Here is a 144179-nt window from a genome sequence, read left to right as displayed (position 1 = left end):
TGGATGGTCTAAAAATGTATTGCAAGATATACTATTATTAAAACTTTAAATTGAAATTTTACTTCAAATTCATACATATCGAATTGGAGATGATTAATTGGAGGGTCTCCTAATGAAAAAACAATATTTTCCTGTGAGTTTGGAGTGCACTACACTTGTACGGTATAATGTTGACAACATATATAAACTATTTTCCATATTTGAAACATGTGGTTTTTTATGCTGTAAAACTTTTTTATGATCCAAAAAAATGTTTTTGTCCCAAATCATGAAATCTACTCCATTGAAAGTGATGCAGATCGCATAGATCTATAAACGCTTAAAAATATTTGAAAATTGACAGGATAGATATTGTGCCATAAGATGCACAACTTTCGAGACTTGAAATCATTTTTTTAAATATATATCGTACATCTCAAAGTCCAGAGGATTAATTGGATGGTTTAATTGTATCTGATCAATCAGTTTTGGTAGGTTTTTGAGGTGCTCCTTACTTCTACAGTTCAAGGCTGATACTTTGTATAAAGTTTTATCTTCTTTTTCATTACCCTAAAAAAACATATTTTTTCATTTTAGTGAGGCACATATTTTCTAACAGAAGAATATGGCCCTTGATTAGTTCATGTTTTAACCTACAAATGTAGAAAACATAACTTAGCTGTAATTAAGGTGACAAAAAATAAAAACAACTTATATGATCCCTTAGAAATCCAAATAAGAAAAAAATCAATTTTTACAAATTATAGTATGGTCTTTGACATGTGTGAATGGAAGCCTTGACATTGTGGCACGGCCCCTTTAACCACTTAGGCTAACGTACATTCCTTTAAATTGTATGTTCCCTCGAAATCCATCGTCTCTATTAATTAAGGAAAGAAAGGAATCTTGACCTCCAAGATCAAGATCCCAATATAACTTTGCCTATTTAAATGGGCACACGTGTGTCAAATTTGCATCATATTAGGAACTTTATATCCATGAATTGGTCGATGTTGTGGAGATCTTTGGATTTTTAATGGAGCCAAACCATCTATTGGTGTGGCTGCGGTATTAAACTTTATTAGTGTTGGCTATATGTGACCACTAAAGGCTTTATTAGTGCTTGTAATTGAACTTTTGATAAAACGGAAAATGAACTCAGCGGAAGTGTAGTCCGGTGTTGAATATACTAGGCAAACGATGTTTGTTGATACCATAATTAGCTTGATGTGCAAGGCCAGACGATTGGGAAAACCCATGTTATCAGGTCATAGAGATTAAACTGACAAGGGTTATAAAGGGTCATTCCTTGATGAAGTCAGAGTATATCTGGATGAGTGATCCAAGGACTGTGGCCGCCTTGTGTTTGATGGAGGCCTTTAGAGATAGGGCCTAAAACCTCATCCACGTAATATCACATGACATTCACATAAGATGGCCGTTTCGCTAAAGCGAACCACCTTTCAGTGCGAAGCTTGTGCATGTGTGAGAGATTACACCTATACAATGTAGAGTCATGTTTTCATCAGGTTTAGGTGAACTTGAAGCTTGTGTGAGATATTACCCTTATGTACCGTAGTGTTGTGGTCGCATCAGGTCTAGGTGACCTTAGTATCAAGATTCTTTGCAAATTTATTGATTTTTGTGACCCACTAATCAACCCCTTTGATAGACTGTGGGTCATGAAAAACACTGGGTCAGTTTGCATGGAAGGACCAAATATGTATTTGGGCTCACCAGGGCATTTTGGTGGGTCCCATAAGTGCCACCAATACTGGAATGCCTCACCTCATGGAACCTTTCCTTTGTTGTATCAAGCTCATGGCTTGAGGGTGAAGAAAGCTTGTGTTTTAGAAACTTTGTGTTTGACGGAAGCATTGAATTTGAATAAAGAAAGTGTGAGAACGCTTTCGCATAAAAATAAGAAAGCAAAATATTATTATTGATTGTTTTTTTAAAATTAATTGATAGAAAAGTGGTTTTGAAAATAGGGGATAAAGGTTCTAGCACCTTCCATAAGATCTTTATGGCCTATTTATGGAATCTAGGGTACAAATCTCTCATCCCACAAGTCACTGAAGATCAATAGTGCGTATTCAATCTTAGTGGATGAAGCAAACCATAGTAAACCCGAAGAAACCCTAAACTCCTTTATGCACTATAGAAAAGGGTGCCCTCTCTCATATGTCCGCACACCAAAATCTATTCTTTCTTTCTCTCTTCTATAAGATTATAGAGTGGCATGCCCCAACCACAGAAAAGTTTCTCTCTCTCTCTCTCTCTCTCTCTCTCTCTCTCTCTCTCTCTCTCTCTCTTCCTTCTTCCATAAGGGGTATAACGGATGGGTTGAGATAGGATATAAGTGGTATAGAGTATAATGGATGGGTTAAGTATGGTGTATGAGCTAGAGGAGGTAAGTGTGGTTTTGAGAGTATAGAGTACAGGTGGTATGGACTATGGGTGGTATGGACTTTGGACTAGGGTTTGGTGGTATGGGTAGTATAGTCCAAGGTTTGGGTAGGGTGGTCGATGGGAAGTCTCTCACTTGCAAAATATTTCTCTCTCCACTCTCTTAGGGTGGAAATGAAGGCACAAATATAAAAAAAGAGCTAGCTCCAAGCACTTTCCTCACACTGTTTCACCTTAGGTAACAAATGAATGATAATGAACTTATACATGATCTCGCCAAACATGGGAAGACGATCAAAACAACAAAAAGTAATTCAAAATTACATTTTCTTTAATGGCAAGTGATTTTTTATTTTTGGACAAAATGATTGTCTTGCCCGTCCTAATTTTCTTCGTAATGACAAAATCATCCCTAAAAAGGGGCATCTTTCTTTTCTTGTGGTTTGGGGCTCTTTTGGACATTTTTCGGCAAGCTTTCGGATGTTCAATCATTATAAAACGCTTCTCGAGTCGAGGGGGTCGTCTTGATAATGAGTTTTAGTCGAAGTTTTGTCATTGTTTTCAAAATCCAGCAAAACCATTAACTTGTAAATTTGAATCTTCAATCTAGTTCGTTTCTTCTTATTTTCGGTAATTTTCTTTATCACAAATTAAAAGAGAAGTTGCTGCAATCATTTTGTAACAGAAACTCCCTCGATTTAGATGGCAAATGATCACTTTCCAAATAGGGGAGGTGGTCAGAAAATGGGATTCCTACCATCGAAAAATGTACTTTCTTTTGAGCCGTATTAGAGCAACTTTCTGGTCAACATTTCGAGCGATTGAAGTATTCATAACGATGCTCTCTGAGCCGCGGTCACAATGGGCATGGCCTTGAGGTCATGGAAGTCTAAAATCACAGCATTGGAGTTAGGAGATATTCAATTGTAATTTTCTGCACTTTCATAGCTTTTAGCTATCTTCCCTCTAAGATTTCTCCCTATCCATGAGCTCCCATGGTGCGTGTTACCTGCCAAATCGTAGGACCCTAATCCTAGGAGATTTGAACCCTAAGAATCCTTAGAACCCTAAATTTTGGGGTATGGAATACTTTCATCCCATAGCCTAATTTAAAAGACGATTTTCAAGTTGCACTCTTTGTGTTTCAAATATAATAATTTTTCACGATGGAATATATAGTGTCAATTTTTTGTAGTTTTGATGAACTCATATTCCATTTTTTTAAAATAATCAACGAGGATTCTTAGATGCATCCTAAATTTTCAAAATGACAAAATCATTCCAAATGGGTCTTCTATCTGTTGGAGTAAGGGTATATTGTGGTCCCGTAGGAGCATCTCATATGTGTTTGACTCAAACATGGTAGCGTTTATCTCTTTGCCAGCGAGAAACAGGAGAGAGAGAGAGAGAGAGAGAGATTTATCATTTAGGAAGCGAGAAAAAGGAGAGAGAGAGGTAATAAGGTAACGTTTATCTTTCTGCAAGCGAGACAGAGGAGAGAGAGATTCAAGGAGAGAGATTATAAATCTAGAATCTTGAGAGAGAGAGAGTTCATATCGTTCGCCTGAGAGAATTCTTGAAACTCAAGACCTAGAGAGAGAGAGAGAGAGAGAGGGAGAGTGAGCGCCATGACTATGGCTCAGCAGTGTCCCAGCCATCGCTACCCCATGAATCCTTCTTTCTCTCCCTTCACCGAAAGAAGATCCAAATCCTTCTTTCCATCTCTATTCGGAAAACTCCATCTTCCACGCTTCCTTTCCTGTGTTTCACGCACGCAGCTTCTCTTCTGGTTCAGGCAACAAAAACACCGCAGCTTCATTTCTGGTTCAGGCAACAACTTCCCCGGCGATCTATCTGGCGAAACTAATTTTTCTAATGAATACTGCACTAAAGATTCCTGCTCCAGCAATCTTTCCGGCCAAATTCAGTTTGCTATTATAGAATCTGCCCAAGATTCTTGCTCCGGCGATATTTCGGGCCAAACCCACTTTTCCATTGAAGAATCTGCCAAAGATTTATGCTCCAGCGATCGTTACGGTCGAACTCATCTGGTTCAAGAATCAAGCCAAGATTCCTGCTCCGACAATCTTTCTGGCCAAACTCATATTTCCATGGATGAATCTGTCCAAGATTACTGCTCCGGCAATATTTCCGGCAACATCCACTTTTCCGTTGATGATTCTGACCATGATTCTTGCAATGACTACTATTGGGTTTCACGCCTAATACGGTTTTTGGTGTCATGCAGGTTCAATAAAACGAACATCATTTGGAGAGTGAGCAAGAAGCCACGTCAAAGCTGATGAATCTAAGGGGGATGCATCCCGAGGTTAATGGCGCTGATTATTTCGAGAGCGAACAACTACATTCCACACGGAAGATGATGGATTTAACAACAATAAGACCATTTGAGCCACCCCAGGTCGATTCCGTCGAGTCATGCAACAACTTTTTTCGTAGCTGCATGGAATCATCACCGAGTCCGAGCTCTAAGACAATACCTCGTAGTTTGTTGTTGTTTTCTTTTATCTTTTTTTTAGGTATAATTATTGAGGTGTTTCTCGTACTCGTCTTGGACGATTCTTTGAGCTTTCTTGTTCTTTTTTCTTTTTTAGGTATATTTTTGGTCATTTTTTCTTATAAATTATTCGAGTGTTTGTTTTCTTTTATTTTTATTTATTTTCGTTTTTTAGCCCTAAAGTTGGGTTTGAACCGCCGATCTCAAGGTTGCCTTATTTGAGAAAAATGAAGAAGCAATAATTACTAATATGGTTTCCAAATTTTGTGTAATCTCTTTTTTTTGGGTGGATTTGTGAACTATTTACTTACAGGAAAAATTGGCCTATACTAAAAATTTTGAAATAAATTTAAAATCTTATTGAAATGTGTTTTTTTTTTTTTTTAATGCTGCTGCCCTGATTTTCAGAGATTTAGGAGGTCTAAAATAGTTCAAGATTTAAGAACCCAAAACACGTCCGATATCATCGGAAATCCATTCCCACTTCAATACATACATTCGGAACTCAAATTAGATGATGCCTATTGGTGATTGAGAAAAAAAAGAAAAGAAAAACTACAATTACAATTCATCCAAAATGACTAAAGTAACTAAAGCCTCACCTCAGAGGTCGTCCAAAATTACAATTCAAGCTTTAAAAAAACCTTTACATTGATCATCTTGAATTGAATACTATGGTTATGTAAAATAATTAGGATTCAAGGTCTAAAAAATAGCATATATTGTAATAAACTATCTCGACCATCCATTTCACCCTTAAAATAATTGTTTATAAATCAACAAGATTTGTACCAATTTTTTAGTTTCAAATTTTATTCTTGGTGTTGAGAATTAAATTTAGAGCCATCATGGACATTTCCTTTGCCAAAAGTAGTTTCTGGACACGAATTTGAGATGAAGTTTAATTTTTTTTTCCATAAAACCTAGGCCTTATAAAAACCTCTTCCCTAAGAACTGCTTTGAAGTGAGGTATTATTTTGTTTTCTTCTAGAAACCTCATCCAAATAAATAATAATAATAATAAGTACATCCACAAAACGAGGATTCGAAATGAGGTTTTGTGTTGATTGCATATAAAAACCTCATCCAAAAAAAAAAAACACGACGCACACAATTTTTCTAGCTGCAGCACTATGAAATAAGTAAAGCTTCACGTCAAAACTCACCAAAAAATTGTAATTTTTGCAGCATAAAACCATCAAATCGATCATCTCTGACTTACCATTATGGTTCTAAAAACAAAATGAAAACTATCCCGTACATAAAATACGGACCACTGTCTGAGATTTCATATAGCCATATCCAATGGTCGAAAATTAGTTTCGTATGGCCATATCCCATGGTAAAAAATTAGTCTTGTGTTTTATTTTATTTTTTTATTGAAATAAGATACTCACCTGCATTTGGTGTGTACGTACATTTCTATCAACATTACAAAATAAAAGTGATTAAACAAAATTTCAATAAAAAATGACAAAAATATCTCTAAATTTATTTTGTTCAATATTTTTTATTCAATTTCTATTTTATTAATTTAATTAATTTTTTCTTATAAAAGTGAACCTAAAAAAAAATTTCAGATTGATAACATTTTCAAATAAAAAGCTAAAAATATAAAACGAGATTCATCATTGACTCTTACATGAACATGGTTCAATCAAACCATTAAAAGGCGCATTTGCATCTTTAAGCATCCACATGCTACGGACCAAAACCACCCCCAAAAACAAAAAAAAAGAAGAAAGATTTCAACTTCTAAAAATACTACACATTGTAAAATATTTTCCAGATTACCCATGTAACCCTAAAAATAAGTGCTCGGATATATGCCACTTTTTTTTAGCTTTAAATTTTATAGTGGTTGGACATTAATTTTACGAAAAATATACCCATACATCATGTTTTTTGTTTTCATATCTCAATAGCCCTAAGGATTTAAATTATATCTCCTAACTCCTTCACTGACTTTACCCACCTTTAATTATTTTTTTAGCCCTAAAAAATATAAAAAGATATGCTTATTCTTAATCTTTCTTCTCTTAACGTGATAATTTCCCAAATTTCTCTCTTTCTATCACTTCCTTGAGATTCTTCAAACCTTTTTTCTCTCTTTGCATTTCTCACTCTTGGTCTCGTACTCTCTCTTTTGTCCCGTGTTACTCGAAACCCCTCTCTCTTAATTTGGTTCCAAAAAGGCACAATCTACATACAATTAATCATCCATGCGAATAATATGCAACCAATCAATAGAAAAAATCCACATAAATCATGCAAATATATAAAGAAAAATAAACCATAGAAAGATAGAGAGTGGGAAAATAGGGAGAGAGAGGGTTTGGAAAAAGTCAAGCAGAGAGAGATTTAGGGGAAAATCACTTGAAGAGAGAGAAAGAATGGTGTTTAGAAAGAATATGTCTTTGTTATATTTGTTTGACAAAAAAAAAAAGGTTAAATGGCAATAAAGTTGACTTAGGGGTTAGAAGATACAAGACTTAGAATTTCTATGACCCAAAATTTTGTTTTGAAACCTTGGGTCTAGTGAGATATAAAACTTAAAAATAAAGGGTATGGACATATTTTCCCTTGATTTTAGAGCATTATGGAACTTCCAACGCCCGGATGCTTTTCGAAAGAGTGTTTGAGATGAGGCATTTATTTTCCTATTTACTAGGATTTATAGTAACTACAATTTTTTTAATTAAAAATCCATCTCGATTAAATTTAGAGGTGCACCTTAATTGGAATTTTTTGAGGTGCACCTTAATTGGACTGTTATATCAAATTTATATTTATGATTAATTAAAAGGTGCACCTTAATTGGATTGTTTGACGTTGCAACCGTATGCAAACCACACCCTTCTTAAAATTTTAATTATAATAAAATAAACATTAACTAAATTGTTAGCATTAAAGTTTGAGATTTGTTTTTCAATATAATTATTAAATTTTGGGCTAAGATGCTTGTACGGGATGAGTGAGAATCTTTGGGACAAAAATCAACTATAGTAGAATCCTGGTCCTACTCAAAGTGGTTTATTGATATAATTTACATATTTCTTTTTAGTGTGTCATTTGTACAAGTTGTCAAGCTTAAACAATCCAAGTTAAGTAAATTATACCTAAAGGGCGTGCTTCGGATAAGGTGTTCAACCTTAGACAATCACGGTAAGGTGCACTAAAACATCTGGTTATAAGATGTATTTTAGGTTTCGAAACTTCAATGATCACCCTAAAATGTATTTTTCACCATTATTATGAAATTGAAAGAACCAAACATATTGTAGAACTGGCAAATCAATCAACACTTTAATATCTTGATATTGGACAATCTAAATAATATATTGCAAGATATACTATTATTAAAACTTTAAATTGAAATTTTCTTTCACATTCATAGATATCGAATTGGAGATGATTAATTGGAGGGTTTTCTAATGAAAAAACAATATTTTCCGGTGAGTTTGGAGTGCACTATTCTTGTACGGTATAATGTTGACACCTTAAATAAACTTTTTTCCATATTTGAAACATGTGGTTTTTCATGCCGGAAAGCTTTGTGATGATCCAAAAAAATGTTTTGTCCCAAATCATGAAATCTACTCTATTGAAAGTGATGCAGATCGCATAGATCTATAAACGCTTAAAAATATTTGAAAATTGACAAGCTACATATTGTGCCATAAGATGCACAATTTTCAAGACTTGAAATCATTTTTTTAAATATATATCCGTACATATCGAAGTCCAGAGGATTAGATGGATGGTTTAACTGTATCTGATCAATCTGTTTTGGTAGGTTTTTGAGGTGCTCCTTGCTTCTAGAGTTCATGGTTGATACTTTGTATAAACTTTTTTCTTCTTTCTGATTACCCTAAAAAAGCATCTTTTTTCTTTTTAGTGAGGCACATATTTTCTTACAGAAGAATATGGCCCTTGATTAGTTCATGTCCTAACCTACAAATGCAGAAAACATGACTTAGCAGTAATTAAGGTGAGAAAAAATAAAAACAACTTATATGATCCCATAGAAATCCAAAAAAGAAAAAAATTCAAATTTTACAAATTGTATTATGGTCTTTGACTTGTGTAAATGAAAGCCTTGACATTATGGCACGGCCCGTTTGACCACTTAGGCTAAAGTACATTCCTTTAAATTGTATGTTCCCTCGAAATCCATCGTCTCTATTAATTAAAGAAGGAAAGGAATCTTGACCTCCAACATCAAGATCCCAAGACAACTTTGCCTATTTAAATGGACACACGTGTGTCAAATTTGCATCATATTAGGAACTTCATGTCCGTGAACTGGAAGATGTTGTGGAGATCTTTGGACTTTTAATAGAGCCAAACCATCTATTGGTGTGACTGCAGTATTAACTTTTTTAGTGTTGGGTATATGTGACCACTAAAGGCTTTATTAGTGCTTGTAATTGAACTTTCTATAAAAAGGAAAATGAACTCAGCAGAAGTGTAGTCCGGTGTTGAATATACAAGGCAAACGATGTTTGTTGATACCAGAATTAGCTTAGCGTACAAGGCCAGACGGCTGGGAAAACCCGTGTTACCAGGTCGAAGAGATTAAACTGACAAGGGTTATAATGAGTGATCCGAGGGACTGTGGCCCCCTTGTGTGTGATGGAGGCCTTTAGAGATAATGGGCAAAACCCTCATCTGCGTAATAACACATAAAATTCACATAAGATAGTCGTTTCGGGAAAGCGAACCACCTTTCAGTGCGAAGCTTGTGCATGTGTGAGAGATTACACCTATACACTGTAGAGTCATGATCGTATCAGGCTTAGGTGACCTTGGTATGACGACTGCTTGAAGCTTGTATGAGATATTACCCTTATGTACCGTAGAGTTGTGGTCGCATCAGGTCTAGGTGACCATGGTATCAAGATTCCTTGCACATTGATTGGTTATTGTGACCTACTAATCAGCCCCTTTAATAGATTGTGGGTTATGGGAAACGCTGGGTCAGTTTGCATGGGAGGCCCAAATATGTATATGGGCTCACCAGGGCAATGTGGTGGGTCCCATTAGTGCCACCAATACTGGAATGCCTTACCTCATGGAAGCTTTCCTTTGTTGTATCAAGCTCATGGCTTGAGGGTGAAGAAAGCTTGTGTTTTAGAAACTTTGTGTTTGAAGGAAGCTTTGAATTTGAATAAGGCAAGTGTGAGAACGCCTGTGCATAAAAATAAGAAAACAAAATATTATTATTGATTTTTTCATTTGAATTAATTGATAGGAAAATGGTTTTGAAAATAGGTGATAAAGGTTCTAACACCTTCCATGTAATCTTGATGGTCTATTTATGGAATCTTGGGTTCATATCTCTCATCCCACAAGTCACTCAAGACCAATAGTGTGCATTCAATCTTAGCGGAAGAGGTAAACCATAGAAAACCCGAAAAAACCCTAAACTCCTTGATGCACTATGGAAAAGGGTGCCCCCTCTCATATGTCCGCACACCAAAATCTATTTTTTATCTCTCTCTTATAACATTATAGAGTGGCATGCCCGAACTATAGAAAAGTTTCTCTCTCTCTCTCTCTCTCTCTCTCTCTCTCTCTCTCTCTCTCTCTCTCTCTCTCTCTCTCTCTCTCTCTCTCTCTCTCTCTCTCTCTCTCTCTCTCTCTCTCTCTCCATAAGGGGTATAATGGATGGGTTGGGATAGGATATAAGTGGTATGGAGTATAATGGATGGGTTAAGTATGGTGTATGAGCTAGCGTGGGTTAAGTGTAGTTTTGAGAGTTTGGAGTACAGGTAGTATGGACTATGGGTGGTATGGACTTTGGACTAGGGTTGGCTGGGGTGGTATGGGTAGCATAGTCCAAGGTTTGGGTAGGGTGGTCAATAGTAGTCTCTCACTTGCAAAATATTTCTCTCTCCACTCTCTTAGGATGGAAATGAAGGCACAAATATAAAAAAAGAGCCAGCTCCAAGCACTTTCCTCACAATTTTTCACCTTAGGTTACAAATGAATGATAATGAACTTATACATGATCTCTCCAAACATGGGCAAACGATCAAAACAACAAAAAATTATTCAAAATTACATTTTCTTTAATTAAAAGTGATTTTTTGTTTTTAGACAAAATGATTTTTTCGCCCGTCCGAACTTTCTTCGTAATGACAAAATCATCCATAAAAAGGGGCATCTTGCTTTCCTTGTGGTTTGGGGCTCTTTTGGACATTTTCCGGCAAGCTTTCGGGTGATCAATCATTATAAAAACGCTTCTCGCGTCGAGGGGGTCGTCTTGATAATGAGTTTGAGTCGAAGTTTTGTCATTGTTTTCAAAATCCAGCAAAACCATTAACTTGTAAATTTGAATCTTCAATCTAGTTCGTTTCTTCTTATTTTCGGTAATTTTCTTTATCACAAATCAAAAGAGAAGTTGTTGCAATCATTTTGTAACAGATACTCCCTTGATTTAGATGGCAAATAATCACTTTCCAAATTGGGGAGGTGGTTGGAAAATGGGATTCCGACCATCGAAAAATGTACTTTCTTTTGCGCCGTATTAGAGCAACTTTCTGGTCAACATTTCGAGCGATTGAAGTATTCATAACGATGCTCTCTGAGCCGTGGTCACAATGGACACGGCCTTGAGGTCGTACGAGTCTGAAATCACAGCATTGGAGTTAGGAGATATTCAACTGTAGTTTTCTGTATTTTCATAGCTTTTAGCTGCCTTCCCTCTAAGATTTCTCCCTATCCATGAGCTCCCATGGTGCGTGCTACCTGCCAAATCGTAGGACCCTAATCCCAGGGGATTTAAACCCTAAGTATCCTTAGAACCCTAAATTTTGGGGTATGTAATACTTTCATCCCATAGCCTAATTAAAAGACGATTTTCAAATTGCACTCTTTGTGTTTCAAAAATAATAATTTTTCACGATGGAATATATAGTGTCAATTTTTTGTAGTTTTGATGAACTCATATTCCATTTTTTTAAAATAATCATCTAGGATTCTTAGATGCATCCTAAAATTTCAAAATGACAAAATCATTCCAGATAGGTCTTTTATCCGTTGGAGTAAGGGTATATTGTGATCCCGTAGGAGCATCTCATATGTGTTTGACTCAAACATGGTAGCATTTATCTCTTTGCCAGCGAGAAACAAGAGAAAGAGAGAGATTTATCATTTAGGAAGCGAAAAACAAGGAGAGAGAGTGGTAATAAGGTAACGTTTATCTTTCTGCAAGCGAGAAAAAGGAGAGAGAGATTCAAGGAGAGAGATTATAAATCTAGAATCTTGAGAGAGAGAGCGTTCATATCCTGCGCTTGAGAGAATTCTTGAAACTCAGGACCTAGCGAGAGAGAGAGAGAGAGCGCCATGACTATGGCTCAGCAGTGTTCCAGCCGTAGCTCATGAATCCTTCTTTCTCTCCCTTCACCGAAAGAAGATCCAAATCCCTCTTTCGCTCTCTATTCAGAAAACTCCATCTTCCACGCTTCCTTTCCTGTGGTTCACGCAAGAAACACCGCTACGCTTCCTTTCCTGTGGTTCACACAAGAAACACCGCTGCTTCTCTTCTGGTTCAGGCAACAAAAGCCACCGCGGCTTCCTTTCTGGTTCAGGCAACAACTTCCCCAGTGATCTTTCTGGCGAAACTAAGTTTTCTGTTGAATTTTGCACTAAAGATTCCATCTCAAGCAATCTTTCCGCCCAAACTCAGTTTGCTATTGAAGAATCTGCTCAAGATTCTTGCTTCGACGATCATTCGGGCCAAACCCACTTTTCCATTGAAGAATCTACCAAAGATTTATGCTCCAGCGATCTTTCCGGTCGAACTCATCTGGTTCAAGAATTAAGCCAAGATTCCTGCTCCGGCAATCTTTCTGGCCAAACACATATTTCCATGGATGAATCTGTCCAAGATTACTGCTCCGGCAATATTTCCGGCATTTTCCACTTTCCCGTTGGTGTCATGCAGGTTCAAAGAAACGAACATCATTTGGAGAGTGAGCAAGAAGCCACGTCAAAGCTGATGAATCTAAGGGCGATGCATCCCGAGGATAATGGCGCTGATCATTTCGTGAGCGAACAACTACATTCCACACGGAAGATGATGGATCTAACAACAATAAGACCACTTGAGCCACCTCAGGTCGATTCCATCGAGTCATACAACAATTTTTTTGTTAGCTGCATGGAATCATCACCGAGTCCAAGCTCTAAGACAATACCTCGTAGTTTGTTGTTGTTTTCTTTTATCTTTTTTTAGGTATAGTTATTGAGGTGTTTCTCGTACTCGTCTTGGACGATTCTTTGAGCTTTCTTGTTCTTTTTTCGTATTTAGGTATATTTTTAGGTCATTTTTTCTTATAAATTATTGGAGTATTTGTTTTCCTTTTATTTATTTATTTTCTCTTTTTAGCCCTGAAGTTGGTTTTGAACCCGCCGATCTCAAGGTTGCCTTAATTTGAGAAAAATGAAGATGCAATAATTTCTAATATGGTTGCCTAATTTTGTGTAATCTCTTTTTTTTAGGAGGATTTGTGAACTATTTACTTACACGAAATATTGGCCTATTCTAAAAATTTTAAAATAAATTTAAAATCTTGTTGAAATGTGTTTTATTTTTTATTTTTAATGCTGCTGCCCTGATTTTCAAGAGATTTAGGAGGTCTAAAATAGTTCAAGATTTAAGAACCCCAAAACACGGCCCATCTCATTGGAAATCCATTCCCACTTCAATCCATACACTCGGAACTCGAATTAGATGATGCCTATTGGTGATTGAGAAAAAAAATGACTAAAGTAAATAAAGCCTCTCCTCATAGCTCATCCAAAATTACAATTCAAGCTTTAAAAAACCTTTGCATTGATCATCTCGAATTGAATATTATGGTTATGTAAAATAATTAGGATTCAATCTCTAAAAAATAGCATATATTGTAAGAAATTATCTCGACCATCCATTTCACCCTTAAAATAATAGTTTACAAATCCACAAGATTTGTATCATTTTTTTAGATTCTAATTTTATTCTTGGTGTTGAGAATTAAATTTAGAGCCATCATGGACATTTCCTTTGCCAAAAGTAGTTTCTTGACATGGATTTGAGATGAGGTTTTATTTATTTTTCCATAAAACCTAGGCCTTATAGAAACCTCATCCCTAAAAAAAAGCTTTGAAGTGAGGTATTGTTTTTGTTTTCTTCTAGAAACCTCATCCAAATAAATAATAATAATAATAATAATAATAATAAGTACATCTAAAGAAAAAAAGCACAAGGCGGATTCGAAATGAGGTTTTGTTTTGTTTTCTTATAAAAACCTCATCCAAAAAAAAAAAAAACACGACGCCCACAATTGTTCTATCTGCAACACTATGAAATAATTAAAGCTTCGCGTCAAAACTCACCAAAATTTTTTTTTTTTTGCAGCATAAAACCTTCAAATCGACTATCTCTGACTTACCATTATGGTTCTAAAAACAAAATGAAAACTATCCCGTCCATAAAATACGGACCACTGGTTGAGATCTCATATGGCCATATCCAATGGTCGAAAATTAGTTTCGTATGGCCATTTCCCATGGTAAAAAATTAGTATTGTGTTTTATTTTTTATTTTTATTGAAATAAGATACCCATCTGCATTTGGTGTGTAGGTACATTTTTATCAATATTACTAAATAAAAGTGATTAAACAAAATTTCAAAAAAAAATGACAAAAATATCTCTAAATTTATTTTTTCCAATATTTTTTATTCAATTTCTATTTTATTAATTTAATTGATTTTTTCTTATAAAAGTGAACCTAAACAAAAATTTCAGATTGATATTATTTTTAAATAAAAGGCTAAAAATATAAAGCGAGATTCATCATTGACTCTTACATGAACATGGTTCAATCAAACCATTAAAAGGCGCATTTGCACGTTTAAGCATCCACATGCTACGGACCAATGGTTTAAAAACCGGATTGGTGACCTGGATCGGGCTCCCAAAAAATCGATTCGGATCGGCAAATCGGCCATCCGGATCGGGAATCCGGTGAATCGGTAAGAATAAGGCTTCAAAAAAATCCGAAAAAATTATTAAATTTCATTATAAATATTGTTTTTTAGGAATTCAATAAGAAATGAGGGTACTCCATTAAGAATTTTCATGTTTTTGAATGAATATGCGAATATTGATATGTTCTTTCCCTGCATGAACCGCCATTCAGCATTTAATTTACATCACACAAAAGGATAAACATAGAATTATCATAGAATAAGTATATCAATATACATGGACTACAATAAAGCATAAAATTAGTAACATACGATCTAAAAATAAAATTATAGACGACGTTGTTGTTCTTCTTGGTCACGCTGGTGCCAATGATTGAATTCGTTTGACAATTCATTGATTCGATCTAAAAACGAATCATCGATATTAGCAGGCGTCTGACTATTCCCAAATCCCTGAGTGTTAGTGTTTTGTTGTGTTCCCAATCCAAAATCCCCGAAGCTTGTCCATCCTTCATGCTCACCTGCACTGTCGTGCTCATCCCTACACTGTTGTTGTTGGGACTCGATATGTGAATAATATGGCTGGGATAGGGTGGCCTCAGAATCATCATCTCTCTCATTTTCTCTTAGACCCCCTTCCCACTTCATTAGGTGCAATATCACCGACATATTGTGGATACATTGGCTGGCTGCTTCCTCTTTCATGTTGCTCATCACTTTCTTCAATATCTTCATCACCGATAGCCTCAAGGAACGCTCTCTTGTGCAACACTGGCTCCTCCTCTTCTATTACCCATTGGTCTGCTGTGTCTGTGAAAAATATTGTGTCGAAGTCTATCGGCCCATAGTCTTCAAGCTTCCTTCTTATTTGTCGTTCTCTGAGGTTTAAATTATAATGAACGTAGACTAGTTTATGAAACTTCTCAGAAGCGAGTCGATTCCTCCTAGTAGTGTGCAACCATTTGAACGTACTCCAGTTGCGCTCACAGCCAGTAGCAGAACATGTCTGGGAGAGCACCTTGATTGTTATCCTCTTTAAGTGAGGTGCATCAGTACCATATATCTCCCACCATTCAGCTGGATTAAAATGTAAAAAGCATTGTAAGGGCAAGAACAATTCATAAGATTAAATATATGAATGAACAAAATATTAGCGAGGGGATAACCTGGATCCATCATAGTTTGAGAATTTCTGGCAAGTCTAATTCCGAAGGATCCTATAGCATCCCTATACATAGCAAGCTAAAACAAATATATTACGTTTTAGTGCATTATTCCTCACAAATATAACAACTCAATGAAGTTCTTACCCAAACATTAAATAATACCTCTTGTATTGCTGCTACTTGGTTTCGATGGCTTCTCTCCAACCTTGCAATAATGTATCTGACCCCTTCCATAATCTTCTGGGGTTGTTCAGGTGTCAAATAGAAAAATTTTGGGTTGAAGTAGTAACTTAAAAAATATATAGGTAGAAAAATGTCATTTACAATTTCATAAAAAAATGATTTAAATTGAAACATTGTAATGATATAAATATATATTTATCAGCATAATGAATTGGACATCCAAATTTGGTGTTCCACCTCTTTTCTATAATCTCGATCACTTTGCTAGCAAAATTACACTTCTCCCCAATAGCTGATTTCGCCCTCTCAATACCTTCATAAAGGATACCCATAGTAGCTTTCTTGTCAGCATCTATCATTCTTAACACTGTGACCAAAGGGGCAGTGGCCTCTACAACGCTGGAACATCGAGACCAGAACAGCCTATTTGAGATTATGTTGTCCACTTTTATACCGGTACTGGACTTCGAGAGGCGGTCATTTAACCACTCTTCACAAGTAAACAATCTCTTTAATGCACCTTCAGATTCTCGAATGGAGTCCACAGCTAAGTAATCGGTCGCAAAGCGGGTTATGGTAGGCCTGATTATCTCTTTTTTCTTAGAGTGTTCTCTAAACAGAAATAAAATTTTAGAGTGGTTGTATATAAATCTCGACACCAACCTTGCTTCCTCTAGAGTCTCCTTCACAATTTTGATCTCACCGATCTCTTCTAACATAAGATCGATGTTGTGTGCAGCACACGAGGTCCATACTAGATGCTTCCTCTTATCCATCAACTTGCTGCCCGCAGAAACACATGCACGCGCATTGTCCGTAATAAACTGGACTACATGCTTATCTCCCACCTCCTTCACTAGCTGATCATATAGTCGTACGTAGAAGTTTGCATCCTTCTTCGTCCCTGATACGTCTTTGCTAGACAAAAAAGCTGTACCTTTTGGGGAATAGGCCAAGAAGTTTAAAAACTCCTTTTTACTAACTTTATTCAACCAACCATCACTCATGAGAGTAATTCCTGTCTTTGGCCAACTCTGTTTATATTCTTCAATCCACTTTTTAACTTCATCCACCTCTTCATCTAATATTGGCCCACTGAGCTCATATGCCGTCGAGGGTTTTACCCCAGGCCCGACTCTCTGGATTGCACTAATCATAGGTGGAAAATATGGGCTATTGGCTGCATCAAAGAGAATCCTTTTATCGTAGAACCATTTACCAACATATCTCCTTAACATGTTTCTTGTACCTTTAACCATGCCTTTTAGGGTCATCTGTTGTGACTTAGGCTTTGAGAGAAATAGGTCTTTACGACCATGACCTGCAATACTGGCACTCCTAGGTAACCTAGAAACAATTTCTTCAACAACTGATTCTCTTTGATACATATTGCCACCAACCCTCCATACATATTTGAGCTGGGCCCGCCATACATGCTCGAGCTGGGTCCGCCATGCATATCTGAACTAGGCCCACTATGCATATCGGAGCTAGGCCCATCATGCATGTCTGGGCTAGACCCACCGGGCATTCTAAACCCACGTTCCCTCTGATATTGTTCATGTAAACTCAATCTTGTGGCCATGTCCAGCTCATTATTATATTGCTCTTCTAGGTCATTATTATATTGCTCTTCTGTATCATTCCTGCTTGATGGTGTATATAAACTAGCTATCTCCTCATTCATCCTATGTTTGGCAATTTTTTTACCTTTGTTAGCATTAAGAATTGCCGCCATATGTTTTTTTACATTATTAGGGACACTAGTGCATGCAGAAACTTCTCCCTTAACCCCTGCCAAGTGTTGCTTGAACCTATGTACCCCACTACTTATCACTCTTTGACAGTAATTACAAATAATTTTGTCTTTCTTGTTGGGATCAAGTCTGACCCCATGTTGCCATGCAGGGTCTTCTGCAGATCTTGACATAATTCAACTGTTTTAAGATGTAAAAAGTATAAAATTAACCTGACAGTTCAAAAAGAAAAATAATCACCATGTGTAGTGATAATATGTTGCGGTAGTTCATGTAGTCATATTTGTTGTTATTTGTTATTGCAAAATACCTTTTTTGACAATAATATTTCGTACATATCAATTACAAACATTCAGAATAATATAATACAAAATGCAAGCTCCAAACATGGCTACAACTCAATTATCAAGAACATACATTTTTTGCATTAAAAACAATTATTCAAAGAGCCAGCTAACATCAGTCATTCCAACTAAAAAATCCATGAACAACAGATAAAAAAAATACAGTTTTGCATTAAAAATATAATAACATGCATTTGTTTGCATAAATAATCCGTCAACATACAAATTTTTCAACAAAAACTTTAGCAATAAAAATTTAAAATATGGTTTAATACCTCATGATAATTAAAACCTTGTCACGATTTTCACGTCTTTTCGGAAAATCATCATTTTTCAAAAAATTCAATCATGGAAAAAAAAAAAAAAAAAATTACAGCAAACTCAAACAATAAAAATTAAAAATTGGGTTTAACACATCATGATAATCAAAACCTTATCACGATTTTCACATCTTTTCGGAAAATCATCATTTTTCAAAAAATTCGATCATGGATAAAAAGAAATAAAAAAAAAAAAGTACAGCAAATTTTCAAAAAATTCGATCATGGATTACCAAAAAAAATTCGATCATCGATTAAAAAAAAAATTTAACAAATTTTCAAAAAGTTCGATCATGGATTAAAAAAAAAAAATCACAAATTTTCAAAAAATTCGATCATGGATTACAAACAAAAATTCGATCATGGATTAAAAAACAAAATCACAAATTTTCAAAAAATTCAATCATGGATTACAAAAAATTCGATCATGGATTACAAAAAATTCGATCACGGATTACAAAAAATTCGATCATGGATTACATAAAATTCGCTCATGGATTACATAAAATTCGATCATGGATTATAAAAAAAAAAAAAAACGTAAAAAAACAAAAAATTCGATCATGGATTACAAAAACAGAAAAAAACAATTCGATCATGGATTACAAAAAATTCAATCATGGGTTACAAAAAAAAACAAAAAACAAAAAATTCGATCATGGATTACAAGAAAAAAAAACAAACATTTCGATCATGGATTACAAAAAAGTCGATCATGGATTACAGAAAATTCTATCATGGATTACAAAAAATTCGATCAAGGATTACATAAACTTCGATCATGGATTACAAAAACAGAAAAAAACAATTCGATCGTGGATTACAAAAAATTCAATCATGGGTTACAAAAAAAAACAAAAAACAAAAAATTCGATCATGGATTACAAGAAAAAAAAACAAACATTTAGATCATGGATTACAAAAAAGTCGATCATGGATTACAGAAAATTCTATCATGGATTACAAAAAATTCGATCATGGATTACATAAAATTCTATCATGGATTACAAAAAAAAAAAACAAAAAATTCGATCGTGGATTAAAAAAAAAGAAAAAAACAATTAGATCATGAATTACAAAAAATTCAATCATGGATTACAAAAAACTCTATCATGGGTTACGTAAAAAACTAAAAACAAAAATTCGATCATGGATTACAAAAAAAAAAAAAAAAAAACATTTCGATCATGGATTACAAAAAAAAAAAACAAACATTTCGATCGTGGATTACAAAACATTCGATCATAGATTACAAAAAATTCTATCATGGGTTACAAAAATATAAAATAAAAAATAAAATTCGATCATGGATTACAAGAAAAAAAAACAAACATTTCGATCATGGATTACAAAAAATTCGATCATGGATTACAAAAAATTCTATCATGGGTTACAAAAAAAAAAAAGAACAAAAAATTGGATCATGGATTACAAAAAAATCGATCAAGTATTACAAAACATTCGATCATGGATTACAAAAAAAAAAATTATGTTCTTCACAGAGCCATTTTACATAAGCCATTTTAACTAAAAAATCCACCTCTAAGTGAATAAATTACATCCAATTGAGTATATTTTCTGATAAACAACAATATAGGGAATCAAAACCCTAAATTTTTAACACATTATTTCTAATATATCATGAAAACAAAATCAAAAGGCGGAAAAAAAAAAAAAAACAGCAGAATTTTGGTTCCGCAGACATCTCAGTGTTCATCTCAAATTTCATGCTGTAATTGACCAAATTACATAAAATTGAAGATTTTAAATCATACTAGACACAGTAAAGATTAAAAACCCTCATTATTGAACTCATTAGGTTCAAAATATGTCGTGAAATAAATCAAATGGCGGAAAAAAAAAAAAACCCAAACTTCTTACCTGATTTTGTGAACCGAAGCCTTCAATCTCTAACGATTATCACAAATTAGTAACAAAAGGTTTTTATTCATAGCTTTACGATCAAAATGCCTACAAATTTTGAAAGATTCATGCCCTATTTGGCATGAAACATTCAGAAAAGGCGGAAACCCTAAAAAAGCAAGTTTCGTGATCCAAAAACACCAAATTTTTCAACCATTTAATCCTTGAAAAAGCTGAATAAAGCTGTTTACATCCTGCAAATTAGATCACATGCCAAAAAAAACAAGAAAAATGATCAAAAAATGACAAATGTCAAAGAATCCAGTGAAGAACACTGTGCAACCCGTGTTCTTCACGGACTCGCCGATTCCGCACAGTGACTCGGCAAGTCACTGTGCAAAATCGTTCGGTTCTCTCTAGAACCGGACGATTCCCGATTTTTTAGCCGATACGATCCCCCCATTGCGATTTTCGAGTCGAACCGGGCGAGTCCGGTTCGACTCGGCGTTTTTTAAAACATTGCTACGGACCAAAACCAACCCCCAAAAGCACAAAAAAAAACAGAAGAAAGATTTCAACCCCTAACAATACTCCACATTGTAAAATATTTTCCAAACTGCCCCTGTCACCCTAAAAATAAGTGCTCAGATATATGCCACTTTTTTTTAGCTTTAAATTTTATAGTTGTTGGATATTAATTTTAGGAGAAATATCCCCATACAGCCTAATTTTTGTTTTTATATCTCAATAGACCTAAAGATTTAAATTATATCTCTTAACTCCCTGACTAACTTTACCTACTTTTAATTATTTTTTTAGCCCTAAAAAATATAAAAAGAGATGATTATTCTTAATCTTTCTTCTCTTTACGTGATATTTCCCAAAATTTCTCTCTTTCTCTCACTTCCTTGAGATTCTTCAAACCTTTTTTCTCTCTAAGCATTTCTCACTCTTGGTCTCACACTCTCTGTCCCGTGTTACTCGAAACCCCTCTCTCTTAATTTCGATCCAAAAAGGCACAATCTACATACAGTTAATCATCTATGCAAATAATATCCAACCAATCAATAGGAAAAATCCACATAAATCATGCAAATATATAAAGAAAAATACACCATAGAGAGAGAGAGAGAGAGTGAGAAAATAGGGAGAGAGAGGGTTTGGGAAAAGTCAAGCAGAGAGAGATTTAGGGCAAATTCACGTTGAGAAAGAGAAAGAATGGTGTTTAGAAAGAATGTCTTTACTATATTTGTTTGAGAAAAAAAAATAGGTTAAATGGAAATAAAGTTAGCTTAGGGGTTAGAAGATACAAGACTTAGAACTTCTATGACCCAATATTTGTTTTGAAACCTTAGGTCTAGTGAGATATAATGCTTAAAAATAAAGGGCATGGAGATATTTTCCCTTGATTTTAGAGCATCATGGAAACTTCCCACTCCCGGATGCTTTTCGAAGGAGTGTTTGAGGTGAGGCATTTATTTTCCTATTTACTAGGATTTATAGTAACTACAATATTTTTTAATTCAAAATCCATCTTGATAAAATTTAGAGGTGCACCTTAATTGGATTGTTTGGATGTGCACCTTAATTGGATTGTTATATAAAAATTATATTTATGATTAAATTTAGAGGTGCACCTTAATTGAATTGTTTGAGGTTGCAACCGTATGCAAACCACACCCATCTTAAAATTTTAATTGTAATAAAATAAACATTAACTAAATTGTTAGCATTAAAGTTTGAAAGTTGTTTTTCAATATAATTATTAAATTTTTGGGATACGATGCATGTACGGGATGAGTGAGAATCGTTGGGACAAAAATTAACTACAGTAGAACCCTGGTCCAACTCAAAGTGTTTTATTGATATAATTTACAAATTTCTTTTTAGGGTGTCATTTGTACAAGTAGTGAGTTTAAACAATCCAAGTTAAGGAATTATACCTAAAGGGCGTGGTTCGTATAAGGTGTTCAACCTTAAACTATCACTGTAAGGGGCACTAAAAAATCTCGTTATAAGTTGTATTTTAGGCGTCGAAATGTATTGCAAGATATACTATTATTGAAACTTTAAATTGAAATTTTCTTTCACATTCATAGATATCGAATTGGAGATGATTAATTGGAGGGTTTCTAATGAAAAAACAATATTTTCCGGTGAGTTCTGAGTGCACTATACCTGTACGGTATAATGTCGACACCTTATATAAACTTTTTTCCATAATTGAAACATGTGGTTTTTTGTGCCGGAAAACTTTGTGATGATCCAAAAAAATGTTTTTGTCCCGAATCATGAAATCTACTCCATTGAAAGTGATGCAGATCGCATAGAACTATAAACGCTTAAAAATATTTAAGAATTGACAAGCTACATATTGTGCCATAAGATGCACAATTTTCAAGACTTGAAATCATTTTTTTAAATATATATCCGTACATCTCGAAGTCTAGAGGATTAATTGGATGGTTTTACTATATCTGATCAAGCTGTTTTTTTAGGTTTTTGAGGTGTTCCTTACTTCTACAGTTCAAGGTTGATACTTTGTATAAACTTTTTGCTTCTTTTTTATTACCCTAAAAAAGCATATTTTTTCTTTTTAGTGAGGCACATATTTTCTAGCAGAAGAACATGGCCCTTGATTAGTTCATATCCTAACCTACAAATGCAGAAAACATAACTTAGCAGTAATTAAGGTGAGAAAAAATAAAAACAACTTATATGATCCTTTAGAAATCAAAAAAAGAAAAAAATCAATTTTTACAAATTATATTATGGTCTTTGACTTGTGTGAATGAAAGCCTTGACTTTGTCGCACGGCCCCTTTGACCACTTTGGCTAAGGTACATTCCTTTAAATTGTATGTTTCCTCGAAATCAATCGTCGCTATTAATTAAGGAAGGAAAGGAATCTTGACCTCCAAGATCAAGATCCCAAGATAACTTTGCCTATTTAAATGGACACACGTGTGTCAAATTTGCATCATATTAGGAACTTCATGTCCATGAACCGGTAGATGTTGTGGAGATCTTTGGATTTTTAATGGAGCCAAACCATCTATTAGTGTGGCTGCGGTATTAAACTTTGCTAGTGTTGGGTATATGTGACCACTAAAGGCTTTATTAGTGCTTGAAATTGAACTTTTGATAAAACGAAACACGAACTTAGCTGAAGTGTAGTCTGGTGTAGAATATACTAGGCAAACAATGTTTGTTGATACCCGAATTAGCTTGACGTGCAAGGCCTGACGGTTGGGAAAATCCATGTTACCAGGTCATAGAGATTAAACTAATAAGGGTTATAATGGGTCAGCCCTTGATGAAGTCAGAGTATATTTGGATGAGTGATCCGAGGGACTGTGGCCCCCTTGTATGTGATGGAGGCCTTTAGAGATAGGGGCTAAACCCTCATCCACGTAATATCACATAACATTCACATAAAATAGCCGTTTCGGGAAAGCGAACCACCTTTCAGTGCGAAGCTTGTGCATATGTGAGAGATTACACCTATACACTGTAGAGTCATGATCGCATCAGGTTTGGGTGACCTTGGTATGATGACTCCTTGATGCTTGTGTGAGATATTACCCTTATGTACCGTAGAGTTGTGGTCGCATCAGGTCTAGGTGACCTTGGTATCAAGATTCCTTGCCAATTGATTGATTTTTGTGATCTACTAATCAGCTCCTTTGATAGACTGTGGGTCATGGGAAACACTAGGTCAGTTTGCATGGGAGGCCCACATATGCATATGGGCTCATCAGGGCAATTTGGTAGGTCCCATAAGGGCCACCAATATTGGAATGCCTCACCTCATGGAACCTTTCCTTTGTCGTATCAAGCTCATGGCTTGAGGGTGAAGAATGCTTGTGTTGTTGAAACTTTGTCTTTGAAGGAAGCTTTGAATTTGAATAAGGAAAGTGTGAGAACGCTTGTGCATAAAAATAAGAAAGAAAAATATTATTATTGATTTTTTTATTCAAATTAACTGATAGGAAAATGGTTTTGAAAATAGGGGATAAAGGTTCTAGCCCCTTCCATATGATCTTGATGCCCTATTTATAGAATTTAGGGTTCATATCTCTCATCCCATAAGCCACTCAAGATCAATAGTGTATATTCAATCTTAGTGGAAGAGGCAAACCATAGAAAACCTAAAAAAACCCTAAACACCTTGATGCACTATAAAAAAAGGTGCCCTCTCTCATATGTCTACACACCAAAATCTATTATGTCTCTGTCTCTCTTATAAGATTATAGAGTGGCATGCCCCAACTATAGAAAAGTTTCTGTCGCTCTCTCTCTTTCTCTCTCTCTCTTCGTTCTTCCATAAGGGGTATAATGGATGGGTTGAGATAGGATATAAGTGGTATGGAGTATAATGGATGGGTTAAGTGTGGTGTATGAGCTAGGGGGGGTTAAGTGTGGTTTTAAGAGTATAGAATACATGTGGTATGGACTATGGGTGGTATGGACTTTGGACTAGGGTTGGGTAGTATGGGTAGCATAGTCTAAAATTTGATATGGTTTTTCTCTCTAAAATACTAAGATACTTCTCTCTGTAAAACTTAAACTATGAGTTTGTTTGTCACTTTAAAAATTTTAAGATAGTTTCTTTCTCCAAAAATTTTAGGTAATTTCTCTATCTAAAACTTTATATAGTTCACCTCTCTCTTAAATTTAAGATACTTTCTCTAATGAAAATTTTATGATTCTTTCTCACTATAAGACTTAAAATTTGATATACTTTCTCTCTTTAAAACTTAAAATTTGAGATAATTGATTTCTCTAAAAAAAATTAAGATAGTTTCTCTCTCAAAGACATAAAATTTGAGATAGTTTTTCTCATGAAATATTTTGAAATAGTTTCTCTCCCTAAAAACTTTTAGATAATTTCTTTCTCTAAAATTAAAAATTTGAGGTATTTTCTCTCTAAAAATTTTGAGAGAGTCTCTATCACTAAAACTTAAAATTTGAGATGGTTTCTCTCTGTAAATATTTTGAGATAGTTTCTCTCCGTAAAATTTTTTTAGTACTTTCTCTCCCTAAAACTTAAAATTTGAGATAGTTTATCTCTTTAAAGATTTTGAGGTAGTTTCTCACTTTGAAAATTTAGAGATAGATTCTCAATCTAAAAATTTAGGTACTTTCTCTCTCTAAAACTTAAAATTTAATACAGTTTCTCTCATTGCAAATTTTCAAGTACTTTCGCTCTATATAACTTAAAATGTGACATAGTTTCTCTCATTGAATTTTCAGGCACTTTCTCTTTTTAAAACTTAAAATTTCATAGAGTTTCTCTCTCTAAAAGTATGTAAATTTTTTTAGTCTCTCTCACTAAAAGTTAAAATTTGAGGTAGTTTCTCTCTCTTAAACTTTTGAGATAGTTTATCTCCGTAAAAAATTTTAGGTACTTATCTCTATCTTAAATTTAAAGTTTGAGATAGTTTCTCTCTTTTTAATATTTTGAGGTAGCTTCTCTTTCTAAAAAAATAGTATGGGTTATTTCCTAATATCTCCTTTCTAACATAATAGTTTGGACAGTGTAATGTTTTAGAAAATATTTTTTGTCTTATTTGCATATATACAAGTAATGAATTACTTCTCCTACATTTAGGAATGAGATGAGGGAAGCTTTCCTTAAACATGAGTTTATCCGCTTCACTTTCTTATCTGACAACTCTCTCTCTCTACAAACAGACAACTTTTATGCTCTAGATCTCGTAGTAATAGTACGTTTTTGTTGGCAGGATATTTTCAATAATTGTCCGCACCCATACATCTAAGGGACAAATTTGCCTTGCAGAAACTTAGATGCATCCTGATTCTTATTAGTAATTTGAAGATAATGTCTTGAGACATGACCTATACTGCTAGGGATCAAAGAGAGAAATTGTTTTTCTTTTCATTTACAACATATTTTTCCCCGTTTCACCTCCATTTCCTACATTTCAAGATAATATTTCAAGTGAAACACGGATTTTGTTAAAGTTATGAACATTGATCGTTTTGATGTCTCAGACGTGCAACAAAAGCTCATATTTTAGTTGATTGCACTCAATGTGGCCTATGTACTCATTGATCCTACACCGGAGGAATTATCATAAATGGAAGGAGTGATAGTGGAACTGACACAATAATGAGCGCAGAAGTTGAAACTTCAATGGAGGTAGAGAGAGGATTACTTTAGATGCAAGGAATACATCATCAACGTACTCATTGACCCTATCTTCCACATGTATGGGTCTTTGTTCACAATAAAAGAATTGTGAAACAAATTGGAAGTCAAATATAAGACGAAAGAATCAGATAGCTGGAGATTTTTTGTTTTTTCCAATTTCCTTGACTTTAAATTCATGGTAAACAAGCCGATATTTATTCTAGTATATGAGTTATAGCTCATAGTAAGTGAACTTAAAGTTTGCAAAGTAGAGTTGAGTGCGGCCTTTTAAATGTAAGTCAGCATTAATAAGTTACCCCATCATGGAGAGAGTGCCAAAATAAAATGGAACATACTAAGGTTGATGTTGATCTTGATCAACTCCCATGGTATCTTTGTATTGAGGAAAATAATGGCTTTAGAAAGAAAGAGATGTAGGCACGGAAACTCAGTTGGCAAGGGACTTTCAGTTTAAAACAAACGTTGTAGAGCATGAGTCCAAGGACAAGGCTCCAAATAAGAAGCCTTTCTTTCCTATGTACCAAAGAGACTAAAGAAGTCTAAAAGGAAAGGCATAAGTTACCTTTGTAGGAAACGAAGGAATTTAATGCCCTTAAACAAATTAAACTTAATCATTGATGAAGCATTTATGGCTATGATCACTAAGGTTAATTTAATTAGAATGATTCCAATTAATGGGTAAAGATAAGCTCTACCATCCATGTTTGTCAAAATTGGGATTATTTCAATACCTATGTGCTTGTAGAGGATGTGAACTTGAACCAACAGGGAATGCAAGCCTTGACAACGATACTTGGTAAAGGCACCATAGACCTAAAGTTCAATTTGGGTAAGGTTCTCACTTTTGATAACACGTTTCATGTGTCAGAAATATGGAGAAACTTGGTGTGGTTTCCTGATTGTCCTAGGATTTGATAAGGTCATTTCGACTATGGGAGTGTTTTTGTTTGTAAAAAGTAAACATGTAACGGGATATTCAAAGTAGATTTATATAATGACAAAAAAGCTCTTTTGTATATCTTGTGAGTATTTTTAATTTGGGGCATGTGAGATTAGGCAACTAAATTTTGCTTTAATCAAAACCATAATTGAGTTAGGCCTAATCAATGAATGTGATGATGTATTTGATGGAAACTGAAATTTGTGCTCAGGAAAAAATAATAAGAAAGATTTTCCCATCAGTAGATAGGAATATTGAATAATTATGGCTCATACATATTGATGTTTGTGGAGTGAAATAATGTCCTCACAAGAGAATGAAAAAGGTGCTTCATCAAATTTGTCGATGATTTCTCTCGATATTTATCAATATCTATTAAAGAACAAAGACGAGCCATTTGAAAAGTTCAAAATGTATAAAGCTTTAATTAAAAGTTAACTTGAAAGAAACATTCAGATTTTGAGGAGTGACCTAGGTGGGAAATATTTATCAAACAAGTTTTCAAACTTCTATGAAAACAACAAGATCATCCGCCAAGTCACTACCCCATATGCCCCTCAACAAAATGTCTTATCCAGGAGAAAGAAATGGACATTAATAGAGATGGTTAATGCTATGATCATCAATTATGGTTGCCATGGTCTTTGAAGGGTGTAGCTTTGTTTTCTGACTGCTTCGTATTAAATCGAATCCCTGACAAGAAAGTAGAGAAGACACCTTTTGAGCTCTAGTTCAATAAGAAACCAAATTTGGATTTTCTTAAAGTCTGGAGTCTTTTGGCATACACTCAATTTCTAGATCTAAAACAAGATAAATTGGGGCATCGAAAATTTTGACGTGCTTTTGTAGGGTATGCGCAAAATAATTCGGCGTACCATTTCTAGAAACAAGTTCAAATGTGATAATTTAATTTAGAGAAGTAAAATTCATGGAAAATTTAACTAATAAAAATGAACTAGAACCTGTTGGTCCTCCTCCAAGAAGAGATGAACCAGAATCTTGTAATGATACCTATTGAAGAGGTAGAAGAAGTAAGGAGAAGTAAGAGAGCGAAAACTGATACATCATACAATTTGAGCTTGATTTTTATATCCACTTGATGAAGGCTAATCAAAAGAAAGTATTGGGTGAAATACTGATGGCTTCAAGTATGGGGGAAGAACCTTCGTCACTAAGTGAAGCATTAGTCTATTGTTGTCTTTTTAGAGTCAAGCCGTTGATAGTGAGAAGGATTCAATTCTTGCAAATAATACAACAGAATTAGTGAGGCTTGCCACCTGATTCTAAACCTATTGAATATAATGGATTTTCAAAGGAAAAGGATTGACTATGGGTCCGTTAACAAGTATAAGGCCAGGTTAGTTACCAAAGGTTTTAAAAAAAAAGAGAATATATACCATTTTGACACTTAGGCTCCCGTAGCAAGGATATATATTATATGTCTGCTACTTGCTCTTCCCTCTGTTGACCATCAAATTTTTCACCAAATTGATGTAAAATATTTATTCCTAAGTGATGAATTTGACAAATAATTTTTCATACGGAATAACTGGAAGGGTTTCTTATGCTAGGCCATGAACTCAAAGTGTGTAAGTTAATCAAATTTTTATAAGTTGAAAGAGGTTCAAAACAATGGCATAAGAAATCTGATAATGTAATATTGTTGAATGGGTTTAAGAGTAGTAAGGCAGACAAGTGAATCTATTGTAAGGAAATTAATTTGTTGTATGTGATAATTTGTCTATATATTGACAATGATAATATTCGGGCCTAATCTGGAAATTGTGAGGAAACCAAAGCTCGAATCTAACTTTGATATCAAGGGTTAAGTAGTGGCTGATGTGATTCTATGTTTCAAGATAATGAGGAAGGATGAAACTTTTATTTTAACCCAATCTCACTATATAGAAAATATGCTCAATAAATTCGCGCATGATGATCATAAGGTAGCACTCACACTAATGGATCGTCATATAAACTAAATGAAGAACAAAGGAGATGTACTTTGAAATTAATTATGCAAGAGTAATTGGTAGTTTGATGCATGCAGTGAGCTATACAAGGCTGAATATTACATATATATAGTGGGTAAATTAGTAGATATATAGTTTGCCAAGTAAAGAGCATAGTCATTCTCTCGAGTTTTGAGATATCTCAAAGAAACTATCAATTTTGGAATGCATTCTACTGGTTAGCTCGCAGTGAGAGAATGATATAATTTTGCAAGTTTAAGCACGTAACTAAAAGACTCACTTTCCACATCTGAAATAGATATTCACCTTCTGTGGCGGAGGGACCAAGGAACCAAAATTGTGAAGAAGTGGAACGCTTAAGGATTTTCTTACAAGGAATTCTATATTTGCCTAAACAGATAATGGCAATCAAAATTAGTTATGATAATCATGCAATAGTTTCTCTAGGAAATAATGATGCATATAATGGAAAATTTCGACATATTGTGTGCAAACATAGCTCATCCAAAGGTTTATAAAAGTTGGAACGACAAGTCTAGAATTTGTTATGTCAAATGAAACATAATGCCTTGCAAGGTAACACATTAGTGCGATTTCAAATAGAATGGTGACCATCTATCGTGTGAACCCAAACTAAGCATGTGTTTCATGGAAAGGTCGAGATTGAATGTGGTAAAAACAAGTTATTTGCATGGTTAGTTACATCACTAGACATGAATATTTATTTGTAAGCATACATTCTAGATATATTTATATAGTAGATAGTGATGACCTGCATGAGATGAAGTTGGTTTTAATGATATCTATAACTAGTTCACTTAGGGTGCATTATATGAAGTATCATTGATAGATTCACCTGTATGAGTGTGGAAGAAATGCCACTTAATATGAGATTTGAATAGTATTTAGATCACTAATGAAAATCAGTATATAAGGTCAAGGCCCATAATGATCTGGCAGTATGAAACGATACAAGAGAGTGTATATCTATTGTGAATTGTGCTATTGTTATGTTGGATAAGATCCCTAGAATAAAGTATTTGCTACCATGAAACTTGATGTACTTTATATTGCATACACTAAGTGGAGGTTTAAATCGAAAGATACTTTAATGGCATGCAAATAACATATGGTGCCTAACGTTATCATATTATTTTGAAATAGTGGAGAAATTATTGTGTTTTTCGTTGGAACATTCTTCATGCTATTTCAATATAATATCTCCTTTCTAGTATAGTAATTTGGAAAGTATAATATAATGGCAATTATATTTTACCTTATTTATAAAGAAAGAATTAGTTGGTTGTTTATCCAACATTGAATGAATGAGATGATGGAAGCCCTCATTAAATGTGAGTTTATCCTCCTTACTTGTGTCTAAAAACAAAATGTAAAGAGGCCCTATGCAGAGTATGTGAAATGGTGTTTGATGGGGCTTTACATTTAACTCGTTGATATCTTTCTACCATAATAACAACACAACTAATATATCATAAGGGCATTCTAATACTTTGGCTCATGTGCTTTGGTGTGCTCCGAAGAATTGTGCCCCACTAGTGAAGACGTGTATATGAAATGTGCATACTATTATGTTAATGTGCTCTAGTGATTTGTGCTCTACTAGTACAGACACAGATAAGTAGTGTGAAAGTTGGTTTTCTAGAATCTGAAGAGACAATGTGTGACTTTTGGCTCATCTAGTGCCTGTTTGTTTTTCTTTGTTATACTTTTTTCTATCTTAATTAGGGATACTTTAATCTCTTTTCTTTCCCCCTATCTTGTAGTTCAAATCTTGTATCGTCCATCCCTTTCATTCCCTACTTTCTTTTATACTTACTTTATCTCTTTCCTTTATATTTTATTCAATAATTTAGTCTCCCTTATTCTCTTATTGTCATATTTACTTGTCTTTTATTACCTTGCATTAATAGACACGTGTTCATCTGCTCCTCTCTCCTCTTTTCAATGCTACATTCTCTATTTTTGTCTATCTCATTTAACTTAACACTCTTTCTAACGATATTTTCTCCATCTCTTTCTTGTATCTAGTTTTATTATTCTCATTGCATGTTATTTATTAGTATTAGTTTTCTAGCTTCTTTCTCTCATTTTATTCCATTCCATGCTCATCTTATACGTATATCTATGTAGCTCATAGATAAGGACCTCATCTCCTTCTTCTTCATAATCATACTTGCATCTCTACAGTTCTCTATCTCTCTTTCATCCTATGTTATGAATGTTTAGATTAGTCTTAATCCCTTGTCTTCATGCTTTTTACTTTTTTATTCATCATGCATTTTGTAGTTAGATTTTTTACTCCTGTTTATTTCTATTTTCCTACTATAATTGCCTATTTGTGATTCTCTTCTATTGTTCTCTTTCTAAACTTATTTTCCTAAGATGTTATTTTTCTCTCAACCCCTTTTCAAAAGCTTCAACCCCTTTTCAAAAGCTTTCTTTGTTGAGCTCCATCGTTAAGATAAGAGGGAAGTCAACTTTGTCGACAGTCCGAGGGGGATAAGGTCTTAAGACCCGATTCTCCTTTAGAATGTAATTTGACAGGACCCATACTCTATCAACTCGTCGATTTGTTTACACCCGAAACCAAGGTGGGGGTGAAGTACATGCCCGTAATTTCGAGTATAAACACACAGAATATGTGGTTATTAATTTTTTTCTTCTTTTTACCAGATGGAGCACTAACAGAGGTGCAAATACAACTAAATCAACTTAAAATAAATAACAAAATGAGGTTCTCATTTTTTGGCCACTAATAAAAAAATTTATATTCAATAAATAAAACTCACATAAGATTTTTTGGAACAAGAAATTACAAGACTGCAAAGCATAGAATAAGATGGCACAAGATTACCTCCGTTGGACTTTGTACACCCCACTCCAGCTCTCCTCGTTCAATAGCGCACAAGATCATTGGTCTCTCGCAGATCTTCATTGTATGAGAAATCTTAGACTGTGAACCCTTTCAAATCAGTGAGCAAGGGTGGAACAAAAACTCAAGACTAAACCTCAATGTCTAGTATGTGTGCGGTGTGCCCCCTCTTATCATCATCATCACCATCATTTTCATAGCCTTTTCCCAATTAATTAGGGTTAGATACACAAATCTTGTTATACCATTATGTTCTATTAAAAGCCGTATCTTCAGTAAGGCCATAAGTCCCTATATCTTTTCGGATTACTTTCAGCCATGTCCTTTTCGGCCTACCCCTTGCCCTTTTCAGTCCTTCTACTTGAACTAATTCGCATATCAAAAAACTCAAAAAAGGTGCTATACTTGGTGGGTGACACACATGGCCAGCCCATTTAAATCTACTATGTCGTATGTTATTGCCTATTAGTGCCACACCTAAATTCTCACGAATAGATTCATTTTGAATTCTACCATGTCTTGTCTTGCTACTCATCCATCTCAAAATCCTTATCTCTGCTACACTCATTCTATGAGTACATTATTTTTTGTTCATCCAACATTTCGCCCCATAGAGCAAAACAAGTCTCACTGTTGTCCTATAGAACTTGCCTTTATTAGTATGCGGCGAGCGTATCCCCTTTTATTAACAAAATAAATTTATCGTTTTTAACATAAGTATTAAAAAATACTACGAAAAGTAAAATGTATTCTATATAAATTTTAATTTTACTTACAGTTTAATGATATTATGAAATTACATATTCCAAAGAACACATATACCATTACTCACTCATGTAGTTTTTTATTTGTTTATTTTTTGTCCTTTTCCAAGTTGGTTGTTAGGTGGTCTTGGAGTGCTAAAATTAATCCCAACGGATTAAATAGACAATATTTTGGGTACATAAAATATTTTAGCTATCCTGAGTTATAATTTGAATTTTTTTCTCAAATTTATTAGTTCAATTTTCTAAAATAGGATCTTCTTAAATTATCCTAAAAAATGTTAATATCGTTATTTAATTATGGAACAATTTAAAATATTTACATAACATTTTTATATTTTAATGAATATATATGGGACATATCAAAAGTTATAACTGTAATTTTTAACTCAAATTTATTGTTAAATTTTTTAAAATTTAATTTTTTAATTTTCCTAAAAAAATACTGTAGGTATTATTTTATAACTAGATAATTTAAATTTTATATGAAATTCTCATATTTTAATATAAATATTGGGTAATAATATGTAATGTAAGATTTCATTAAAGGACATGGTTTCTATGCGGCCAGCCTGCATATTGTAGAACTACGGGCTTGGCAATAAATATATTTTTTAAATATAATTTGATCCAACATTTTAAAAAATATATAATCTTTAACATGAAGATCATGAATAAGAAAAAATAAATAAATTATAAAAACTAAAAATAGTATTTATATCAAAAAAACATTTGGACAGTTACTTACAATTGTTTTAGAATGACTACCTATTTGCGTCCATTTTTAAGATGGATGCTTTATACCTCTGGACTGCATATTGTAGAAATGCGATCCAGCCCGGATGAAACAATTTCCTTCATTAAAATCGATGTATTGTATTATCCATTCAAATTTAATTTAGATAGGGATGCTCATTTGTAAAAATTAATAATATATCTAAAATAGTAAAGGCTTATGCTCACTTTTTCCTTTGAAGATATTAGTACTTTTCAAGAGTACAAAAGTAATGAAAGTTTGTCATTGCAGCAGCATTTAATGCATATTATTTACAACAGGATGTGGTCCCCAGTATCATATTGTACACGTATTTCTTTGTGGTCCCGTAGTGTCTTATTGTACACAAATTTCTTTAGGTTAAATAGGACAATGTTTATAATTTCTTGACCAAAATCCTGAGATACTCTTTAAAATGACTGTAAGAATATTTTTAATAGAAAATTAATTCTATATTTAAGCTTTTCCCATAAGCTAGTAAACACCGAGGGGTCACAAAATCCCTTAGATGTTTGAATGCCCTAAACACAGTTTGGGACCGGTCATTCTATTTAAATTTGGGTGCCAGTTTCTAAAAGGTTTCAACCTTAAACAATCCAATTAAGGCGCACTTTCAAATTTTATCATAACATATAATTTTTTTGTAAAAAATTCTTAGGATTATCTTAAAATCTATTTTCATATTTTATTCAAAAATTTTAAACAAGAAAAATAGTTAAAATTAAGGAGATATATAAACATATGGAAATCTTAAAAATGGACAGCCTAGATAATGTGTTGCAAGATGCACTATTTATGAGACTCAAAATTTCTTTTTTTTTTATATTCATACATCTCGATGTCGAGATGATTAAATAGAGGGTTTTTCAATATTAAAACAACCTTTCCGATAAATTTTTGAAGTGCACCTGTAATTCAACATTTGAAGGTTGCAACCAATGGTTTAAAAAACGGATCGGTGACCCGGATCGGGCTCCCAAAAAACCAATCCAGATCGGCGAATCGGCGATTCGGATCGGGAATCGGGTGAATCAGCCAGAATAAAGCTTCAAAAAATTCCGAAAAAATTATTAAATTTCATTATAAATATTGTTTTTTAGGAATTCAATAAGAAATGAGGGTACTCCATTAAGAATTTTCATGTTTTTGAATGAATATGCGAATATTGATATGTTCTTTCTCTGCATGAACAGCCATTCAGCATTTAATTTACATCACACAAAAGGATAAACATAGAATTATCATGGAATAAGTATATTAACATACATGGACTACAATAAAGCATAAAATTAGTAACATATGATCTAAAAATAAAATGATAGACGACATTATTGTTCTTCTTGGTCACGCTGGTGCCATTGATTGAATTCGTTTAACAATTCATTGATTCAATCAAAAAACGAATCATCGATATTAGCAGGCGTCTGACTATTCCCAAATCCCTGAGTGTTAGTGTTTTGTTGTGTTCCCAATCTAAAATCCCCGAAGATTATCCATCCTTCATGCTCACCTGCACTGTCGTGCTCATCCTTACACTGTTGCTGTTGGGACTCGATATGTGAATAATATGGCTGGGATAGGGTGCCCTCAGAATCATCATCTCTCTCATTTTCTCTTTGAATAATATGGATTAAAAAAAAAAAAAACAAATTTTCAAAAAAATCAATCATGGATTAAAAAAAAAAAATCACAAATTTTCAAAAAATTCTATCATGGATTACAAAAAAAAATTCGATCATGGATTAAAAAAAAAAAATCACAAATTTTCAAAAAATTCTATCATGGATTACAAAAAAAAATTCAATCATGGATTAAAAAAAAAAATCATAAATTTTAAAAAAATTCAATCATGGATTACAAAAGATTCGATCATGGATAACATAAAATTCGATCATGAATTACATAAAATTCGATCATGGATTACAAAAAAAAACAAACAAAAAAAACAAAAAATTCAATCGTGGATTACAAAAAAAGAAAAAAACAATTCGATCATGGATTACAAAAAATTCAATCATAGATTACAAAAAACTCTATCATGGGTTACAAAAAAAACAAAAAATAAAAAATTCGATCATGGATTACAAAAAAAAAAACGAACATTTCGATCATGTATTACAAAACATTCGATCATGGATTACAAAAAATTCTATCATGGGTTACAAAAACAAAAAAAAAAAACAAAAAATTCGATCATGGATTACAAGAAAAAAAAGCAAACATTTCGATCATGGATTACAAAAAATTTGATCATGGATTGCAAAAAATTCTATCATGGGTTACAAAATAAAAAAAACACAAAAAATTCGATCATGGATTACAAAAAAAAAAAAAGAACAATTCGATCATGGATTACAAAAAAATTGATCAAGTATTACAAAAAAATCTATCATGGATTACAAAAAAAAAAAAAAAAAAAACCATACGGGACTCGTCGATTCCGTATAGTGATCGGCGAGTCACTGTGCAGAATCGTCCGGTTCTCTCTAGAACCAGACGATTCCCGTTTTTTTTGCCGATTCAATCCGTCCATGGCGATTCTCGAGTCAAACCGAGTCCGATTCGACTTGGCGTTTTTTTAAACACTGGTTGCAACCATATATAAACCTTTTCCTTTAAATTTTAATATATGTTTCCATGAGGGTTAATGACACGCGTGATCTACTGTGACATGTATTTCAGTATTTCTCGTGTGAAACTGTTCTTGTGTTTTATACATGGACACGGTTTCTCTAAGTTCATGTACAAATGAGTTACCATTTAAAATTTTATTTTTTAGAATTTTTGGACTTCATTTTTTGGGATATGTAATATCTAATATGGAGATCATGAATATGAAAAAGTAAATAAAATTTTAAAATTAAAAATAATAATTCTATTAAGAAAACATTTGGACCTTTAGTTTTAATTGTTTTTAAATGAACCACCTGCATCCCACTTTAAGATGGATGCTTTATACCTTGAGATTATATATATATATATATATATATATATATATATATATATATATATATATATATATATATATATATATATATATATTATCAGTCTTTTTATGTAGAGATTATTATTATTATTATTATTATTATTATTATTATTATTATTATTATTATTGATGATGTTACTATCTTTTTTTTTTTTTTTGACCAACATCAATAATTTTATTCAAATTACAAAAAGGAGATTACATCATCAGAAACTATAAGAGAAGAGAGAGAATTGCCCCCTTTTGCAAGGCAATCGGCTACGTCATTAGCTTCTCTATAATCATGGGCAAAAGACACCACTTCATTAGCAACAAGATCCATAACTTCGAGCCATAGGGATCATAACTCCCAAGGCACTCTCTATTCCTTATTACACCATCTAACAACATTTAAAGAGTCACCTTCAGAAGTGCAATTTTTGTCCCTATACCTCTGAATGAAAATTATCAATCAACACAGCAATGCTGTAAGTTCGGCATAGTTAGTTGTAGCAATACCAATAGGACCTGCATAAGAAAAAGTAACATTCCCAAAGCGTAGAATACCTCAAAAACTTGCTAATCCCGGGTTGCCCATCGAACTCATGTCAAAGTTTGGCTTAAAACTATCTACAGTCGGTGCCATCCAGATACTCCTCACCCACGAATGACCAAAGCCAAGAAAGAATAAATTCTGCAGATTGGCCATCACATCCACCTTGGATAATCCCCATCCTTCTTTATTCACCGAAAACCATGACCAAATCGAACATTTACACACATAAATTAATTTTTCAAAAGAACAAACCGCACTATTAAAAGTTCTCCTATTTCGCTCCTTCCAAATCTCCCAGAGAATCACTCCAATAGAAATTTCTATGCTATTCTCCTTGATTTTTGTAAGAATGGTGCTTTCAAAGATGACACTAAATTCCCAATCCTTTGTGGAAGTTGCATCTGAACCCCTACCATCCCAAAGAGCCAGAATCAAAATGTAGCCGTGAAAGGACAATGAATAAAAACATGGGACCCAGAGCCTCCATCGGCCTTACACAATAGGCAAACATTAGGTAATATTTTCCTCCTTTTAATGAAATTATCTGTATTTTGAACTCTATCTTGCGCTACCAACCATATGAACAATTGCACCTTATGACGGATTGGTCATTTCCATATATATGCAATATTTGGTTGTGACCATCTCCATCTATCATGGAATAATAGGTTGTACCAAGATTTCACCGAAAATACTCCATCCTTTTCTATCTCTGAAATTAGTTCATCCTCAACATTATGTGAAATATATATTTTGTCCAACATTTTCATCAGCTGACACCATTGAGCCAGTAGAGCATTATTAAGCCGACTGTATGCCACAAAAATGTCCCACGATAGATTTAGGCCCCTCCTTTCTACTGCATCGCTTACTAATAAATCAGGCCTTGCCACCAAATTGAAAAGATCAAGAAACCTTGATTTCAATGGATAGTCTCCCAGGCACTTATGATGTCAAAAGGAAACTTGAGTTCCGCTCCCCACATTCCATCGAAAGTATCCTGAAATCATAGATCTACAACTCAATATAGTTTTTCACAAGGGTGAAACATTATTTCGTCTACAACCTCTTAACCACAAAAGTGATTTGTCTAAACCAAATTTCACACACAACACCCTATACCACAAATGGTCCTTCGAATGAATGTTGCGCCACCACCATTTACATAAAAGTGCTTGGTTAAAAATTCTAATCTTTCGATTACCCAAACCTCCTATCTTTTTGGGGTGCATATTCTATCCCACTTTAACAAATGAAATTTCCTATTTTCTCCAAAGCTTCCCCACAGAAAGTCCCTCATCACCTTTTCAATTTTTTTTGCTACTGAATTTGGGATAGAGTTTATCGACATTTAATAAAGAGGGAGATTCTCCAAACATGAGCGAAGCAAATTCACTCTTCCTCCTAGAGACAAGTATTTAGGCTTCCATAAATCAAGTTTCAACTAAACCTTCTCCAAAATCGTGTCCCATACTGAAATAGATAACCTCGAATCTGAAATGAGAATGCCAAGATATATGATGGAATAGGTTCCCACTTTACATCCCAATGCATTAGCTAGACTCTCTGCTAAAGGAGTAGAATAGTTAATACTAATCAAGGAAGATTTATTAAAATTCACTTTCAATCCCAAAGTTAGCCCATAGCACATCAAAAATCTCGTGATACCCCTCACCTGCTGAATGTCTGCATCACAAAAAATAAAAATATCATCTGCATAATTCAGATGAGAGATTGTAATATTTGAATTTGCGATATTGAACCCCGAAAAGTATCCAACCCGTTCCACCTTAGTTAGCATTAAACTAAAACACTCACTATAAATAGTAAACATAAAAGGTGAGAGTGGGTCACTTGTCGCAGTCCTCTTGATGCCTTAAAGAACCCAATGGGGTTGCCTTCATAGAGAACAAAGACATGGGCTGAAAAAAGACAACCCCAAATCCAACTATAATAAAATTTTGAATCCTCCAGAGAAATATCTGTGTATTGATTAATTATTAAGAATATACAGAGTCCCCTATACATAGGGCTAATCAGTTATTGGTAATAATGAACTAATCTAGTCTTTACTACATCAAATACAAGATAAACTTAAAATTAAAAAAAAAACTCTCTTAAACTATCTATATCTCCTTAACTATCTCTATTATCTCTATCTCTACACTACCCCTCAAACTGAGGTTGGGTGAACATCATCAGTTTGTCAATGAGATAGTCAAGACGAGCACGAGTCATTGCCTTAGTAAGGATATCTGCAAGTTGTTGTTGGGAAGTAATATATGGGAGTGTAACTTCTCCGGCCAGAAACTTGCCACGAATGAAATGACAATCAACCTCTATATGCTTTGTGCGGTCATGAAACACTGGATTTGACGCAATACATATGGCGCTCATATTATCAGCATAAAATGGTGTAGGAATTCAATGAAGAATATTGAGGTCCTGTAAAAGGCCTCTCAACCAAGTAATTTCACTACAAGCTGAGAACATTGCTCGGTATTCGGCTTCTGCAGAAGATTTAGACATAGTTTGTTGTTTCTTACATTTCCATGAGATGAGAGAATCTCTAAGAAAAATACACCACCCAGTGGTTGAACGTCTAGTAGCGGGGCATCCTACCCAATCCGCATCGGCATAGGCACGTAACTAGAGAGAAGAGTTATAAGAGAATAAAAGACCTCTATGATATGTACCCCGTAGATAATAAATAATAATATAAACAACAAAGAGGTGGATACGACGAGGATCAGCAACAAATTGGCTAACGACCTTAACTGCATGAGAAATATCTGGATTAGTCATAGTGAGATAAAGTAGACTCCTAACCAGTTGTCTATAAAGAGTAGGATCCGGAAGTTTGTCGTCGTCATCATCCTTTTTATATTTTACATTCACCTTCATAGGAGTATCTACTCGTTTTTCATCAGATAAGTTGGCCAGTTTTATCAAGTCTTTTGTGTACTTCTTAATATTAACTATGTATCCATTAGGGGAATAATGAATCTCCAGCCCAAGAAAATAAGTTAACGGATCCAAATCTTTCATTTTGAATGATTGACTGGTAAACTCTTTCAAGTGTCTGATATTATCCAGGTTGTCTCCTGTGATGAGAATATCATCAACATATAGGAGAAGAATTGTTATTCCTGAAGAACAATGAGGAATAAATAGCGAATAGTCATGAGCACTTTGTTTCAACCCAACATGCAAAACGACCTGTCGAAATCGTTCAAACCAAGCTCTTGGAGTTCGTTTTAAACCATACAAAGACTTTTTCAAATGACGTACTATAGATTTATCATTGTAATAACCAGGAGGAGGTTGCATATATATTGTCTCTTTCAAATGTCCATAGAAAAATGCATTTTTCACATCCATTTGAGATATAGTCCACTGACGAATAGCGGAGAGGGCAATTACGGTTCGTACAGTAGTCATTTTAGCAACAAAAGCAAACATTTCATCATAGTCTATGCCATACGCCTGTTTGTAACCTTGAGCAACTAATCGTGCTTTATATAATTCGATCCTTCCATCAGATTTAAGCTTCATATAAAATACCCATTTACTGTCAATAATAGATGTGTGAGGAGGACACGGAACAAGATCCCAAGTATCGTTTTCCAACAAGGCATTGATTTCTGCATCCATTGCCTCTTTCCAACAAGGCATAGTCAAAGCTTGCTGGTAAGATGGAGGAATATCCACCAAATCTAAAGGGCCAGATAATGATCTAGGGAGTAAACAGAGATCTAGGTCTTTAAAAGGAACCTCAATCATATCAAAAGAAGTTAACAAAGCTCTAGGCTGTGGTGAAAAGTCAAAATCATCAAGGGAGAAAATATATCGATCAGGTGCGTGAAGTACACGTGAAGAACGTCGTAACTGAGTAGAGTTATCAATAGGAGTAAGAAAAGAATCACTTACAGATATGGTGGAGGTTTGACCTTGCTCTGGTTGGTGAGATGGAGTGTGCGTAGATTGGTGTTGTTGGCCTTAATGTTGAGGCACTAAAAGGTGTGATAGTTTATCAATGGAGAAATCTGGAAATAAATGAGCATAGGACCCTGATGATTTTGCAATTGAAGAGTAATAAAAGATGCTTTCCAAAAAGACAACATTGCGAGAAATACGCACACGACGAGCTGTTGGATCACAACATAGAAAACCCTTTTGGTCGGGACAATAACCCACAAAAACACAAGTGACTGCTTGAATCAAAAATTTTATTCGTTCATGCAGTGCAAGATGAATGAAACATACACACCCAAAAATATGCAAAAGTGAATAATCAGAATGAACATGAAATAAGTATGGAGATTGTTTATGCAAAACCAAGGATGGGAGGTTATTTATGAGATAAACATCTGTTGATGCAGCTTCAGCCCAAAAACTATGAGAAATATGAGAGTCATACATAAGGGTCCTCACAACTTCTAAGATATGGCGGTTTTTCCTTTCAGCCATGCCATTCTGTTGTGAAGTATATGCACAAGTTTTCTGTGATTGAATACCCTGTGTTTTCAAAAGTCTTGAAAATCATTTGATAAATATTCTCCCCCGGAGTCTGACAGTAAGATTTTTTACTTTGGTATTAAACTGAGTTGCAATCATGAATAAAAACGTTTTAAAATGGAAGAACACTTCTGATTTATGGCGCATAAAGTATATCTAGGTATAGCGTGTACAATCATCAATGAACAAAACAAAATACTTATATCCCATTCTGGATAAAGTTGGAGCAGAACCCCAAACATCATTATGAATGAGATGGAAAGGTGCAGTTGTTGTATCTACTCAAGTCAGAAAAGGGCAAACTGGTGCTTTTATTTAAAGAACAACTAATAGAATTCAAATCAAGTGCTTTATTTGGCAATGAACCAGAACGAAACAAAGTATCTAATTTATTTGCATTCGGATGACCAAGTCTCCCATGCCACATATGCCATTGTTTATTGGAAACAGAAAAATCAGAATTCGATGGAGAAAAGAAAAAAACTATCATGGTTTGGTTTTTCAAACTCCAAGGCAAACAAATGACCAATTCTACGCCCCTTCCCTGTCTCTCTCCCAGTGCGTTGGTCCTGTATTAGACAACCATTACGAGAAAATTGAACATTGTAACCATCATCAACTAGTTGGCCCACAGATATTATATTAGCAGTTAATTTAGGAACGAAGAGGACATTACGTAAATGAAAAGGTGTACCACGGGAGATAGAAAGTGAAAGATTATCAGTACCAATAACATTCAGTTTGTCTCCAATAGTGGTGAGAATCTGACTATTACCGTGATATGGTTTAGTAGATGCTAGACTTGTGTGCACTCCAGTCATAGGCACCTGAGTCAATAAACCAAAGGGGATTTACACTAGGTGATAGTTGAGAGTTTATACCAGACAAGCCCATAGCAGAGAAAGCAGAAGTGATAGCCATAGATACAGAGTTTTGTACCAACTGTAGAATATTATCTGATATCTGGGACATTGTCATATTTGGGTCATGAATAGTGCTGGATCAGGGGTCTTTACTTTTAGTCCCTTGGAAGCATCATTAGCAGCTTGGTATGCCCTGTACAAAGGTCTTCATGTATTGAATGCCCAGTTGCCTCGCCAAGAAGGATTTGAACATTCTGTGATAATATGCCCAGCACGTTTACAATAAGTACAAAGTATTTCGACTTACACTGGGATACTATATGACCGTATTCTTTACACTCATAACATTGCAGCAAATAGGGATCCTTTTGTGATGGTGTTCCTCTAGCCCGTTGAGCTACAAGTACCGACTCTATATCCTTCTTTCCCTTGGGTCATGATTCTTGTTTCCTCACGAAGTAATTCACCGAGAATAGCATCCATATTTGCTAGTTTTTCGAGATTCAAAATATTGGCTCGAACAATCTCATAGTCTGGGCACAACTTCATCAAAACTGCATCACCATCCTGTCACCATTTATCTCAATTAAGCTCGGAATGCAACAAGCACTAATAATAGCCTTCAAGTTTACATATTCATATTCTGTCCACAAGTTCATGAAACTAGCATAATATTCCTGAATGGTTTTCTCCCCTTGACTATAGGAAAACATATCATACTCGATTTGGAAGCGTCTTGCAAGATTTGATTGCTGATAAACTTTTTCCAAATATTCCCACATTTCTTTCGTAGTATGGAAGCCTCTTATTGGCCTTCCAATAACCAAATCTATAGAGCTAAGGATCCATGAGATAATATTTGCATTGTTGATCTTCCATTGTTGGGTATCTTTTGTATTGGGTGTAGCCGGTTCAGGTTCAGTGCCATCAACATACCGCCACAATCCTTTTCCTTCAACAAAGAATTGAAAATAGAACCCCCTATCAGAATAATTTTTCCCATCAAGTTTTATAGCCAATATATCTCCTTTTTCAAAAGCCATGTGTAAGTTGTATCAGAACTCACAGATGTGATAAAGAATTTTGATATACTTTTTGTCTAAGTATTCTCTCTCAGAGTCGAGCTTCCCAAGCCTCAGAGGCCACTAATTCTATCTCAAGCCTGAGATTCCATTCTCCATGTTTGATTTTTTGCTCTTGCTAAAAAAACCATACTTTGTCAACTAACCTTGTTGAGAGTAGACATCTTGCGATGACGTCCTCATTTAATACCCGTATATCCACATCCTTCTCATGTGGCTTGCTTGTAGAGATTTAAATGGCACCTGTCATGGCCTGTTTCTCTATCTTCTTTTATTTATTTGTCCAGTGTTGCCCCAATATCAAACGAGGACAACTTCCATTTAACACTTAACTAGAGAGTGAAAGGGTTCCATGTCTCTATTTCAACAAAATAGGGTATAGGTTTGTAGAGTAAAACGTGTGAAAAGCAGCGGTCAAGGATTAAGCATGTTGTCTTGAAAAAGATCCAAACTACGGCGTCCTGGGGCAGTTGGAGAAGGGTATTTGACCGAGGATTTGATGACGAGCATCTAGGGTTTCTGATGGATCTCGAGCTGATGAGGTGGACAATTAGCTCTTTGCAACAACAACAACACCACTAATGAGATGCGATCAGATCGATGGGGCCCTCGAAGGGAATTTAGCTCTGATACCATGTTAAAATTCTCAATCCTCCAGAGAAATCTTTGTGTATTGATTAATTATCAAGAATATCCAGAGTCTCCTATACATATAGGGCTAATCAATTACTGATAATAATGAACTAATCTAGTCTTATCAAGAGAGATATCTACATCAAATACAAGATAAACTTAAAATTAAAAAAAAAACTATCTTCAACTATCTATATCTCCTTGACTATCTCTACTATCTTTATCTCTACAAACTACACCACCTATTTCCAAAACTTATCATCTTCATAATTTCTAGGAGTGCACCCATTCCACTCTATCATAAGCCTTCTCCATGTCAACTTTCAAAAGAATCCCTAGCTGTTTGGTAACCACCCTATAATATATACATTCATGGGCCAGCAAAACACTATCTGTGATCTGTCTATTTGCAATAAACGCTGACTGCATGCTAGAGACCAGAAAAGGTAAAACTTGCTTATTTCTCTCAGCTACCACTTTAGCAATCACTTTAAAAAGGTTGGTGAGTAAGCTAGTCGGCCTGACATTCTCAATATTTGATATGACAGATTTCTTAGGTATCAAAACCAAGAAGCTCGAATTAGCTTCCTTGTGATCATAAATCTTCTCACCATTTCAAACAGCTCCCCTTTCACCAAATCCCAAAATTTTTGGATAAAAGCTATTGGGAAACCATCTGGTCCCGGCGCTTTATCTCTTGGTAAAGTAAAAATTGTTTCTTTCACCTCCATGATCGTAACATCTCTTTCCAGCTGACTTTGCATCTTTGATGCAATACTTTAAAAGGGATTCTGCTGAATTTTGGGGTGAAAGTCACTTCCTTTGACAAGGCCTTTTGGAAATGATTGACTACTGCTGCCTCCATTTCTCATCCATTATCTGGATCCACCCCAGAAAACGTCAATCCCGAGATGTCATTCTGCCTCCTCTGAGCAATAGCAATGGCATGAAAAAAATTTGTATTGAGATCACTTTCTTTGATCCATTTCGTTCTCGACCTTTGCTTTCAATAGATTTCCTCTGCTCTTCATAGATCATTAAGCTCTTTAAGTTTAAGAGTTCTCTCCACAAAAAATTCTTCAGCGAAGGAGCCTTGTTCTTGAATGTTTTGATCTAGACTTTCAATGTCAAGTAGAGCCTCAGCCATACATCAAAATTGTTCTCCTTCTTCCAATCAATTAATTTGCGCTTGATATTCAACAATTTATTATGAGCTGAAAGTCAACAGATCCTTCAACTACACAATTAGTCCATGCCCTTTTAATTAGATCTGATACCCCTTCCACCTCCAACCATTCCAGATTCAAACGAAAAGGCTTAAGACCCCCAGTATTCACCGAAGTCATCAACAAAATTGGTTGATGGTTAGAACTCAATCGTGGCAGCATTCTAACCGAGGCTAAAGAAAATTCCTCTAACCATTCCAATGAAATCAGAAACCGATAAATCTTAGAAATAGCTGGCCTGATCAAACTATTATTGGACCAAGTAAATTTTGATCCAATATAAGTAGATCCATAAGAGCATTGTGTTCAATGAAACCATTGAACAACCTCATTGAAGTATTAATAGGAGTATTAGCCAGACACTCCTCGGGCCATCTTTTAAGGTTGAAGTCATCCCTCAGTACCACAAGAAAATTAAAGGAATGGATAGCAAAATTCAATAAAAAATAAAGCTTTCCTTAAGCATAGGGCCCGTAAGTCCATAAACATTATCAAATCCCAAGAGAAATCTGGTCTAGGACCATGGAAACCCAAAAGCAGACTACTAGCTTTAATAATAACTTCAAAGTTTTGTAAAGTTAAAGGATCCCACAGCACCCAAATTCCATCGGATGCACCCACTGCATCGATCCCACAAAAAGAAACAGCCCCTGGACCCCACACTTCCCTAGCCCCAGACAAAGTTGGGTGTGGAAGTTTTGTTTACTACAATAGTAAAACAGAAGTTTTAAATTTTGAAACCAAAAATAAAACATGTTTTCTTCTTCGTGAGTCACCAAAAAATATGAGTTTGTTTTTAGCTCTAAAAATTTTAAGATAATCTAAAAATTTTAGGTAATTTCTCTATCTAAAATTTGATATAGTTCATCTCTCTCTTAAATTTAAGATGATTTCTCTAACAAAAATTTAACGATTCTTTCTCACTATAGGACATAAAATTTGATATACTTTCTCTTTCTAATAATTTAAAGTTAGTTTCTCTCTTCAAAATATTTTAGATCGTTTCTCTCTAAAAATTTTGAGATATTTTCGCTCTAAAAATTTTTACGTACTTGTTCTCTCCGAAACTTAAAATTTGACATAGTTTCTCTCTCCAAAATTTTACGATATTTCTCTCTTTAAAACTTAAAAATTGACATAGTTTCTCTCCCTAAAAATTTTCATGTACTTTCTCTCTTTAAAACTTAAAAGTTGAGATAGTTGATTTCTCTAAAAAAAACTAAGATAGTTTCTCTCTCTAAGACAAAATTTGAGAAAGTTTTTCTCATTAAATATTTTGAAATAGTTTCTGTCCCTAAAAATTTTTAGTTACTTTCTTTCTCTAGAATTTAAAATTTGAGATAATTTCTCTCTAAAAATTTGGAGAGAGTCTCTCTCAGTAAAACTTAAAATTTGAGATGGTTTGTCTCTCTAAAATTTTTGAGATAGTTTATCTACGCAAAAGTTTTTAGGTACTTTCTCTCTCTAAAACTTAAAATTTGAGATAGTTTATCTCTTTAAAGATTTTGAGGTAGTTTCTCACTTGGAAAATTTAGAGATAGATTCTCTGTCTAACAATTTTAGGTACTTTCTCTCTCCAAAACTTAAAATTTAATATAGTTTTTCTCTTTGCAAATTTTCAAGTACTTTCACTTTATAAAACTTAGAATTTTACATAGTTTCTCTCATTGAATTTTCAGGTACTTTCTCTTTGTAAAACTTAAAATTTCATAGAGTTTCTCTCTCTAAAAGCATGTAAATTTTTTTAGAGTCTCTCTCACTAAAACTTAAAATTAGAGATAGTTTCTGTCTTAAAATTTTTAGATAGTTTCTCTTCCTAAAATTTTTTAGTTATTTTCTCTATCTTAAATTTAAAGTTTGAGATAGTTTCTCTCTTTAACTATCCCATCTCAAAAGAAGGAACTTCTTTCCATCCCCAAATGACCCCCGTAAGAAGTTTCTCATCATTTTCTTCGGAACTTTAATCACACTCACTGGCATTTTAAGAAGAGACATCTAATAGACTGGTATATTTGCCAGACAGGAGCGTAACAAAGTTACCTTACCCCCAAGGGACAAATATTTGGGCTTCCAAAGATCCAATTTAAATTGGCCACATTGAATCACACTATCCCAAACATAGCTTGGGAACCTCCTGTCGGAAATTGGCTGACCCAAATAAGTTAAGGGGAATGAGTCAACTTTACAACCAAGAGTCGTGGCCAGTTCCAAGGACCACTCCCTATTACAATTGTTCCCCAACAGAGAAGTCTTGGAGAAATTTACCTTCAGGCCAACCGCCAGCTCACAATAGTTTAAAAATCTGCCAATATTAACAATATTTTCCTTCCTAGCCTCTACAAAAATCAAGGTATCATCAACGTATTGGAGATGAGAGACACTAGGGCCACCCAAGCTAACAGAAATCCCTGAGAAATGCCCCCTATTCACCACATTAGACAACATAAGGCTAAAGCGCTCAGCGTAGATAGTGAATAGAAAAGGCGACAAAAGATCCCCCTAGCGAAGACCTCTAGATGCTTTAAAAAACCCTTTGGGATGCTCCTCAATATGAATAAAAAAATAAGCTAAGAAGAGGCAACCATAAATCCAATTCCTCCAAGTGGCCCCAAACCCCATCTTTTTCATAATCTTTAACATCATACTTCATTCCACTCTGTCATAGGCCTTTTCCATATCCAATTGAATCACAACTCCTGGTTCTCCATTCGCAATATGAGAGTGGATACATTCCTTAATAATTAACACACTATCAGTAATAAGCCTGTTTTGGATAAAGGCTGCCTAGGGACCAAAAATGACCGTATGCAACACTCGCTTTAGCTTGATAGTTAGCATCTTAGCAATAATCTTGTATAAGCTTATAAGCAGGTTAATAGGCTTAATATCTGTATGCTCCGCAATAGCAGATTTCTTAGGGATCAGAGCAATATAAGTGGAGTTAATCCCATTAAACAACTCTTCCCTCAAAAGAAAACTGTGAACCAGCCCTAACAGTTCCCCTGATAACATTTGCCAAAACCTCTGAAAGAAACACATAGGGAAGCCATCCGGCCCAGGTGCCTTATTCCCCGCTAAAGAGAAAACTGCATCCTTAAGTTCTTCCATAGACACCACCATCTCGAGACTAGCCACCATCTCTACTAAGAGTATCTTTAAAGGAATACGGTCCATCGAGGGATTAAAACGGACTTCTAAAGTGAAAGCATTACATAAATGATCAATAATGGCTTGATCCCGGCCATCATCATCATCCTGGTCAATCCCAAAAATGGATAAGCCAGAAATATCGTTCTACCTCCTACAAGCATTGGCTATAGAATGAAAGAATTTAGTATTGAGATCCCCTTCTTTCAGCCACTTGACAGAGGATATTTTTCTCCAATATACTTCCTCAAATCTACGAAGATCATGCAGGGAATTAACCTTCTCAGCCTTAGCACAAAGGCTAAGCTCACAAAAAGTACCCTCTCTCTGCATAGCCTGATCAAAACCCTAAATTTCTTCCAACAACCTATCAATCTTAGCACTTAAGTTGAACTAATTATCTCTCTTTGATTCTATCAACTTATGCTTCACATTCAGTAACTTTTTCTAAAACTGAAAATCAGGGGAGCTAAAGGTGATAGTATTAGCCCAAGTAGCTCTAACAAGGTCCCCTACCCCCGGCTCATTCAACCAAGCAATCTCCATCCGAAATGGTTTGGGACCAACAATAAGCTTGCAGGAATTTAGTAACAGAGGTATATGTTCAGAGGACAACCTAGGCAGAGTTTTCACAGAGGTCAAAAGGAATGCTTCCAAAAACTCATTGAAGACCATAAACCGGCCAATGTTTGTCATAATAAGGTTGTCAGAGCTATTATTGGTCCACGTAAAAGAGACGCCTAGCAAAGGTAAATAAACCTCCTCAAGCCACCGAATCCAATTAAAGTCTTGCCCCACACAAACAGGCAGATTAACCGTAGACAGACTATTGAATAAGTCAAAGAGAAAACTTGCTTTAAGGGTGACATTGCTAGGACCAAAAACATTCCAAAGGCCCCACGAAAATTTTGGAGAAGGACCATTAAACAACACAGAGAGAAATCGACATATCGTGACCCTTTCTTCGAGAATTTTTAGTGTTAGTGTGCAATCATTGGGTTTTGATTAGCAAAATAATGACAAGTCCCTGGATCGTGTTTACCATATTCAAGTTGAAGCAAGTTGCAGGACTAACAGATAATTCCTCTTAGCTTATTTTGAAACTCGGGGGCGAGTTTTCTCCAACCAGAGGAGAATGATGCCGATCAAGATATGATTAAATTAATATTTTTATTTTCTTGTTTATTTTATTTTCAAGTCAACTTCGATTTTTTTATTTGGTTAATTTTTAGGATTTATATTTATTTTAGAGTTAGAGTTAAGTTTAGTTAATTTTGAAAATGAAAACGTTCATATAAGGTTGCAACCTTAAAATGTAGAATTACATATGCACCTCAAAAATGTATCGGAAATGGTTGGTTTAACGTTGAAAAAGCTCTAATTGATCATCTCGACACCGAGATGCATGAATATGAAAAAAAAAAAAAAAAGGATTTTGAATCCCATAAATAGTGCATCCTACACCACATTATCTAGATCCTCCATTTTCAAGATTTTCATATATTTATGGATTTTAACCATTTTTTTAGTTTAAAATTTTATATTTAGATATGAAAATAGATTTTGAGATAATCATAGGAATTTTCTATTTCAAAAATACAAAGTGTCAAATTTAGAGGTGCACCTTAACTGGATTGTTTAAGGTTCCAACATTACAAAAACCACATCCTTTTGAAAATGCTCATTTTTAGAAAACGTGTAGAGTAGATAATTATGTTGTTTTTTTTGGTAGGTTTCTTTTAGATAGAAGAAGTTTCTCTTAGAAAAATGGGTGGAATAGAACGTTGGAGAAGGGAAACTTATCCTTTATTACCTTTTGATTTTAGGAAGAGCCTTGCTTGTAATGTTTTCTATACATGCATTTCCTTTAGTTATCCAAAGGGTTTATCTTTAGAAAGAAAAACCTCTGTAAAAGGAGTAGGGACATGTAATGTTTTCTATACATGCATTTCCTTTAGTTATCCAAAGGGTTTATCTTTAGAAAGAAAAACCTCTGTAAAAGGAGTAGGGACATTTCGTGATCTTCGCATACCATGCATGTGGGTTCTTGTTGACACCTTTTTCTCAGATGAGGGAATTCCACAAAACCAAAATTCCAGAAACCATGGGACCCTGACCTACAATCTTCCCAAGCATGTCCCAAAACTAACACCTAGATTTCGCCCCATAAAGGTCCCCAATTCTTAGCCTAAGCACACTAAGTGCTACATGAACCTAATAGGTCCGAACGCATCACTCCCCGTACTCTATTACATTCTATAGAACACCCTAAAGATCCCACATAAGCTCCATCATTAACTAAACCGTGGCAAGTTAACCTTAAACACACTCAACCAACACCTAAACTTAGTTGGACCCTTGTTGGGAACCCATAAACCCTTGAAATCAACCAAGCCTAAACTCACTCAACGACCAAGATGGAAATACCAAAGTTATTAGGACTTGTTTTTATTAAGTCAAAATTGGTGGGACTAATATTGGAAAGTGAGTATTTGCATGTATTCAAATAGTGGTAATTGGACATGTAGCATTAGGAAGCTATAGTAGGTTTTAAAAGCACTGGTCATGGATATCACCTGTTAAGTAGTTAGTGTAGTTGCATGTTATGGTCAATAGTTACTGCAATTGTATCTATGTATCCATATAGTATCGTGAGTACAACATCTTGAATAAATAGACGATAGTTATCTCTCCTAAGAACTAGTTCAGAGTTTTTCTTTAAGGACGATCTCATCGTCGAAACCTTTTGCACTTTTCTTTCTTGTTTCCTAGTCTGTTTGCGATGCTTGATTAAATACAGAGATGGTTGAGTAGTTAGTGATCCTTTTATGTCCCATGCTCTCGGCTTATGTAACCAATGCAGAGAGTAAGGCTGACAATGGGCAAGGCCAGGCCTAGCTCGGCCTTATATCCTTAAGGGCCAGACCTGGCCCTTAAAAGAAAGTAAAGCAAAAACGATGAAAAATTAAAGGCCGGGCCAGGTCTCTAGGGCACGAGCAACACAGAAAAGCACAGGTAAATGCGTGGCAGGTAGGAAAATTGCATGAAAGAGGTCTGTCTCTGCTTTCACCCTGCACCCACTTAACCCTCTGCACAAAATATATATATATATATATATATATATATATATATATATATATATATTCTTTGTCGCCGTTTCTTCCGTCTCCAACGGCAGGCATGGCACCTCTCTCTCTCCCTCTCTCTCCCGCTCCATGGCTTCTCTCCAATCATGGTCTCTCTCCACCAAGTTGATGACTCCGCCGAACAGATTTCCATGGTCTCTGTCCCCCAAGAAGGCAGCTTCCCTGAACAGGAGTCTTTTATGGGCATGAAAGCTCTCTTTATTCTTGCTGGAATTTTGGAATCCCAACAGTAACTAATGCCGGAGAAGGGCAGATGGGGATGAAAATGGTTGCTCAGGAAAGATGGTCGAGAGAGAGAGATGGAGGGAGAAAAGGGGGTCCTAGCAGGGCGGGAGTGAGAACGGGTTTAGAGAGAGTGAGGGAGAGTTTTTAATGATTATTTAGATTTTTGTTTTTCTCCCCATATTGTACATACAACTCTGGGGTAATCGGCTAGAGTCCAAGGACTCTGGCCGAGTCAAGATACACTGGTAAATGCGGGTTTCAGCAGGGTTGGGCTTTGAATACTTTAGAAATGTAATAAGAACCAAGAACAATATGTGGGAAGTTATGTAAGCCACACTTTACATTGTTATTATTCCAATTTCCAATCATATAGGTAGCATGAGTAATTTTTACACAGGTAGCATGAGTTATTCTGATTGCATTCTCTGATCATGGGGACTTAAACATAAACCCAAACGATGTGGGTATCAGGTAAAAAACGGCAAGCATCGTGTTGATCCGCTTCTTCGCCTGTGGGGATGGCTTGAAACCAGATTGATTCTAGTGCCCAATTCTTAGTGTCGGCTTGGCAACTCACAATTGTTTCTACCGTGCTCCCTTCTTCCCCTTTGAAGTATATTCTTCCTTCTCCGATATAGTGGCAATAGCAGACAGCACGAGGACAAGGCATGTATGGCACACTGTGGAGCATGGCTTAACAGGCATCCTCTGCAATTTTGTTGCAGTGTAGCTTGGAGCATAGAATCCTTGTTAATTTTAGTGCGGAGCATCATAATGTTATGGTCCTGAGCAGCAGAGGGGGTACCATACTCTAACATGGCCTTTAAAGAAGTTAGGCATTTCTCCCCTGCTTCCAACGATTCACACCCGCTTGTACAGCCTCACTAGAAGAGGGAGGAAACAAGAAGCGCTGTAAGATGCATGGGAGCTCAACATACGAGAAAGTTATGGCATCTTCATCCTCGCGATAAAGGAAATGAGAGGCACAACTGAATTCCGTCATGCGAAAGTAGAGAAATTCGTTCATTCCTACTTTAAGATCCTTTTCTAGAAAAAGGTTGGTTTCCCTTGGATCATGATTCTCTTTAAAGAAGTCAAAGTACAAGAAGCGGGGGTCTTGATTGCTTGAACCCATTCACAACAGTCCTCACAGCACGGGGTGAAAGCGGCCATAAATAACATCAAGCATTAGAGTGTTAAGAAACGCCTGGGCCCAGTGCCTCTCTACTGTCGCCGCAACATGGTAATGGCTAGACGATGCCTGCATGCAGCATTTAAAAAAGCGAGTGAAGATAAGTTCTCCCTCCGGGGAAAGAACTTTCCATATTTCAAGGATTAATATCAGTTTTCTTTTTTCTTTTTTCTTTTTTTAGATGGATTAATACTTGTTGAAATGGGAAATACATTTTATATATATAAAGTGTACGGTATAGCACAGACAGAGGTCTTGCCCACTCAAAAGCTCACCATTTTTCTGCTAAGTCGAGGGCTAGTAATCAGTGAAACTAAATAATTAATGAGAGAAATATTTAGACATAAATGTTTTTCAAATATCTTGGGGCACTTTTGGTAAGCGTGAAAGTACTTTTATATAAAAAACTTCCTCCGTATGATTTAGGTATGGGAGTTCTTTCACATCATTTGCTCTCGGTATATTTTTAACATTAATTGGCGGCCAATTGGCGTGAAACAAGCCTATTTAATCACATAAAAGCATACAATATGAAAATATTTTTACAAAAGTATTTTTAGGCGTACCGAAACGTGCCCTTGAAGTGAATATTGGGAGTAGGAATCCATTCAGGGGCTGTTTGGATACTTGGAAATATATTGTCTGTGAAATATATTACTGACGTAATACATTATTGCGTAATACATCCTGCAAATGGATTGTCACTGTTTGAGTAGTATTTAGATGCAACCTGGGAAATACATTGTTACTGTTTGGCTATGTCTAGAAGAAATATGGGAAATGCATTACTAACATTTTTTTTCTTTTTTCTTTTTTGGCTTTATACCCAAAACATGGTTGAGCGTACAATCCCCATTAGTATGTAGCTCAAACTTCATCCCTATTAGTATGTAGCTTAAACTTTATAATTGCATCAAGCATAAGAATTAGCCACACCTTTTGTATGCCTTTGCATCTTGACTTGGAATCACATTTTTTCAAGATGTTAATACTTTGGAATAACATACTTTTATTATGATAAACCATCATATTTTTTATGTTTTCTTTTCTTGCGCTAAAGACTTTCGATCATCTCTCTCCAGAAAACTTCCATGCGTAAATTCAAAAGAAAAAACAAGTTTGGAGAAATTTGGCTAGTAACGTAGAAGGTTTTATGACTATATGAGATGTATTGGAGGAGAAATTATATTGGGGTATTGGAGGAGATTGAAGAGGAAAATTAATTTAAAAAAGTTCTGAAAAAAAAAAAAAAAAAACAACAACAATTCAAGCATACTGATTTGATGATTCTCTACGAGTGAACTCAAATATTTCAAATTTATCAGCAAACAGTAGCAGTAAAAAAGAAAAAATAAAGCCAAAAAAATAAACAAACTGATCTTAGCAGAGAATCCAAATCCATTTATTTTTTGGAACAATAGCTATTGCATAACCAAAAAAACTAAATTTTCGATATCTAGAAATAAATAATAGCTGCAACTGTGGTTGCAGAAGATAGGCTACCGGGTTTTATCTGCTAGTTGAAGAAGATGCACCTGTAGGGTTTGAACTGTTAGTTGAAGAAGATGGGGGTCGCTGTGTGATTTTTTAGGTTTAAATATATATGGGATGGGGCTGCTATGTGATTTTTGAGGCTTAAATATATGTCTGCTTTGGTTTGCAAAGGGAGCTTACGGTAATAGATTTCTTGATTTTTGGAAAAATCACAGGAATGTTTTTCCATCCTTATGCCCGTAATAGATTTCTTGATTTTCGGAGAAATCTCGAGTAATGTTTTTCCATTTTCTTACCATTAAAGTGTATCCAAACAATGGAAATATCATATATTTTCATATATATAATGGATTTCTAGGTTCCTAAACGGCCCCTCAATATCTCAATCATGAAACACTACAACATATAAAATTGTTTCCAAGTAACATCATTTAGTACCATATATATGGGCAAATAGTACATGGCCCATTGTTTACACAACATGCTTATTTTCAATATAGATTATACAATGCAAAGAGACTACACAATGTTCATGGGAAAAAATGAAGAGTATTTAGAAAATTTATACATTTGTTTGATTTCTAAGGTAGAGGAGTGAGGGATCCCGTTTATATAGAAGGAGGGCCCCATTAAAAAAAAAAAAAAAATTAGTGGGTGAGAAAGCCTCCTACCTATTTTTCATTAATAAAAATTAGAGAAGTAACAACTCATTATTTTATAACTTTATAATAGGGCAGTTGTGCTAGATCATGAAGTAAAATAGGGAAATAAAGTCAGGGAGACGATAGTGTCAATCAGTGGCTTGTAAGCGAGATGCAGCTTTCTTTACAAAAAATATCTGCCACCATATTGGTCTTATAAAAAATATGAGTAATGGATCATCTACGATTTAAACGACGATGTCTACTACAATTTGCTGCAATCGTGTAAAACTTCCTAAGAGGGCCCACTAAACATAGACAAAGTGCCATACAAAGAGAACGTTCTCAATGCATGTTGGACATGCGGCCATGACCCTCTCTAGCGTGTTGAATCCCAGGGTTTGCACAAGAATTGCTTTCAAAGTGGGCAAATAAGCCATGATCCAACGACCACTGAAAAACAATGGTGCATGGGATCTTCGCCCACCAATGAAACGACGACTTCTCTCTTCAAATTTTTGAAGTTGGAAAGTGTGGAAATTACATCACCCTGAAATTTTTGAATGCTAAATTACAAATACTCTAGCAAAAAACTTTATGTTAGATTCATTGGAATAAGCACTTAGTAAATGATTTCATTGAAAAATATGTTAATGGAATGGGATCAATTAACCCTAGATGTAAAACTCGATGGCGTGGAGTGTCACAAAGTTTAATAAATTTTATTTTGATTTTTTTATCGAATATATTTTCAGCCACCCAATTATACATCTAGCAATTAACATCATTTTGACCTCCTTGTATTAAAAGCAGTTCTTGAAACGTCGATTGGGGTTGCTACTATGCCAATCCCCAACCAAATACTCCCCTGAGTCCGAGTAATTCGGTCTGAGTAGAGCCGAATACTGTAGCACTTAAAAAATTTTAAAAAATAATAAAATAGAAAAATCATAAAAATAGGACAAGTATATTCAAAATAAATTTCAACAAAACAGGTTAAAACCGTAGCAAAACATAGATTTTAAAAAACTAGTTTGTGATAGGGGTCATTCTTGAAATTTTTTAAAAAGATGAAAAGTGAAAAAATAAGAATTCATTGCCATGAATGCTAAAATACTTTCCAATCATTGACAAAATAATAGAAATATAATTAAATATGTTATAAATAAATAAATATATATATATATATATATATATATATATATAGGGAAAAGATACGATTAGCCTACTAGTTCATATGAACATAACAGCCCAACGGCTCAGATTGAATCTAGGACGATCTGACAATCACGGATGTCTGGTAGTGTTTGAATTTTAATTGTTTTTCTACGAATTCAAATCATTTGAAATTTTAGGTATACGTTCATCAAAAATAATTGAATCTTTAAAAAATATCAAAAAAATATTTTACATAAAATAAATTGACCAAATACCCCCGAAATATTTCGGGGGGTATTTTGGTTATTTGTTTTCAACGAATAATTTTTTTTATATATTTTTATTTGGTGCACCTTGATAAGAAGAATACACACCTAAAATTTGAAGTAGTTTGAATTTGCAGAAAAAACAATAAAAGTCAAGTACTACCAGACATTTGTGATCGTCCGATCGGCCCAGATTATATATATATATATATATATATATATATATATATATATATATATATATATATATATATATATACATGTATGTATATATGTATATATATACATATATACATGTATATATACATATATATATATATATTCCAAACTTTTTAGATTTTCTAGATTTTTTAAAAAAAATCCTAGAGATGGACCTCCAACTCCGGAGAACTCGGACTTGGCAAGGGCCGGAGTCCAAGTAACTATTCCAAACGTTTTAGATTTTCTAGCTTTTGTTTAAAAAATTCCCGAGATGGACCTCCAACTCCGGAGAACTCGGACTTGGCAAGGGCCCGAGTCCAAGTAACTACTCCGAGTAGAAACTACGTTGACTTTTCGATAAAAAGTAAACAGTGTTATTGTGTGCTTTCTCTAATGGCCTTAATGTACAGAGAATATTATTAGTTATCGATTTTAAGTTTATTTAGTTCAATTTGACGTGGTCAAGTATTATTTTGTTCTATCTTGAATTTTATTTATTAAATGCATTTTCCTTGTTTATATGGACTCTAATCTACTCTTTTCATTAGCTTATTTTTAGAATGAATATACTTTGCGCGTGTGATATTTTTGCTATTTTTTTAAGAAATGCCTTGTGCGTGAGAAATGTTTAACCAAGTATAGTTCTTTTGTTTCTTTTAGTTTTCTGAATAACATGCATTCGCTGATTTCAAGGAAAATGTTCTAATGGATTGACAACGTTATAAATCATTCATGAAGACAATTTCATTGAGTGCAGTTTCACAAAGCACTACTAAAAGATTTCAAAAAATCTAATAAAACTTGATTTCTTCTTATATATTGTTTTTCTTTAGTTTTGGCCCTACTGAGTAAAGGAAAATTTTCAAGAATTGAATATCTAATTGGTAGCTATGGTAATGGAATAGGCGGAGCAGATTTACCTAAGTTAATATTATTTTGGGAAAATTGTTTCATGCGAGCTGAACCGCATCACTACATATGCGGACCAAAGAGTCTAAAGCATCCATGACTACATATGCGGTACAAAAAGTGTAAAGCATCCATCTTAAAGATGGATGTAAGTAGTTCTTTCTTCTAAAAACAATAGAAACTAACTGCCCAAATGTTTTCTTACTAGTATTATTATTTCCAGCTTTTAAAATTTACTTATTTGTTCATATTCATTATCTCCTTGTTAGAGATTACATATCCTTAAAAATTAAGTCCCGAATACCATCTCAAAAATAGATTTATTAATAGGCCTACATTTCTACATATGCAGGCTTCGTCGCATAAGAACCTACCCATTATTTTATGGCTAGTTATACTCTTCCCTCTCCTAACTTCATGGTAAAATATATGGAAATGACTTCTTCTCAAAATGGAAAGCACCCAGATCTAGTTTCCAATATACCCTATTCTTTTTTTTTTCTTTCTAAATTTTATTCATAGGAAATGCTTTCTTTACTAGGAATATCTTAATTAAAATTCGTTTTTCAAGTTAAAATATATTGGAAACTAGCCAAATAGACACATCCGATGAATATAATCTACTTCAAATACTATCATAAACAAGAATTTCCATTTTAAAGTTAAAAACCTTACATATTTACAAGTAAAAGTTTACAATAAGACTACTTACATTTTGTAGAAAGAGATTACAATTAATCATGGTTGTTGGATGTGAAATCTGTGGGTTGAAGTATTCTACTGACTAGACTCCACATAAAAAAAAAAAAAAAAGAATGTTGTAACATACCTCAGGCTATTAGATTTTATATCTTATGGCTATAAGAAATTGTGAACTTTTTGAACCAAAAGTAAATGGTCTTCGTTAGACATCTAACTTAAGGCTTTCCATTTCTCTTTAAAATGCATTAGCTAGAAAGAGGAAGTGAAAGTCACACATATGCATTCAAAGTTTAGCTTAGACTGTTTTTAAAATAAAAAATTGCATTTGAGGGTTTTGCTTATTTCGATGTTATATGGAGGTTATACAGGTGTTCCTTTGAAACGTCCACTTGGACTTTAAAACAAAATAGCTGATTTACGTTCACTAATTTACGTTCACTGTATGTATAAAGATAAAAAAAATAAAAATTAGAAATTCACCAAAAAATATCATTGACGCATTTTAAATAAGGGTGAGGTTTGTATAGAGCCAAGCCTCTAACTAATCATAGTAAAGCATACCTTCAAATAGTATAGAGAAATGTAGTTTTAATACTGAAAATCATTATGATAGCTATGAAATATATTTTTCTCTTCAATTATAAAATTTAAAGCTTCAAAAATAGTATAGATTGAGAAAATCTACAAAAACTTGACATCTTGAAAATTGACAGACCAAAAATGCGTTGCAAGAAGTACTGTTTCCAAAACTTAAAATCTATTTTTTTCTCATGTCCATGCATCTTAACATTGAGATGATCAATTTGAGGATATTTGAGCATCAAAACAACCTCTTTTAATAAAATTTTTGAGGCAGGCTGTAATTTCATTATTTAAAGCTTCAGGACTATGTAGACTTTTTCTATTTTAAAATAGTAGAGTCAATTTAATGTTGCAAACATCAAACCACCACTTATTTAGACAACCTCACAATACATAAGAGGCGGTTTGATGTCAACATCATTGAAGAGCCTCTCTGAATCCAGTAGAGTATGAACAAAATACACCAACCAAAAAGTTTGCTCGCCAGTCTAGCATTTGGATTGGATAAAACTTGGGTTTTAGGTCTGGGGAGGTGACCAAGCCTAGGCCCGCTCAGTTAGAATTGAGACTACGTAGGAATCCCCTGAGCCAAACGTACCTACAAGACTAGTACTATTGGGTCTAGTATTATTGTGGTAAAAGTTGTAGTGAGAAGGGCATGGAGATAGAGGCCGTGAGTGACAAGAAAAAGATGGTTTCATGAAATTGAAAATGAAAATTGTAACTTTAACGGAAGGGAAAAGTTTATATAGAACCGAGGCTCTAAACAATCAAATTTGAGCCTACCACAAAAATTTCACTAGAGGATGTTGTTTTGATGTTTAAATATCTTCAAATTGATCATCTCGACATCAAGATGTATGCACATGAGAAAAAAGGGATTTCAAGTTTTGAAAATAGTGTATTTTGTAATGCATTTTTGGATCATCAATTTTAAAAATTTTCAAGTTTTCATAGATCTGTCGATCAACACTATTTTTAAAGCTTTAAAATTTATAAATAAGTATGAAAATATATTTTAAGTCTAGCACAAAGATTTCCAATTTTAAAACCAAATTTGTCGACATTATTTGAAGGTAGGTTCTAATTTGATTGTTTAGAGCCTAGGCCCTACACAAACTGTACCCCTAATGGAATTGCTAAAGGGCAACAGTTGGAGCTAAAAAATTGGATATGAACATAAAATTATCGTAGATATAAGTTTAATTGGAAAAAGCCTCAAACTTTTATTTATCTCGTCTACACCTTTTTTTTTATTTTTTTATTTTTTTTACCAAAATGACCTTCACGGTAGTCGTATTACCTTAATTGTTAGTGCATGTTATACGGTACTTTAAGTACCGTAATACTTAGAAAATTTTATACGGTATTTTAAATACCATAATAGTGAATGCGTTTTATACGGTACTTTAAATACCGTAAACATACACTGGCCCACGTTTTAAGTACCGTAAACGCTAACCCATGTTATACAGCAACCTCATTTTATATTTATCTATTTCATCTCAAATTTTTTTTATGTTGATCTATTATTTTTCTCGGTTTATATTTATCTATTTCATCTCTAATTCTTTTTATGTTTATCTATTCTTTATTTCTCTAATTCTTTTTCATATTTATCTTTTTTTCTCTCTCTCTCATTCTTTTTTATCTCTTCTTTCTTTCTCTACAATCTTACTCTACGAGCCAATTTGGACACTTCCAAATATCCCAATTAGGGAGAGAAAAGATCTAGAGAGAGAAAGAAGAGAATATTAAAAAGAATGAGAGAAAGAAATAAGAGATAAACATAAAAAAAAATAGAGATGAAAGAGATAAATATAATAAAGAGAATGGGTTTTACGGCATTTTAAGTGCCGTATAACATGCATTAGTTTTTATGGTACTTAAAATGCCGTAAAATTGGTTTTAGTTTTTAAGGTACTTAAAGTACCGTAATTGGCTTGACGGTCATAGCCATAGTTTTATGGTACTTAAAGTACTGTGATGCTAATTGAAGTTACTACGGTATTTTAAATACCGTATAAAATGATACCTATTAAAGTATTACGGTATTTTAATTACCGTAATACTCCTTCAACTTATTACGGTATTTAAATTATCGTAAGGTTCTTTACAGTAAAAAGACTACTATGAAGGTTATTTTTGTCTAAAAAAAACACAAAAATTGTAAGAAAGGGTGCAAGTGAGGTTTCAAAAAATTGAGAGTTTTTTTTTTTTTCTGATTATAATAAAATATAGGTAAATTAGCAATAATTTTCCTATTTTCTATATAAATATTTGCATAACATATTTTCATATGGTATGAGCATATTTTCTATTTGAGGATACAGTAAATTATTGCACGATAGTATTACGCCAGTACTTGGACAACCCTATTTTCTATATAAATATTTGAATAACATATTTTCATATGGTATGAGCATATTTTCTATTTGAGGATACAGTAAATTATTGCACGATAGTACTACGCCAGTACTTGGTCCATTTAACATCTTCCTTGTACAAACTATTTGTCTAAATTTTTATTATACACAGTATGGCATGGTGCCTCTGCTATCATGGGACAAAAACCGTACGGTAATTTTAGGAAGCATACAATGAAAGAAGCATAACACCAGACACAATAATTACTTTTAAGAAAAGTTGGATGCAAAACAATTATACCCAAATTATTCTATTGTTTGTTTGCACATAATGATTTCGAGACTGAACAGACAGCTCAAAGTCTGATTTGTATCAGAATCGGATCTAAACTGGAATTTTTAAAATCAAAAGAGGTGGGTTCCATCAAATCCCAATTTACAAGCAGATTAGCCTCAAAAGGTCTCTCTTCACAAAATATTGGCTGAATCGGCTTAGATTTGTGCAAAATCCAAAATGAACACCAAAAATCAAAAGAAAATAGGAACTACAGATTTAAAAGGGATTTTCCAAAGAAATAAATGACAATAATACAAAGATAAAAAAGAGAAATAATAAAGAACATAAAATAAAAGAAGAAACAAACCTGAAAGCTCCTCAAGCCCTACACCCAAAGTGGGGCAAGAATTAGATAGGCGAAGATTGACTCTTCCTCCTTGATCATAAATAGTGCATATCCGTGTTTGATTTTTCTCAAAGGAGAAAGAGGCATGCCTCTGAATTTACCTCTAGGACTTTTTTATTTGAATGACAAGGTTGTTTTGTTCTCCAAATTTGCTTGAAATGGTTTGTTAGATCTAAGGTTTTAGTGGCCTAAGTTTAGGATTTAGTATATCAAATCTGAAGTTAAGCTAGGATTTAGAGGTTAGGGTTTCATTTTTGGAAAAGCTCAAAAACAACCTGAGTCATTTTATAGAAACAAAAATTGTTTCATGCAAGTTGAACTGCATTTCTACATATGCGGTCAAGAAGTGTAAAGCGTCCATCTTAAAGATGGATGCAAGTAGGTGGTCCATGCAAAAACAATGAAAAATAACAATCCAAATATTTTCTTAATAGAAATATTATTACTAGCTTTCAAAATTTATTTACTTTTTCATATTCATGATCTCCATGTTAGAGATTACATGTCCTTAAAAATTAAGTTTAAAAATTCATCTCAAAAATAGATTTTTTAATAACCGCCGCATTTCTAGATGTGCGGGCTTCTCCTACAAGCTAACCTGTATATACAGCCACAACCCAATCAGGCACTATAGGTAAGTTTAAGGAAAAAGTGCAGATACCCCCCAACCTTGGACATTCTAGACAATCTTCGCCCAACCGACAGTTTTTTAGTGGGATCCAAAAGTTAACCTACTCGCATGGGTTGTGTGACGGATTGGTCTTCTTGCATGTTACTAGTCCGGCAGTTATTTATCACGATCCAACAGTGAGCTGTTGGTCATTGGGCACCCCACAGGGTGTAACGTCAGCTTGTACCGACAAGGGCATTTTTATCAAAAAATGATGACTTTTTGGTTAGGGGATATTGCTAAAAAACTATGTTTTGGGGTAAAAATTATGAGAAAAAAAAATCAATTAGAGGGAGGTTGTCAAGAAAGTCTAAAGTTGGGAGGTATCGGCAATTTTTCCTATGTTTAACTTGCCATGTCAAATGAGCCTAAGCCACATCAGTAATTCCACTTCAAACATGCCCCGGCTGGAGCCAAACAATCCATTATATACAAGGGGCTCATGTAAAATGCTGGAAAGGCAACAAAAAGGCCACATGTCTCCAACAACGGTTTGATTCCTCTTAGGGTTTCTCTCTCTAGAGGTCCTATCTCTTGGGTTCATTCCTTTCAAGAATTACCGACAAATATTTATACATATATATGTATGGAAAAATTTTATATAAGGTTGCAACCTTAAAATGTAACATCACAGATGCACCTAAAAAATCTATCGAAAATGTTGTTTTAATATTGAAAAAGCCCTCTAATCAATCATCTCGACATCGAGATCAATGAATATGAAAAAAAAAAGTTTTTGAATCTCGAAAATAGTGCATCTTGCAACACAAAATCTAGACCATCCATTTTCAAGATTTTCATATATTTATAGATCTACTTGATTTTAACTATATTTTAAATTTAAAATTTTTTAATTAGGTATGAAAATAGATTTTAAAATAATACTAAGATTTTTTCACAACAAAATTACATGTTATGATAAAATTTTAAGGTGCGCCTTAATCGGATTGTTTAAAGTTACAACCTTATAAAAACCGCACCCTATATATATATATATATATATATATATATATATATATATATATATATATATATATATATATATATATATTTTTTGATTAGGTTTATTTTAACACTTTTCACTTGTGGCCTTTTTTTAAGGGAATAATAGTGGGTCCCAACTTAAAAATGATGCCAGTGTCCTCTATCTATTACCAAAATGACATTGGGACCCTCCTCTATTTGGGACACGACATCCAACAATGCTCATGAAACATCATTCGCAACATTTCCATCTATCAAAACCTACTTCTCTTTGAAATATCCAAAACTAGTTTCATACTAGTTTTTGGTGCTTGAACTTTGTCGTAATTCTGATTTCCATGGGCCCAAGAAGCAAAAAAAACTTTCCAAAAATTAGGGCTTCAATGAGTGAGAGCAAGTATCCATAGGCATTTCAAGGCAAGAAGGCAAGAAGGCAAGATTGAGAATTGGGCTATTTTGTAAAAGTGAAAATAGTGGAAAGGAGTGCGAGAAAGAAAAGAGGGGATGAAGAGGAATTTGGTTTGTAGCAGTGAAAATAGTGAGAGAAATTGAGGAGATGAAGAGGAATTTGATGACCCAACTTCTAAATTTTCAATGGGCTCAATTTTATGGATACCACTATCATTGAGCCCATTTGGTAATGGCAAGACTATAGTCTAGTTCAGTACACACTCACAAAAACAGTTCCATACACCACATTGGGTGATTTTCCCTGACCAAAAGGTAAGAAGAGAGAGAGAGAGGAGAGCAAGAGAGACAAAGAGATAGTGAGAGTCGTGAGAGAAGAGTGGGAGGAGTAATAAATATTTTTAAAAATAAAATATAACCAGCACAATCCCAAAAACATCTTAATATCTATCACCACAAAACATAAATGGTCTCGTGATATATATTCCTTTTTATACACAGCGTGCGGATTATGTAAGGCATTTACATAAAGCAATTATATTAAGGCTCACCTCCAAACCCCATCAAAGAATCAATTTCGATACCAGAAGCCCCTTTGTTTGTCCGAAGATCTAGTTCCACTTCCACTGCTCATTATAAAATTTAAAGCTCTAAAAATAATGCAAAACGTGTATATGCACATATATCATATGTGCGTGCGCACCAAAAAAAAAATCTTGATGGTTTTCCATGGGTTATTTTTTAAATCCATGCCATTTATTCACTCATATATGTACATAGACACATGAAAGTGCAACCAAATCTATAGAATAGAGTTGGAGTAGCTCCTATATCTACACATAAACAAATAAAAAAATAGAGCGCAACTCTAAAGCATAAGCTGAGCCTGTGTAGGAACGAAGAGAGAGATTGACATGGAAACCTAAATCATCTCAAAAGCATTGAGCTTGCCCAAGAAGAAAGAAGGGAGAGATTGAAGAGATAGGGAGCACAGTGATAATAAATTTAAGGACACTTGCGTTTATTCCCATGAGTCTTCATGTTATAATAACATGGGCACACTTTTTGGTTGCCAGAAGTCCCTGGGGGCACACAATTACACCTCGCACAGCACGTGCCGCAAGCCCTCTTGCAAAGGTGCGGCCTCGAAGATAATCTGCACCTGCCTGAGCATGCTTTTTCACAATCTAAAAAAAGAAGAGACACAAAACTTCTTAGAAACATTGAAATAAATTAAGAAACAGTAGTTTATCAAGAAATAGTGGTATTATTACCCATGGTGCCTGTGGGGAGGGAGCCTTCAGTCACCTACATAACATATAAAAACACAGGACCATCAGCTTCATTTAGAACCTATGCTAATTTCTACACTACAAGGATGGAATGAAATGATGCAAGAAGAACTAGATTATCTTTTGCGTGTTATAAGATGGGGATTACATCATGGTGCTAAGAAAATTAGATTATTTCCCAAACATTATTAATATGGGATTTTATTTGAGACTATTTATCTTTGTTACAAGGATGTTCTAATTACTCATAGCCATTAGATATCAAATCCGATAATTTGGAGTGTATCACCAAGTTCGAGAAATATATTTTAGATCTTTAAGTCCACTCAATGACACACTCACAACCACCCAATTTAAAATCAGACAGACATCAATAATTGTTATCTCTTTGAACTAAAAGTAAATTCTCTCTTTATATACTTCCCTTGTTAATATAATCAACTTTTGTAATTTAATAGATTCATAATATTTGGAAGAAAACTTAAGGTTTAGAAGGTAGAGAGAAGAATTCGGTTTCGATAATTGAGGGTGCATACCTCTTGCGGTTGTAGTGCTAGCCCACACTCAGCAATGAGCAACAGAGCAAGGAAAGACATAGCCAAGATGGGTACAAAGCGAGCCATGATAAAGAGAGATGGAGAGAGAGAGCCTTGGTATGAGAGAGAGAGTGTTTTGTTGAAGCAGAAGAGATGAGAGGAGAAAGAGGGAGAATGAGTCAAATTTATAGCACGCTTTGAGATTTGGAATTTAGGAGTACAACCCACTTTTTCTTAGAAAGAAGGGAGATCACCAAGAAAAATCCCTGAAGGTTGGGTTGTACTTCAGGAAATGCTCTCTAGGGTTGGAGATTATGCACTCGGAGACGTTTCTTCCATTAGTAGCAATGCGGCAAGGCCAACTTAGGGTCTCTCCCCTTTTGGCTTATTTTCATATTTTGAAAGGTGATTTATTAATGGCCTTGTATACAATGCCCCTGGGGGACCATAATTTATTTCTACTCTGTCAGATGATTTGGTCGGGAGGATTTTGTTAATGAAATTTTAATAACCACCTTGTAAACACTACATGATTATTTTTAAAATAAAAAAATTGAATTTTGAGTTTTTTTACACTTAGATCTCACCCTTTAAAAATTTGTCAAATTCTATTCATTCTTGAGACATTTTTTTTTTCAAGTGTTTAGAGGGCTTAGGATTTTTATTTTTTTATTGAATTAATCTATGTGTTAAAGAGATTATATCTCTAAATTTGAGTTCCTAAAACTAATACTCGGTGGGGGTTTTACCCGCTGGAGTAAATAGACAGTATACTCACTGTCTATTTTAACCTTTTTAGTTAAATAAAAGGAACAAGTGGGAGATTCTCAACCATCCATGCAGCCTGCCAATCTTTTGTTATCATATTGGGTAGTGATGACGGTGTGAAGGTCATACTCATAGCATTGTGTCATACAGTTGTGCTTCTTATCTAGATTCCACGCCCTCAAGAACCTACCTCCCATGTTCTTTTGGGCTCCGATCTCTATCTACTTTTCCCCAAGTTTTTGATAACTTAGGAGCGTAGGATGGGTTAGATTATTAAAATCTCCTAATATTTAGCACAATATTCTTTTCACTGAAGGGTGTGGTTTCTAAAAGGTTCCAACCTTAAACAATCCAATTGAGGTGCATCTTGAAATTTTATCATGTAATTTTGGTGCAAAAAATTTAAAAGATTGTTTTAAAATTTATTTTTATCTCTAATTATACAATTTAAAACTCTAAAAATGGTTAAAATCAAGTAGATCTATAAATATTCGAAAATATTGAAAATGAACGGTCTAGATATTGTGTTGCAAGATACATTATTTTTTAAACTCAAAATCCTTTTTTTTTTTTTTTTTTTTTTTTTAATATTCATACATTTCGAAGGTTTTTTAGTATTAAAAACAACTTTTTTATATCCATTTTTGATGTGTACTAGTAATTCTACATTTAATAGTTGTAACATTATATAAACTTTTTCCTTCACTAAAGATGCTACACGAGTTCTTAAACTTGCATGTTACATAAAATCACATCCTTTTCTTGATACATCTAATCACATCCTTTTCTTCTTAGCTGGTTTTTGGTTGGAGGGATGGATCAATTTAGAGGGCTACACGAGTTCTTAAACTTGCTTGTTACATAAAATCACATCCTTTTCTTGATACATCTAATCACATCCTTTTCTTGATACATCTAATCACATCCTTTTCTTCTTAGCTGGTTTTTGGTTGGAGGGATGGATCAATTTAGAGGGCTACACGAGTTCTTAAACTTGCATGTTACATAAACTCACATCCTTTTCTTGATACATCTAATCACATCCTTTTCTTCTTAGCTGGTTTTTCTTGATACATCTAATCACATCCTTTTCTTCTTAGCTGGTTTTTCTTGATACATCTAATCACATCCTTTTCTTCTTAGCTGGTTTTTGGTTGGAGGGATGGATCAATTTAGAGGGCTTATAATTTTGTTGCCATTGCGCACTGTAAGATCATTTCATTTTTAGTATCAGAGGTCACATCACTCCATTTTTCATTTTTAGTATAAGAGGTCACATCACTCCATTTGTTGGATGTAAGAGGGTGCCTCAAAAGTACAAAAAAAAAAAAAAAGGATCATTGTTTGAATTTTGAGCTTGGTCCATAGACATCTCTGTCACCCGTGGGAGTGGCAATGGACCCATGATTGACCCTGATTGCGAACCGACGAGTGGGGTATGGATCCTCATAGGTCTTGGTCCATGTGGATCCGATCCGAATAGTATTATTATTTAAATAATATTTAATATATAAATAAATATAACTATATGTTTTAGTTATAATATTTCAAAAAAAAATATGTAAAGAGATTATTTACTTTTAATATAAAGAGATCACAATCACTTTTGTCCATTAAATTTTAAATCGGATAGTTGTAAGTGTATCATTAATTAGACTTAGAGTTCAAAAAATATTTTTTGAACTTTGTGACAGACGTCAAACTATCCAATTTGATATTTAATAGCTAATACCAATTTTGACCTCCTCATACTAAAAATATATGGTCTTATAGTATACAATCTCATATTTTCTCGACACTATTTGAAGAAATGTTTTAAAGATTTGAGGTGGGTTTTTAAAGATTGTTTAGAAGTTATGGCTCAATATGAACTTTTTTATTTAAATAATACATAAAATATAAATAATTTATTTTCGCCTATAGGCATTTTTTTTTTTCTTTTGAGTACAATCATATAAAAAAAAATACCAATAAAATTGAGCTTCTAGACAAAAACCCATATCTTAAAAAAAAAATACCACTCTTTTTTTTTTTTCGTTTCCACTTTTTCATTTTTTTTTTTTTCCTTTTCCACTTCTTTATTTTTTTATTTACTTTTTTTTTTTTTTTTGCACTCAGCTTTGAAGCCGGAAGTTGTTTTTTTTTTTTTTCAAAGTTCTCTTTCTTAAAAGAGCATAAACATTATTAATTCACACAAATAAGGGTACGGAAGCCTTTGAGCTCGATGCTACGAATTCTTGCAAGGGAACAACCATCATCGGCCTTCCTAGCAGTGGAGGAGAACCAGGTCATGAGCCCTCTGCATCTCAAACCATTGTTCTAAAAGAGATCGAACCCCCCTTTGTCAAAGCATCAGAGTTTCTGTTCGGTCTTGCCTCGATCATTACCTGGCTCGCGATAAGGGAAGTGTTGTTGGGATATAGTTATCTTGGATTCATATTGATATACATCATTATGGATGTATATGTCTATGGATAAAGTTAGGTATCTAGCAGATAGGACCAAGTTATTTAGTCATCAAGTTATCATACCATAATTATCTCTTCTAATCGTGTGATTGTCCTTTATATAAAGAGGAACTTATTGATGTAAACATTAATTCAATATAATGAAAATATAGTCAATTGGGGCGAAAATATAGCCGATTGGGGCTTTAGATCCGTGGACGTAAGGGGTCCTAGGGGTTGGGGCTTTAGATCCGTGGATGTAAGGGGTCCTAGGGGTTAGGCCTAAACCACGTAAATATTCTATGTTCCCACAAATTCTAACATGGTATCAGAGCGACGTTACGATCCTTGGACCTGTAGGTTATGGGCCCACCACGCTTCTGCTCGATGCTACGAATTCTTGCAAGGGAACAACCATCATCGGACTTCCTGGCAGTGGAGGAGAACTAGATGATGAGCCCTCTGCATCTCAAACCATTGTTGAATAGAAATGTAGTCAACATATCTAATGTACCCGCTATGTGGACAAGAACAGTTCTGGTATTCGTGCATTTTTCAGTTGTTTCGTGCATTATTTACTCCTCCTAGCCCCTCACCATGTTCCGGTATTCGTGCATTTTTCAGTCATTCATTATTAGCAGATTTTTCAGGAGTCTTTGGTATCAAGACTCCAATTCCAATTTAGTTTCAATTTGATGATCAAGAGTTCCGAAGTTATGGTTGATGATCAAGAGTTCCATCTCTAGATGAGGAGAAGAAGATTATCAAATTTTTTGATCCTGGTTGATGATCAAGTGTTCCGTCTCCAGATGAGGAGATGAAATTGATTGAATTTCTCGATCCTGGTTGATGATCAATTTTTTTGTTCCTTAATCTTGTTTGATGCTGAAGTTTTCCGTTGCTCCATCCTGTGTGATGATCGTCGAGTTTTTCGTTACTCGACCTCGGATGTTCCGAAGAGAGAGAAAGAAAAATCATTTTCTTTTAGAGAGAGAAAGCCTCTAGAAAGAAAAGAAGCCTTTGAAGAGAGAGATCTTCAGAGAAGGCTCTGAAGAGAGAGACCTTTAGAGAAGCTTCTGAAGAGAGAGAGCTTCAGAGAAGAAAGTAGAAAGCCCAAGAAAGATTGCTTCTTGGAAGACCCTAGAGAAAGAAAGTCTAGAGAGCCCAAAAAATGTTGTTTCTTGAAAGACCATGGTAACATGTGATTTTTTTTTTTTTTGGTAACTTAGTATTGTTCAAACTCGAGCTGCTTTGTGTCAAAGAATCTTGAGTTTGAAGAGGAATGTTGAGATATAGTTATATTGGGTTCATATTGATATACATCATGGATGTATATGTCTCTTGAAAAGGTTAGGTATCTAGAAGACAGAGACCAAGTTACTTGGTCATCAAGTTATCATACTATAATTATCCCCTCTAACATGTGATTGTCCTCTATATAAAGAGGAACTTATTGATGTAAACATTAATCCAATATAATGAAAATATAGCCGGTTGGGGCTTTAGATCCGTGGACGTAAGGGGACGTAAGGGTTCGACCTGAACTATGTAAATATTTTATGTTCCCACAAATTCTAACAGTTACGTAGTGTTTTTCTATATATATATATATATATATATATATATTTGGAAAATGATCTCGTAAGCCTGTTCGTGTATACACCACTAATGCGCCCAAGGGCATGGATCATCTTGTCCTATTTCAATGGCGAGGATGATGCATGGCTGGTCCCCGCTTTTCAAATTTTGAAAAGCCCAATTAATAGCTTCTCAGCTACTTGTCAAGGGACCTAATGCCTTGTGCAAAGCAAGGCCCTCTCTCTCTCTCACTCTCGTTCTCTATCCCATTTACAACCATCACCTTCTCGCTCTCTCCCAACCCAACGTCTCTCTCTCTACTACCATCGCTCACTCTCTCTTCTCTCTACAACCAGTAGCTGCTTCCCCTGATATCTCACCCTCACACTCTTTCCTATTTCACCCTTTCTCTCAGCTCACCTTCTCTCTCTACAACCAATATACCTCAACCTCTCTCTCTTCCATCTCACCCCTCTCTCTCTCTGTACAATCATTGCCCACTCCCTCTCAGCTCACACTCGCTCTCTCTACAACCAAGAGGGCATGCCCCCCTCTCTCTACAACCAGTAGTGGGAGTAGCCACACATATAACCAACATGGCATGCCCCTTTTTGTCTCTCTTACTACAACCAACAGTCTCTCTCTCTACAACCAACAGGGCGAGCAGCCATGCATACAACCCAGCAGGGCGTGCCCCCTTTCAATCTCTACAGCTAGATTAAAGGTAAGGCTTTGCCATGAGTTTTGCCTCCTCCACAACGGTGATTTGTTTGATTTTGGGCATGGGTGGTATCCCCCTGAGATGATTTTGTGTTTTTGATATATATATATATATATGGGAAATGATCTAATGCAACCGTTGTATAGCAGTATAATGCAATCACACCTCTAGGAAACCATATTTTTGGCATTTATATGACCCCAAATTTTATACAGACATTCTCTTCATCCTCATAATCAATCTACGGAAAATAAATTTCAATTTGCACCCTAGATATGGTCAAAATTAATACCCATCCAACAATGAATCTTGACCATCCATTTGGTGAATTTCAAGATCTAGGATTTAACAAATTAAAAATCACTTTTTTCTATTTTAGTATTATTAATCTAATAATGATAATGCTATATAAAAACTTTGGGAATAAAAAAATGCTTCTGAGGCCTATATCTAACCATCTCAATAAAATGGGCGGCTTATATTAATTGGACTAGAATAAAAACTTTCTAAAGCAGTTTTTCAAAATTTTATTTTTTGTGATTGTTATTTAGAATGAAAAGAGTGTACATTTAAAAATATGTGCCAAACAAATGTCTCTAACATAGTTTTTTAAGATGGTTGCTTTATACTACTATACAATCGTTGCATGAAATTATATATATATATATATATATATATATATATATATATATATATATATATATATATATATATATATATATATATATATATATATATATATATATATATATATATATATATATATATCGAGAGAGAGAGAGAGCAATAATATCATGCAACCGCTGTATAGTAATATGACGCAACAACGTTTTAGAGAGAAAAATCACAGAAAATGAAATTTTAAAAACCCGCTTTAGAAATTGTCGTTGCATTATACCCCAACATATATCCAAATTTTAAAATATACACTCTTTTCATTCTAATGAACAATCACAGAAAAAAAAAATTTTGAAAACACAACCTAGAAAGTATTTTTTTAGCCCAATTAACATAGGCCATTCATTTTGGTGAGATGCTTAGATCTAGGCTTTAGAAGGATTTTTTCATTTCCATTTTTTTGAATGGCTTTATTATCATTAGATGAACAATGTTAAAAAAGAAAAAAATGAGTTTGAGTTCATAAAGGCTAAGATCTTGAAATTCACAAAATGAATGGTCTGGATTCGTTTTTGGAGATGACTCATTTTGACCATATTGAGGGTTCAAATTGAACTTTTTTTGGTTTGGAGATTGATTATTGAGATGAAGAGAGTGTGTGTGTAAAATTTGGGGTGATACAAATACCACAAACATGGTTTTCTAGAAGTGTATCATCCAATACAACCGTTGTATCATAGTATAATGCAACGACACTTCTAGAAAACTATGTTTGTGGTATTTGTATGACCACAAATTTTGCACACACACTTTCTTCGTATCAATAATCAATCCCCCCCCCCCCCCCCAAAAAAAAAAGTTTAATTTGAACCCTAGATATAGTCAAAATGAGTCCCCTCTAAAAACGAATCTACACCATTCATTTTGTGAATTTCAAGATCTTAGCCTTTATAAACTCAAAATCATTTTTTTTTTTTTTTAACATTGTTCATTTAATGATAACAAAGCTATCCAAAAAAATTGGAAATGAAAAAATTCTTCTAAGGCCTAGATCTAAACGTCTCACCAAAATGAACAGCCTATGTTAATTGGACTAAAAAATACTTTCTAGGTTGTGTTTTCAATTTTTTCTTTTGTTTGTAATTGTTCATTAGAATGAAAAGAGTGTATATTTCAAAATTTGGATCAAACGAATGGCCATAAGATGGTTTTTTAGGGTTGTTGCATCATATTACTATACAACGGTTGCATGACATCATTGCCCTATATATATATATATATATATATATATATATATATATATATATATATATATATATATATATATATATATATATATATATATATATATATATATATGGTAGTGATGTAATGCAATTGTTGTACCATAGTATTACACAATCAAATCGCTAGAAAACCACGTTTGGGGTATTTATATGACCCGAAATTTTGAGTACACACTCTCTTCATCTCAATGATCAATCTAAAAAAAAAAACAAATTTGCACCAAAAATGAGTCCCCTCCAAAAATGAATCTAGACTGTCAATTTGATGAATTTCAAGATCTAGGCCTTTATGAATTGAAAATCATTTTTCTTCTTTTTTAATATTGTTAATCTAATGATAATAAAATTATCTAAAAAAATTAGAAAGAAAAATGATCATTCTAATCCCTAAATCTAAGCATCTCATAAAAATTGACAGCCTATGTTAATTGGGCTTAAAAATACTTTCTAGGTTGCGTTTTCAAATTTTTTGCTCATTAGAGTGAAAAAAGTGTATATTTTAAAATCAAACAAATGACCCTAACATAATTTTTTAAAGTTGTTGCATTATATTACTATACAACCATTGCATAAAATCACTGCCCACATAAATATATATATATATATATATATATATATATATATATGAATGGATTCTATCAGCTCACGGGTTCACATGTACAGTGTCAGCCAATGCCCCATATTCAATCTTTGTCGATCTGAAGGTTACAACCTTATTTTGTATTTTAATTTTCAGTTTTTTCTACAAATCAAAATCACTTGAAATTTTAAGCGTTCATTCTTCTCATCAAAACGCACCTAATAAAAATATAAAAAAATAAAAAAATAAAAAATTTACAAAATATAAATTAATCAAAATACCCTTAAAAAGTTTCATGGGTATTTTGATCAATTTATATTTTGTGAATTATTTTTCTATATTTTTATTAGATTCTTCTATATATATATATAGAGAGAGAGAGCGAGAGAGAAAAAAAGAAAGAAAAAAATGATTCTATAGGACCCTCCCCCACCCATGTGTGTAGCCAAAGGCTCACCATTAAATTTGACACAGATTTATAGAAAAGTCAAGTCTCATACCCATGTGATAACTTTTTTAGATATCCATGCCAACTTTAATGGTGATCTTTTAGGGTCTTACACGCATGGGTAGGAGAGGATCCTCTACGATTATTTCTTTTATATATATATATATATATATATATTAATTTATTTATTTACTTTATTTTGAGTCGACTCCAATCGATTCTGGTTCTAGTTGGATCCGTTTCTGGGTCCATAATTTTTTTGGGTCCAATTCCAAGTCCAACCGCACCTGAACCTAACGCGACCCACCGGTTGCCACCCTTCTAAGATCATAATTGACTTGATCATAATTGACTTAACCGTGATACAAGCATAAAATAATATTCATATACCTATTCTTTAACTATATTAAAGAACCGCAAAAGTGAAAGCTCCTTGCTAGGAACTTCTTATTTTTGTCACCCAACGACGTTTTTCTCATGTTGCGTTGAGGAAGCCACTGGCACTTGCTGACAGGAGAGGAAAAAGTATCCGCTGTGCAAGAAAAAGGTGTAGTTGTTGGATGTGTGACACCTGAATAAATGAATTAGGGTAGGAGGTCCCTTTTCTAACTTACTTCTTGTTGCTTCTTTCCACCAAGTATTCCTTATCTTTTGTGTACCATTTTATTATCGCATTGGAGGGAAACTAGCATATTTTCAGTTTTGCCTAAGTTTTATGTAAGGGTGGGGCTTGTATAGAGCCTAGGCTCTAAACAATCAAATCAGAGCCTACCTTTAAATAGTTCCGAGAAATACGGTTTCAATATTGGAAATTTTTGTGATAGCCTTAAAATATATTTTTATCTTTATTTATCAAGTTCAAAGCTTAAAAAATAGTGTAGATCGGCAGATCTATGAAAACTTGAAAATCTTGTAAATTAATAGTCCAAAAATACATTGCAAGATGCACTATTTCCAAAACTTAAAATTCATTTTTTCTCATGTCCATGCATCTTGATATCGAGATGATCAATTTGAGGATATTTGGGCATCTAAACAACCTCTTCTAGTGAACGTTTTGAGGTAGGCTCAAATTTGATTGTTTAGAGCCTCAGCTCTATATAAACTTTTGCCTTTATGTATACGAAAAGTACGGGCGATTAGAATCTGAATGACAGTTTGTAAAATTAATTTCAAATACTAACTATGAAATATGAAGATAAAACAATGGTACATATGAAATATGAAGATAAAACTTATGTTTTGTACGAAATGGATGGTCTAAATAATGTGTTACAATATAGACTATTTCTAGGCCTTAAAATATATATATATATATATTTTAAAAAAAAATTGATAATAGTAAAGACCAAGATAATCGATTTGTAGTTTTTCCAATGCCAGCACTGCAAATTTGTTTGAGTTCTAAAGTGAGGCTTTACTTACAGCTAGTCTTGTTAAATCCGCTTGAGAGCCTTCTTCAGTTTAGATGGCAAAATGTAGCAATCCAGTCGTTCGGCCGATTCAGAAGATGACTTCGGAATTTTTAAAACATTTTAATATAAACAAAGTTGTAGACACCCTATTTTGAAATTGGCTATTATTTTCCCTAATTTTTTTAATTTTAAAATCCCTAAAAACATCTTAGAAGTGCCTAGTAAATCCCTAGGGACCATGCTATCCTAGTACACCTTAAATCACCTATCCTATAATCCTTAGTCCCTTAAACCATAGTCCTAGCCTTCTAGAACACCCTATAGAATCTCCCATGAATCCTAAAAATCTAGGACATCATCCTAAAATGCTATCCTAAAACCCTAGAAAATAGAAAACCCACTTAAGAAAGGAAATTTAAGATAAGATCTAATCATGAACCAATAAGAAATAGGTCAAAATCAAGAAAGGAATTGAAATCCCGACGATCCAGCCATCTGGAGGCTCTGAAATACAGATGGTTAAAAAGAGCGGGATGTTATAAAATATTTAAAACAAGCATAGACTCCAATTAGATTCTTTACCAGAGAACATCACATTCGGGGCCAAATTCACCCCCATATTTCCATATAAAAGAAATATAAGGTTATATATATATATATATATATATATATATATATATATATATATATATATATATATATATATATATATATATATATTGCTATATATATATATATATATATATATATATATATATATATATATATATATATATATTGCTGGGAACAGAGTAATTCTAGAGGTTTAATCCGTTTTTACCATTTACATCAATCAAGTAAAATGCACAAGATCGACTACCCTTGATGCTAGGCTTGAGACCTATACATTCGTTTCTGGGAGGGGAACTATACAGAAATATCAAAATAAAAGAAATTTGTTTACGATGAAAATCGAAGAGATCTTCAGACGAAGATCCCTTGGATTTTAACACCTCAAACTGATTTTAAGAAAAGTGATAGAGAATGTGGTGAAATCGAATTCTGATCTAAGGCCAGATCCTCCTAGAAACGAGCGGACCAACTCTAAGATCAGTGGCAGTGCCAGCATGATCTGAACTATGAAACACTATAAAGAAGCAATAAAGTCAGTCTAATGTAATTAAAATGAAATAAAGTAGAAAAGGAAACTAGGAAGAGTAAAGAAGTATACCAAATCAGGCTAGATGGCCCGAGACTCCTGATCCTTCGAGGGCTCGCCCATATCAAAACCAATGTCCTCTTTGTCTCTCATTCTCCAGATGTTGACCAGGCCTTAGCCTGGTTGAATGGGTGTGTTGACCAGACCTTAGTCTAGTTGAACGGGATTTATGCCCTAAGGATAGCTGAAGAATTAGAGTTTCTCAGGTTTAGGCTTCTCAATTTTAGGGTTTGGTCAAGATCTCCAAGCTAGGGTTTTTCTGAGCTAACTCTTTTCTCACCTCCTCCCCCTCCAACAGGCACAAAAAACATCCTTTTATAGATCGGGAATCGACTCAAAAGGGCAACTTACTATCACCAGCAAATTACTAGCCTGAATATGTCATTGTTGGGGTCCGGCCAAAAGTGGTCAAATTCAGGAAATTTTAACCAAAATAGCTGAGGGACTACTAAAAAATGGAAATTTCTGATGCAGGGCATATTCTGGTGCTGTCAAGATGCTGCCTGCCAAATATTGTCCATTTTGGGTCAATCTAGGCTGGGCAACACTAGCAGTGTCGACCACGCCAAGACTGCCCAAAATGGCAGATTCCTGTTCAGGACTGATCAATGAGTTGTCCTATCAAAAACTGACAATTTTGGGTCAAATTAGGTTGGGCGACACCAGTGGTGTCGGTGTCACTAGAGTCAAATTAGGTTGGGCGACACCAGTGGTGTCGGTGTCACTAGAGCAACACTGGTGGCATCGCTCGGGCGACACTGGTGGCATCGCTCGGGCGACACTGGTGGCATCGCCTGGGCGACACTGGTGGACGACACTAGTGGTGTCACCCAATCTGCGCTGGGCGGCACTGCCAGTATCGCTCAGACCAAATCTGACCAAAATTGAAATTTGTTTGTTCAGGTGTGTACTACAGGCTCTTGTGAAGCTTCGGGAGAATTTTTTGATCAAAAATAGTTATTTTACTATTTTTATTGATTTTTTTAGTAAAATAGGGTATTCTACAAGATTCTGGATCAAAACAAGGGATCTACAAGATTTTGGATCACAGGGTAGACAGAATGGACTATGGTTGGATGTTTACTAGGATAGTGCGGTCTTATGGGTTCAAGAAAACTACATAATTTTCCAGTTTTAAAATGGGATGTCCACAGTTGCCCATCTTTGGCACTCCCTGTCCTTCGAGGGACAGGTGAGTGGCAAAGAAGTCGATAGTTTGGCGTTCGCTGTCCTTCAAGGAGCAAGTGAGCGACAAAGATAATGCAGACATTTTACATTTCATCCTAACATTACATAGTCAGAGGGCGCACCAACTAATCTTTTCACGTCATTGAAACTCGAGTTGGATTTTCTGGCCATGCCACTTAACTTCAGGGGTTTTCACAATTTCAAACTCTTAAACCTAGCATTTTCTATGATTTTCTTAGGGTTCCTAAGGTCTTCTATAGGTTTTACTGCTTAGGAAAAGGCTAGGCCAAGTCAATTCTGAAGAGATAGATGAGGCGACAATGCGGTAATCATTGTATATAGGTGTCCAAGCCCCGTTATTTTAAAAGACATTTTAGAAATTTTGAAAGTAGAGGGAGATTTGAAATTGAACCTAGAACTTGGACAGGTTACAATTTTAACAAAGAAATTAAGGTTTTTGAAAACACAAGACATATAGTGAAAATATTGGAAATGAGAAAGATATTTTGAAAAACAAATTTTTACTTAGTAGTTTTAGCTCCTGCAACTATAGAGCCCTCTAAGCAGTTTAACGTCATGCAGCGATGGACAACACGCCGGACCTTTTACATCATACGGAGCTAGACGAATACACCCAACCTTTTATGTCATACGGGGCTAGACATTTTTTGAATACACCCGACGTTTTATGTCATATAGGGCTAGACATTTTTTGAATACAGCCGACCTTTTACGTCACACGGGCTAGACGTTTTTTGAGTACACCCAACCTTTTATATCATAAGGGGCTAGAAGTTTTTTGAATACACCAGACCTTTTACGTCAAATGGGGCTAGACGTTTTCCTGTCTCTGCTGTTTTACATCACACGAGTTTGATGTTTCTTTCTATCTCGGCGTACGAGTTTTACATTTTCCTGTCTTGGCTCTTTTACGTTGCACGAGTTTGACGCTTTCTGAATTGGGTTTTGGTTGGCAGTTTAGGCTCGTGCCACCGAGGAGCATTTGCTTCTTTTGCTTTCCCTTTTTTTTTTTTTTTTGTTATTCTAAAAGTGGTTGGCAGTTTAGGTTCATGCCACCAAAAAGCATCTGAAAAGAAAATTGCATTAGAAAATTCATCTTGATCCCCCAAAGGCTCCAAAGTTTGAGCAGGGCATTTTTGGCCAGAAAAATGTGGGCGCCACTAGTGGTGTCGTCCGGGCGATGCTCCCAGCATCGCCCAAATGGTACACAGATTTGGGAAATTCTGTTTTTTTTTGGTGGGTGACACCACCTACTTCGCTTATAGAAAAAACACATTTTTTTTTTTTGTGGGCGACACCACTTGTGTCGCCCATAGAAAAAAAGCATTTTTATTTTTTTGAAGGGCGACACCACTAGTGTTGCCCATAGAAAAAAAAAAAAACTTTTTTTTTTTGGGTGGGCAACACCACCACTGGTGGCCATAGAAAAAAAACACTTTATTTTTGGGTGGGCAACACCACTTGTGTTGCTCAGAGAAAAACGTTTTTTGTTTTTTTTGTTGGGCAACACCACTTGGGTCAACCATAGAAAAAAACACAAATTGTTTTTTGATGGGCGACACCACTTATGTCGCCCATAGAAAAAAACATTTTTTCTTTTTGTTTTTTTAGGGGGCGACACTACCTGTGTCGTCTGGAGGAAAACACTTTGTTTTTTTTATTGCCCCTATCTTGAGGATTTTTTTTTTTTATCCTTACGTGTACAATTGATTCATCGAAGTTGAGGGGGACATTTATCTGCACACACTTTTAGACTGAATTTTGGAAATACTCATCCCCCAGTTATAGGGTTTTTGTCTCAAAATTCTGGTTATCGAACTGTCATACACACACATGGGGATGAGCTTGTCTCAGGGGATTTAGCTAAGAGAGAAAATGCTCCCAAACTAGCCAATGTCTTCATCGATGAGGTTCACTCATCTCCGATGTGTGATAGTTGGCATTTATACTCATACAACCATAGAGTGCCTGGTTAGTTTCAAGCCTTTATAACAGGCATAGGAAGTTGTCTTCAAGAGTGAGGCCAGATCGACTAACAGTTTAGCCTCTTGTAGTGATGGAGGAAGTCCTTTCTAAAAAGAGTTTTATTTTTTAAAATGGATGATTTAAAAGTAAATTTGAAAAGCATTTTCAAAGAGCGACGGGCCTTACATTTGCCACCTGTGGCCCCTTTGGTGATCATTTTCTTTATTTCTTTTTTATTTAAAGATGATAAAAAGGATTTCCTTGTGAGATTGTGAGGGCTCAAGAGTCTTGATGTTTCCCTTGGCCTTTAAAACTTCCACCCTGTGTGTTGCAGAACCATGAAGAGTTCTTTGGGTTCTTGTCGAGCTTCCTTATTAGAGAGGTCTCGACATTTTTCCCAGGGTTCGTTGAAGTTTCCTCGGTTTCCTGTTCATGTTGCCTTCCCATGTCTTCCGGAGGTTGGTTCTGTTGGGAACTTGTAGGGATTAGGAGGAGTTTTCATCCTTAGAGTCTGCTTATGCAGTATTGTTGTAACTTGCAAGTACATGTTTGTACTTAAGGTTTTGGATTAGCGCCTCTTTTTTTTATTATTTTTTAAATTTTATTCTTTTTTATTTTTTACCCATGATGTCTTTTCAGGTTTTCAGCATGTCTTTTTTTTTTTTTTAGCCTGTTACGGTAGTATTTTCTGAGATACATTGTATTACCCCTCTTGATTTTTTATTTTATAGGAATTGCCTGCATGCACTCGGGTTACCACAAATGGTCCCTCCCAATTAGGTTTGAATTTGCCTAATGGCATAGATTTGCAGGAGTGTGGAAGATCTTTTTGAGTACCATATCTCCTTCTCTGAATTGTCGGGCAACAATTTTTCTTTAGTATGCCCTCTCGATTCTACGATGGTAAACTACCATATTTTGCATTTCTCGTAGTCGTCTTTCAGCTAGAGTATCGAGGGCAGCGACTCGTGCCTCGATCTTTTGCTCCTCATGTAAATCTTTATGAATGATCACTCAGAGAGACGGTATCTTGACTTTAATGGGTAGCACAACCTCCATACCATACACTAGTGAGTATGGGCTCATGCCAGCATGGGCTCATGCCAGTATGAGCCTTCTTAGTTGTTCAGTAGGCCCATAGTGTGTCGTTTAGCTTTTCGTGTCAATCTTTGCTACCTTCTAATATTTTGTCTATAATTCTTAGAAGTCATTTGTTTGTAGTCTCTGCTTGTCCGTTTCCTTGAGGGTAGTAGAGTGTCGGGAATTTCTGCGTTATCTCAAATTTTTTGCACACATTAGTGACCTTTTCATTTTTGAAGTTGGTTCCATTGTCAGTAATGATTTACTCAAGAACACCAAATCTGAAGTCAATATTGTTCTTTATGAAAACGGGCAATATGTTGTCCTTCAATTTTGACATATGATTGGCCACTACCCATTTTGTGAAATATTCTGTAGTCATTAGTATGTAACGGTGGCCATTCGAGGCTTTTGGTGAAATCATTCCAATGATATCAAGACCCCACATGGCAAAAGGCCATACAGGCGGTGTTGAGTTAAGTGGTAGTGATGGTGCATGGATGAGGTCTCCATAAAGCTGACATTTGGGACACCTCCTAACGAATTTCCAACAATCTTCAGCCATGGTGGTCCAAAAATAGCCTTGGTGCCTAATTTTCTGAGCCAAAACAACTGCCCCCTGAATGACCACTTTCATTGTGTAATTTTGTTAATACTTAATCGATTTCTGGTTGATCGAGGCACCTCAAAATGACACCATCAAAGGATTTCTTGAACAAGAGGTCACCTCTTATAAGGAAACCCATAGAAAAATTTCGAAGGGCTTCCTTATCCTTTTTGGTAATTCCATCAGGGTATAACTCATCTTTTAATAGGGACAAAACATCGTAGAACCATAGTTTCACCTTAACTAGGACATCATAGGCCACGAAAGACACTTCCTAATCATGCTCATTTTCTTGTTCTGTTTCTTTTTTGATCCTTGGTGGGCAAGGGTCATACTTTTGCCTTATGTAAAATGGCAATGTGGTGACTTCTAAAGGAATGTCAACATCGAAGCAAGGGCTGCAAAGGTGTCGACGAACCGAATATTTTCCCTAGTTACATGCTGGAAGGTGATGTGTTTGAAATATTTGATCATCTTTTCCACCTTTTCTTGATAGGGTTTGAGCTTTTCTTCTTTAACCTTCCAAATCCCTTGAACTTGGTTTATGACAAGCAAGGAGTCATCAATGACTCGTATTTGCTGGATCTTCAGTCCCATGGCATTCTCGAGCCTAGCTATCAAGGCTCCATATTCAGCAATGTTATTAGTACATGGGAAAGTGCGATGGCTATTGGCAGTAAAATCCTCTTAGGTAAGCATAATATAACACCTACACGTGACCCATATTCATTCCTTGCACCGTCGAAGTATAGCTCCCAAATTGAGTCCTCAATTGTGAAGAGGTTCTCTTCAAGGAGATCCGTGTTAACGAGTGTGTTATCTCGCAATGCTTGTTCAGCTAAGTGGTCAGCAATGGCTTGTCCTTTGATTGATTTTTGAGTGATATATTCGATCTCAAACTCGCTCAATAGCATTCTCCATTTTGCCAAATGTTTGTTAAGTCTCTCCAATAGGTACTTAAGTAGGTCTATTTTTTAGATGAGCTTGACTGTGTGAGATAAGACATAGTATCTTAATTTTTGCTTAGACCACACAAGTGTTAAGCAATGCTTCTCCACGTCCGTGTATCTTGTCTCATAGTCGACCATGGTTTTGCTAATGTAGTATATCGTTTGTTCTTTCCCATGGTCGTCGTATTGTTCTAACATTGCCCCCATGGTCTTGTCTGTCATATATATGTATAGGAATAGTGGTTTGTCTAGATTATGAGGGCTAAGGGCGGAAGGTTTGGTTAGGTACTCCTTAATTTGGTCAAATGCCTCTTGGCATTCATTATCCCATATGAATGGGGCATCTTTCTTAAGGAGTCTATTGAATGGTGCGCAGTTGTCTGCCAATTGTGAGATAAAATGCCTTATGGCTTGTATGCAACCATGAAGCCCACAGATTTCTCTGATGATCTGGGGAGGGGGCATTTCGGTGATGGCTCATATTTTAGACGGTTCCACCTCAATACCCCTTTGACTTACTATAAAGCCTAGTAATTTGTTGGATTCAACTCCAAAAGAAAATTTTTGTGGATTGAGTTTGAGATGATGTTTTCGAAGTTTCTCGAAAATAGTTCTCAGGTTGGTGAGGTGATCGGACCTAGCCTTTGACTTGACCAGGATGTCATCGACATAGTCTTCTATGATGATGTGATTCAAGTCGTGGATTGATAAGTTGCCCTGCATTTTTGAGGTCAAAAGGCATGACACGATAATAGTAGGTTCCCCATTGCGTTATGAATGATGTCTTGGTTTGGTCCTCTTCTGCCATGAGGATATGGTTGTAACTTGAGAAGCCGTCCATGAATGACAACATCTCGTGCCTGCAATGTTGAGGTATATATTTGGTAACAAGAAATTGTCTTTTGGACATTCCTTGTTGAGGTCTCTGTAGTCGACACACACTCGAATCTTCCCGTCTTTCTTGGGTACGACCACTATGTTGGCCAACCATTCAGGGTAATCGACAGGGGTAATAAATTTTTCATTGAACAGTTTATCAACTTCTTCCTTAATTTTGAGCTCAAGTTGGGTCTTTTGACGTCGGAGTTTTTTCCTTACAGGTGTTGTCCCTTCATTGAATATTAGGTGATGTTGCACCAATGTGGAATCTAATCCTGACATATCATCGTATGACCAGGCGAAGACATCACGATATTCCTTGAGAAAGGAAGTCATGTTTTCCGCTCCTCAGAAGATAATGAGACTCCAATTTTGGTTAACCTTGGGTTCTTCTCGGTTCCTAGGTTGACATTGATTTTCTCTTCAATGGTAGCCGTTGGGTCACCATCAAATCTCTTCTTGAACTGCTCAACATGGGAATTGAGTTACTCGGGTTGAGATATTTCTTCAGACTCTTGGTTCTCTTGATCAGCATTCATGTTGTCCAATTCATCATTTTGGGTGTTATGCGCCATTAATGGGCTATCTTGAGTGTTTACCATTTTTTAAAACTCTTTTTCCTTTTTATCAGTCTTATCATGTTTTGAATTTTCAATGGTTTTTAAATAACACAAGAGGTGTCCCTTATGAGACTCGCGAGAGAAATGTTGAGGACTAGCCGTGCAGGGTGGTCAGATGGGCACCATGCACTTATCTGTTTTTTTGCACTAGAACATGAAGGTGTCGCTGGTATGCTTCCATCATTTCTTGAGATAAGGGACTGATTGACGAATTCCTTCATTGGGTTTGAATAGGCGGATGAGCACGCTTGGCTGTACCAGAACCAATTGTGGATACTTTCAAATCCAAGTGAGCAAGAAGGTCTTCAATTCCTAGTTCTTGTGTGTGCCGAGGAGTGGAAGACGAATTATTTCTCGTTGGGGATTCAAGGATCACCTTCAGCCATTTTGAAGGACGAGCATCGAGAGGGTTGAGGCTTTGAATGCCTCCAAATACAAAACCCAGATAGCTTGAAGGCGTTATTCGGCTTTTAAATAAGGTGAGAGAATACCTGAGACCTCTTCGATCCCCATCTTCAATTTTTGGCTTGGGTGATTTAGATATTGCCTCTGTTATGCCTTGCCCTTGGCTTGGTTGGAAGCCTTTGGAGAAGAACATGTATCAAGCCTTGAGGGACCCAAAACCATATCGCTGTTGACATTGGATAATGTCTTCCATCGATACGGAAGTTAGTAAAATTTGAGGAACAGGGTCACTGGCCTCTAAGCGTAAGGTGGCACAATTGGCTTGCTCGAAGGAAATGAGCAAGATCCCCTACAGCTAGCTTCCCGTTATCTACACTAGGATTCAAAAGAGAAGGGATTTCAGTACATACCTTTGCAACACCACTCTTAGTCGGAAATTTGATGCACTGATGGAGTGTAGATGCCACCACAAGATTTTCATGCAGCCACGGTCTTCCTAACAGCATGTTGAATGAGGGTTTTATGTCCAAGACATAAAAAATTTATCACATGGACAATGGGGCCAATCTTGAGTGTAACAGTATGCCTTCAGCTTGTCTCTTAGTCCCATCGTACACAATGATACTGAGTTGACACGGCTCGAAGTCATCTGAGCTCTTGCCTATCTGCTTCACCATTTTCATAGGGCATATGTTTAAGAACACCCCATTATCAATGAGCACCCTCCGTATCTCATATCCTTGCATGAAAACGGTGATGTACAGTGGTTGGACATGAAAGCGGTTGAAGTTGGCTGGGATGTCATCGTCTGTGAACACGATTGACGTTGGTGCCATCAACTGGTTGATCATTCCACACAACACATCTGATTGTGTGTTGCTCGGGATGTGTATCTTAGCGAGGACTTTCTCAATCTAGGCCCTATGTGCCGGTGAGTTATTAAGTAGCTCCAAGATGGATATTTGAGCCAGGATTTTCCCGAGGTGAGCTGGTAGATCATAGGTGGTCGCAGATCCAAGGGTTTCTTTGTTTGGTTCATGATCTGCGACCCCTGCTGGTTGTTTGGCCTTTGAGGTGCTTCCCATGCTTTCTTCGAGGGTATCGACCATCAGTTGGATGGGCTTAAGAACTCGGCCTCCACGGGTTAAGGAATCTACGTCATCTGCCTGAAGCTCGATATGGTTCGCCCTTGCAATTTCTGGGTGTTAGCCCCTTGTTTGGAAGATGATCCCTTTTCATCTATCCCAACCATATTGATCTCTAACATATCATCTTCAACGTATCGGTCCCACTTAGGTGGATGGTCGAGGTTTTGGGGTGAAGGGATTCCTTTTAGAAGATATAATAAATCTTCTTCCGGCTCTTGGATGTGGTGACCACAAACAAATATGAATTGAGCCGGATCATCCTATTCATCTTCACTCTCGATCATGTGAATGACAATGTTCCCTTTCGGGTTGTCTTGGGCTCCCATTATTCCAATCATTGCGATCATGTTTTCGAGGAGAGGATTTGCAAAGATACCCATCTTTTGATTAAGCTCTTCAACAAGCAGATTTTTTGGTGAGACCGTGATCTCCCCCCTATCGATCAACCCTTGAATAACCCGTTTCAAGTGATAGCAATTTTGAGTGTCATGTGCGTCATTTTGGTGCCATTTGCACCACTTGCTCTTGTCCGTGACTGAGAATGGTGGCTTGGATGGTGATGGGAGATAAACCATGTTTCTAGACAAGTGTAATTCTAGTACTTTTTTTAATGGGTCTTTGAGAGGAGTGAAATTATCCTATCGCCTTTGGTTATTATTCTGATGTTGACTCTAGGCCGACCCCTTTAGTTTTGGTTTTGGTTGTTCTATTGATTGGTTGAACCTTTAGCCGGCCTGTTAAGGACAATTTCATTAACTTGGCCGGAAGCATTCTCCTTGTTGCTGTTTTTGTTTTTATTTTAAGGAGAGTTATTGGTTTATTCTCGGGCCTAGTGCTGGGGGTGTTCCTCTGGCCCTCTCAAGACGTGCCCGCTCAATCATTGAGTCGAAACAGTAGGGGATAAGACCTTGGCTGAAGAAGGTCCAGTATTCAGGAGCGGCATTTTCTAGGGCCATGGATATTTTGGTCAAGTCCATGAGTGGACATTCGATGACCCGCATTGCCACCTCGTAGAATGGATTGATGAAGTCCTCGAAGGATTCTCGCGGGTTTTGCTTTGTTGCACTAAGTTCGCTTAGGAAGAGAGGCCTTGGTGTCGATCCGTGGTAGTGGGAAATGAATAGCTTGAACATTTCATATGGAGTGATGTGCGGTTGAGTACTCATCACTCTTCGATGCAAGTTCAGTGCGTCGTCGAACAACGTTTGCGAAAATATGGCCTTCAGTTGATTTGGCCTATCTCGCAAAGGTCGAACGGAAAGGAGGTATGCGTTAAGATGGGTATCTGGATGGCTCTTCCAGTTAAACTTGTTTCAAAATTTTAGAATGACAAATTTGAAGGGAAGATCTTCCATGCCTTTGAGGGTCTCATGAACGTAGGCCTTGGGGGGTAAAACTTCTTGAATGTCCATTTTACAAGCATATCTTGCATTATTTTCATGGTGCCTTTGTATTGGGAATTCGGTATGACGGTAGGCCCACCAGTTGGTGGGTTCCCAAGTGTAGACTGATGAGTCAAAGCTTGGGGTATGTATTGGCCCGTATGGACCTGAGGTTGATGAGCTGCAGTCACCGAGATAATTTAGTAAACACGTTACTGAAAGACGTACTTTCCTATAGGTGTCACCACCGGCTGCGGAACTTGCACGGTCTGTTAAACCGGATGGACTACAGGGATCGATTGAAGAACCGGTGGACTCGGTTGTCCTAGGGGTTGCCCTATATCACTAAACTGGTTTGCAATCAAGCCATGTGTTGGGGCATGAACAGTGTAACCTCAGTCAACTAAGCTTTGTAGGGCAGCTTGGATACTTACATCACTTGAGGATCGGTTCAGGTCGATACCTTTGTTACGTAAAGCGTTTAAATTATAATGAGTTGTACTTTGGTGGCTTAAGACTGGTTCAGATTCCCTAGACCTAAGTGGATTTTGGTTTTGAGATCGTTGTGCCTCGGGATTATGTTGGTTCGAGTTATGGGAATGAGTGTTTGATACAGCATGAACTTCTTCGCTCACTCGAATCTTCCTTTGGTTACTTAAGAGCCCTTGCATGACGACCCCATGTCAGACCCCTTGACTATTCAAAGTCTTTCGGGCGGAGCTAACTTTTCGAACCACACAGATCTCAAGATTAGGAGTGTATCCTTGGGACTCATCCTCTAATTGAAGACCTGGTCACTTAGGTGTGAACCTGGTTTGAACCTAGGCTAGGCTGGGTACAAGCCTGAACTTAGATCCAGATGGTTTTAACTTGGACCAGAAGTGGATCCGGACTGAGAGTTAAGATTAAAAAATTAAGAAAAGCAAACACAACACTCGAAAACTTGTGCCCTAAATTATGGGTAGGCTCGGTCTGAGCGAGTTCCTAACTATTGAAATGCGACTATGCTAAGTAGGTCCCCACGTAGGTCTTGGCTTCCAGTTATAGGATTTTCACGAGGTCCTACTGTGTGTGCAGTTGCTTTGAGGCAAAGGATTATGGAGGGGCGCTCACAATTAAAGTTACGCGAATCTCAATCGCCTCTGCTCTCAATGCTAGGTTCCCTTCACACAGCTATTGCAGATTTTGGGGGCTTTTGAAAATATTTGTTGGTTTCTCGGGCATTCCAGATCCAGTGTGTGCAAGGATGTATAAAGAAGCATGCAATAAAAAATAATTGACAAGCAAGCAAACACACAATGCAAGAAAGAAAAGAAGTGAGCGCTCGGCACAAATCGTGTCAAGCGATGCGTGCTTTGAGGGGAAGCTCCCTTGATAGCACGGTAAAGATGGAGGAGCAAGCAACCCATATAAGCTATTCAATAAAATCAGTAAAACCAAGCACAGTCTGTGCCTAGTCGAGCGTGGTTCGAGCCGAGGGTGGCTCAAACAGGACACAATTCAAAGAGGATGCAAGCAACCCTCAAAATATATTTGATTTTTATTTTTATTTTTTTAATCTTGATGAAGCAGGGTTAAACTAAGCATGATAAAGTAGGAAAATCATGATTTCTAACAAAATAAATTAAACTAAAATAAAATCAGAAAGCACAAATAGAACAAACCTATCTTAAGAAAATTATTTTTTGTATTTTTTAAAAAAATTTATTTTGACCAAGAAATTGATGAACAATGTAACAAAGAAGTTCCTGGAACAGGGCTGTGGGGTCCCAGAATTTTTCTGAAACCTCTGAAACTGAGTGACACGGGTGTGTTTGAATACATTTTTCAGCACCTTGGGTCCCTGATGCAAAAAAAAAGAGAAGCCAGTCAATAAAGTCCTAATTTACAGTGGAATTCTTGACAGACTCATAATTGCCCCAAAACGGGTGAAAATGTTCCTAAAGACTTCAAAATGCTACCTGTCAAGTTTCGTCGCAATCTGACATGTCTAAGGCAGTGCACACAAAGAAACAGTTTCGGAAAAATCAACCTCTTGCACCGCGAAATGGACCCCGTAACTGGAACTCTATTTTCGGAGCATAAACAGCTATGGGGACCACCGCCATTGGATCCGGCAAGGTCAAAAACCCCTAGGGGTAGAGTTTCGGCTTAAACATATGTTCTAGGACAAAGTTATGGGTGAAACATTAAAAAGGGGGGCCACACGCTATTGCCGTGCGGCCTCCCTACACTAATCTCCATTAAAGGTGAATGGTTTACACAGACACGAGTAGTAACTTTGAAGACTCGTATCTCACTAGTTTTGAGTCGCCTCGACCCCAAACTTATTGAAGCGTGTTCATCTTGTCAAGAAGAGCGTTTCGATATGTGGCACACCCCGTGACAATAACCGAGCAGGAAGAAAAATCGAAGAGAAGTTAGCGATTCGTGCAGACAGTTACAGGAAGATCAACAGTGACACAACCCACTCGAGCGGTCATATCACAGTGCTCGCAAATCGGATCAATGCAAAGCCAATTGCATCGCGTACGTAAGGTCTGAGCTATGTCTAGTAAAAACTCCGTGCGTTATGAACGGTCAGATTTCGCACGCGAAGCAAATAAAATTGCTACAGATTCCGACCACCGAAATTCAAGATCCTGCCAAATACCCAAGATGGAAAAATCTTTGTACGGGCACGAAATCAAGCTGCGTTTGTTGCCATGCAATCGTGACAGCACGCAGTGCGATTCAGCGAAGAAACTAAGAAAAAACAAGAAACGAGTTCACTATCGAACGAAAGTTTCCAATATTCATACAAATTTAAAGTTGCGTGATCGCTGCCTAAAAACACGATTCGTGGTTCGAAGTTGATATTAAATCGATCGTCATGCCGATCCCAACGAGAAAGTAATCTTCTTTTGGTCAAACGGGCGTCAGAGCAACCCCGGATCGGTCATAAAAGATCACGCACGTTCTAGGGCAGCAGCAGTGACTGTTTTGAAATTCTATGTATTGTTGGACAGGGGTAAAATCGTAATTTTACACCTATTTTTATATTTTTTCTTTAATTCAAATAAATTGTAATTTTTGGCAATTAAGATAGATTTTGATTAATCCACTCATGTTTGGGCAAAATTCTATATATATCACGTGATATCATTGTACAAAGGACCCCACTTTACTTAATAAAATGTGGGTATTTCTTCATTATTGGGTCACTTTTGAGAGAAAGAGAGGAATGAGAGAAATTTTTTTATCAGTACCCCTGAGTTTAAGGTAAATCTCTTTCTCTCTTTTTTCTCTCTTATATTTTTCTCATTTTTCTCTCTCCTCCCTCTTTCTCTATTTTTCTCTCATCTTTCACGGACAACGGAACCCATCGTCGTCCGTGTTTCACTCTTTCTCCTTCTCTTCTTCTCTTGTGATCTCGTATGACTACGACCCTCTTCTTCCCTCTTCCCTGCTGTTCCTCATGACTACAACTTTCTCCTCTCCTTCTTCGTTGTTCAGCATGACCATAATTTCTCTTTTTTCTTATTCTTTTATCCCCTGCACGTCCACATGCTTCTTACGTACCCTCGGGTCCACCTTCTCTTTCTTTCTCTTATAGTCTCCCCCTCCCTTCGTCTTTTTCTATGTACCTTGACATCAAACCCCTTTGTGTACCCTCGCGTTCCCTTTTGCCCTTTCACAATCCATGGTCCTTGTGCAACGCACCGTACGGCTTCTTGTGGAACCAACCATCGTCGTGTGCAGGACCATAACCCCATCACTGTGTGAAAACATAACCCCATCGCCGTGCGCCTCTCCTTCCCTTTCCTCAACCCACTGCCGAGCACGACCACCACTTGTCCCTCTCTCAACCTCTGCCATGGCTCTCTCACTCTCTCTAAACCTCTACAACTAACCCATTCTGCTATTCTCTCTCTCTAAAACCAGCCATGGCCCAGTCCCCATTTCCGCTATCTCCGCCACTGCTCAGCCACTCGCGAACCACCTCCCGCATCCCCTGATCTCCCACTCCATCGTCTATCTCGGTCATCTCTCCCGATTATCTGTTCTCCAGCTGTCTAGCCGCCTCATCTCCACCACCAGCAACTCTCTCACCTCCATCTCCGCCACTTCCTTCGTCGCAGCCACCACTTACAATATCCCTGCTATTACCACTCACCACTTACAATATCCGTGCTATTACCACTCACCAGCCACCTTGCCCTTCACGATATCTCCCCATCTCCACCTCTCTTTGCTGCCCCCTACCATCTCGTCTCAGTCCCCTCACCTTGCTGCTCCACCATCTTCTCCACCCAGCTTCTCCTTCCGACCAGCAACCTCCCACCTACAACCAGTTGCTCCCTCGTCCTCTCTTCTATTGCCATCAGCCAACCACCACCTCCACTAATTTCTGCCCTCTCTGCTCCCCAGCTGCCTCCTCTCCATTCACCTACAAACCAGGCATCACCCTGCTGCACCTCACTGCCGTCCCATTTCGGTCATCCCTGCTGTCCCATTATCGTCACCAACTGCAGCCCACCTTTCCTCGCCACCGTCGCAACCTCGTGCATCCCATTCTCTTCCCTGCAATTTCTCTCACTCTAAAAAACCCACAACGCAAAAACACCCACTTACCTGTTTTTTTGTCTTCTTTCGTTTTCGTTTTTAGTTCTCGATAAATTTGTTTCGTCTCACACACTCTCATGATATTTCGTTCCCGCTTTCGTCCACCCCACTTCATTTTGTTTCGCCTCAAGCTTCCCTCTTTCTCTTAAGTAGTCTACGATTTGTATTATTATCCAACACTCCTCTTTCATATTTATATAAAACCGTGAATGAGCAAACCACCTAACTCTCTTTCTAAACCAAAGCACCCTTTTTTATTATTATTATTTTATTACTCCTTTCGTCTTCTTACTCATCCATCACTTTTATTTTTACTTTCGTCTTTTTTTGAAGACTTAGCGAGAGTCGAGCTAATCTTCACTTCCTTTCTTTCTCTCCATCGCTTGTTTGATCCAAGGGCAGGCTGAACCTTGAGTCATCGTGCTAGTCCTGTCGTCTAGCAGTATTGCCATCGTGCCTGTTTGAGTTATCGTGCCCGTCTTGCTGTCGCGTCAGACTAGCCGTTGTGCCAGACTGACCATTGTGCCAGTTCTGTCATCGAGCAGCATTGCCGTTGTGCCGGTCTGAATTACCATACCGATCTTGCTGCCACGTCAGACTAGCCATCGTGCCAGCCTGGTCAGTATTGATTTTGCCATCGCGTAATATTGCCGCTGTAGTGGTCTGAGTTACCGTACCTGTCTTGCTACCACGTCAAGTCAGTCATCGTACTGGTCTAGCCACTGTGTCAGCGGAACCGCCGGGTCAAACTTCTTCTCTCACTTTAACTTCACCCTGTAACAAGGTGGGGGACCTATGCCCCACATGTTTGTACTTTTAATGTGTGTGTGTGTGTTTGCAGGAAAGGAAAAACATGTCAAGGGAGGCGATTCCAAACCAGTCATAGGCCAGGGGGCATTCCAACGTGATCTAAGAGGGTGTCCAAGTGAGCTTGCCCGAGCGTGTAACAGACCCATGTGAGGTACGTCCCTCCTCACCACCGTAATTCCTCTCTCACCGGTTAGTACTCTTGCCCACGCTTTATGTCGCTCTCGAGAGAGCGATTTCAGGTCACAGGCCCATTTGGATCCTAGAACCACGCCATCAGGTCAACCCGACCTGGAGGGCGAGATCGAGGCACCTAACCAGGGTGTTGTCGCCCGGGCGGCACTAATGGTGTCACCCACATAGTTAGGCGACACGGGTGATGTCGCTCAAGAAAAATATATTTTTTTATTTTTTTTATGTTTTATGACTTTTGATTAATCAAAGTTAAACTACACATGAAATGGCAGGAAAATCATGATTTCTAACAAAATTAATTAAACTAAAATAAAACAGAAAAGCATAGATATAACAGACATGTACTAAGAAGAATATTTTTTTGGTATTTTTAAAAATTTATTTTTAACTGAAAAATGATGATCAAGCACAAAAAGGGTCCTGGAACAGGACTGTAGGTTCTTAGAAATTTTTTAGGACCTCTAGATCTGGGTCACAGGGGGGCATGTCGCCCTAGACCTGGGCGGAATTGGTGGTGTAGCTCAGGCGACACTTCTGCTGTCACCCAAGACAAACAGGGTTTCGTTGCACCGAAACCCTAGGTCTTGGTCACAACCGATTTTTGGGACTTTTTTGTGTGACTGAAGACAGTAAAAATTGTGAAATAAAACCCGTGTTTTGGAGCTCGGATCAACCTCGAAATGCCCCACGGTGGGCACCAAACTATTTACAGTGCAAAATTATAGAGATCTTCAAAGGAAGATCTCTCGAAGCTGAACACCACAAACTATGAAACACTATAAAGAAGCAATAAAGTTAGTTTAATCTAATTAAAATGAATTAAAGCAGAAAAGAAAGCAAGGAAGAGTAAAAAGTATACCAAACCGGGCTAGACAGCCCGGGACTCCCGAGCCTTCGAGGCCTCGCCCGTATCGGAACAGGTGTCATCTTTGTCTCTCTTTCTCTAAATGTTGACCAGGCCCTAACCTGGTTGAATGGTTGTGTTGACCAGACCTTAGTCTGGTTGAAAGGGATTTATGTCGTAAGAATAGCTGAAGAACTAGGGTTTCTGAGGTTTAGGCTTCTCAGGTTTGGGGTTTAGTCAAGATCTCCAAGCTAGGGTTTTTCTGAGCTAACTCTTTTCTCACCTCCTCCCCCTCCAGCAGCCATGATTCTTTAATAGATTGGGAATTGAGTCAAAAGGGAAACTTACTATCACCAACAAATCACCAGCTTGCATATGCCATTTCTGGAGTCCCGGGTCTTGGTGACACTAGTGGTGTCGCTCAACCAAATTGGTCAAATTCAAGAAATTTGACCCAAAATAACTGTCAGTTCTGGGCGACATTGGGAGTGTCTCTCAAGTCAAGACTATTTAAAAATAGAAATTTCTGATGTAGTGAATATTCTGGTGCTGTCAAGATACTGCCTGCAAAATATCATCCATTTTGGGTCAGTTTAGGCTGGGCGACACTCGCAGTGTCACCCAAGCCAGGACTTCCCAAAATGGAAAATTCCTATTCAAGACTGATCAGTGAGTTATCCTACTAAAACCTGATAATTTCAGGTCAAATTGGGTTGGGCGACACTAGTAGCGTCGCCCACACTGGTAGGTGACACTAGTGGTGTCGCCCAGTCAGGGCTGATCAGCACTGTCAGTGTCACCCTGACCAAATCTAACCAAAATTGAAATTTGTTGGTTCAGGTGTGTAGTGCATGCTCTTATGAAGCTTCAAGAGAAAATTTGGATAAAAAATAGTGATTTTACTATTTTTAGTGATTGTTTTGGTAAAAGAGGGTATTATACAATATTTTAGATCAAAACAGGGGATCTGCAGGATTCTGGATCACAGGGTAGCCAGAATGGACTATGGTTGAAGGTTTACTAGGATAGTGTGGTTGTATGGTGTCACGCCCCAAGAATTTACAATACTGATATTCTTGAGATGTGACAGTCAAAACATATATACATCTCTTGATAAGACAAATTTACAGTGGCAAATTCTTACAAAGTAACAAAAGAAAGTTTAAGCACAACTACAATATCGTCCAGAGTTGATCTTGACGAGTAGTCAAAATGAAACCACAGTTATCCTGAAAAAATGTTTATCATAATTTTATGAGTTTGGCTACTCAGTAAGTGATCTTCATAATCCTAAAAATAATCATGGTTGAAAGATATCAATATTTTCAAAAAGGAGATCTATTAATAGAAATACATCAACAGTTTCACTTTCAAAATGCATAATTAAGTATAATTCGAATAATTGAAATGCGTATAACATTTTAACGTCAGTGCATAATTCAAAAGATTTCACAAAATACCTTACTGGCGTCCCAAGTAGGTCACCTATATACCCCATCAGCGTCCTAATGGGTCCACTTAATCCCTATGGGCGTCCCAAATAGGTCCACCTAATCCTTACAGGTCCACTTATACCTCACCGACATATCTGATGAGTCCACTTCGTCCCTACCGGCATAACGGATAGGTCCACTTATGTCTCACCGGCGAACCGGATGAGTCCACTTGCATACTTAAAAGTATTGCTAAATCTCTTTAAACATTTGAAAGCAGCAATATCATGTACTCAATATATCACTGAAATTATTAATATGAATTTCACTGAAACCATTAATAACAGTCACGTTCAATAACATCTCAAAAATAACCAGTCAGATATTTTTGGCTCAAATTTAGAAAGGTAGCAGTTCGTAAAGACATTTTAGCATAATTGCCAATCAATATATATAGAAAAATTCTTATAGAAATTCAAGAATACAGAATTATCACAATTTATGGGATGTCAATTCGCAAATAAACATTTTACAGACAATGCTAAAATCAAATGCAAAAATATCAGTTTTCAAATAATAAAGCAGCTATTTGCACATGAAATTTACAATGTCTAAATATTCAAAAACAGTAGAAAGAAATCTCACAATTTTACTAACAGTAGAAATATCACATTTATTTCTAATAATTTTATTGTATCTAAAATTTTCTAACAATAGACAAGAAAAATAATAAATTTATTTCTAAGAATTTACAGCATTTAAAATTTCTAACATAGATAAAATATCACACCTTTATTAAAAGATTATTTTTCCAAATAATGAGGTCGCTTGCGCATAAAATTTATCGGGCCTAAAATTCATGATAATAAGCAGAAGTAATTATTTCATTTCATTTTTAAAAAAAACGGATTATTTTTCAAGATAATGAAGTCACTTAGCTAAAATATTTGAGAGGGAGCTTCAGATAAAAATTTGACTAAAGAGAGAAAGAGCTCACTACGTTTCGACTAGAGAGAAAAAGATCTCAAAAAAATTTTAAGGTGGGAGTCCTCGCCTCTCCTATTTAAATTCTTAAGACACCTTATTGTTTTATTTTATTAAGTTACACCTCATACATGAGGTATAACAATTATATTACACTTGAACGTTTAAAGCCCACATCCACTAAAGGACGTGACAAGGCAGCAAAAACTTAAACCAAAAGCTTTTGAAAGTAGTGGTGGTCCCTAAGGACCATCATGCTCATATTGACCATCACTTGTTAAAAGTTTCTTCTTTTTTTTTTTTTTTTTTTTTGAAATTTTAGGATTATTATATTCTTCCCCCTTGAAGAAATTTAGTCCTCTAAATTTGTGTACCTGATTATTGAAAAAGATATGGATATTTTTCTCTGATATCGTCTTCTCGTTCCCAAGTCGACTCCTCTCTTGAGTGGTACTGCCATAATATACAGACCAAAGGAATCTCCTTGTTGCGCAACACTTGTACCCTTTTATCCAGTATCAAAATTGGTTGTTCAATAAAGGATAGGTCCTTCTTGATCGGTAAAGGTTCATATTTCAAGATATGGGATGGGTCGGGCTGATATTTCTATAGTGATGATACATGGAAGACATTATGGACGTTTGCCAATTCGGGTGGTAAGGCAAGTCTATAAGTGACGCCTCCGATTCTTTCCAGGATTTCAAATGGTCCGATGTAACATGGGCTCAACTTTCCTTTCTTGTCGAATCTTATAATGCCTTTTATTGGTGAGATCTTTAGGAAAACTCGATCACCTTCCTCAAATTCAATATCTCTCCGTCAGTTATCGGCATAACTCTTTTGCCGTCTCTGAGCTGTCCTGAGTCTTTCTCGAATTAATGTTATCTTATCTATGGTTACTTGGACAATTTCTGGCCCCAAAAGCTTTCTTTCACCAACCTCGTCACAACAGATGGGTGACCTGCATTTCCTTCCATATAAGGCTTCATATGGTGTCATCTGAATATTGGCTTGGAAGCTATTATTATAAGCAAACTCAATTAGGGGTAAATGGTCATCCCAGCTTCTTGTAAAGTCAATGACACAGGCCCTAAACATATCTTCCAAGGTTTGGATGGTCCTCTCCGATTATCCATCAGTTTGGGGATGAAAGGCAATATTAACGGTGAGTCTTGTCCCCATGGCCGACTGTAGCCTAGCCTAAAATTTAAAAGTAAATCGAATATCCTTGTCCGATACAATACTGACCGGAACTCCATGCAACCGCACTATTTTCTTAATGTACAATTGGGCCAGTCGATCCAAAGTGCACATCATGCGAATCGGCAGAAAGTGGGGCAGCTCTGGTCAGCCGGTCCACAATGACCCAAATGTTATCATGTCTTGAATTTGTTCTAGGCAAGCCAGAGACAAATTCCATAAAGATGTGCTCCCACTTCCACTCTGGTAGGGGTAAAGGCTGCAACAACCGAGCAGGCCTTTGATGCTTAGCTTTTACTTGCTGGCATATTAAGCACTTAGACACAAATAGTGGTACCTCTTTTTTCATATTATTCCACCAAAAGGTTTTCTTCAGGTCCTGATATAGTTTAATACTTTCGAGATGTATCGTATAACACGAGTGATGTGCTTCCTCCAAGATAGTTTTCTTCACCCTCTCATCATTCGAGATACAAATCCGACCTTTGAATCTTAGCAAATCCTCACTACATATAGATAATTCGTCTCTCTTTCTCAGCTTCACCTTTTCTACAATTGTTATTAGCTGAAGATATTTCTTTTGTGCCGATCGAATCTGTTGAATTAATTGGGGTTCTGCCTTAATGTTGGCAAACATACTTATCACACCATTAATGGACGGAGTCGGATGCCAATCCACTATTTCCTCTAACAATCTCATTTCTTGGATCATTAGATGAGCTAAGACTCCCGTAGATTTTCTACTTAGAGCGGCGGCCACAACGTTAGCTTTTTCTGAATAATAATGGATTGTACAATCATAATCTTTTAAGAAATCCATCCATATTATCTGCCGCATATTTAAATCCTTCTGAGAGAAGAGGTATTTCAAGCTCTTATGATTCGTGTATATTTCAAATTGCTCACTATATAGATAATGCCTCCACATTTTCAAAGAGAATATTATTGCAGCCAGCTCCAAATCATGAGTTGGATATTTTTTCTTATATTCTTTCAACTGTCTATATGTATATGCCACTACTTTCCCATATTGCATTAATACATAGCCCAAGCCTTTATGTGAAGCATCACTATAAATCACAAATCCCCCACTCCCCTCAGGAATAGTTAAAATAGGTGTTGAAGTTAATGGAACTTTTAGTTCTTGAAAACTCTCATCACATTCACTTGTCCACTCAAATTTGACATTTTTCTGTGTCAATCGAGTCAATGGGGTTGCGATTCTAGAAAATCCTTCTACAAATTTTCAGTAATATCCTGTCAATTCCAAAAAGCTTCGAATTCAGTCACATTACTTGGTTGTTTCCAATTAACAATGGCTTCAACCTTTAAAGGATCAACTGATAGACCTTTCTTTGATATGACATGTCTTAAAAATGTCACTTGTTCAAGCCAAAATTCACATTTACTAAGTTTGGCATACAATTTCTTTTCTCTTACTATTTGCAATATCATTCTTACATGCTGCTCATGTTCCTTCTGATAATAAATTAAAATATCATCGATGAATACCACAGTAAATTTATCCAAAAAGGGCTTAAAGACCCGATTCATCAAATCCATAAATGCAGTCGGTGCATTGTTTAATCCAAAAAGCGTGACTAAAAATTCATAATAGTCATACCTTGTTCTGAAAGCTGTATTGAGAACATCTTCACTTTTAATCTTAAGCTGATGGTATCCAGATCTAAGATCAATTTTTGAAAACACTTGTGATCCTTATAATTGATCAAATAAATCATCAATTCTAGGTAATGGATACTTATTTTTCACTGTCACTTGGTTCAACTGTCTATAATCGATACACAGTCTCATGGTCCCATCTTTCTTTTTAACAAATAATATCGGAACACCCCAAAGTGACACACTGGGCCTGATAAAACCTTTATCTAATAATTCTTCCAATTGTTGTTTAAGTTCTTTAAGTTCTGCAGGTGTCATTCTGTAAGGTGCCTTAGAAATTGGGGCTACCCCTGGCAATAATTCAATGGAGAATTCAATTTCCCTGTTAGGCGGTAATCTTGACAATTCTTCAGGGAAAACGTCGAGAAATTCTCGTATAACCAGAGTGGTATCTAAATTTATCTCTTCCTTCATATCTTCTTTGATATAGGCAAAAAAGCCTTGATAGCCTTTTCGAAGAAGGCGATTAGCTCGAATACGAGAGATTAAATATGATGGGGAGTCTTCTTTGATATCATTGAAGTAAAATACCGGTTGATTCGGAATACTAAAGGTAACCATTTTTTTGTAACAATCAATACTTGCATGGTATGCAGAAAGCCAATCCATCCTAAGATTAAATCAAAATCTTGAATTTCTAGGAGTATTAAATCAACCAATAGTTCATTTTCTTCTATCTTTATTACACAGGATTTGTACACTATATTGGTGTCACTTGAATTTTCCATCAGTGTGGCTACCTCTAGAACGTATTCTAGTTGTTTTGGTTCTACCTTTAAGTGGCATACAAAGTGTGGTGACACAAATGAATGAGTAGATCCAGGATCAATCAAAACATGAGCTACTTTTTGGAAGATAATAAGAGTACTTTGGATCACTGATTTTGAGGCCTCAGCATCTTGCTGGGTGATCGCAAATACTCTTCCCTTCATCTGAGGCTTTTGAGATATCTCTCCCTGCTTTGGAAGCTGTTGCATCTGTAATTAGGACATTCTCTAATCTGGTGCCCCAATTTTCCATATTTAAAACAGGCTCTAGTATTCTAATAACAAGGGCTCGATCCATGGTTTTTCCCACATTTTTTACATGATTCTATTGGGCTTTGAAGTGGCAAGAGCCTTGGCTTCTTGTTTGCCCTTTCAAGCGGTTGTCGATTAGATGGTGTGCGTTTAACCTGACTTTCATCTTTTGGTAATCTTTGAAAACGTTTTCGACAATTTGGGCTCGATCCACTATTTCAGCATAAGTTCTCAATTTTAAGATTGATATTTTGCTTTTAATTGCTGGTCTGAAACCCCTTTTAAATTTTTTCACCTTTCTTGCCTCATTGTTAATCATATGTGGTGCAAACCTGGCCAATTCGGTAAACTTGGTCTCGTAATGTGCTACTGTCCCGTTTCCTTGGATTAATTCCAGAAATTCCATTTCTTTTTTGTCTCGGATAAAATCTGGGAAATACTTTTCATTAAATGCCTCTAGAAATACCTCCCAAATCAAGGGTTTATTTTCTTTGACCAATACTCCTTTTGCCATTCGCCACCAATGTTGTGCTTCTCGTTCTAACATAAAAACAGCCAATGCCATATTCCTATCATCAGGACATTCCATTACCTCGAATATTTTCTCCAATTGCATAATCCATCCCTCGGCTTCCACTGGATTTACAACACCCTTAAAAGAAGGTGGGTTCAATTTCTTAAATTGTTCGATATTACTCCTACCATTTCCCGTAACTGACTGCTTGGGTGGATTGTTGTTTTCCATCTGATGTTGCACTAGAGCAACCATATTTTCCAAGGCTTTGTGAATTCCTTCCATATTAGCTTCAGCTATTCTGGATCTTGACTTCGTCTCAGTCTGTACATGCAATAAATGTGATTTTAAGTACATTCTTTTTAAATTTCCTAAAAATCTTAAACCTATTGCTCTGATACCTTAATTGTCACGTTCCAAGAATTTACAATACTGATATTCCTGAGATGTGACAGTCAAAATATATATACATCTCTTGATAGGACAAATTTACAGTGGCGAATTCTTACAAAATAACAAAAGAAAGTTTAAGCACAACTACAATATCTTCTAGAGTTGATCCTGACGAGCAGTCAAAATGAAACCACAGTTATCCTGAAAAAATGTTTACCATAATTTTATGAGTTTGGCTACTCAGTAAGTGATCATCATAATCCTAAAAATAATCATAGTTGAAAGATATCAATATTTTCAAAAATGAGATCTATTAACAGAAATGCATCAACAATTTCACTTTCAAAATGCATAATTAGGTATAATTCAAATAATTGAAATGCGTATAACATTTTAACGTCAGTGCATAATTCAAAAGATTTCACAAAATACCCTACTGGCGTCTCAAATAAGTCACCTATATACCCCATCAGCATCCTGATGGGTCTACTTAATCCCTATCGACGTCACAGATAGGTCCACTTAATCCCTCCAGGTCCACTTATACCTCACCGGCGTACTGAATGAGTCCACTTAATCTCTACTGGCGCACCTGATAGATCCACTTATATCTCACCGGCGAACCGGATGAGTCCACTTACATACTTAAAAGTATTTCTAAATCTCTTTAAACATTCGAAAACAGCAATATCATGTACTCAACATATCACTAAAATTATTAATATGAATTTCACTGAAACCATTGATAACAGTCACTTTTAATAACATCTCAAAAATAACCAGTCAGATATTTTTGGCTCAAATTTAGAAAAGTAGCTGTTCGTAAAGACATTTTAGCATAATTTCCAATCTAATATGTATAGAAAAATTCTTATAGAAATTCAAGAATACAGAATAATCACAATTTATGGGATGTCAATTCGTAAATAAACATTTCACAGACAATGCTATAATCAAATGCAAAAATATCAGTTTTCAAATAATAAGGCAGTCATTTGTACATGAATTTTACAATATCTAAATATTCAAAAACAGTATTTTTTAAAGAAATCTCACAATTTTACTAAAAGCAGAAATATCACATTTATTTCTAATAATTTTATAGTATCTAAAATTTTCTAACAATAGACAAGAAAAATAAATAAATTTATTTCTAAGAATTTACAACATTTAAAATTTCTAACATAGATAAAATATCACACTTTTATAAAAAGATTATTTTTCAAAATAATGAGGTCACTTGCGCATAAAATTTATCGCTCCTAAAATTCATGATAATAAGCAGAGGTAATTATTTCATTTCATTTTTAAAAAGAACAGATTATTTTTCAAGATAATGAAGTCACTTACCTAAAATATTTGAGAGGGAGCTTCGGATAAAAATTCAGCTAAAGAAAGAAAGAGCTCACTGTGTTTCGACTAGAGAGAGATAGATCTCAAAAATTTTCTAGGGTGGGAGTCCTCGCCTCTCCTATTTAAATTCTTAACACATCTTATTATTTTATTTTATTAAGTTACACCTCATACATGAGATGTAACAATTATATTACACCTGAACGTTTAAAGCCCATGTCCACTAAAGGACGTGGCAAGGCAGCAAAAACTTTAACCAAAAGCTTTTGAAAGTAGTGATCGTCCCTAAGGACCATCACTTATTAAAAGCTTTTTCTTTTGTTTTTTTTTTTTTTTTTTGAAATTTTAGGATTATTACATATGGGTTCAGGAAAACCATTGAATTTACCATTTTTAAAATGGGGTGTCTACAAATTACATCAACAGGATGTCAGCGCATATACCTTATCTACAACAGGGATGTCACTTCGGTGTCAGCGCATATACCTTATCTACAGCAGGGATGTCACTTCGGTGCCAGCGCATATATCTTATCTACAACATGGATGTCACTTCGGTGTCTGCTTCCCTCTTTGAGAATGGGTCTCAAGTAGGTATACGGAATAAATTTCTCTCTTCTCTCTATTACAATTGCTATTCTCTCACTTATCAATAGTGTGGGAGGGTCTCAAAGGATCATTACTCGTATATATATATATATATATATATATATATATATATATATATAAACACTACGCAACGCCTATAGGCGAAAATGAATAGTGATTTTGCTTACCCTCATCACCTCCTAAAGTTCATCGTGCGGTTACGATTGTCTGATAGTATTTTATTTTTCATTTTTTTTTTCTACAAATCGGAATGATCTGAAATTTGAAGCGTGTGTTCATCAAAAATTGGGGAATCTTTTAAAAATATATAAAAAAAATATTTTACATAAATAATATTGACCAAAATACCCATGAAATGTTTTAGGGGTATTTTGGTTAATTTGTTTAAGCGGATAATTTTTTTTATATTTTTATTAGAAGCACCTCAGTAAGATGTACATATCCTCAAAATTTCAACCCATTTTGATTTTTAAAACCAAAATAAAAAATAAAATACTACCAAATAATTGTGACCACGCGATGAAATTTGGACATGAGAGTAGACAAAATTACTATTCATTTTTACCTCGTTGGGAAGACTTTTCCATCCATATATATATATATATATATATATATATATATATATATATTCTTCTTAACGCTTATTGGCAAAAAAGAATAGTGATTTTGTCTACCCTCATTACTGTCCAAATTTTATCGTGCGGTCACGTTTGTCTGTTAGTGTTTTATTTTTCAGTTTTTTTCTATAAATTAGAATGACTTGAAATTTCAAGAGTATGTACATCTTACTGAGGCTCATTCAAAAAAAATTATCCTGGAAAACAAAATTGACCAAAATACCCCCAAAACTTTTTAAGGGTATTTTAGTCAATATGTTTCATGTAAAATATTTTTTTATATTTTTCGAACATTACCTTATTATTGATGAATACACGCTCCAAATTTCAGGTCATTCTAATTTGTAAAAATAAATAAACAATAAAACACTATCAGATAATCGTGACCACGCGATTAACTTTGGACGGTGATGGGGGTAGGCGAATCACTGTTCATTTTCACCTATAGGTGTTGCGTAGTGTTTTCCTTTATATATATATATATATATATATATATATATATATATATATATATATATATATATATATATATATATATATATATATATATATATATATATATATATATATATATATATATATATATATATATATATATATATATATATATATAGATGAAATTGAGCCCAATGATCCAGATCGAATTTGGGCCGATCTGAAGATCACAGATGTCCGATAGTGTTTGAATTTTAATTTTTTCTACAAATTCAAATCACTTGAAATTTGGAGTGTGTGTACATCAAAAATAGTTGAATCTTTAAAAAATATCAAAAAAAATATTTTACATGAAATAAATTAACCAAAATACCCCCAAAAATTTTCGGAGGTATTTTGGTTAATTTGTTTTCACTAATTTTTTTTTATATATTTTTATTAGGTACGGCTTGATGAGAAGAACACACGCCTCAATTTTCAAATAATTTAGATTTGTAGAAAAAAAATTAAAATTTAAAAATTAAAATTCATCAAATCGTCTCAAATTCAATCTGAACGGTTAGGCTTATACTATTTGATAAGCTAGTGGACTAACCCAAGCTTTATATATATATATATATATATATATATATATATATATATATATATATATATATATATATATATATATATATATATATATATATATATATATATATATATATATATATATATATATATATTCTGCAAAAAGATGTGCAAAATTTGGTTTCCAAACAAATATTTGCCCGCTGGCAGGGCATTTTATCTGCCTTTGATTTCTCCATTGAACATCTTCCCGGTCTTCTAATTCTTTACCCGATTTTCTCACCCGTGAATTTTTGCAGGGGAGCAACACTGACGCCAATTGATGACGTCTTAATCTTCTCAGAATCTATAGAACAACACATCAAGCATATTAACACATTCATCCATGCAGTAAAACATGCTGGCTTAGTTGTTTCAGCCAAAAAGATTACACTTTTCAAAACCAATATCAGATTCTTAGGACATATGATACATCATGGCACTATTAGGATGTTCACTGCATATTGAAGTTTCTATTTGTTGTTGTAGTGCTTGAATTGTTTGTTGTATTGAAGATGTTTGTAATTGTTCTTCAATCACTTTATATTTAATCTCTTGTTTTAGTGTACAAAGAAATCTTTTTTTATCCTGTAATTGACTTTTGACATTATTTAATTCTTTTAATTTTGGTTTATGAATAAAATTAAACTGTATTGGAATATTTTGAATTGTTGATGAAATTCCTGTTTCATCTATGGTTATAGGATAGAGCAAAGTTAGGAATGAGACTCCTAATATTACTGATTGGCTTAATCCTTTAACCATGATAAATGGTGTATCAATACATTGGTGATTGTTATATACAGAAGCATTAGATAATTTATATTTAATAAATAATCTACTGCCATCTGCTGTATTTAATATTTGAGTGGTTTTATCAAAATATTTGGAAGGTACAAGTCCTTCGTTTATACAATTTAAGTCAGCCCCTGAATCTATAAGAGCTGAAGTTTCAAAACTATAATTCTTTGCAACGATAATTTTGACTTGAACAAACCATTTTTGTACAACTATTTTGTTTATTAGATTGACAGAAGGAATTGGTACTGTGTGTACTTCTGAGGATTCAGGAGTATCTATTAACTGATTTGGATCAGAATTTATTAATTCATTGAATTCTATTTCATCTGTATCAGACTCTTGTTGAGACATTTGTTGTAATTCTAGTGATTGAATTCTACTTTTTAACTGTACTATTTCTGTTTTTATTTCTTTAATCTCTTTTTTGAGATCTGGAATTGTAGGTTCCTTTTGTTGAGAAATATGTTGCTCACTTACTCTTTTTATGATAACAGAAAAATTATATTCATCTGGATTTTTATTGATAGGTAGTGGTTTTGATTTAAATTTTCCCCTAATACAAAGAAAAGGAAAAAATTACCAGTATGCTATAAGTGTGGCAAAATAGGACATTATAAACACCAATGTAAATTAAAAAAGAAAATAGAATCATTAAATCTAGATGATACAATAAAATCAAAATTATATAATATAATTTCTTGTGATTCTTCCTCATCCACTTCTAGTGATTCTCATCTAGACCAAATAGATGATGATGATCTTATGTGGACAGACACTTCTGATTCTACCACTAATACAGAATCCTCTAATTCAATAGAAGACAATAAACTTATTCAGAAGCACATGCTTCTACTCCTACATACTCACCAGCACAGTCAAAATATGTTCCTCCATCAAATATCCCAAGATCTGTATACATTGAAAGAGCATTTTTAATGGATATAACCATTGATGAACATCAGGTTCACATGGATCCAAGTAAACTTGCACCCTTATACTTGCTCAATCATCTTAATCCTATCAATGGGGTTAAGACTCGAGAATACTATGAAGCCATACTCATGGAAACAGGGTCCATCTCTGTTGTCCATTACTTCCAACAAAATACTAGAATAATAGCTTATTCTAAAGTTCAAATAAAGAAACTTATTTCTTATGATGAGTGGGGTTGCAATCCCGCACAGGGAAAGAAATTACATAACCTAGAGTTTTCTTATAAATATTTCAAATACGCCGAGTATATAGAAGCCTGGCACAAATTCTATGGAGAAATCAAAGGCAGATAAAATGCCATGCCAGCGGGCAAATATTTGTTTGGAAACCAAATTTTGCACATCTTTTTGCAGAATATCTTTGGCTGCTTTACAGTCAGTTCGTAGGAGAAAGTGTTGATTTAAAACATCACTTTGGAATTTGGTGACACAATGGACAATGGCTAATAATTCCTTTTTAATCATGGAATAATTCAATTGGGTGGAATTCCAAGCTTTGGATGTATAGCGTAATAATTGTTCTTTGGAATCAATTTGTTGTTTTAAAATGCCTCCAAGACCTTTATTAGAGGCGTCACATTCTATAATTTTGAAAGCAGTAGGATGTGGAAGAGAAAGGCATTCGAGGGTTTTCACCTTGCTTTTTATTACCTTTATTGCTTGAGTATGGATGTCAATCCAAGGAGGAGGATGCTTTTTGAGTCTATCATATAAAGGTTTAGAGTCTAGTGCAAGGTTAGGATAGAAATCACTAACATAGTTCAAACATCCTAAAAATCTCTGAAGTTCAGTTTTATTTAAAATCTTATCAGGGAATTTATCAGCAAAGGCAATGGATCTATCTATTGGAATAATAGTACCATGATGTATCATATGTCCCAAGAATCTGATATTGGTTTTGAAAAGTGTAATCTTTTTGGCTGAAACAACTAAGCCAGCATGTTTTACTGCATGGATGAATGTGTTAATATGCTTGATATGTTGTTCTATAGATTCTGAGAAGATTAAGACATCATCAATATAAACTATCATGAAATGGTAATAAGCATTGAATACTTCATGCATTATTTTCTGAAATTCTGATGGAGCATTTTTTAATCCAAAGGGCATAACATTCCATTCGTATTGTCCAAATGGAACATTAAATGCAGTCTTATATTTATCCTGTTCTTGGATTTGTATTTGCCAGTATCCTGATTTCATATCAAATTTTGAAAATATACATGCTTGAGCAACTCTATCCAATAAATCTTTTTTATTGGGAATAGGGTATCTTATCCATTTTAAAACTTTATTTAATGGTTTATAGTTTATCACAAGTCTAGGAACTCCTCGTTCTTTTTCAGCATTTTTATTAACATAAAAAGCTGCACAACTCCAAGGTGAAGAACTTGGTCTTATGAGCTTCCTTTGTTGGAGTTCAGTTATTTCTTTTCGGCACATATCTAATAGAATAGTATTCATTTGTATTGGTCTAGCTTTAGTAGGGATTTGTTTTTCATCAAATCCTTGTTCGTATGGTAAACTTATACTATGCTTTTTTCTTTCCCAAAAAGCATTAGGATGTTCACTGCATATTGAAGTTTCTATTTGTTGTTGTAGTGCTTGAATTGTTTGTTGTATTGAAGATGTTTGTAATTGTTCTTCAATCACTTTATATTTAATCTCTTGTTTTAGTGTACAAAGAAATCTTTCTTTATCCTGTAATTGACTTTTGACATTATTTAATTCTTTTAATTTTGGTTTATGAATAAAATTAAACTGTATTGGAATATTTTGAATTGTTGATGAAATTCCTGTTTCATCTATGGTTATAGGATAGAGCAAAGTTAGGAATGGGACTTCTAATATTACTGATTGGCTTAATAGAAAAATAAAAAATGATTGTTCCAAAAACTATCAAATGGTCAGATATTGTATTACCCCAATCATGGGCATTACAAAATGCCAACCAACCACAAGAAATTCCTCAACATCATATTCCCAATCAAATAATAGAACATATAGATGGTAATATTGAAATTAAATTTCAACAACCACAAGTACAGGATGATATTAATATTAATAGGAGAAGAAATATTAAAAATAAAATACCAAGTAGAAAATCTTATTCTCACAATCCAAATGTTATTATATTACCTCCTCCTACTCAACCTTCTTCATCCAACTCAAATATTCAATTTCAGGGAACACAAAGAACCACAGATAATGTTGTGACATCTAAATCTCATACAACACATACTATTGAACCCAGTATAGAAGAATATATATATATATATATATATATATATATATATATATATATATATGAAAATACTTCCGAACGCCTGTAGGCAAGAAAGCCCATTGCTTTCACCTCCCCCATATCCATCGTTCGTTTATGGATAGGCAAACAGACGGCCCATATCCATCGTCCGTTTATGTTAAGGCAAACAGTTGGCCTGATCCACTTTAAAAGCACCACGCGCGAAAAGGAAAAGCTTCAAACCGACGGGAATATCAGGGCTACGCTCTCCGCCCACGTGCTCTGTGAATCAGAGATTTCCTCTACGAAGCTCCTTCTCTCTCGCTCGCCTTCGGCTCTCCTGGCGGCTACAGACCCTCTGCTTCCTCTCTCAATAATTTGGTTTGTGTCATTTGTGCGAAGGTTTGGTTTGTTGTTGGAGAGATTGGGAGCCATGTGGAGGAGGCGAGTAAACCCTAATGCAAGGAGATTTGCAGATAGCTCTTCGTTGTCAGTTGCTACTTCTCTGCACCAAATATCTCGGTCATCTCCATTGCTATCAATTCGTCTTATACTCGTGGTACTCTCTCTCTCTCTCTAATTTTTTAATTAACGATTACATTTTATTTTTCTTCCCTTGATGCCGAAGCTTGGCTTTTTGCCTGCTAAGTAAGAAATTTTTTTTTTTTCTGGATTTTCCGTTCATTGGTTCTTATTGGCTACTCTTATAGCAATTCGGGTTTGCATCAGTATTTTAAATTGCATTGGATCTTACACCCATTTTCATTTGATTCTATAAGTAGATCTATTCAATTGGAACCAGAGTAATGTGGCTCATTGTCACTGTTGGCATATCAAGGAGAACGCTGAGAAACATTTTGAGGAAAATCGAAGACAACTCAGGATTAGGTCACTGAAATCAGCGAGTAGCCAAAGTTTTATTTGATTTATAGTCTGTAAATCACCATAAAAAACCTAAATTTGATTTGAAAATTTGATTTTCTGAGTAAAATAAAACCCCATATCCCTGCTGAAATTTCAGCTCATTTTTTCCTCAACTTTCACTGCTGAAATCGCCTGCATCTATCCTCATTTGTATGATTTCTTTGCTCGAACGAAGCCACAATCTCTAAATAAACAACAATCCCAAATCAAGAATAAAACCTTTTTTTTAAAAAAAAAAAAAAAAGAAAAACAAAATTCTCAAAATTTTGGTAGATCCCAAATTGAAGAGTTCGAATAAAACCCTACATTTTTCCCTAATAAATCTCCAAAAAGGGGAAAGGAAATCAATCATAAATTGTGGAAGAGAAAAGTACATATGGGAGAGAAAATTTTGGGTTCGGTTAATAATAAATTAGGTGATTTCAAGTTCTCCCCGTGAAATCGAATCCTTATCACGAATAAACACAAATATTTTTCTTTCATGACTAAATTAATGCTAAAGTTTGTGATGAGATCTCAAAATAGAATTTGTGAATGAAGGCCTCTGTTTCATAGTGCTAGATGCAAAATAAGTGAGCAGAAAAAAAAAAAAAAAAACTCAATAAATCACTACAAAAAATGCTTAAAAAGGTATATGTGGGAGAGAATATTTTTGAGGACATTGTGCATTCATTTGAATGAGATCATTGCCATCAAGGTTTTGGATTTTGATAATATGAACAGTAATTTGATGAGCCTTTTTGTCTTATACCTCATTACATTTAATGAACAATAGTTCTCATTTTTTTAGTTTTTATTTTTATTTTTGAGTACTCATGGTTGATCTCATTTATATTTTTAATTTATAAAATCCATCAAGGAGTTGTTAATTAGCAAAATTTTCTAAGTTGATGTTATTACTTTCATTAGTATTCCTTTTCGAATAGAATTTAGTATTTTTTACCTTCGTTTATTTTAGGGGTATGGAATTGTTTATTTTCAGACTCTTTGCTTAAAGTCTGGTAGTTAGTCTTGAATGCGTCGGGACAGAAACTAGCGCATACAATTCGTGTTTACTTTTGCTCAAGATTCAAGTTGGCTGAACAATCACAAACGAATGATAGTGTGTACAAGCCATTACTGTAACTTATGCCAAAGACATGGTTCAATATGTGGCGGACATGATCTGAATTTTGTAAGACTGTGTTTGCTTACTTATGTTATGACTGGTTCAATAATCATGTTTTTATTGATGCTGATTTCTTAGCCACGGATGCAGTATGTATTTATTTCAATCTTCAGTGCATCCCATCTCTTTATTTTGGCACTTTTATTTCAAGGGTTTCAAATCTAAGGAGACTGATATTAGTAATGCACCTAATGTTTTTATTGAACACTGTGCGCTGATATTAGAGGCAGTGAATACTGGTTACATATTTATCATTAATTTGATGGCACAACCTTTTTGGTCCTTTATAGTTCTTCATTGGATCATCTGATTTTTGGTCTTCTATTTTCCTTTACAATCATTGAGATGTTCTTCAAGTTTTTAATGGTGCATTTTAATGATGTGTGGATTCTCTTGTTGCTTGAAAACTTGCACGTCTACTTGTGTTATTGGCCGATGATTTCTCTTAGTATTCTTGGGTTTTTATAAAGCATATCTGAAGACAGTGACATGTATTTGTTTCCCTAATACGATTATTCAAACCAAGTTTGAGAAATCTATTAACGTGCTGCTGATTACAGTGGGGAACATACATCTTATAATGTATCAGGGAATACTCCCCAGCAGGCTGGTATGGTTGAATGTAAAAATAGTGGTGTTGTGCATTTTCATGGTGTAAAAAACAGCATCACAACCATTGACATGCGCTGCTCTAAATTTTCATAGGAGGCTAGATTATACCAATTACACTTTAGTCATGTTATGATTTTGTTACAGATTATATTAATTACACTTTAGTCATGCTTTGAATTTCTTTAGTGTTCATTGTTGTGTTCTTTTTTCCAATTAACATTCGGCTTTATAGTGTAGTGGGAGGACATCCACCATAGCACAGAGTTCATGCTTTGAATTTCTTTAGTGTTCATTGTTGTGTTCTTTTTTCCAATTAACATTCGGCTTTATAGTGTAGTGGGAGGACATCCACCATAGCACAGAGTTCTTGAGAGATAGTATCCGATCCAAAGATTGGGATTGGGCCACTGAGGCATTAGGTTACCTTTCGAAGTATTGTCCAATCCCTTTAGAGGAGCCCCAGGATGACAATGTGAACGATGATGTACTTGGGAACATTGAAGTGAGAAGCTCCCAATCGGAAGATCAAATCCCGACACATTGGCATCGAGGATTTTTTAAAGGAGTTTTTGTATTGACTGATTTTTTGAATTTTGGAGGTATGTAAAAGCCCGTTTTTGTAGTTGACTTTGGGTGTTATGTGAATATTCAATGAATTTTACAGGCATGTAAAAGATCTATTTATGAGGCATGTAAAGGAATTGACTAAGTTTTTGAATTTTGGAGACATGTAAATGCCCCTTTTTGTAGTTGACTTTAGGGGTTATGTGAATATTGAATATTCATGTAATTTTGTGAGCATGTAAAGGATCTCTTTATGGAAGCATGTAAAGTACCTCTTTATGGGGCATCTAGAGAATCTATTTGGTGAATTTTTGGTAACATATGTGTGATATTTCTTTCTTTTTCTTGTACATCATTAACGTGTGCAATGTGGGTTTACTTGGATAGTGAATGTATTTATATATCTACAGTTCTCACTTTATTTTACTTTTTATGCTGATACATTTTCACCTTTTATCATGCCAGAAGGCGTGCATAATAGCTTTATAACCATCATAGACCTATTTTGGATAACCAGCTCTCTCTTATAGGCCTCAGATTTGAATGATCTTTCTCTCTCGTCTCAACCAAATAAATGAGCTTATGTTTCATCGTAGTTGATAACCAGATCTCTCTCTCTCTCTCTCTTTATGTGTGTATCTCGAAAAAAAAAAAGACAAACTGAAAAATACCAGAAACCGAGAATTCCATTCACAAAAAATTACCATTAATTAAGCAACGACCAATTACAATCAATTACAAACCACTGGAAAGATACAAAGAGGTTAAACACCTCATGAAAGAAGAAAAAGCCATATACAAATGAAGCTTCAAAAAGGTAACTCGATTGAGCTGACTCAACCACCAAGTAATTTATTTTGTTTTGCTTCTTTTACTCTTCCATTCAAATAATGCAGCAAAGATCATCCCCTTTGAGCATGTTTTCAAAAGTCTTATTGATCTCTAAGAATAAGATTGAATGTGTAATGAACTTCTCCATATGACGTATACCTTCTTCATGTATTTGTCGGCAATGGGTGGAAGATCAGAATGTGGCTTATAGTTTCCAAAAAATATTCCTTTGAGAGTCCTTTCATGAACACATTCATGGGGTGTGTCTTGAACACTGCATCCTTGTGAAGAACCCCAAAAAGCACAATTACATTGCATCCTTCTTCATGAATTTGTCGACAAATATGCAGTATTTAGAAGACATTTTAGATTCCACCTTGAATTTACAATACATGACTGCAATTTAAAAAAAAAGAAAAGAAAAGAAATGTCATAAATAACAAATATCAAACAAGCACTGGGAGCACAAATTAGCAACAGGAGCAGGGGTACGAGGGAAGGATAAACTGCTTCCAAAAGATCTACAACTTAGAGAACCAGATGGTTATAAAAGAAAGTCAACATATATGTATCTAAAATGTATAGTCACAGACAAAATCTTCATGACTTGTATTCATGACTCTGACAGAATCAAAGTTTCAATCTATAGGCATCGAGTGCACAGTAAATATGCAGCCTATTCCAAATATCACGATAGATGCAATTTTGAACAGGGAGCCACAACCTATGTACCAATTATACTAGATTCAAGTCGTCATCAATTCGCTGTGGCCATTTGGAAGCATTTCAGAAATTCAGAGAGAAATAAAATACTCAATTACACTTTTTATTAATGGTTGTTGTATATTGTAATAAAAAGAGAAACAAACAATATCATCATCATCATTATCCAAGCCTTATCCCGATTGTTTGGGGTTGGCTAGAAGACATAATTTACTCTCGAGAAGAAAATAATGCTCACAAATTCAATAATTTTGACATGTTACTATGGGAGGTTGCAATGTGGCTACCAGTGAACTGGTTATACAATATCAGAGAGGATAACCATCTTATAGTGTGTAACACAAGGTAAATCTTACTCAAAAGTGCTTAAACAACACATTACTTCACTGTAAACCTCTTCAATATAAAGAAAATATCTGAGCAAGCAGCCCATACAAGTAAGTTTCTCCCTGTTGTGTTTTGTCTTTTTTTCTCCCCATGACTAGGCCATATTGCTTTTGCACACTTCATAAGATGCCCATAAAGTTCAAGTTTTCCTTTCTCCCTTTCTATGGATAGGTAGTTTTGACCTTTCACATGCAATAGAAATCCATTCACTCTTTCTCACTGTTTATGACTTTACATAGAAACCCAGCAAAGACACTCACACCACACTTCATATGCAAATAAAGAGCCAATCAAATGCATAATCTCCAAGTTGAACAGATTGCAAAATAATAAACAATCAAATAAAATGCAGTGTCAATTGAGGATATCAGACGAAATAATGTTACTTAATCAGAATTCCATCATGTTATTTTTTTAAAAGTCAAGTTCCATCATGTTATTCCAGTTCACAAAGATTCCATTATAATCTGCAAGTTGAGAAGAAATGCATAAATCTGAATACCAAGAAAATGAAAAGAAAAACAATAAAAATAGGTTTCACAAGACAATGGACACATCCACATAGGTATGAGAGGATTTGACATAAGAAACAAAAAAAACCATACCAAAAATCTTCAAAAGGTCTAGGCACACAAAGCCATGATTAACTTACCAAAGACCCTTTCGAAACATGCGATCTGGAGGTTTTTTTGCCAAAAGAAATGTTTTCAGCCATTTGGCCAGAGATTTACCCATTGTGCCATAACAAACCAGAAATTACAAAAAGGCTCTTGCAGCCTGCAATAAAACAAGGTGAATTCACTTCATCAAATGCTATAATACATGCCACAAACCCAAGTCTTCTACATCCATTTCCCAACTCATTAAAATTCATCAAGAGTTAGAAAGTAAAGAATAGCTAATTGTTTTCAGAAAAAATCAAATCAGCACAAGAGCTGTTAAGATTGTTGTCTTCAACAAATAGTGCAAATAATAATTCGTACCCATGCAAATAATAATAATGATAATAATTCAACACACAAATTTCCACTGAAACCCATTTACACATTTACAAGCAACAGAAAAACCATGAAAGAAATCTGGAGAAGAACTATAAAATGTCCTCTCAAAGCCCAAACTGGAAAAGATCTCTAAGTTATAGTACAAATTACAAAAAGACATGCTGTAAAAAGCTTAAAATAAATATAATGCACACCATATCAGCTTGCAAAAATTCTTAATTTCACTCTTAACACCTATTCTAGTGTATGATCCACTCGCTATGATCAATTATCAATGAAATAACTCCATTAAAAAAATTGAACAATACTTAAGCAAAAAGGCTAAACAAATTACTGTTCGTATTCTCAAAATCCAAATGCTTGATAGCAATGATCTCATTCAAACGAATGCACAATGTCCTAAAAAATATTCTTTCCCACATATACCTTTTTAAGTATTTTCTGTAGTGATTTATTGAGTATTTTTTTTTTCTGGTCACTTATTTTGCATCTAGCACTATGAAACAGAGGCATCCATTCACAAATTCTATTTTGAGATCTAATCACAAACTTTGGCATTAATTTAGACATGAAAGAAAAATATTTGTGTTTATTCGTGATAAGGGTTCGATTTCACTATGATAAATTGAAATCACCTAATTTATTATTAACCCAACCCAAAATTTTCTCTGCCATATGTACTTTTCTCTTCCACTTTTTATGATTGATTTCCTAGATTGTGGCTTCGTTCGAGCAAAGAAATCATACAAATGAGGATATATTCAGGCGATTTCAGCAGTGAAAATTGAGGAAAAAATGAGTTGAAATTTCAGCTGGGATATGGGGTTTTATTTTACTCAGAAAATCAAATTTTCAAATCAAATTTAGGATTTTTATGGTGATTTACAGACTATAAATCAAATAAAACTTTGGTTAATCGCTGATTTCAGTGACCTAATCCTGAGTTGTCTTCGATTTTCCTCAAAATGTTTCTCGTGCTCCTTGATATGCCAGCAGTGACAATGAGCCACATTACTCTGGTTCCAATTGAATAGATCTACTTATAGAATCAAATTAAGATGGGTGTAAGATCCAATGCAATTTAAAATACTGATGCAAACCTGAATTGCTATAAGAGTAGCCAATAAGAAGGAATGAACCCTGAAAATCCACAAAAAAAAAAATTTTCTTACTTAGCAGGCAAAAAGCCAAGCTTTGGCATCAAGGGAAGAAAAATAAAATGTAATTGTTAATTAAAAGAATTAGAGAGAGAGAGAGAGAGAGAGAGAGAGAGAGAGAAAGAGTACCACGCGTATGAGACCAACTGATAGCAATGGAGATGACCGAGATTTTTGGTGCAGAGAAGTAGCAACTAACAACGAAGAGCTATCTGCAAATCTCTTTGCATTAGGGTTTACTTACCTCGTCGACATGGCTCCCAATCTCTCCAACAACAAACCAAACCTTCACACAAATGACACAAACCAAATTATTGAGAGAGGAAGCAAAGGGTCTGTAGCCGCCAGGAGAGCCGAAGGCGAGCGAGAGAGAAGGAGCTTCATAAAGGAAATCTCTGAGTCACAGAGCACGCGGGAGGAGGGGGTAGCCCTGATATTTCAGTCGGTTTGTAGCATTTCGTTTTCGCGCGTGGGGCCTTTAAAGTGGATCAGGCCGTCTGTTTGCCTTAACATAAACGGACGATGGATATGGGAGAGCCGAAAGCACTGTGCCTTCTCGCCTACAGGCAGTTTTCCATATATATATATATATATATATATATATATATATAAACAAGTATGATAATTATTATATAATATATTTTTATTATATATTATATAATTATAAATAAGTTTATTATAATAGTTTATTACTATATATATTATACAATAATGTAATATATAATAATATAATATATTATTATGTATAAACAATTTTATTATATAATACATTTGTTTACAATAATATTAACAAGTTTATTATAATAAAACATTTGTTTACAATAATATTGACAAGTTTATAATAAACAAGTTTCTATTATAATAAACATATATATCATATAAAAAAGTTTAGAAACTTTTTTATATGATATACATGTTTATTATATATAATAAACAAGTTTACTATAATATATTTTATTATAATATATTATATATTAATAAATAAACAAGTATGTTATAATCGTTCTAATATATTTTATAATATATAATACAATCTTTTAATATAATTGTTATAAACAAGTATTAACCAGTATAATATACTTGTATATAGGAAGAGAAAAGTATAATACACTTGTTTCTCTCAACAATATAAACAAGTTACTTGTTTATATATTCTATTTCAAGCACTGACTATAAAGGATTTCTTTATAAAATTTATTTCCAACAAATTTCATTGTGATACTATTCACCGTTAGTTACCCTTTTTTTTAGATGGACCACCTACTTGCATCTATCTTTAAGATGGATGCTTTATACCTTTGGATCGCATATTATAAAAATGTGGTCTAGCCCGCATCAACTTTTCTTAATTAATTAAATATATTATAGTAATGTGGGGGAGGAAATGTTTTGTGTTCTCACAAGACTAAATTATAGATTTATTTTTATAACAGAAAAATTATTAGCTTTTAGAGCAAATTTGTAAATATATTCTTACTGAAATTCTTAATTTTTTTATCTAAAAAAGTATAGTTTCGTAAGTGTCTGACCCGTAGAAGTATTTATACATAATCCTCCAATAAGTTCATATGTGATATTGATTGCTTTCAACCCCATGACATTTCTTACATACGTACGTGAGGCAAATTTGCCAAGTGACATTAGATATTTATGTAAAACCCCTCTTTTTTTTAGAATCAAAAGAGAAATTTTTGTAAAACCCCTCTTTCTTTCTTTTTTTTTGAAAAATAAAACCCCTCTCTCTTTCTCGTCTCTTGATTGAAACTCTTCTCACTCTCTCTCATCTCTCTATTTGAACCCATCTCTCTCTCACTTTCATCTCTCTCATATCTCTATGGAAACCCCTCTCTTATCACTCTCTATAACAAGGAGCCATGAGTTTTCCATATCTTTGGAGGCTTGTCTAGATTTTTTATTCTCTCTACAGATATTTTGTTCTCTTTCCCTCTGTTTGTTGATACAGTGAGTCATGGTTTTGTTATAGTTGGACATCGTGTAAGCTTTTTCTATACATGTGGTTTTTCTTTGTATTTATATACATATCTATGTACTCTGTATGAAGGTTGCTTGAATATTTTTTATCGATAATGCATATCTTAGTAAAAAGATTATAATTTTGAAAATCTCTCTCTCTCTCTTTCTCTCTCTCCCTCTACAACAACCATATATCAATGTTTCTTACTTTATTTCATAAAAAATGTGTCTTCCTCTGGACTCCACAAGTATATATTATAATATACATAATATATATATTATAAACAAGTATGATAATTATTATATATTATATAATTATAATTAAGGTAATTATATATTATAATAAACAAGTTCAATAAATATTACAATATATATAATAATAAACTTGTTTTATTACTATAAATTATACAATAATGTAATATATAATCATATAATATATTTTTATTTATATACTTGTTTCAATGTTTTCAAAATCGAACTGGAAGGTTAACAAGTTTTGGGGCTGGGAGCGGTTTTGTTGAGGAATGATGTCTTGTATTCTGAGGAACTATATCTGTCAACGTTTGGATATATCCGTACATGGGATTCGATATATCTGGGACTTGATATATATATTCGTACAATGGTATTTTTGTAATTTGTTGAGATTAGGCGTTCATCAAAAGTTAAGGGTTAAGGGGAAAACATAGATCTCTTTGTCATTAGATAAAGATAAAAACAGAGAGGGGTGAGGAAAAGAGCGATTTGTAACCCTATTCTCTACTGCCAGTAGAGAAGTTCTAATATCTCGTGGACGTAGGCACGTTGTCGAACCACGTATATCTTTGCGTTGTGCTTGGTTGTCTGTTTCTTTTGTGTTTGTTTCTTCTTTTTTGTTTTCGTAGATTGCCTTTCATTTCTACAGGTTTGAACCAAAATCGGACTAATCAAGGCGGTTAACCGTTTTAACCGATCAAGTTGTTTTTTTTAAAAAAAACAAAAGGTAAAAAAAATACAAAAAAAGGAAAAGAAAAATATAAAAACTTAGATTAAGTGTATACTATTATATTACTTAGATTACAGAAAGTCAGGCCGCCAAAATATTTCAGTTACACAACTTGCGTAGCTATTCGCTCAATCCAACGGCATATATGGGTCGCAAACAACGTGATGCATGTCACTGACTTCTGAGACCTCTCGGGACTCGAGTTTGTCTTGTTCCGACTTATTGTAGTTACTTTATGTAGTTGTTTTTTTCTAATTTTCTCGGTTTATAATGAAAAAATAATATTACATTATTAAAATTATAATTTTCTTGTTTGCGGCATGCTTTGCCACATTTTTGCACCAGTTTGCATATATTGCTCTTTTCCACCCAATCTTGCTCACAACTACTGCTCAAAAACCCCCAAAACTGACATTAAAGTCATGGGGACACCTAGCTTTTGCGAGCACGATAGTTGGGGATAGTGCAACTTTAACTATAAGTTCCCATCCGCAATTCTTTATCCCAAATCACCCCACATAAAGTAAGGCCCTATAGCAATACCCATAAGGGTGGCTCGGGACTTACATAGGTACCCATAGAGACTTAGCCGCATTTCAACTTGTTCTTAGTAAGCAACCCCACCTTGGCCTAACCCACCCATATAAACTAGGTCAATATTTTTAAACCTTTTTGTGTACTATTTTGTATAGAGTAATTTTAGATAGAGAACTTGCTTGGTCTATCTAGGTAATTTTGAGTGTTTAGCCTAGCATATTTCGAGCATCATCTCTCAGGGTTGAACTAAGGTGAGATCCAATCCAAGTGTTAACCCCATGACCTCATCTTAGCTTAGGTCCAGGATGTTAAGTCAACTCAAGAGGAATCGTACAAATGCTAATATCCATGTGTGTAAATCTAGTCTCAACCTGCATGGAATCTTAATTAAGAGTTGCATGGGTGTAATTTTTGGACATTTAATTCAAAGATAAACATATGAGTAGATATGCCGCCAGTGGTCAAGATTAATCCAAGGATTGAAGTTAAATCAGGATCAATGGTCGTCAAGCACATACATGCTTATCAGAGGGAGGGACCCTATGAAAGGTCAATAGATATAATTTCAAGATATATCTGCAGGATATACCTCAAATATCACATATAGGGTAAATCAGGAGTTGCCATCAAAGGCCTCTATATGCATTGAAAGCCCTGAGAGCTGTTCATCAAATGCACAAATGGACTCACCTAAATACTATCAAAATATCTCAATATGAGGCTAAACTATGGAACTCATATTCCCATGGTCATTTCAAGCCTCTCCACACAGTATTAGAGATATTTGACGTAACTGATGTGTCTTGAGAGACTATGTTCGTCAAGTGGGTTTGACGAGCGAACCCCTGTGAAACCTCATCACTAATATAAAAATGAGGGCAAACTTTGCAGCTATTGATATTTAGCTATTGTAGATTTTTTTAGTAAAAAAAACACCGAAATTGGATACCATTTAATAAGATTTCCTTCACCGACCATCAAATATACTTAACTAACATCCTAACTAGTGATATGTGGGAATTGACTTGGAGTTATTGGGTAAAACATATTTGAGGCATGTTAAACCTCCTTCCAACATTTTAATATATTTAAAGATGATTCGACCCCTATTCAGTTCTAGTTGCCAGTCAGACCTATATGTATCGCTTGCCAGGGATATACATAGGAGATAGAATGACCTTCGGTCACTTCTCCCAATCTATAATGAGTTGTATCATGAGAGATGAATCATTGGATTCTTAACTCTGAGTCCTATCAACCATTGTCCACAAGAGATCCACATCTAAACAATCCCTCTTGTGAAAGTGTTTAAGGACATAAAAGTGACCATTAAACTGTCCCAATTTAACCAATGGACCCTCATATCAAACTGTCTCAAATTTAGCCATGGACTCTCTCTTTTTCTCTCTCTCTCTCTCTCTCTCTATATATATATATATATATATATATATGCCACCTGCAAATAGCATAAATGGGCATTTTATGACAACTCGTGCAATAATAGTTGGTTGGAACCGATATCTTGGAATTAGTGAAGACCACTAGGACTTGGCGAAGTTTCCCTTCAAAGTACAACTCATAGTCCATAAATAAAAGTTAGGATGTTATACAATGAGACTATTTACCTTTAGTACAAGGAAGTCACAACTATTTACAATTACCCGATGTGAAATCGAGGGCTTGGGTGTCACAAAGTTCAAGAACTTGTTTTTTGAAGTTTGAGCTTGGCCAATAGAATAAATGCAGCCATGTAATTTCACATCTAATTATTAAGATTAATTTTGATATTTCATTTTGTCAACACTCGACACAACACCCTAAAGAGGTTATCTTATTACCTTCTTTCTACCATATTCATATTGCAGTAGTAATTGAGTTCTCCACAAAGTTGTAGACACCCAATTTGAAATTACCTAATTTTTTAAGTTTTAAAAAGCCCTAGAATCTAAAAAAACCTACAACCTTAACCATCGAGGCAATACTAGCCTAGTAATCCCTAATACATCGTAGCCCATAATCTATAATCCTTATGAAAACTAACAAATCTATTCAAGCCACCAAATCTTATTAGAATATGTTCATATTAGTTGGAATACATCCTTATTGATCCAAACTTCTCCATAACAATGCAAAAATCTGAGAAAACAACCAACTGTAACCCTTAAAATGAGTCCAAACTAAACCAAACTATGGCTGGTAGATTTAGCATAATCTCCAATATAAGCTAGAGATAAGTCTGGGTTAGTGGCACATGTTGGGTGGCTGATAGCATTTAGGTCATAAAATCTTCCAAAATGTTTAGAAGGGTTTTCCGTGTTTCTAGGACTTTATATTTGACTATTTGTAGGATGGGTTTGATAGATTTGACTGATCAAGAGGCCTAGTCCTAATATAACCGTTAGGCTGGAGAGAAGAAGATCCCTTAGGCTAGAGAGAAAAAAAAGATCCCATTGGCTAGAATCCTTACATTAGAGAATCCCTTGAACCTAGAATCCATAGAAAATCTAAGATCCTAAGAAAAACCCTAATTTTAAAAAAAGCTTTAGGATGAACAATGCCCAAGCATCAAATCCCAAGGAAAAAAATGCCCAAGTGACAATTCTATAAATTCCCAAGAAAAGAGGAGGAGAATGGAGTAAATCAACCTACGACTTTATATGGGTCCGAACTTTGGGTTCCGGTGTCCCAGGCCGATCGGCCTGGACTATATAACTTCTCTTCTTTAAGTTTAGTTTGCTTTTAGTTTTTTTTCCATTTTCTAGTTTCTTTCTTGGTTTTTGCATGATTTTAAGCCAGGTCTCCCGACCATGTGAGAGGAGAAGGTCTGCTTCTATAGATCCAGTTTTCCATACATTATGATTTGATGAGACCCACTATTCTCTATTAGAAGTTTTAATCATTAGTCTAAAGCATGAATCATAGACGATATCTTCCTAAGATCTTATCAAATCTAGCTATAAATAGTTTGGCGCCTACCATAGGGCTATCGAGCTTGAAATTGTGCAATATCCATTAAAAAATGGAACTCCTTTCTAGGGCCTATTTTTGACAAATTAGGAACTCCAAAATACAATCCTACGCATATCAGAAGGTCAGGCAACCAAAATACTTCAGTGGTGCAACTTGCGTAGCTAATTGACTCAGTCCAAAGGCACATATGGGTCGTAGACAACGTGGTGCCTGTCGTTGACTTCTGAGACCTCTCGGGACTCGGATGTGTCTTGTTCCGACTTATTGTAGTTGCTTTATGTGGTTGTTTTCTTTTTTCCAATTTTCTTGGTTTATAGTGAAAAATATATATTACATTATTAAAATTATAATTTTCTTGTTTGCTCATGCTTTGCCACACATTTGCACCACTTTGCATTTATTGCTCTTTTCCATACAATCTTGCCTACAACTATTGCGCAACAACCCACAAAATTGACGTTAAAGTCATGGGGACACCTAGCTAATGAGAGCAGGATAGTTGGGGATAGTGCAACTTTAACTGTGGGTGCCCATCCACAATTCTTTATCCCAAAGCACCCCACATAGAGTAAGGCTCTATAGCAATACCCATAAGGGTGGCTCGGGACTTACATAGGTACCCATTGAGACTTAGCCGCATTTCAGCTTGTTCTTAGTATGCAACCCTGTCTTGGCCTAACCCATCCATATAAACTAGGTCAATATTTTTAAACCTTTTTGTGTGCTATTTTGTATAGAGTAATTTTAGTTAGGGAACTTGCTTGGTCTATCTAGGTTGTTCCAAGCCTTTAGTCTAGCATATTTTGAGCACCATGTCTCAGGGTTGAACTAAGGTGAGATCTAATCCAAGTGTTAACCCCATGACCTCATCCTAACTTAGGTCCAAGACGTTAAGTTATCAACGCAAGAGGCACCGTACAAATGCCCCTCAAACCTATAATATCCATGTGTGTAAATCTAGTCTCAACGCGCAGGGAATCGTAATTAGGAGTTGCATGGGTGTAAGTTTGGGATGTTTAATTCAAGGATAAACATATGAGTAGATATGCCGCTAATGGTCAAGATTAATCCAAGGATTGAAGTTAAATCAATATCAATGATCGTCAAGCACATCCATGCTTATTAAAGGGAGGGACCCTATGAGAGGTCTATAGATATAATTTCAAGATATGTCTACAATATATACCTCAAATATCACATATAGGGTAAATCAAGAGTTGCCATCAAAGACCTCTATATGCCTTGAAAGCCTTGAGAGCCGGTCATCAAATGCTTTAGCAAATGGACTCACCTTAATACTGTCAAAATATCTCAATATGAGACTAAACTATGGGACTCATATTCCCATGGCCATTACATGCCTCTCCACACAATATTAGAGAAATTTGACATAAACTGATGTGTCTTGAGAGACTCTGTTTGTCAAGAGGGTTTGATGAGCGGACCCTTGTGAAATCTCATCCCTAATATCAAATGAGGGAAAACTTTACAGATACTGATATTTGGCTACTATACATTTTTTTAAGTAAAAAAAACATCGAAATTGGATACCATGTAATAAGATTTCCTTCATCGACAGTCAAATATACCTATCCAATGGACCTACTTGTGACATGTGGGAATTGACATGGACTTATTTGAAAAAACATATTTGAGGCATTGTTAACCTCCTCTCAAGATTTTAATATATTTAGAGATGATTCGAGCTCTATTCAGTGCCAGCTGGCGGTCATACCTATATGCATCACTTGCCAGGCATATATATAGGAGATAGGTTGACCTTCGGTCACTTCACCCAATCTATAAGGAGTTGTATCGTGAGAGTTGAATCATTGGATTCTTAACTCTGAACCCTGTCAATCATAGTCCACAGGAGAGCCACATCTAAACAATCCCTCATGTGAAAGCATTTAAGGACATAAAAGTGACCACCAAACAGGCCCAAACTTAACCAATGGACCCAGCTGTCTCAAATTTAGCCATGGATTCTCTCTCTCTCTCTCTCTCTCTCTCTCTCTCTCTATATATATATATATATATATATACCATAGTCCACAGGAGAACCATATCTAAACAATCCCTCATGTGAAAGCATTTAAGGACATAAGAGTGACCACCAAACAAGCCCAAACTTAACCAATGGACTCAGCTGTCTCAAATTTAGCCATGGATTCTCTCTCTCTCTTTCTCTCTCTCTCTCTCTCTCTCTCTCTCTATATATATATATATATATATATATATATATATATATATATATATATATATATATATATATATATATATATATACACCATAGTCCACAGGAGAACCATATCTAAACAATCCCTCATGTGAAAGCATTTAAGGACATAAGAGTGACCACCAAACAAGCCCAAACTTAACCAATGGACTCAACTGTCTCAAATTTAGCCATGGATTCTCTCTCTCTCTCTCTCTCTCTCTATATATATATATATATATATATATATGTATGCCACATGCAAATAGCATAGATGGGCACTTTGTAACAACTCGTGCAATACTAGTTAGTTGGACCGATATCTCGAGACTAGTGAAGACCACTCAGACTTGACAAAGTTTCTCTTCAAAGTACAACTCATGGTCCATAAATAAATTTGGGATGGTATACAATGAGACTATTTACCTTTAATACAAGGAGGTCACAACTATTTACAATTACCCGATGTAAAATTGAGGGCTTGAGTGTCACAAAGTTCAAGATTTTTTTTTTTGAAGTTTGAACTTGTCCAATAAAATAAATGTAGCCATCTAATTTCACATCTAATGGTTAGAATTAATTTTGATATTTTATTTTGTCAACACTCGACATAACACCCTAAAGAGGTTATCTTATTACCTTCTTTCTACCATATTCATAATGCAGCAGTAATTGAGTTCTCCACAAAGTTGAAGACACCCAATTTGTAATTACCTAATTTCTTAAGTTTTAAACACCCCTAGAATCTCAAAAACCCTACAACCTTAACCATGGGGCCCATACTAGCCTAGTAATCCCTAACACATGGTAGACCATAATCTATAATCGTTACGAAAACTACCAAATCTATCCAAGCCACCAAATCTTATCAGAATATGTTCAAATTAGTTGGAAGACATCCTTATTGATCCAAACTTTTCCATAACAATGCAAAAATATTAGAAAACAACCAACTGTAACCCCCAAAATGCGTCCAAATTGAACCAAATTATGGCTGCTAGATTTAGCATAATCTCCATTATAAGCTAGATATAAGTTTGGGTTAGTGGCACATATTGGGTGGCTGATAGCTTTTGGGTCATAAAAGCTTCCAAAAAATTTTGAAGGGTCTTATGTATTTATAGGACTTTCTACTTGACTAGTTGTAGGATGGTTTTAATAGATTTGACTTATCAAGAGGCCTAGTCCAAACATATAACCCTTAGGCTGGAGAGGAGAAGATCCCTTAGGCTAGAAAGAAAAAAAAGGATCCCTTTGGCTAGAATCCTTACATTAGAAAATCCTTTCAACCTAAAATTCATACAAAATCTAAGACCCTAAGCAAAACGCTAATTTCAGAAAAAGCTTTAGGATGAACAATGCCCAAGCATCAAAACCCTAGGAAAAAAATGCCCTAGTTACATTTATATAAATTCTGCAGAAAAGAAAAGGAGAATGGAGCAAATCAACCCACGACCTTATATGGGTCCGAACTTTGGGTTCCAGTGCCTCGGGCCAATAGGCCTAGACTATATAACTTCTCTTCTTTAATTTTAGTTTGATTTTAGTTTATTTTCTATTTTCTAGTTTCTTTCTTGGTTTTTGCATAATTTTTAGCCAACTCCCCCGACCATATGTGAGGAGAAGATCTGCTTCTAAAGATCCAGTTTTCCATTCAGTATGATGTGATGAGACCCATTGTTCTCTATTAGAAGTTTTAATCGTTCGTTTAAAGCATGAATCATAGAGGATTTCTTTCTAAAATCCTATCGAATCTGGCTATAAATAGTTTGGCGCCTACTATAGGGCCATCGAGCTTGAAATTGTGCAAAATCTGTTAAAAAATGGAACTTCTTTCTAGGGCCTATTTTTGTCAAATTAAGAACTCCAAAACACAATCCTAGGCATATTAGAAGGTCAGGCGGCCAAAATACTTCAGTGACCCAACTTGCGTAGCTAATTGACTCAGTTCAATGGCACATATGGGTTGCAGAGAATGTGGTGTATGTCGCTGATTTCTGAGACCTCTTGGGACTCGGGTTTGTCTTGTTCCAACTTATTGTAGTTGCTTTATGTAGTTGTTTTTTTTTCTAATTTTCTTGGTTTATAATGAAAAATAATATTACTTTATTAAAATTATAATTTTCTTGTTTGTTGCATGCTTTGCCACACTTTTGCACCACTTTGCATATATTGCTTTTGTCCAAACAATCTTGCACACAACTACTGCTCAAACCCCCCAAATTGACGTTAAAGTCATGGGGACACCTAGCTATTGAGAGCACGATGGTTGGGGATAGTGCAACTTTAACGGTGAGTGTCCATCCACAATTCTTTATCCCAAAGTACCCCACATTAAGTAAGGCCCTATAGCAATACCCATAAGGGTGGTTCGGGACTTACATAGGTACCCATTGAGACTTAACTACATTTCAGCTTGTTCATAGTAAGCATCCCCACCTTGGCCTAACCCACCCATATAAACTAGGTCAATATTTTTAAACATTTTTTTGTACTATTTTGTATAGAGTAATTTTAGTTAGGGAACTTGCTTGGTTTATCTAGGTAGTTCCAAGCCTTTAGTCTACCATATTTCGAGCATCATGTCTCAGGGTTGAACTAAGGAGAGATCTAATCCAAGTGTGTCACACCCTAAGAATTTACAATACTATTATTCCTGAGATGTGACGGACAAAACATATATATATCTATTGATAGGACAAATTTATAGTGGCGAGGTCTTACATAGTAAATAAAGAAAGCTAGCACAACAACAGTATCTTCCAAGGTTGATCTTGACTAGCACTCAAAATGAATCCGCAGTTATCCTGAAAAAATGTTTACCATAGTTTGATGAGTTTGGCTACTCAGTAAGTGATCATCATAATCCTAAAAATAATCATGATTGAAAGATATCAATATTTTCCAAAATGAGATCTATTAACAGAAATGCATCAACAGTTTCACTTTCAATAAATGCATAATTAAGTATAATCCGAGTAATTGAAATGATTATAACACTTTTAACGGCAGTACATAATTCAAAGGATTTCACAAAATACCCTACTGGCGTCCCAAGTAGGTTACCTATATACCCCATCAGCGTCCTGATGGGTCCAATTAATCCCTATCGGCGTCTCAGATAGGTCCACTTAATCCATGCAGGTCCACTTATACCTCACCGGTGTACCGGATGAGTCCACTTAATCCCTACCGGCGTCCTAGATAGGTCCACTTATACCTCACCGGCGAACCGGATGAATCCACTTGCATACTTAAATTATTTCTAAATCTCTTTAAACATTCGAAAGCAGCAATATCATGTACTCAACATATCATTGAAACCATTAATATGAATTTCACTTAAACCATTAATAACAGTCACTCTCTATAATATTTCAAAAATAACTAATCAAATATTTTGGGCTCAAATTTAGAAAGGTAGCAGTTTGTAAAGGCATTCTAGCATAATTGCCAATTTAATATGTATAGAAAAACTCTTATAAAAATTCAAGAATACGGAATTATCACAATTTATGGAATATCAATTCACAATAAACATTTCACAACAATACTATAATCAATTACAAAAATGTCAATTTTTAAATAATAAGGCAGTCATTTGCACATGAATTTTACAATGTCTAAATATTCAAAACAGTAGAAAGAAATATCACAATTTTACTAAAAGCAGAAATATCACATTTATTTCTAACAATAGACAAGAAAAATAAATAAATTTATTTTTCTAATTTACAGCATTCAAAATTTCTAACATAGATAAAATATCACAATTTTTATTAAAAAGATTATTTTTCAAGATAATGAGGTCACGTGTGCATAAAATTTATCGCGCCTAAAATTCACGATAATAAGCAGAAATAATTATTTCATTTCATTTTTAAAAAGAATGGATTATTTTTTGAGACAATGGGGTCACTTACACACAAAACTTATAAAATAAAGATCCTGGACGGAAATATCACTATTTATTAAAAACAAACTATTTTTCAGGAAGACGATGTCACATACCCACAAATGTTTGAGAGGAAGCTTCCGATAAAAAATTCGGTTCGAGAGAGGAGTTCACTGTGTTTCGACCAGAGAGAGAGATCTCAAAATTTTGTTTTAGGGTGGGAGTGCTCACATCCCCTATTTAAATTCTTATAACGTATTATTATATTATTTTATTACGCTCTACCTCATACTTGAGGTGTCGCGTTAAAAGTCTGCTTTTATCGTACGAAAACCACGTCCGCTGAAGGACGTTGCCAGCTGCAAGCAGCAGGAGGCGAAAGCAGGCAAAAGAAAAAGTAAAGGCAAAGGCAAAGGCAAAGGCAAAATCTTTTGAAAATAGTGATGGTCATCGAGGACCATCATACTCAAACAGAACATCACTTATTTAAAAGCATACTTTCTCCGTTTTTTTTTTTTTTTTTTTTTTTGAAATTTTAGGATTGTTACAAAGTGTTAACCCCATGACCTCATCTTAGCTTAGGTCCGAGGCGTTAATTCATCAACTCAAGAGGCACTGTACAAATGCCCCTCAAACCTATAATATCCATGTGCGTAAATCTAGGCTCAACCCGCATAGAATTGTAATTAGGAGTTGCATGGGTGTAATTTTGGGATATTTAATTCAAGGGTAAACATATGAGTAGATATGCCGTCAATGATCCAGATTAATCCAAGGATTGAAGTTAAATCAAGATCAATGGTCGTCAAGCGCATACATGCCTATTAGAGGGAGGGACCCTATGAGAGGTTAATAGATATATTTTCAAGATATGCCTGCAAGATATACTTCAAATATCATATATGGGGTAAATCATGAGTTGCCATCAAAGGACTCTATATGTTTTAGTAAATGGACTCACCTAAATCATGTCAAAATATCTCAATATAAAAGTAAACTATGGGACTCATATTCCCATGGCCATTACATGCCTCTCCACATAATATTAAAGAAATTTGACATAAACTGATGTGTCTTGAAAGACTCTGTTTGTCAAGAGGGTTTAAGAAGTGGAGCCTTGTGAAACCTCATCACTAACATCGAAGTAAGGACAAACTTTGCAGATACTGTTATTTGGCTATTATAGACTTTTTTAGTAAAAAAAACATCAAAATTGGATACCATTTAATTAGATTTCCTTTACCGATAGTCAAATATACTTAACCAAGGGACCCACTCGTGATATGTGGGAATTGACTTGGAGTTATTGGGAAAAAACATATTTGAGGCATGGTAAACCTCGTCCCAAGATTTTAATATATTTAGAGATGATTCGCCCCCTATTCAATACTAGCCGGTAGTCAGACCTATATGCATCACTTGTCGGGCATATACATAGGAGACATAATGCCATTCGGTCACTTCTCCCAATCTATAAGGAGTTGTATCATGAGAGATGAATCATTGGATTCTTAACTCTGAGCCCTATCAACCAAAGTCCATAGGAGAGCCATGTCTAAATAATCCCTCATGTGAAAGCGTTTAAGGACATAAAAGTGACCATCAAACTGTCCCAAATTTAACCAATGGACCTTCGTATGAAACTATCTCAAATTTAGCCATGGATTCTCTCCCTCCCTCTCTCTCTATATGCCACATGCAAATAGCATTGATGGGCATTTTGTGACAACTCGTGTAATAATAGTTGGTTAGAACCGATATCTCGGAACTCGTGGAGACTACTCGGACTTGGAAGAGTTTCCCTTCAAAGTATAAGTCATGGTACATAGTATAAAATGAGACTATTTATCTTTAATATGAGGAGGTCACAACTATTTACAATTACCTGATGTGAAATCTGATGGCTTGGGTGTCATAAAGTTTGAGAAAATTTCTTTTGAAGTTTGAGCTTGGTCAATAGAATAAATGCGTCGATCTAATTTCACATCTAATGGTCAAGATTAATTGTGACCACCTTGTACTAAAGATAAATGGTCTCGTTGTATACTTTTCTATAAAAAATTTCAAATAGTAGAAAAAAAATATGGGACTGCTATATAAATATTATATATGTCATTTGGATTTTTTGTTTAAGATTGGTGAGTTTTTTTTTACCATAATCCCTACTTTTACATTTTTTTGGATTTTTAGATCTATTTTCTGTACTTTTCGCAGTTTATTTGGAAGTTTTTAAGTTGTTTTTGTTTTTATTTAGCTTTTACTACCTTTATTTTTTCACATTTTCTTCTGTTCTTAAAAATTTTCTGGGCCCTTTGGCCTTATATAGAGCGCTACTGAGTCCATTCGGAATTTGCCCAGGTATTTATCTTGGGCTGAACACCTCACCCAAGTAACTCATTTGATATCCTGTATGAAAATTCTCAAATGCAGAGACTTCACAGGAATCTAACAAAACTTTAGGAAAATTTGACAAGAAACAAAACTTCAGGAAAATTAAGCTTCGTGGCTTTAGATAGCGATATGGAAGTGAGGCACTAGTATAGAGGGAAGACTTAAAAAAATAACGCAGTTACAAAGAGAGATTTCGAGAGAGAGAAAAGTAGAGTAGGGTACATCTAGAGAGAAAAAAAGACTTAAGAAAGACAGAGCACAATTTGACAGAGGGCATAGGAGAGAAAAAGGACACAATTAAAGAGTAAAATGAGGTATAGAGAGAAAGGGTGCATTTAAAGGGAAGGATGAAAACAAAGAAAAGGCGTGATTAGATAGAGAAATTAGAAAGAGAAAAAAATGACATGATTAGAGAGAGAAATTGTATGATTAAAAAAAAAAGTTTTAAAAAGTTAGAGAGAAGAGGCAGAGTGAGAGAAAATTTAGGGAGTAAAAAAGGCACATAGAGGAAAATAACATAATTAGAGAATTATAGGAAAATGACATAATTAGAGAGTTATAGAGAGGACATGCTTAGAGATGAATAGTTAGCAGGAAAAGTCATTAGAAAGAGAAAGGATATAGCAGCATTACCAACGTCACTTTGCTTCGGGCGAAGCTTTCGGATTTTAAGCATAAATTGAGGTGAAGCGAAGTCACTTTGGTGGACCGCTTCCGGCTATTTTAGTCAGATTTGGGTATGTTTCGGGCATGTTTTGGCCAACAAAAAAATATCTATATAAAATCTTTTTTTGTTTTTTAGCTTTTCCATTATTTGTATATATTTTATATAAATATCTAATTTATTTATAGGGTGTGGTTTCTATAAGGTTGCAACCTTAGACTATCTAATTAAGGCGCACCTCCAAATTTTATCATAACATGTAATTTTGGTATAAAAAATTATTAGGATTATTTAAAAATATATTTTATATCTAATTATAAAATTTTAAACTCCAAAAATGGTTGAAATCAAGTAGATATATAAATGAACGGTCTAGATAATGTGTTGCAAGATTATTTTTGAGACTCAAAATCTTTTGGTTTTATTCATATTCATAAATCTCGATGTCGAGATGATCAATTAGAGGGTTTTTCAACATTAAAATAACCTTTTCTAGTAAATTTTTGAGGCACATATTTAATTCTACATTTTAAGGTTGTAACCTTATATAAAATTTATTTATATTAAATTAAAAAGGAAAAATTATTTTATGCAAGCTGGACTACATTTCTACAATATGCGGTCCAATGGTATAAAACATCCATCTTAAAGATAGATGCAAATAGGTGGTCTATTGAAAAACTAACAGTTCAATTGTTTTCTTAATATAATTATTATTTCTAATTTTTAAAAAATAAAATTTCATATTCATGATCTCCCTAGTGTCTTTCAATTATGTTAAGCGCAGTACCCCTTAGCAAGCCGGTCTATGGATCTAGGTGAACCGGAAGGGCAGAATCGAAAGGGGCCTGGAGAAGAATTTGCGCAGGCATTTGATAAGGACTGAGCAATGGGAGAGGAAAGACCGGGATGGATGGTAGTGGGAAAGGAAAAGATGTCAAAGATTATATAGTCTTTAAAAATTAGGATCAAATTATATTAAAAATATATATTTATTGCTAAGTTCCCATTTCTATAATATGCGGCCCGCCGCATAGAAATCGTGTCTTTAAAAAAAATCTGAAGTCTTCCCCAAATCGGCCGAAATACTGAATTGCTTTATTTTTCTCACCAAATCGAAAAAAAACTCTGAAGCAAATCTAACAACATTAGGGTATACTTAGAGAGAGAGTCCGAAAAAAGACAATTGGTTGAAAGAAATAGAGATAGGAAAGATATAACCAGAGAGAGATGGCATTGTTGGAAAGAGAAAAGAATTAAAGAGAGGATAGGGGAAGCGAAGGAGGAAAGAAGCAATCTTTCTAAAATAATAGGGGCAACCAAACTTTTATGGGGATGCAAGCTAATGTTCCAGTTTTTTAGAACAAAGAACTTCCAACAACTATTTTCCTGTAGGAGTTCTTGTTAACAATACTAAACCACATCTTTCATCTTTTGGAACTCGAACTTCTAGTTATCAGACATATCCTTAGAGTTCCAAATATATCCAAGGGGCTTTTCCAGGGTTGCTCCGTAACATAAGACAAATTTTCAGTATGTAGTTTGGCCTTACAATAAAGGTGCCAATCTGGAAGCACACACTTCTAACTATCCGATGTTAAATCTGATAGCTTGAGTGTGTCACAAAATTCAAGAAAAATTCTTTTGAACTTTAAGCTTGGTCAATGAAATAAATGCAACCATCCAATTTCACATTCAATGGTCAAAATTAATTGTTATGCCTATTGTACAGCATGGATATCAAAATATCATTAATTTATCACCTTTCCATCAATAAAACTTCAATGTCCAGTTAAAACTGACTAATTTTCTAATGGGTAAGCTTTCTATGCTTCCCCTTCAGCATAAAACTTATATAATTCCCCTTATCCAACCCTCTATTTTGAATGGAGGGCTAAGCTTGCTCCAATCACAATGTCACGTCTCTATACTGTTTATTTTTAATGTTTTTTTTTTGTAAACTATTTTGACACCAAATTTTGGACATCCAATCCTCTAACAAACAGAGACGAAGAGAATAAAATGTCTATAGAGAGAATAAAAAATCTAGATAAGCCTCCCACGATATGGAAAACTCATGGCTCATTCACATAGAGAATTATGAGAGAGAGGGGTGTCAATAAAGAGAAGAGAGAGATCGGTTTGAATGAGTTTCAATTGAGAGATGAAAGAGAGAGAGAGAAAGAGAGAGGGGTTACGTGTGTAAGAAATGTCATGGGCTTGAAAGCAAACAGATATAATCGCATTGGAGCACACTATATGAATACTGTCAAAACCATATTTTTCATCCGAGCTGGTCCATCTAAAAACAAGTGTAACTAACGGTGAATAATGTCATAATAAAATTTATTGGAAATAGATTTTATAAACAAGTAACTTGTTTATAGTGTCAAGAGAAACAAGCCCATATTAATACTTGTTTATACTATTGACACTATGAATATGTACAATAGACTTGGTTATATTATATAAACAATTATATTAGGGAAAAGTTTATATAGGGTTGCAACTTTAAAATGTAGAATTACAGACGCACCTCAAAAATCTATCGGAAAGGCTGTTTTAATGTTGAAAAACCCTCTATTTAATCATCTCGACATCGAGATGTATGAATATATATAAAAAAAGCTATTAAGTCTTATAAATAGTGCATCTTACAACACATTATCTAGGCCATCAATTTTCAAGATTTTCATGTGTTTATAGATCTTTTTTATTTTAATTATTTTTAGAGTTTAAAATTTTTTAATTAGATATGAAATTAGATTTTAAGATAATCCTAAGAATTTTTTACAATAAAATTACATGTTATGATAAAATTTGGAGGTGCGCCTTAATTGGATTGTTTAAGGTTGCATCTTTATAGAAACCACACCCACTATATTATGAACAAGTATAATATACTTTTTTCAAAAAAATATTAAATAAGTTATATTATATAACCAAGTGTATATTACAATTTAATTGTTAGAATATATTATAATATATACTTGTTTATAATAATTATATTAAAAAAGTATATTAGTATATTATATATTTTAAAATATACTATAACTAATATAATATACTTGTTTATAATAATTATATTAAAAAAGTATATTAGTATATTATATATTTTAAAATATACTATAACTAATATAATATACTTGTTTATATATTAATATATAATATATTATAATATATAATATATTGTATTATATTATAAGAAACTTGTTTATTATAATAAAGTTGTTAATCATTACTATAAACAAGTTTATTATGATAAACTTGTTATTATTATACTTGTTTATTGTATATGTTTCTAATAACAAGTATAAACTTGTTTATAAACAAGTTTATTATTATATATTGTAATATATATTAAACGTCTTTATTATAATATATAATAAACTTGTTTATAATTATATAATACATAATAATAATATATTATATAATAATTATCATACTTGTTTATCGTATATAATGTATATGTTATGATATATACTTGTGGAGTCCAGAGAATGATACATTTTTATGAAATAAAGTGAGAAACACTGATATATGGTTGCTAGAGAGAGAGATAGAGAGAGAGACTTTCAATATAACAGTTTTTTTACTAAGATATGCATTATCGATAGAAAAAAAGTTCAAATAACTTTCATACAGAGTACATAGATATACATAGATATATATATAAACACAAAGAAAAAACACACGTATAGGCATAACTTACACGATATCTAAATATAACAAAACTGTGACTCACTCTCTCAACAAACAAGTATCTATAGAGAGAATAAAAAATCTAGATAAGCCTCTGAAGATATAGAAAACTCAAGATTTTTTGCAAATAAATTGATGAGAGAGAGGGATTTCAATAGAGAGATGAGAGTGAGATGGCGAAAGATGATAGAAAGAGTGACGGGTTTTATAGAAGTTTCTCTTTTGATTCGCAAAGAAATAAGAGTTTACAGAAATATCTACTGTAACTAAGCGAGTTTGCCTCACGTAAGTGTGTAAGAAATGTCATAGAATTGAAAGCAAACGGTGTCATATATGATCCCATTGGAGCACAATATATGAATATGTCAACATAACATATTAGACATTCATGAAACCATATGTTTTTAGATAAAAAAATCAAGAATTTATGTAAGAATATATTTTCAAATTTGTTCTAAACAAATAATAACTTTTCTATCATAAAAAATAAATTTATAATACAGTCTTGTAAGAACACAAAACATTTCTTTCCCCACGTTACTATATTAAATATAATTAAATTAAAAAAAGTGTTTCATGCGAGCTGGACCGAGTTTCTACAATATGTTGTCCAGATGTATAAAACATCCATCTTAAAGATGGATGCAAATAGGTGGTCCATTTAAAACAAGTGTAACTAACGATGAATAATGTCATAATGAAATTTATTAGAAATAGATTTTATAAACAAGTAACTTGTTTATAGTGTCAAGAGAAACAAGTATATTGTACTTTTCTCTTCTTATAAACAAGTTTATTATACTTGTTTATAGTGTCAAAAGAAAAATATATTATATAAACAGTTATATTATAACTAAGTATTATATACTTTTCTCAAGAGTGTGTTAAATAAGTTATCTAATAATTTCATGTTATATTATATTTGTTAGAATATATTATAATATATACTTGTTTATAACAATTATATTAAAAAAGTATATTAGTATATTATATATTATAAAATATATTATAGCATTATAATTTACAAATTTATATATTAATATATTATATAATATATTACAATAAACTTGTTATTATTTTACTTATTTCTAATAACATGTATAAACTTGTTTATAATTTTTGTTTATAAACAAGTTTATATTATAATAAACCAGTTTATTATAAGGGAAAAGTTTATATAGAGCCGAGGCGCTAAACAATCAAATTCGAGCCTACCTCAAATCTTTCACTAGAAGAGGTTGTTTTGATGCTCAAATATCTTCAAATTGATAATCTCAACAACAGGATGAATGGACATGAGAAAAAAATGGATTTCAAGTTTTGGAAATAGTGTATTTTGTAACGTATTTTTGGACTGTCAATTTTAAAGATTTTCACGTTTTCATAGATATCATCGATCTACACTATTTTTGAAGCTTTAAACTTTATAAATAAATATAAAAATATATTTTAAGGCTATCAAAACGATTTCCAATATTGAAACTACATTCCTCGACACTATTTGAAGGTAGGCTCAATTGGATTGTTTAGAGCCTAGGCGCTATACAGACCATACCCTTATTATAAAAACAAGTTTATAAACTTGTTTATTATATTAGGTTATAAATTTGTTTATTAAAAATAAATTTATGAATTTGCTTATAATAAACAAATTTATAAACTGGTTGATATAATAAACAAGTTTATTATGTAAACACGTTTATTATGTAAACAAGTTTATTGTAATAGAAACTTGTTCATCCCAAACTAGTTTAAACTTAGTTATTAACAATTTTATTGTAAACAAGTTTATTATATAATAACCAATTTATAAACAAGTATATTAAACAAGTTTATAAACAAGTCAGTGTTCGAAAAACCGGTCGGTCGGAACCGTAACTGGCCAATTAGCTCGCTACCGGTGGGGTGGTGATTCCGGTTACGTCCGGTTTTAGTGTACTAGTAAAAAAACACATCGTCCTAAAAAAAATCGGCTAAAAAACAGTTCGGTTTGGCCTCGAACCGACGACTTTTGACAAAACTGGTCCGATTTGGCATTATATCGGGCGATATAACAAAATAACGGCGCCATAGAAAATAACGGTCGTTATTTGTAACAGTGCACGTTATTTGGATAGAACACATGATCCGCCATTTTTTGTAGCTTTTTGATGCTTTTTCTTGCCCTTTTTTTGTTTTTTTTGGCTTAATTATTGTACTATACCTTCAAATCTTCTATAAATCCATCAATATTGAATAAAAAACTCCAAGATTAGATCGATTTTGTCGAATTTTTGTTGCATCTTTTGGTGTTCTTCAGCTTTTTATAAAAAATCCGCGATTCATTTGATTTTGCTCTGGTTTTTCAGTTTTTTTCGATAAAAAATTAGGGATTTTAATGATCATAGAGATACATATGTTTCAAGACTCCTGATTTCATTGAAATGGAGAGATTTGGGGCTCGATTTTGAGATTGAAGCAGACAAGGTAAGCCCGAACCCAATTTTTTAAATTTTTTTCTTAAGTTTGCAGCTCTTTTAGGATTTTTCAAACAATATTTGACTAGTATTATTTAATTTTAATAATAAAAGAATGCTTTTCGAATAACAAAAAAAAATTGGAGCTCGATTTTAGGAATTTAGTTTTTTTTTTGTTTTTAATGTTATATAATATATACATTTATAAAAATATGTTTTTTGTGATGAATATGAGAATATATATACACAATATTTGTGTGAGATTATGATTGCATAAAATAAATGAACGAATTTTAGAACAAAAATAAAAATTTAGAGGTCAATTTTGGGAATTTTAGGGTTTATTGAATGATTGTGAAACACAACAATATCATGATCCCCCTCGCCGCTCTCATTACTACTAGCATTGTTAGTTGGACTTTATAACTTCATTAATTGAAATAATGTCAAATTCTAAATTGTCTTACACATCTTCATAGTATTCAAATATTAATTTATTAATATAAATTTTAGAGTTCCTAATTTGTCAAAAAATAGGCCCTAGATAGGAGTTCCTTTTAATAACGAATTTTGCACAATTTCAAGCTCGATGGCCCAATGGTAGGCGCCAAACTATTTATAGCAAGATTCGATAAAATCTTAGGAAGAAATCCTCTATGATTCATGCTTTAAACTAATGATTAAAACTTCTAATAGAGAATAGTGGATCCCATCAAATCATACTGTATGGAAACCTGGATCTATAGAAGCAGATCTTCTCCTCACACATGGTCGGGAGATTTGGCTTAATATCATGCAAAAACCAAGAAAGAAACTAGAAAATAGAAAATAAACTAAAATCAAACTAAACTTAAAGAAGAGAAGTTACATAGTCCAAGCCGATTGGCCTGGAACCCAAATTTCAGACCCATATAAGGTCGTGGGTTGATTTACTCCATTCTCCTTCCCTTTTCTTGAGAATTTATAGAGTTGTAACTAGGGCGTTTTTTTCTTGGGATTTTGATGCTTGGGCGTTGTTCATCCTAAAGCTTTTTTTTAAATTAGGGTTTTGCTTAGGATCTTAGATTTTATATGAATTCTAGGTTCAAGGGATTCTCCACTGTAAGGATTCTAGCCCAAGGGATCTTTTTTTTTCTCTAGCCTAAGGGATCTTCCTCTCTCTAGCGTAAGTGTTATATGTTAAGAATAGGCCTCTTGATTAGTCAAATCTATCAAAACTATCCTATAAATGATCAAATATAAAGTCCTAGAAACACAAAAAACCCTTCAAATTTTTTTGGAAGATTTTATGACTCAAAAGCTATCAGCGATCCAATATGTGCCACTAACCCAGACTTATCTCTAGCATATATTGGAGATTATGCTAAATCTAGCAGCCATGGTTTGGTTCAGTTTGGGCGCATTTTGGGGGGTTACGGTTGGTTGTTTTATGAGCATTTTGCGTTGTTATAGAGAAGTCTTGATCAATAAGGATGTCTTCCAACTTATTTGAACATATTATGAAAAGATTTGGTGCCTTGGATAGATTTGGTAGTTTTTGTAAGGATTATAGATTGGGAAAAGGTTTCTATGCTTCCCCTAGAGCATAGAAGTTCCATCCTCCCCTACCATCCAGCCATCCAATTTTGATCAAGAGAGCCACTCACAGTTTGATTTTAGATCTGAAGTCTCAAATTATTTTATTTTTAGGTTTTTATAAAAATTGTATGAATATGAAATTTGGTACGTGCCATATTCTCATTGGGACACACTTATAAAAAATATTTAAAATAATTTTTTCGATAAAATATAATGACCAAAATACCCCTTGAATCTTTCAGAGGTATTTTAGTCATTTTATTTTATTAATTTTATTTTATATATTTTTTTCCCTAGTGCAAGTTTAATAGAGGAATAGACATCCAAAATTTGGTGTCAAAATAGTTTATAAAAAAAATTTGAAAAACAAAATAGTGTAAGACATGACATTGTGATTGGGGGAATCTTAGGCCCCCATTCAGAATGGGCGGTTGGATAAGGGGGACGATAGAACTTCTATGCTATAGGGAAAGCATAGAAAGCTTGCCCTATAGGTTATGGGCTCCAATTTATTAGGGATTACTAAGCTAGTAAGGTCCCTATGGTTCAAGGCTGTAAGTTTTTTGAGATTGTACGGTTCAAGGCTGTAAGTTGGGTGTCTACAACGTTGTGGAGAACTCATTACTGCTGCATTATGAATATGGTAGAAAGAAGGCAATAAGATAACCTCTTTAGGGCCATAGCAGTTAAATGGGTTGCAATAAAAAAAATATTCCTTTGGATAGCCTGAGTTGATACTATAAAAAAACACAATAAATTCTTAGCCTTGGGCTCTTAAGAACAGTGAATGGAAGCCTCCTCCAAAGGGCAAAATAGGGCATTATTTTGATGATAGTGAAAGTTTGACCAGCGTGATCTTTACCGTGGATTTTTTTTTTTCTCACCCCATTTGTTTGTTTTCTTTTCTTTGGCATAGATCTATTGTAAGTAGTCTTATTACAATAACTCTTGTTTCAAATAAAATAAAAATTTACCAATCCAGGATCTTAATAACTTTGATGTCATTGAACCAATTTTCTCTAACCAAAAAAATAACCACAAATCTTGTGCTTGAGAATATAAAGACTATAGAATTAAATATGCAAGAATCAAAAGAGAATGCCCGAGATTATATCAATCGAGCTTACTATACCCCACACCGAGTTACTACCATCCGATGGTGCGGGATCGACGGTCCTCCGTCAATCTCAACTAGAAAAGCTAGTTTTGGCCAAGTTCTTCAATAGAACCCTTATGCACACGCTATATTCTTGGGATCAATCTCCCAAAATATTGAGCAAAAAATTCTCCCTTCTTTATTTTTCTTGAGCCTTAGAACTTTGAATAAAATTAGGAGAGATGAAAATTTTCTGTATGCAAGAGAGAGACATACTCCCCTTCTCAAAAGAGAGAATTCAAAAGCCAAAGAAGAGAGAATAGATGGGGCGTGCCCCTTTAAAGATATTCTTGAGGGAGAGAGAGCAGAGGGACGTGAGAGAGAGAGGTACGTGGATTATTTTGGAATGAAGGTGGATGACCCCTATTTATAGAGAATGGTTTAGGGTTTCCATTACTTGTCTCACAAGACTGAATTTTAACCGTCGATCAAGGGTGACTTGTAGGGTGAGAGATCTGAGCCATTCATTCCATAAATGGTCTAACGGATGACCCCTATTTGTAGAGAATGGTCTAGGATTTCCATTGTTTACCTCACAAGATTGAATTTTAACCGTCGATCAAGGGTGACTTGTAGGGTGAGAGATCTGAGCCATTCATTCCATGGATGGGTCATCGATATTACAGAATATGATGAACCATTATCCCCCTTTCTTTTGACCATTATCCCATCAATTAAAAATTAATTAAAATATATCTATAAGCCTTATCAGGTCTTCTAAAAGATTTACTCAAATATCTTAAAGATAAAACACTTTATCAACTCAAACCAATTTAAAATCAAATATATCAACAAATCCCATAAAGAGGGGGAGGTGCGACCCATAGTATAAGTCTCCCCTCAAAAGGTGGTGTGCCACCCAAGATAGGGACTTATGGGCCCCACCTTCTAAAATATGGTGGGCCCACGTATATAATGGGCCTCTTATAAAATTTTATATATATTAAAAATAATAAAATAAATTTTAAAATATTATTTGAATATTTAAATAATTAAAAATCAATATATTTAATTTTATAAACCCAAATATTATAAATAAAATATCCAGGGCTTTATAAAAATTTAAATAATAATTTTAAAATAATATCTGCTATAAAAAAGCATAATTAAATTAATTTGATGGGAAAAAGATCCATATGTTCAAAGAATTAAATCAATAATGGGCCACTCTACCTTCAACTATGGACTACATACCACGCTTGCTTTTCATGCCAACCTAGCGTTGCGTATAACCCACAGTTAAAGCAGGGGTTCATTAATGCGTCACCAGAGTCTGACCGATGAGCCAAGGGATCACAATCCCAATATGTGGATTTCAGGTTCTCCCCTAGAAATGAGTCAAGGTCACCTAGGCTTGATGCGACTACAACTGTATGACGCATAAGGGTATCTTTTGTACATGCATACGCTTCATCCTAAAATGTGGCTTGCTCGCTTTCCCAAACGATCTGTCAATATGCATGTCATGTGATGGTACTTGGATGAGGCTTTGGTCCCCGTCTCCGCAGGCTAACATCACACACAAGGTTCACACAATCCCTTGCCTCTCTCATCGGGCGTACTCTGACCTCATCAAGGGATAACCCACTAGAACCCTCATCGGTTTATTTTCTATGCCCAGGCAATATGAGTTTTTTCCAACCGACTGGCCTAGACCGTCAAGCACAATCTGATATCTACAAACCTCGTTTGCATGGTATGGTCTATGAGGGACCACACTCTCACAGAGTCCATGATCCAATCTATCAAATGTCTCCTCACAATCACTCATAAGGCTTTTAAAGGCCACATAAACTGAACATCTCTCACTTGGCCTTTGAAGGCTTTACATTATCTCTTTCTCACTTTCTCTCATCCCAGCTTTCTCTCCCAATCACAATCTCCCTCAATATGTGAATCATGGCTTTCACTATCAATCCTTTCACAAAAGAACCCAAAGAGGCAACGCCTCTTTCTCTTTGCTACTCGGATCTCATCTCGAAAGTGGTGGTAGTCCATCTTTCATATCGCTTTATGAATCATGGACTTATTGTCACAGAAGGTCATCACGTATCCTCATCGCATGGGGTCATATCGCCATGGGATCAAAAGAGTTCTTCAAACAAGCCGCTTCTTTTTATAACCATACAACCAGCGCTACACATATGGGTTCCATGGATGAACAACGCCATAGTCTGTTGTTCCAGCTGGCCTGTCAAACACTAGGAACTCCCACTGGAATATTTAGTTTTATACTCTTGGAGTTATTATAAAATCGTGGCTTCCTTTTACATACATATCACCACCGTGTTGTCGCAGAAAATCTTCACTGCCTCACAACGCACGCGTTGAAAGTCAAGTCGATTAAGAAATTTCTTAATCCATAAGGCGTCCTTGGCCACCAAATAGCACGCCACGTTTTATGCCTCTAGGATGGACAATGTCACCGCATGCTGTTTCTTTGATTTCCAAAAAGTTGTTCTCCCTGCAAGCATGAACACGTATCCAGATGTAGACTTTACATCATCTAGATCATTGAGATAGCTTGCATCTGTATATCTGAATATCCATAAAGCAAAAAATAAATGTGGGACTATAGCAACTCCCACTTAATTATTGCACATACAATATATACAATCTTAACATTCTTATGCCTATATCATGAGGTAGCATAGCAAGTGTCATGCAAAGTGTAATTCAATGCCCATTCGTTTCATAATATGTAAAATCCTTATGAACCACAAAAAGGTTCAACCACACTATCTTGGTGGTAAATTCATATAAACCAAGTTATATAATTAACATAATATGTATGAAGGAAGCCTAGCAAGATGGCATTCCTATAACATTCCCTATGGTTCAAGGTCTTAGGTAATAGAGAATTCTAAATAACTACAAATATGATTCAAGGCATATGGGTATTTTAAAACCTTCTGCATGACAGACTTTCTTCAAATTTTATAAATACCTTAGTTTTCTCCCTTTTAAAAAAATTGACTTGGTATATATATATATATATATATCACAAGTAATGGGTTAGATAATCGTATGAAGGTTTAAAATGATTTTTCATAAAGACTTAGTGGATCTAACATGACTATAGGGCTTTCTCAAAAGTCCCATTAATTAACTTAGGTTTTTTCTCAAAACATCCAAATTTAACATTAAAATATATGTCTAGCC

At 34.8% G+C, this 144179-nt stretch overlaps 1 protein-coding gene and 4 long non-coding RNA genes across 10 annotated transcripts; 3 read left to right on the top strand and 2 right to left on the bottom strand.

Moving 5' to 3' along the window:
• The first annotated feature begins 51733 nt into the window (after positions 1-51733).
• LOC148782014 (uncharacterized) lies at positions 51734-53816 on the top strand. Its single transcript, XR_016055243.1, has 2 exons — positions 51734-52046; positions 52874-53816. It is a non-coding gene; the product is annotated as an uncharacterized LOC148782014 (long non-coding RNA).
• Positions 53817-65395: 11579 nt separating this feature from the next.
• LOC18444681 (snakin-2) lies at positions 65396-66641 on the bottom strand. The gene is made up of 3 exons (XM_006854845.4): positions 66487-66641; positions 65933-65966; positions 65396-65845 (listed from the first exon to the last, which is right to left on the bottom strand). Exons 1-3 carry the CDS (start codon positions 66571-66573, stop codon positions 65664-65666), a joined length of 303 nt encoding a protein of 100 aa, XP_006854907.2. The 5' UTR covers positions 66574-66641; the 3' UTR covers positions 65396-65663.
• Positions 66642-71481: 4840 nt separating this feature from the next.
• Positions 71482-105729, top strand: LOC148782013 (uncharacterized). Of its 5 annotated transcripts, XR_016055240.1 has the most exons (5): positions 71489-72003; positions 92798-93013; positions 93237-93356; positions 103247-103409; positions 105347-105729. It is a non-coding gene; the product is annotated as an uncharacterized LOC148782013 (long non-coding RNA). The 5 variants fall into 5 exon arrangements; XR_016055238.1 differs by lacking the exon at positions 92798-93013 and having other exon boundaries at positions 71482-72003; XR_016055241.1 differs by lacking the exon at positions 92798-93013 and having other exon boundaries at positions 71482-72003; positions 103247-103413.
• Positions 105730-109408: 3679 nt separating this feature from the next.
• On the top strand, positions 109409-112710 carry LOC105421477 (uncharacterized). Of its 2 annotated transcripts, none has more exons than XR_016055237.1 (2): positions 109409-109683; positions 112166-112710. It is a non-coding gene; the product is annotated as an uncharacterized LOC105421477 (long non-coding RNA). The 2 variants fall into 2 exon arrangements; XR_002282739.2 differs by having other exon boundaries at positions 112161-112710.
• Positions 112711-113076: 366 nt separating this feature from the next.
• Positions 113077-116895, bottom strand: LOC105421476 (uncharacterized). Its single transcript, XR_016055236.1, has 4 exons — positions 116621-116895; positions 116435-116474; positions 114986-115110; positions 113077-113619 (listed from the first exon to the last, which is right to left on the bottom strand). It is a non-coding gene; the product is annotated as an uncharacterized LOC105421476 (long non-coding RNA).
• Positions 116896-144179: the final 27284 nt, after the last annotated feature.

This window comes from Amborella trichopoda, chromosome 5 (assembly GCF_054954075.1).
Source record: "Amborella trichopoda isolate Santa Cruz 75 chromosome 5, AtrichopodaSantaCruz75HAP2 v2.0, whole genome shotgun sequence".
Taxonomy (NCBI): Eukaryota; Viridiplantae; Streptophyta; class Magnoliopsida; order Amborellales; family Amborellaceae; genus Amborella; species Amborella trichopoda.
The sequence above is the reverse complement of the archived record's forward strand: the minus strand, read 5'-3'. Positions and strand labels throughout refer to the sequence as shown.

Bases quoted from the DNA above. Each gene is read 5' to 3' on its own strand.
- LOC18444681 (XM_006854845.4), bottom strand. From the start codon at position 66,573: ATGGCTCGCTTTGTACCCATCTTGGCTATGTCTTTCCTTGCTCTGTTG. The intron at 65,967-66,486 runs GTATGCACCCTC...TATGTTATGTAG, and splicing joins TAGCACTACAACCGCAAGAG to GTGACTGAAGGCTCCCTCCC. The intron at 65,846-65,932 runs GTAATAATACCA...TTCTTTTTTTAG, and splicing joins CCTCCCCACAGGCACCATGG to ATTGTGAAAAAGCATGCTCA.